The sequence below is a fragment of the Rattus norvegicus genome, chromosome 14 (genome assembly GCF_021556685.1).
Source record: "Rattus norvegicus strain SHRSP/BbbUtx chromosome 14, alternate assembly SHRSP_T2T, whole genome shotgun sequence".
In the NCBI taxonomy this organism is placed as follows: domain Eukaryota; kingdom Metazoa; phylum Chordata; class Mammalia; order Rodentia; family Muridae; genus Rattus; species Rattus norvegicus.
In genome coordinates this window covers 81,952,753-82,096,931 of record NC_141547.1, presented here as the reverse complement: position 1 = coordinate 82,096,931, position 144,179 = coordinate 81,952,753, and the positions used below count along the sequence as shown (strand labels likewise).

At 45.8% G+C, this 144,179-nt stretch overlaps 2 protein-coding genes, 1 long non-coding RNA gene and 1 other non-coding gene across 29 annotated transcripts in view; 2 read left to right on the top strand and 2 right to left on the bottom strand.

Moving 5' to 3' along the window:
- The first annotated feature begins 8,834 nt into the window (after positions 1-8,834).
- Positions 8,835-8,974, top strand: LOC120096797 (small nucleolar RNA SNORA48). Its single transcript, XR_015637772.1, has one exon. It is a non-coding gene; the product is annotated as a small nucleolar RNA SNORA48 (small nucleolar RNA).
- Positions 8,975-32,727: 23,753 nt separating this feature from the next.
- On the top strand, positions 32,728-96,686 carry Slc5a1 (solute carrier family 5 member 1). The gene is given in 15 exon segments (NM_013033.2): positions 32,728-33,031; positions 44,859-44,930; positions 58,646-58,750; positions 59,913-59,972; positions 61,465-61,569; positions 77,088-77,193; positions 78,066-78,146; positions 79,391-79,611; positions 79,795-79,930; positions 81,765-81,872; positions 85,246-85,396; positions 87,302-87,470; positions 91,303-91,518; positions 94,266-94,374; positions 96,108-96,686. Coding segments are annotated over 15 exon segments (1,998 nt in total). The 5' UTR covers positions 32,728-32,896; the 3' UTR covers positions 96,332-96,686.
- On the bottom strand, positions 73,656-81,898 carry LOC148001419 (uncharacterized). Its single transcript, XR_015637114.1, has 3 exons — positions 81,624-81,898; positions 78,293-78,412; positions 73,656-75,209 (listed from the first exon to the last, which is right to left on the bottom strand). It is a non-coding gene; the product is annotated as an uncharacterized LOC148001419 (long non-coding RNA).
- Positions 96,687-132,697: 36,011 nt separating the features above from the next.
- Spon2 (spondin 2) overlaps positions 132,698-144,179 on the bottom strand; it is a 35,173-nt gene continuing 23,691 nt past the window's right edge. For 5 of the 26 annotated variants that reach the window (XM_087582226.1, XM_087582220.1, XM_087582219.1 and 2 more), the window contains 7 exons: positions 139,618-140,133; positions 138,303-138,442; positions 137,554-137,773; positions 136,947-137,170; positions 136,683-136,874; positions 135,923-136,097; positions 132,703-133,430 (listed from right to left, as the gene is read on the bottom strand). In XM_087582226.1, the coding sequence (XP_087438352.1) occupies positions 133,246-133,430; positions 135,923-136,097; positions 136,683-136,874; positions 136,947-137,170; positions 137,554-137,770 (993 nt within the window). In that variant the 5' untranslated portion in view covers positions 137,771-137,773; positions 138,303-138,442; positions 139,618-140,133 and the 3' untranslated portion in view covers positions 132,703-133,245. 26 annotated transcript variants of the gene reach the window in all.

The window sequence follows — 144,179 nt, the reverse complement described above, 5'->3', positions numbered from 1 at the left end:
TCTGTGGCAGAGTGTAGATGGGGCATTGGATTCAAACGCACCAAAATAAAGAAAAAGATGTTTAGCAAGTCTTAAGTTTGGGCAGCTGGGTGTTTGGCTGTGCAGTGGAAGAGGAGGGGGTTTATTTATTTATTTTTTTGTTTTGGATATAGTACCTTCAAGGGGTCTGCATACAGGGAGGTGTGCGGGGCAGTCTGTGAGGCCCAAGGTTTGAGTTCCAGGGACCCTGTCATGGCATTGTTTCTCCTGCCCTTCATTCTAGCCACACTCTTGTCCCTTCTTAGATTATGTCACTCGAGTTCATTTCCACTGTAGGGCCCCCTTTGTCCCTTTTCCTGTGGTTTCTGTGTGCCTGGCTCCTCTCCCTTCTGCCCTCAGCAATGTGAAAACCTTGGCTGTTGGTTCAGGACGGTATAATCCAGGCAACCACAGTGCTTGGCACATAGGGGATGGTCAATGAACATTAAATGAATAACCAAATGGTGGCTAAAATCCAGCAGCAAGTCTGGGGAAAAGGAGCCATGTTCACATTACGGTGATTAGAGGGGACGCAGAGGCAGAACGACTCCCTTTGCAGCTTTTCTTTCTGATGATTTTTTTTTGTCTATAATAAAAGTATTAACGATAGGGTAAATGCCTGGCTCAAATTCCCTTTTTTACTGCAATCTTGGGTAAGAGTCTCTTATCTGTATAATGGGGCCAATAATTGTATCTGTCAGTTTATATTGTGAATGTTTAAATGAGAGGATGTATGGGTAGGCAGGTATCAATAAGTATTTGATAAATATTAGTAATGATAGTATTTATTACATATGCCAAGAAATGTGCAAAGAGCCTTTTTCCTTCCCTCCTTTTTCCTTCCTTCCTTCCTTCTTTCCTTCCTTCCTTCCTTCCTTTCTTCCTTCCTTCCTTCCTTCCTTCCTTCCTTCCTTCCTTCCTTCTTTCTTTCTGTCAGGTCCCCTTGGCTGGCCTGGATTTCAATGTGTATACCAGGCTGCTTTCAAAGTTCACTCTGCATTCCAGCTGCTGAGATGATTACAGGCATGTACTACCTACTAGGCTATGAAAAACCAGTGTGAGTTGGCTGGGGGTAGAGTCTTACATACACCAGTCTTGGACTATATAGCTGAGGATAGCCTTTAACTTTGGACCTTGCTGCTTTTACTCTCCCACCTCAAAGTGATGGGACCATAGGTACACAGTACCTCACCGGCTTTATGTAGTGCAGGGACTCAAACCCAGGGCTTTGTACCTGCTAAGCGATCGATCACTCTGTCAACTGTCTCCATCCCTCAATTTTCTCTTTTGATGCTGTCTCACTACATCTTAGGCTCTGATCCTCTTGCCCCGGTCTTGCCTCTTATACCGTAGAGCTATTGGCAAAAGTCACTACAGTGGCTTGCAGTGTACACGCAACCTTCAAAATAACTTGAGTGATAAGGATTTTATCTAAAAATCCCCCATGATCCATAGTTGAGGGAATAGAGGCTCAGAACGAAGGTTGGGAGGCACAGGCACTGGGAGCCAAGCTTGAGTTTGTCCAACTTTAATGCCTGCATTCTTAAGGACATACCATACCACACCCTGGGCCATGCCTTGAATCCCTGGGCCATACCTTGAACCCCAGTGTGATAAGGGGAACTAGCTACAGAAACTGGTTGGAACTGTGGAGTTCTGCCTCTTAGAGTCCAGGTTATCCCTCTCAGAGGCTGTAAGAGTCTCACTGGAAAGGCAGTCGGAAGTTGTCTGGAGACAAAGGGCACTTCAACACCGGTCTTCCCTGTTCCCATAGGAAGACTAAGCATCAGGAGATCTTTTGACAGGTATAGCCTGTTGATCCACAGCAAACCCACAAACCAAAGCCTTTCTGCCAGTCATCACATTGTTCTCCAGTATCAACAACCTTTGGGTCAGATAAGAGACTTGAACGAAAGCAAAAATTTTCCCTTTGGGCAATTAATTATCTAACCGCTTATTAACGTATTTGATACTATGGTAAGAATAATAAATGACCTTTGAACGGATTCATTGGCAACAAAGTGTTCTGAGGAAAATTATTTTATATACACACAGATGCATGTGTACACGTTCACTCAGCTGTGAACACGTGCCTCCCGGGGCATCTGACTACGCTGACCTCTGTACTCTTAGGAACGCAACAAACTTACAAGGTTCAGGCTGTACATGCAAGGAACCTTATTACTCAATCTGAACACACACACACACACACACACACACACACACACACACACACACACACAGAGTCCAAACTGCCTAACAACCAGACATACAGAAAAACAGAACCAAAAATGAAACAACAACAATAAAAATTCACTAGTCTTCCTCAAGTGATTTCAATTTGGAAGAACAGAAACTAAGACCAAAGCAAGACTTTTAGCTTTAGTTCATCAGCTATGCTCACTAGACATCTGGGATTGTATTAAACACTGCACTATTCTTCCCACTGGAAGACCGGGACTGGGATAAACTGGTGGCTCAATGGAGTGGACATGTACCAGAATATGGAAGCCTTCTGAACCAACTTGTTCAAGGGCACACAGCCATTGAGTCACAGAAGCCAACGTCTCCAAACTAAACAAAAATAAAAATCAAAACAAACCAAACTAAATGAATCCCCCACTCCAACATGGAGTCTGTTTTGTGTTGAACAATTTCTCCTGGACATGGAGCCAGTGATATTCCATGGGATAAAACTGATTTTTCCTTTCCCAACAGGCATTCGTTGGTGATAGCTTCTTGGTTAGGAGTGGGGCTTTGTGTCCACCTCCCTTCTCAGTGACGGGATTTGGGTTTGAGCCTGGAGAGATCTTGTGTGTGTTGTCATAGTCTCTGAGTTCATATGTGTATCAACCCTGTTGTGTCTGGATGACTCTGCCTGCACCTCTAGCTCTTGCAATACGTATGTCTTATCGTCTGCCTAGATCCTTGAGTCTAGAGGGAAGGGGGTTGGTTAGGACCAAGCACTCAAAGTCTCTCGGTCTCTGTACATTATCCAGTCGTGGATCTCTGCGTTAGTTCCCATCTACTGCAAGAACAAGCTTCTCTGCTGAGGGTCCAGAGGTGCCCTGATCTGTGGGTGTAACAATGTGTCACCAGGAGTCACTTTATTGCTATTTCAATAACAAAATAATAGTACTAAGTTTTCTCCTATGGCCCATGACCTGTCTATTCTCATTCTTTGGTACTTTATCAGTGTTGGGTGTGTATTCCATCTCATGGTATGGGTCTTAAGTCCATTAAAAAGAAAAACAATGTATCTATTTATTATGTATATAGTGTCCTGCCTGCATGTATGTCTGCAGGCCAGAAGAGGGCACCAGATCTCACTACAGATGGTTGTGAGTCACCATGTAGTTGCTGGGAATTGAACTAAGGACCTCTGGAAGAGCAGCCAGTGCTCTTAACCTCTGAGCAATCTCTCCAGCCCTCAAGTTCAATTTTTAAAAAGTGGTTGGTTACTCCCACTGTACCACTATTGCGCCCCCGCTCCTTGAAGGCAGTTGGCTGTTGTAGGTCACAGGATGAGAATAGCATCTTTCTCCTGCGGCAGCGTGCAGCATACCTTCCAACACCATGGGTGCTTAGTCAATATGGTGAAGCTTCTAGTTGGGCATCAGCTTAACTCTCCACGTTTAATGACATAAGTGATATTTTCAGCAAGAAAGCCTTACTCCAGGTTGTGGAGAGTAACCAATAACTTTTGCAAGAGAGCCTGTGATGTCTCTTGGAGGTGGTCTGTGGGACCACTTTGGTAACATCTCAACAAGCTGAAACCCTTTCCTGGCATTGAAGGTTTTACTTGGTGTCATAAGATGATGAGTTGGTGCAGTGTCTTCCCTAGTACATTGTGACTGCATTTAAATTCCTTTCATGTATGCATATATTTTAGGACACTTTTACAAAGTAAATTGCCCTATGACTTTTTAAAAGACTTTTAGTGTTAGCTGCCTTTCCCCATATTTTCCTTTATTCTGCCCCCCCATCCCCCTCATTTAATATTCCTATTTTAGTTCCTCTTAATCTGTTTATAATACTATGTTTCCCTTTCTTTGGATGATTCTATCCTCTGTTCTGGGCATATCTATCTATCCATCTATCCATCTATCTGTCCATCCATCCATCATCCATCCATCCATCCATCATCCATCCATCATCTATCTATCTATCTATCTATCCATCCATCCACCTACCTACCTACCTACCTACCTACCTACATAACTACCCATCATCTATCCATTCTTCATTTACTCCTTCATACACTTACCCATCTATCCATCTCTGTCTAGCTCTTTCTCCACATGGGAGACTGTGACTCATTTGGTAGTGAAGCTTGATCTCTTGCTAAAACCACCTAGGGGGATTTTGCTGTTTTATTAAGTGGTAAGGACATAGTTGTTGATTTTGAGCCACAGATTTTTTGTTATGGTTTAAAATTTATACACAGCAAATCTATTCCTTTATAGTTGTGCAAGTTCTGAGAAAACCAAGTCTAGTCCTCGGCATCAATGTCAGGTGTCTTACAACCACTTATAACTCCAGCCAGCTCCAAGATCTAACAGCCTCTCTGGCCTCCTTGGGCACCTTCGCACAATGTGCACCTATATACATCCATATGTGTATATATACATAAACAAAATAAATCTTTAAAAAGACACAAGTTATTCTTAAACTTTTTTTTTAAAGATTTGTTTATTTTATGTGTGTACACTGTTGCTCTTTTTAGACACATCAGAAGAGGGCATTGCCGGATTCTGTTACAGATGGTTGTGAGCCACCATGTGGTTGCTGGGAATTGAACTCAGGACCTCTGGAAGAGCAGTCAGTGCAGACAGCTGAGCTATCTCTCCAGCCCTTAAATAAATTTTTTTTAAAAGGAAAGAAACCCACTGTAAACATGTAACACTAAATGCTAGCAAGGGGGCTGAGCAATAGAAAGTCTCCTTTGCTGGGGGACTTCGAAATAACACAGCCATTTTGAGGAGCTGGGGATTGAGCCCAGGGCCTTGCACATGCTAGGCAAGCATCACTAAACTGTATCTTCAGCTCTTGCAAATGCCACAGCTGCTTCAGGCCACAGTTTAACAGCTTCTTACAAAGTGAGACATGGTCTCGTCAGAAGATCCACCTAGCAGCCACGTGACTACACATTTATTTGAATGAGTTGAACAATTGACACACGAGTGAAGGTCTGCAGCAGCTAAAGGCTGGGGATAACCAACACCCCACCTCGTAATAGGTAAAAGTACCCATTTAACCAATAGAGCCACAAAACTATTACCTCAGGACAGAAGGGAGTGGTCTATCAAGTCAAGAGAATTTATAGAGGAGACTGGGGCAGGGGGGCAAGATACTGCTGCTGCTGAGCCCGATGACCTGAATTCAACCCCCATGACCCCACAGGTGAAAGGAGAGAACCAACTCCTAAAACTTGGCCTTCAATGTCCACATGTGTGTTGTGACATGTGTGTGCACTCATATATACATAACAAGTAAACAAACAAACAAACAAATCTTTAAAAATGTTTAAAAATGTCATAGAGGAAGGTTAAATGCATGCTGCTAGGTGGGAAAAGTGTACCTGAAAAGCTGCCCTCTCTGATTCTAGGGCGCTCTCTCTCTCCTCTCTCTCTCTCTCTCTCTCTCTCTCTCTCTCTCTCTCTTACTGGGTATTTCTTATTTACATTTCAAATGTTATTCCCTTTCCCGGTAGTTTCCTGTCCATAAGCCCTCTAACCCCTCCCCCTCCTCTTCTATAAGGGTGTTCCTCTCCCTGTCCACCCCGCCTAACCACCTCTCCTGACAATCTCCTACACTGGGGGTCCAACCTTGGCAGGACCAAGGGTTTCTCCTTCCATTGGTGTCCAGCAAGGTCATCCTTTGCTACATATGCAGTTGGAGCCATGGGTCAGTCTTTGGGTAGTGGTTTAGACCCTGGAAGCTCTGGTTGGTTGCCATTGTTCTTATGGGGTCTCAAGCCCCTTCAGCCCCTTCAGCTCTTTCAATCCTTTCTCTAATTCCTCCAACAGGGGTCCCTTTCTCAGTTCAATGGTTTGCTGCTAGCATTTGCCTCTGTATTTGACATGCTCTGGCTGTGTCTCTCAGGAGAAATCTACATCTGGTTCCTGTCAGCATGTACTTCTTGTGGCAGGGTCTTCTTTTTTTTTTTTTCCTGGAGCTGAGGACCGAAGGCAAGTGCTCTACCACTGAGCTAAATCCCCAACCCCCAGCATGTACTTCTTAGCTTCATCCATCTTATTTAGTTTTGGTGGCTGTATATGTATGGGCCACATGTGGGGCAGGCTCTGAATGGCCGTTACTTCAGTCTCTGCTGTAAACTTTGCCTCCCTATCCCCTCCTATGGATAATTTTGTTCCCCTTTTTAAGAAGGAGTGAAGCATCCACATTTTGGTCATCCTTCTTCTTGAGTTTCATGTGGTCCTTGGATTGTATCTTGGATAATTCTAGCTTTTGGGCTAGTATCCACTTATCAATGAGTACATACCGAGTGTGTTTTTCTGTGATTGGGTTACACACTCAGGATGTTATTTTCCAGTTCAATCCACTTGTCTATGAATTTCATGAAGTCATTGTTTTTGATAGCTGAGTAGTACTCCATTGTGTAGATGTACCACATTTCCTGTATCTATTCCTTTGTTGAAGGGCATTTAGGTTCTTTTCAGCTTCTGGTTAAATTGATCCATTCTTATTGCCCTGTACAAAGCTTAAGTCCAAGTGGATCAAGGACTGCCACATAAAACCAGATACACTCAAACTAATAGAAGAAAAAGTGGGGAAGTCTTGAACACATGGGCACTGGGGAAAATTTCTTGAACAGAACACCAATGGCTTATGCTCTAAGATAAAGAATTGACAAATAGGACCTCATAAAACTGCAAAGTTTCTATAAGGCAAAAGACACTGTCGTTAGGACAAAACGGCAACCAACAGATTGGGCAAAGATCTTTACCAATCTTACAACTGATAGAGGGCTAATATCCAAAATATACAAAAAAACTCAAGAAGTTGGACTCCAGAGAGCCAAATAACCCTATTAAAAATGGGGTACAGAGTTAAACAAAGAATTCATAGCTGAGGAATATCGAATGGTTGAGAAGCACCTGAAGAGATGTTCAACATCCTTAGTCATCAGGGAAATGCAAATCAAAACAACGCTGAGATTCCACCTCACACCAGTGAGAATGGCTAAGATAAAAAACTCAGGTGACAACAGATGCTAGCGAGGATGTGGAGAAAGAGGAACACTCCTCCATTGTTGGTGGGATTGCAAAGTGGTACAACCGCTCTGGAAATCAGTCTGGAGTTTCCTCAGAAAATTGGACATTGGACTACCTGAGGACCCAGCTATACCTCTCTTGGGCATATACCCAAAAGATGCTTCAACATACATCAAAGACACATGCTCCACTGATTCTAGTTTTTAAAAGGGGGGAAGATAAACATCCTTCTGTCACCATTGACAGTGAAGATCTCAGGGTCTGCCAAGGGCTGGAGGATGAGTTAGCATAACACAGGAGACTTTATTTTGGGACAGTGCTCCTGTGGTCAGGCGGAGATGGCTGACCAGCAAGCTCCAGTCTCCACCATCCCAGTGCTGGGATTACAAAAAATCACCAGGTTTTTACGTGGGTGCTAGGGACTGGAGTCAGTTCCTTGTGCTTTAAAAGCATTTTACTGATTTGTAAATCAGTATCTTCCCAGCTGCCCAAATGATTCTTTCTAGGTGTAATTTGTTTATTAGGCAACCCAAGCTTATGTGTGTGCAGCCCTTGACGTGGCTTATGTTTCGTTTGAGGTCATCGCTTTCCCCTGTTCTGTGCCTGGTGTTCTGAGGGGAAGAGTCTGAGGCCAGGGAAGTCATCAGAGTCTGAACCAACCCCACGCAGAGGTATGACAAAGGAACCTCGTCTCAGGTTCCCAGGGAGAGGGTGTGACAGTGTTGGTAAAGTGATTAGTGTTTCTTGCTTCAGAGGCCTGGTGTGACCTACAGAGGGTGAGGCCAGCCTCTGGAGGCCGGCCTCCTCCTGAAACAGGCAGAAACATGTCTCTCTGAGTGAGGCATGAAGAACAATCCGAAGCCCAGTATTGTTTTTCTTGTCTCAGAATCCTGGAATAGGGCTTAACCTCGCGACTTATGTGAGGACATAGCCTGGGTAGGGTGTAGATCTGGCCCAGGTCACAGCCATGGCTATGGCAGAGAACCTCATGGCTCTGATCTCCACCCACCCTGGCTGCCTTCTTCCCAATCAATACTTCCTGAGCACTTGTTGCTTGTAGGGAAGAGTGATGTTTCAATCTGCTTCTCTGGTCATGTGCCGTGCCTTCTGTCTGTCTGCCCCAACTGTCCCTTCTTCTAGATCACCATCATTGGTGTTTTCCCATGCTGTGCATGTCATACTGTCATGGAGTCCTCTCTTCTTCCTCAGAACTGGCTCAATGTCTGGAGGCTTCGGAGTGCCAGGCGGATGCCTTTTTCTAGGTACTGACCACTCGATGTGGACGTGGCGGTCAGCTGCTTCCCTTTGGTCTGTCTCCTGCTAGTCTTTAGAGGTATGAGCTAAGCTTTACTTATTTATTTTATAACCCAGACATTCTTCACAGGTCCAGGCATGTAATATGAGCTTTGTTTATCAATGTTGCCCTCCTAATGGCGCATGCCAACATCGTGTTCGCCAAACACCAAGCATTGCGCACCACGATGTCCCAGGTCACAGTGGTGTGTTTGTGAGATAGGCATTGTTAATCTCATTTTGCAGAGAGGAAACCCTGAATCTTAGAAGGGTTAATAAGTGCCCCCACCCTGTAATGGGCTGAGAGACACCCTGTGGGTGGTGTTCTTATCTCAGTCAGGGGCAGAGCAAATGGCAGTCCTTTGTTCCTCCTAGCTTGGTGTCCGGCTTGGTGGCCAAAGCTGTCTTATGCCTAGGACTCATAAAATCAAATAAAACCAAACCCAGGCAGCACAACACAGGAAGGAGAGAGAGAGAGAGAGAGAGAGAGAGAGAGAGAGAGAGAGAGAGAGAGAGAGAGAGACCTGTGGGTTGCCATTCAACACACAAACCTGTCCTCCGGCCCATGGCACAGGTGGGCCATAGCTATCTGCTTGCCAGAGGATGTCACCTAGGAGTCGGATAGCCTGCCTGCTGTGGGAACAGCCATTATGTGCCAGGATGTGGTAGACAGATGGGCAAGAGGGAAGTGGAGCAGCTTGAACATCATGAAGAGATAGAACTGGAGACTCGGGGTGCAGAGGGGCACCCTGCTGTGAGTGCTCAATCCTGCTACTGAGGGACAGGTCTGGGTCCTTGGCTATGCAGGGACAGGGGTCAATAACTGCCTTACATTACCACTAGAGAACATTAGGGGCTTCCCTGATTGGGGACAGTCATCAGGGAGGTCCAGGGGCTGTGCAGAACAGGATAGCTGGCCCCACCTCTTACCAGTGGCACCAGTAGAGAAAGCAGCCCCTGTGACTTGTCCAGTCAGCATAGTGGAGCTGGCCCTGGTAGCAGGGGTGTGACTGAGCCAGCCTGAGGGTGCGAGTGTGAAAGAGTTGACCCTGCACCCCTGCTATGGGGTGGCATTGGCACAGAGGAGACACCTCCCTGCCCCCCATTTCTCTATCTCTGGCTGCCCACATGGTCATGAGCACAGGAGAGTTAGCCCTACCCCCTCCACTGACTGTAGCACTCAGGAGAGTGGGCCCTGTACTTTGACTGGGCTACACGTGGAGGCATGGGTATGGAGCCAGCCCTGAGGGCACGAGCATGGGAGAGCCGACCTTGCTTCCTGGAAGCACTGGACGGCCTAGTCGGAGCAGTCTGGAGGGCTCACCTGTGCATAAAGGAGAGCTGATGGGGGACCAGCACAGCTACCACGCAGGCCCTGAGCTGGTCTACTGCAAAATCTAATCATCTGCGAACGGTCAGGGCTCACGAAAGGTCTAGTTCTGCTGACCCAAAGCTGCAGGATCTCCATGGCACAGGGTAGCAATAGGACAACCAGGAGGAGTTCTGATGAGGATCCACTATTGATGGTGTCTTAGAAGCCAGAGGTCTTGAACCAGACCAATGACTCATTGCAATGAACATTAGCAAGTGAAGATGTTTGGGTAGAGGGGTATATTGTGGGTCATACTGTGACACACTATAGCTTCCAAGATGAGACATTTTCTATGCGTGTGTGTGTGTGTGTGTGTGTGTGTGTGTGTGTGTGTGTTATTTGGGGGGAGGTTGTAAGGGCCAAGGGCAGAAATGAGGGGATGGGGAGATGAGTGGAACTGGGGTGCATGTTGTGCTGCAGGTGACAGGGAACTTGGCTGAGGTCTTTTTGACTTTTCTTTGGTAGATGTAGAGCAGTTTGGTGACAGAGAGTGACATGGTACATGGTTTGAGAAAATAAAGACTAAGGAGAGGGGGGTGTAATAATCCAGGAAAAGATGTGGTGGCCTGATCCAGGGTAGGGAGCGTCTGAGGTGGTGGTTCAGTGAGGGAAACCTAGGAGAGGCGTTTCAAGGGAAAATACACTGGGTTCTGTGGTGGGGAACGATAGGGACGGAGCAAGACTTAAGATGTAGCTTAAGGTCAGAGCCTTAAGTTCTGGTTCCAGCTGAATCACGTGGCTTTAGAGCAGGCAGGGAGTGAGCGGTCCGGTCCCTAGTGGCGTCTTTGGAGCTCACGTTCAAGTTTCTAGTAGAGTGGATCCGGAAAGAGAGGCTAGCTGCTTTCTGTAGTTAGAAGCTGACTTGGGAGGCTTCAGCTCTGAGACTCTCTGAAGTCGCCATAGAGCTGAGATTACTGTAACCAGTGATCTGGGAGTCAGACAACAGGCATACACACTTTCTTCCTTAAAGAGTTTTTGTCCCTAGTAGAAGTATCCTGGAGTGACTTATGTTATCTGATTTATGAGCCTTCCGAGTAGTACCTGTTTCCTTGGCCTCTGATAGTACCAAAGTCATTATGTAATAAGGCTCACATTATGGGCCAAGGGGCCTCATTCTAGAGTTTGGCCACTCTACCTACAGACCTCGGGCTCCAGTCAACACGTAAGCCTGGCAGTGTGGGAATAAGGACTGATTGCTTCAGGACCTTGGGAGGATGACAGGGACTCATGGGCCAAGGGATAAGGATGATGGTGGAGACAGGTCCTGAGAAGCACGTGGTTCAAGAAGGGCCTGACCAGAGAAGGAAGAGGACTTGTCAGGATGACCCTGAGCCAGGGTGGAGCTGGACTGGAAGCTAAGGCTTTGAATTTCTTCCCAGGGGATGGTTTTTGTTTCCTTCTTTGCCCCGTGGGACACATTCTCAGGGGACTCCAAGTGCAATGGCTCAAATTCTAGTCCTGCCTTCAGTAATTACATGACCTGGGCCAATACCCAGTCAGTTTTCTTATCTAAGAACTGGAATATCATGGAGTGGTTCAGGCTATCTCCTGAGTTATGAGCCTTCTGATGAATGAGCATGTAGTTTCTGGGCCTCTGATCATAGTCATTATGTCATAAGGCTTGCTCCTATGTCCCAGGGTGCTTCAGGGACCATAGGAGATAATGTTTATCAGGCAATTACTGATGTGCTCAATAAATGATAGATAGCAAATGACAGATTCGTGATAGCTCTTTTACTATTCCTTTAATGAATCTCAGACAACCATTATCTTGGCCTACGGCAGAGTTTTGGTGCAAGGTTCTGAAATGGATTTGCTCTCGTCCCTGCGTCCACACTGCTATTCTGCTTTCTTCCTTCCCTCCATCACTTTGGCCTTGTCCCGGTGCTACCAACCCTGAAGCATTTGTAAGGGGCTTCCAAAGACAATCCCTCTCATGCACCCTGTTTTATGAAAATCGGGGCTTTGTGAATGAGCTTCGCAGCATTTTTGGGGGGTACTCAAGCTACCTTCTCCCCTTATTTTAGAACAATGACTTCCTCATTTAATATCTTCCTTTGGGCTTTCTCTGCAGGCTGCCTTCTGAAAGCTCAGATTCATTAGGCTACTGAGGTTCATGTAAGGGCCTTGGTAAAGGCAGGAGCGAAAGAACTGATTCCCTTTCAGGCCTCTCCCCACAGGCCACCAAGTCTTCAGGCTTCAGTCAGAGCCTGAATTGTTCATAGCTGGAAATGGGGCAGAGACGCTAGTCACTGAACACCAGGAAACTAGAAATGAAGAAACGAGCTAAAGGCCACCAGGAAAAGGCCAGTCGTCCTAGCCTTTCCGTGATTCTTTCTACCCTTGAAGAGAACCTCACATTTTAAAGAACGTCCCATATTTTCACTTTATTTTGAGCCTTACCAAAGATGGCTGGCTGGAGATAATTGGTTCCATTTGACATACAAAGAAACAGTCCCAGGGAGTTGAAGTGACTTACTCAAGGAGGAAAAAATGGAGCGTTAGCAACAGACTTAGGACTCAGATCTAAGATGCTGATTTCCAGCCCAGCGTTCTTGTCTTAATGCTACACCACTGGGAGAATTCCTAGCGCCAGAGTCCGTGATGCTCAAGGCCTTTCATCACGGAGGCAGAATCTGTCTGCCTTTGTTCTTTTTTTTTTTTTTTGATTTATTTATTTTATGTATGTAAGTACACTAATCACTGTCTTGAGACACACCAGAAGAGGGCATCAGATCCCATTACAGATGGTTGTGAGCCATCATGTGGTTGCTGGGATTTGAACTCAGGACCTCTGGAAGAGCAGACAGTGCTCTTAACCGCTGAGCCATCTCTTCAACCCCCCTGCCTTTGTTCTTATTAGCTTTGCTTTTCTACCAGGAGTCTTTGCAGTTGCTGTTTTTTTAAATACGGGAGGCTCTTTACATCCTGCCTGGGAGCCATAAACAAATGTCTCTTCACCCTGGACAGGCGCTGATGACAAACCGAAGAAACGCTCTTGCCCATGTCTAGCTTATAGCTACGAGTGTATGATCTGTAAGTGAGCGTGAGATAGCTACTAAATCGGCTTGCATGATGCGTGATGCTTGCAGAGCTAAATATTTTTAACAGTCACATGTTACTCCAGCATATTTAGTGCTAAATAAACACAAACACATCAATATGTCTAAATATATCATATGTTCTATCATAACATGTCATAAATATATCAATATGTCTGAAATCCTCTATTCTTAGACACAGGTCAGTAGGAGCTTACCATAGGCATTACAGAAGCATTACGTCCCTGTAATGCTTGCTAATCATTTTCATAAGATAAACTCCTGGGGTCTGACCTGTTGGTCAAGGGTTTCAGTGTTTTTAAGACTTCAATATAGATCGCCAAGCTGCCTGGCAGAATGGCCCTATCGTGCACCAATCTTTTCAGCAGAATGCGAATCTTTGAGTTCACATGTGTTCACCCCATGATGGGATTTGGAGTGTTCACTTTTACATTATAAACACAGAACATGCAGGCTGCCACCTTGAAGTTTGTGGCATGATCACATTCTCAGTGCTACACAGCTGCCACCAACACCCATCTCCCCTAACAGCTTCATTTGCTCAAGTTGAATTCTGCATGAGTAACCAAAACTGTTGGGTCTGGAGGATGACTCAGTGGTTAGCAACTGTGCTGCTCTCTCAGAGGACCTTAGTTCAGTTCCCACCACCCACGTTAGGAAACTCACAATTCTCCATAACTCCAGCTCCAGGGGGTCCAACACTTCTCTGGCAGCCACCCACAATACACCCATGTGACAAAACCCAACACACACACACACACACACACACACACACACACACACACACCTTAAAAAACAGAAAGAAAACAACCAATCCTTATCCTCCTTTCATGTAAGTGAAATCATACATGTCACTCCTCCCTCTGTTCTTTTGAGATGTGGTCTCACTCTGTAACCCAGACATGTCTGGAACTTTCTATGCAGAACAGTCTGGCCTTAGGGTTGTAGCAATCTATTTTTGCATTCCAAGAACCATATTCTTTTGGGTGGGAGTTTCACTTAGAATTTATGCCTTCAAATTAGATTTATACAAGGATAGTGAGCCTCAGGAAACCTATTATTATGTTGAAAATATCACACACCGAACCATCACTTTCAGAGCAGTTGTACCAGCTTAAGATTCAGTAAAATCATTTAACAGCAAGTCCATTTTATACTAAAATGCTGGTTATAGTCCTCTCTGGAGTGGAGCCCATGGTGCCAGGAGGCAAGGTTCCTGGGCCCTCATTTGAGTCACACCGCCCGTCACCACTGTGGGAAGTTCCTTCCCCTCTGAGCCACACAGTGTGTCTGTCTGATGACTGAAGTGTGGACTTCAGGCCTTATGAGTCTTGGTTCAAGGAGGTGCTCCCAGTTCCTGCTGTGGGTGGCCAAGTCATCCATCTCTTACCGGCAGTGCTCTCTGTAAACTGGAAACATTATACCCTCTGTGCCTCCCTGACGTCACAGAGCAGCTACTAAAGTAGTCATGAGGGCTGTGTGTAGCTCGATGACGAAACAGTGTTCAGCACACACACAGCCCTGGCTTCCTCCCCAGCATTGCAAAAGCAAAAGCACAAAGACTGGCGCTGTGTGAAGGAGGCTAGGGTTGTGTCAGCGCAGATGTGCCCATAGGCTACATGGACTCTTTCAAGAAGAAGAAACCATAGTGGCAGAAGGATCATGTGCCCTGTCTCTTCCTACAAGTAGTTGGCCATAACGGAGTCTCTGAGAGAGGCACCTCTACCCCACGTCCCAGAGCAAGAGAATAGACCTTATCTCTGGGACTGGGAGTATGTGTTGCAATGGACCTGAACAAATTCTCTGGAGCAACTTTAATCTGGTTAATTTACATGTTCCAGCCCACCATGCATGTTCTAGCGATGGCCTGGAATTTATGGCTCTTGGACCAAAGATCCATTCACAAATGCGTAGTTCTCTATGCAAAAGAGCAGGAAAGCATCCTGCTCTCGTCTCTCCTCATCTTCACGGCTTTATGTGAGTCCCTGGGTGCAAGTGAAGTTACAATCTGTATGCTTTTCTCTGGCTATCGATCTGCCTTGGTTTTTCTTTGGTCTCTAGAACCAGCAAAGAGCCCACGGAAGAGCTAGGGGGAATGGGTTGCAGAGACAACACGCGCTATCCAGGTTTGATTCTAAGCCACATTGCGTGACTTGCACCGCCTGTAACACCAACTGCAGTGACTTCCGGTATACCTCAGGGACTTCCGGTATACCTCAGGGACTTCCGGTATACATCTCTCCTCCACAGGCACTGCAGTCACGGCCTCCCCGACACATCATACGCACCACATAGCTAAAGATAAACATAAATCTTAAGAGCTGGGCATGGTGGTGCCTTGATCCTAGCGTTCCATTCCAGAGGCAGAGGCGGAAAGATGTCTGAGTTCAAGGCCAGAACAAGTTCCAGGGCAGTCCTGTCTTGAAAAACCAAACCAAACCAAACCAAATCAAACCAAACCAAACCAAAACAACACCCCTCCCCCCAAAAAAACAAACAAACAAGAACAAAACAAAACTAAAACCAAAACCAAAACCCCAACCAACCAAACAACAAGAAAAAAAACCCCAACTAAAACAAAACAAAACAAACTGAAACCAGGAACTAGGGTGAGGAGGCATGATTTTTTTTCTTCTAACCGATGAGAAATGTCTTTTTTTTTTTTAAAAGATTTATTCATTTATTATATATAAGTACACTGTAGCTGTCTTCAGATACACCAGAAGAGGGCATCGGATCTCTTTACAGATGGTTGTGAGCCACCATGTGGTTGCTGGGAATTGAACTCATGACCTCTGGAAGAGCAGTCGGGTGCTCTTAACCGCTGAGCCATCTCTCCAGCCCGAGAAATGTCTTAAAACAACAAAGAGCAATGCAAAAGTGCTCGTCTCCTCAAAAAAGAAGGCTCGATAAGGTTTAATAAGGTATAATGAGGTACAAGCAGGTAAGAGGTTCTGTGTGTACAGTTTGCCGACTTCTGACGCATGTGTATCTGTATGGCACCATCTCAGGCTGGGAAGGGAGGCTGGTGGCAGAGTGCTTGCTGTTGTGTGAGCTTCCTCATTAGAAATGAACAGACGGGGGCTGGGGATTTAGCTCAGTGGTAGAGCGCTTACCTAGGAAGTGCAAGGCCCTGGGTTCGGTCTCCAGCTCCGAAAAAAAGAACCAAAAAAAAAAAAAAAAAAAAAAAAGAAATGAACGGACCTCTGCTTATCCCTGAAGGGGCACTGACCTCAGACCAAAGAAATGACCTCAGTCAGCCTAACTCAGAAACCAATGAACTGACCTGGGTGACTTACACAGGCAGGGTGACTGTGAACTGACCTGAGTGACTTACACAGGCAGGGTGACTGTGAACTGACCTGGGTGACTTACACAGGCAGGGTGACTGGGAACAGCAACATCACTGAGAAGCCACCCCAGCAGGGGTGGTGAACAGAGAACTGTTCCCTGGAACACGTGCAGGCAGCTCCAAGAGGATTCCCCTGCCTGCTCCCACACCCCTAATTTTCACTACTCCCGCCACCTTGGATGTGGGAACCTTGTGAATCATAGTTTTCTCACCTTCTTGAGCCTGGAAAGTATTTTTCTTTTACTGAAAATAGAACCCCCCCCCATGCAATATACACTGATTAACGGTTTCCACTCCCTCTATTTCTCCTAGATCCTCCCTGCTTCCCCTCTCATCCAGCCCCATACCCTTTCTGTCTCTCCTTAGGAAACTTACAGGCACGGAAGGAATGATAATAAAATAAATAAATACAATACATAAGTACATAAATAAAATACAATAAAACAAAAATAACAACAAAAACAAGTTAGACTAGATCAAAACAACCAAAGGAAAAGGGCCAAGCAGGAACTGGATAGCCTAGAGACCTAGGCTAGACCTGAACAAGACTGGCAAAAAAGAAAAAAAAAAAGAGAGAGAAAGAACCAGAGAAAAAGCAGAAGCAATGTATATAGCTGTACACACACACACACACACACACACACACACACACACACACACACTCACATACATAGGAGTCCCATTTAAATCTGGGAGTCATAATCTGTAACCAAAAGACCTGTAAGCTTTTTTTTAATGCCTTGATTTAACATTACAAGACAAAGAGTCTCCAAGGCGACATTGAGCTCATTGTGTGTGGGCCACCTACTGCCGGACAGGTTCACTATTCGGTGATGAACAGAGAACTGGAACATGTGCGGGCAGCTCTGGGAAGATCTCCCCCGCCTGCTCTCACACCCTTAAGAGTGGTTTATTTTCCCTCCCTTGGAGAAAACTAGTGTTTCACTTGTAAGTGATATCAATCAGTGGAGCTTCTGGGTTAGGGGGATTTGAGGCAGACAGCCCTTTTAGGGCTGAGCGTTCTATGGTCTCTCACTCTCTGCATTTCGTCTGGCTGTGTACCTCTGTTTATTCCCATCTAGGTCAGGGGGGAGCTTCTCTGATGATGGCTGAGCACTGATCTATGAGTGCAGTCGAATGTCACTGAGAGTCACTGTATTGCTACGCTCCTTAGCAGAACAGTAGGATCTGGTTTCCCTCATCCCTGACCTATCCAGTCTCAGGGTCTTGGTCACCTGAGCATTGATGGGGACAGGTCCCAGCTCATGGAGTGGGCCCTACCTCCAATCAGACAGTAGTTGGCTGCCCTCACTGGCTGTGCAACAGACATCCTCGCACTGGAGCATCTTGCAGCCGTCACCATTGTAGAGCAAAGGGTTTGTAGCTAGATTGGTGTTACCTTTTTCCTTGTGTGCAGAGCACTTCTAGGACCACAGACACTGTGGTGAAGGGTCTAGGTCAGCTCCAGCTTGACTTCTTCATGTTTAATGGGTTGTGTAAGCATCGTTTCAGCAATAGCGTCTTTCTGTCCGTTGGTGGAGAGCCATCAGTAACCTTGGCAATACCCTAGTCCCTGTGCTAACGGTGTTCTGTTCAGGAAGTCTTTCCCTGTGCCAGTGAGCCCAAGACCATTCTCCACTTTCTCTTCCCTCAGATTCAGTGTACCTGGTCTTATGGTGAGGGCTTTGGTCCATTTGGAGTTGAGTTTCCATTACTATTGCTCCTTAGTACAATTTGTGATCGGGATGGTGGGACCATGGCAGTTCTTTTATCATTCAGGAGTGTTTTTAGCGATCCTGAGTTTCTTGCGCTTCAATATAAGCTGAACGTTGTCCTTTCAAGCTCTGTGAAGGATCGAGTTGGAATTTGATGGGGGTTGCGTTGAATCTATAGATTGCTTTTGGCAGGATGGCCGTCTTTCCTTTATTAATCAGTCTGATCCATGAGCAAGGGAGAGCTTTCCATCTTCTGAGATCTTCTTCAGTGTCTTAAATTTTTATCATACAAGTCTTTCACTGCTTGGTTAGTTACCCCAAGATATTTTTTTTTGATTTATGTGAAAGGTGTTATTTGTCAGATTTCTTTCTCAGTCCTTTTGTCATTTGTGTAGAGGAGGCTAGGGATTTCTGAGTCAATTTTCTATCTTGCTACTTTTTTGGGAATTGTTTATCATCTGTAGGAATTTCCTGGTGGAATTTTATCATCTCATCTGCACATAAATATTTATCAACTGCTTCCCTTCCTCGTTGGATCCCCTCGATGTCCTTGAGTTGTCTCGTTGTTCTAGCTAAGGCTTTGAGTACTATATTGAATAGGTATGGAGAGAGTGGACAATTTTGTTTCCTATTTTAGTGGAATTGGTTTGACTTTCTTTCAGTTTGAGTTGATGTTGGATATAATGGGCTTGCTATGGTGTGGGTTTTTCCTCTCTTTTGACTTGCTGGTCCATTGTTATTTACTCCTGTGCTTTCTTCAGTTTCCCTTCTAAAGCCTTCTGTAGAGCTACATTTATAGATTAATTGTGGTTGATCTATTGTGATTGAACATTTTTCTGGGAATAGTGGTCTGGGCTGGCATCTGTGGTCTTTTAGAGTTTGTAGAACGTTTGTCCAGGCTGTTTTGACTTTTAGAGTCTCCATTGAGAAGTCAGGTTTTTTTTTTTTTTAAATGGGTCTATCTTTATAAGGAACATGGTCTTTCTCCCTTGCACATTTTAATAGTTTTCTCTGTTCTGTACATTTCATTTTTTGATTAAGTGCTGAGGGGAATTTCTTTTCTGGTTCAGTGAATTTGGTGTCCTCTTAATTTCTTGTACCTTGAGAGTCACCTCTGGGTTGGAGGGATTAAACCATTAAAGGCTAGGCTCATAAGCAAAACAAGAGAGGCACCTCCTTCTTCAGGTTAGGGAAGTTTTCTTCTATGATTTTGTTAAAAAATATCTTGTGCCTTTGACCTGGGTTTCTTTTCCTTCCCCTATTACTATTATTTATAGATGTGGTATTTTCACAGTACTTTCCTGGATGCTTTGTGCCTGGGTGTTTTTCTTTGAGATTTAGCTGTTTCTTTGACTGAAGTATCTGTCACTTCTACCGTGGCTTCAATGCCTGAGATTCTTTCTTTGCTGTTGTGTACTCTGTCAGTTTCTGTTTTACTTCCTAAAGTTTTCATTTTCATTTTTATTTCAATTGGTTTTCTTTAGTTATTCTCTTTGTTAATTTTGTTTTCATGTCTCAAACTGGCTTTATCATTTATTCTACCGATTGATTGTGTTTTCGTGTATTTCATTAAGCACCTAATTCATTTCTTTTTAAGGTCGTCGAACATATACACAGTAGCTACTTTGAAGACCCTGTTTTGTGCTTCAGGTATATTGAGTTTCTCAGGGACTACTGTAGCGGATTGTGGTGGGGACATACTGTCCTGGCTTTAATGATTAGTCTTTTCACTGGGAATCTGGGGTTGGATATGATTGTGATTCTAGGTGATGATACCTGGTCTAATATTGGTTGGGTGGGTGTTTCTTTCTTTGGTTTCTCTTCCTCTATCTGGATCTCAGGAAAGTGTGGTGGATGTGGATGTCCTGGCTAGCATCCTTCTGAGTCCCTGCCACGTGTGGCCACTGGGCATCCTGGGTAGTACTTGTTTCTAGGTATTGGGGACTGACAAGATGGAGTGGAGACGGACTAAGGAAGGGTAGTTGAGTGGTCCACAGGAAGACGGAAAGCTGTGTCTGGAGCTGTGTGATCCAAGGCTCAGCAGAGTCCCCAGGAATTGGAGGTAGGGTGTGATGACAGGTTCCCACAAGTGGTCTGCTACAGGGATGGGCATGAGACTGGGGGATTTGCAGTGGAGAACTCCTCAGAGTAATTCTGAACATTGGAGAGCTATATATAAATGCAACAATAGAGCATATCCTCTTACATGAGCTGTATACATGTATGCATGTTATGTATACACCCAGCTTGTATATTATGTTCTCATTTACCTTAAGTAAATACTTAGGCATGGAATTGACAGGTCAAAGACAAGACATAGATTAAACTTTACAAGAAATTCTAAGAGTTGCTTGAAGCAATGTTTTTGATGGTGGGAGATCCTGGGATTACTTGCTCAGAGGCCAAGGAATGATCTTAGACAAGCCAGTCTTACTCTTTGGACCTCAGTTTTCTGAGTGGAGAACAAATGGACAGGTTAAATGCTCTTAGTTCTTGTCAGCACAGGGAGCCTGTCATTGTTAAAATCCACGTGAATCTGAAACCTGCCACGTGCTTTCTTTAGGCATTGAAGGACCTGGCCCACAAGGTCACTGACAGCAACCTTCTGTAGTCAAGAAGGTGCAGCAGTCTTCCCGAATCAGCGCTCTGTGGTGGCAAGCACAGTGCTAACAACCATTGTTGTTTAAAGAGGCCTTTGCCCCATGGTGGCCACATTTCTCTCACATGAACAGTGACCTTGGAGTATACTTTGCACCCCAGGAAACTCTCTGGCCTCTTACTTTCTCAAGAAGCGGAAGGCGACAGAATGTGACTCAGGATGAATCAAGACAAAGGGTTTAGCCTGGGAGTTGGGACATCTGCTGGCTTGAGCTCAGAGAAACAGGCCTTGTGAAGTCTTCCATGAGCAAGGAGACCCTCATTTGTAGTTGGATCCACAGCCCATATTAAATTGTTTTATCTATTCTTTCTGAGCACCATCTTAACCCATCTCCTTTCCTTTATCAACATTTCTGAGAAATCCCTTGTTCCACATATCCACCCAAAGTCACTTGAAGCTGGACGGCTGGGCAGCAGACCCTTCTCCAAAGGTAGAATTACTCCAAGTCAGAGATCTTAGCCTTCCTCATTTTGGCTCATTATGGGATTCACCATTCACTAGATGAGGCCAGTTTGGGAGTAGTGGGTCCTCACCTCAGACTTAGACCTTGTGTTTTATGCTGCTGTGCCCATGTGTATATGGGCATGTAGTTATAAGGGCTTTTAAATATTTGCTCATATATAGTTCCATTTGTGTTGATTTTTGTGTTTTTTTAACTTAAATATGAGGCTAATTCTCAGGCTGTTGGTTGCTGTACCTGTCACACAAGAGTTTTCTTTTTTAAAAAAATAATTAGCTAATCAATGAGTGGATGTGCTGTATACGCACATGTATGTGTCTCCCTATGTCTCTGTATGTATGCATGCTTTACGAATAGGCACTTATGCCACATCATATAATTTTCAGTTCAGCATAGTTCCATAGTAAATACATTTAAATATAGGTAATTTTCCCTTATAGCAGCCTATATGTATTTATATTATATTTATAAATATATATTTATAGAATAATTTTTAGAGATAAATTGTTGCACCAAATGGTGTGTATACATGATTATTTCATTAAGAGTAATTTTAAGCTCATAGTAAAATAGAGTAGAAAGTACGGAGCGCTCCTGTAAAACTCTGACCCAAACACACCCAACATCACACACTAGATCAGAACACTCGTCATGGATGATAACCTCCTTATTAACCAAAGTCCACAGTTTATATTAGGGTTCACTATCTATGAAGTACCTTCTCAGGGCTTTGCCAAGTGTTTGATAATGTATCTCTATTATCATAGTGTCATACTGTCTAATTTCACTCTCCTACACATCCATGTTCCTTCCTCCCTGCTGGAAACCTCCAAGTACAGACGCCCCTGTTGCCTTCAGAGCTTTGTCCCGACCACTGGTGTCACAACTGCAGCTGCACACACGTACCCTTTCCAGATCGGCTTCTCCACTTAGTGTTATTATTCAATACAATTAATTAACTCATTAATTAACTCATTAATTAAAACGTGAGACAAGGTCTTTCTGTGTAGCCTGACTAATTCGGAGCTTGCTATGTAGACAAGGCTGGCTTCAAGATCACAGAGATCCACATGCCTCTGTCTCCAGAGGGCTGGATTAAAGGCATATGCCATCGAGCCTTGCTAAAGCAACATTTTCACTTAGTGTGTGTGTGTGTGTGTGTGTGTGTGTGTGTACGCACACATGTGCTATGGTATGCATATGGAGGTCAGAAGACAACTTTCAGGAGCTGGTTCTCTCTACTTCAACCATGTGGGCCCTGAGGATCAAACTCAGGTCGTTAGGCTTAGCAGCAAGCCCCTCTTACCCACAGAGGCATCTTGATGGCCTGCTATATACATTTATGATTCCTCTGTTTTCTCTAATATTCAAATAATACTCTGTCATATGAATGTACTGTAGTTTGCTTACTTATTCACCTATGGAAAACAACTTGGTAGCTTTGAATCTGTAAGCTATGAATAAAGCTGCTGCAAATATACATGGGCAACTTTATCTTTTCTTTCTTTCTTTTTTTTTTTCTTCTGTCAGTCCTGAGGATCAGGCTCAGGGGCTCATGGCCCTTGGCAAGAACAGTACCTCTGAGCCACATCCCAGTCTTGTGCAGGAAAACACAACCTATTTACTTATTTTTAATTTATGTTATGTGTACCTGTGCGATGTGTTCAGGAGCCTGCAAAGGCTGGAGACTAAGACTAGAGTTAACGGCAATTGCAAACTACTGCGTGGGCTGGGAATTGAACCCAGGTCCTCCTGTTAAAGCAAGAAGTGCTCTAATTTTTGGACATGTTCTTCAACTTGTTTGGGTAAATACCAAGAGACTGATGGCTGGTTTTTATGGTAAGACTGTGTTTAACTATTTAAGAAACAGTTTAAAAATCTATTTAAAAACATTTCTAAAGAGATCTATTTACCTTTGTGTTTGCCTATGGGTGTTTTGCAAACATGCACGTCTGTTCACCACTTGCATATCTGGTGCACCCAGAGCCCGGAAGAGCTGTCAGATGCCCTGGAATTGGAGTCATGGATCCTTGTGAGCCACTATGTGGGCGCTGGGAACCGAACCCTGATCCTCTGCAGGAGCAATAAGTGCTCTTAACCACTGAGCCATCTCTCTAGGCCCCCAGTTTGCATTTCTACTAGCAGGTAGCGAACATCATTTATCCACAGCCTCACTAGCATCTCATATTTCCAGTGGTTTGGTCGCCTGCCAGCCATCCTCACAGGTGAGCAGCAGGATCCTGTTCTAAGTTTGCAGCTCTCTGGTGATGGGGAAGCTGAGTCTCTTACACAGCTCACTGGCCATGGTTGGTGTTGTTTTGGTGAAGCAGCTCTGCAGACCTTTCCACGTCCCCAGGCTGCAACCTAACGGGTTTGCAGAGATCTCTGTGCATTTATAGCCATTTATTTTATTGCTTTTTTAATGTCTGTATATACTTTCTGTGTGTATGCAGTGGCTCAAAGAGACCAGAAGCTGTCAGATTACCTCGGAGCCGGAGTTAGAGTCAGCACGTTGCTTCCTGATGTGCTGGGTGTTAGGAACTGAAGTTCAGCTCTCTGATACAGCAGCGTGTGCTCTTAACCAGCGAGCCGCCTCCCCAGGCCCCAGTAGTCACTGAAAAGACAAACTCTCTAGGTAAGTGCTGCCCGTTGTCTCTTGCTGTCCACAGATGCTCTTCACTAATGGTCACCACCAACTTCTGCTCTGGCCACAGAGGCTGAGTGTGTGCTCCTCCCAGTGTGCTATCAGGTTACGAAGGATTTCCCACGAACACATAGGATAGCGTCTCAGTGATTTGTATTCATCTCGTTAGAGAGTTTGGCAGTTTTAGCTGGTTTGCCTGCTGTGCCATTTGTGTTTCATTTTATATGAATGGAATTCTTAACTTTTATTCCTTGTACTATTGACGTGGGCCCTACAGTTGACCTGAATGAGAGGACTGTGGATGGACAAATCCAGTGGCTGGGATTATCTCTCTCTGTGTTCCTGTTTCTGCCTGTTTCTGCCTGTCTCTGTCTGTCTGTCTGCCTGTCTGTCTCTCTGTGTGTGTGTTTGTGTGTCTGCCTGCCTGTCTATCTCTCTTTCTCAGTGCCAGGTATCAAACCCAGGGACTTATACATGCTTGGTAGGCTCAAAATCTGTCTCTACACACTTCAGTTTGGACCCATTTATGGCCAGCTTCCTCTGTGACTCAAGCTCTCACATTTTAATTAATCCCACTTCTGCGCTTTGGTTGCTATTCTGGTTCTTCTGTATTCGACGCTAAATGTGGTTTCACTCAGCATGAACCATTTCCTCCTTTACCAGGGTTACTGTTTTGGGAAACCCCTGCTCTCTCTCCTTAGTCATTAACATCTTGAATTCATGCCTAATGGGACTGTGAGCTAACTCAGACTTACTCATCTCTGCGAGTATTCCGGAACTCCCTGTATTTCATTGCTACAATAAGATAACTCTCTCCTCCCAGTATCTGGTGTCTCAAGTGCCCTGCATGTGGAAATAGTGAAGACAGGGAGCATCCTTTCCCACTCTCGGGTCACCTGATTTCATCTTTCCTCCTATTCATTTTTATTGACCCGCCATCCATCATCTATTCTCCATTACCACATCTCTCTACCCCTACCACCTATTCTCTGTCCATCTGTCTGTCCGTCTGTCTGCCTGTCTACTTACCTATCGTTTACATGTTCACTCACACATCTATTCATTCTCTGACTTCTCCTTTTTTCTCTATTGGTGTCAAGGATTGAAGTCAGTGCCCTACTCGCACTAAGCCTGTCTTTTACCACAGTCACAGGGTCTGATCTAGAATATTTCCATAGTCATGTTTATAGCCGAGTCAATCACAACCAATCAAAAGATAAGTGTTGATAAAGAAAGGGATAAATGAAATATATATATATATAAATATAAATTATGTCATTCATCCCTAAAAAGAAAGAATGTCTTGACAAGTATTATGATGTGGCTAAACCTGGGGGACTTTGTATTAAGTAAAACAAACCAAACACAAACGACATCTGGAATACTCAAATTCATCCAATCAGAAAGGAGAATCGTGGTGCCAGGGGCAACAGAGGCAGATGAGGCAGGGAGGGTGGGGCCGTGTATCACTTTAATGTTACTGTAACTATGGCAGCTGCACTGAGCTGAAGGGAGTTTCACAATATTTACAGAGATGAGTAATTCTGCGCTAGTTCATGGTCACGATTGGCAGGAGTCAATAAAAGGACTGTGCACTAGAACTTTGGGGTGTTGCTAGTCAGGAAGAAGAGAATTTCCCCAAATAATAACACTGGCCAAGAAGGAAGTATCCCAAGTTGAACGAAACCACATTCAGTATCAGACACGGGAGAATTGGAACGCTGACCAGAAACGTAAAAATGAGGTCAACGAAAATCCAGGAACTTGAGCCACAGGGGATTCTGGGTCCATGTGGTAGAGAGGATTGTACGCTTGCTCGAAGGATGAAGACAAGGACATGCAAGGCTGGGGAGCTTTGCCCTGAATAGACCCTGGGGCTTGAGCTGTGGGAAGAAAGGAGTTCTGCAGACACAGGACAGTGAAGTAGCATAGCGCAAACCCACTGGATGCGACCGAAGCCTCTGTCTAAAAAATTATTAGGAGGTCAAATATTATGCTATTTTTTCCAGTGATGGGAAAACTGCAATAAGATTCATGTAGTTCATACATATTTGTTGAATTTTAAGGGTTGCCAAGGCCTCGTGTGTTACACACGGGAGACAGGGCAGAGAGCAGGAGAAGTGAGGCTGCTCTGGGGGGGCTGCCCTTGGGACAGGGGCAGGCAGGAATCAAAGAAACGAGAGACTCACGTCTGTTGTGAGTACCGTGAAAGCCGCCGGACAAAGTGGGGTGGGATTGTTTTACGGGGAGTTGTGGTCGGAAAAGGTGATGCTTCTCTCTTATTTTTCTAAGTAGTTGCTGCTGCTGTTAATGTTGCTGGGGATCGAACTTGAATTCTCCGGAAGAGCGGCCAGTGCTCTTGGCTATTGCTCCAACCTCAGCGGTGGTACTTAATACAGTGTGTGCACAATTTAGGGAGCTAGTGGGTGTTCGAAGCCCACCTCTGAGGGGACTAAGGGCTAAGGCTAGGAATCTGGCTTTGTTGGTTCCCTTCGGTTTATGGAACGGATCCCAGCATGCTTCACTAACTGCGCATGGATCTCTGTGATCTGTTGCCTGCCCATGTCTCCCTCCCATCTCCTGCTGTTATGTCCAGCCATGCAGACCACGGGAACTTCCAGTTCCCACACAGGCAGTCTGTGCTTTCCACGAGGTCCCTCCAACCATGGTCCTTTAGGAACTCCCCTGATCCTTGGTTGCTGTCCCTTTCCTTCTCGTCACTACCTTCTGTACAGGGACTGGGCCAGACACTTTACAGCCAGAGCATCTTTCCCATCATGACTGTTTCTGTCATTTGTATCATTTGGTCACTTAGGTAACATTTACCGAGGATTACTGTGTGCCAGCCCCAGGCCTGGGTGCAGTGAGGGCCAGGAGACATTGGCACTGTTTTCATGAAGCTTATTGGTTAAAGGAGATTACAGGTATTAAATATATAGTTCTGTAAATATGTTAGAACTCCATACACATGTAGGAAGGACGGAAATAAGGATTTCTTGGATAGCTTTTAGGCTAGGTGTGGAGGCACGTCAGAAAACCCCTTGGGAGAAACTTAAACTGGGACGAGACGTTGGCGAGAGTGGCCGGGGAACAGGAAGGGCCCTGTGCAGCGACCAGCATGCAGGTGCCACACACAAACTCTCCTTGGTGGACCGGAAGCAGAGTCAACATGATATTCAAGTTTCTCTGACACGAAGTAGACATAATGAATGAATGAGTGATCGAACGAGGGTTTCCATGTACGATTCCTGAGTTAGATACCATATGGGGCAGAGTGTTCTTTTGGTGGTGAAACGAATTCTGCTTCATTCAGCTCAAGTGGGGCATTGAACAGTGAGCGAAATGGGAGAAAGTGCAAAGGAGTGGGAGAAAAGTGATCTAGGTGGGAGGTTTTATTGTTTTGTTTTTGTTTGTTTGTTTGTTTTGTACCTTCAGGTAATATGCCTTGTGCATTATTTCCCAATTTATTCCGATGAAGGAAAATGCACACACCGTGAACTCACCCTCATAAAGTGAACAATTCGGAGGCAGCTGGCACACCCACACCTAAGTGCTGTGTAGCCCCTGCCTCTAAGCCGTTCTATCACTCCCAGGGGATGCCCTGAGCTCCCACTGAGCACCGCATGGTTGTTAGCTTCTCTGAGAGTGCGGCTGTTAACTTGTTCTCTGCGTACCCCAGCTGCTTAGAACGGTGTTCATCTGGCATTTGTTGAATACGCAAATAACTCTCCAACCCCACACTTAGCCTAACAGACTTTCCAGTTGCCTGGAGATTTCCCCCTTAATTATATTAATATATTTAGATGTCACTAAACTTTATGATCTTAATGTGGCATTAGACATAAGAGATAAAACATACCATCTTGGTCATTTAAATGTACAGTTCAGAAGATTAATTATATTCATAGTGCGAACCTGAGAGTTCACAGAGTTTTGCCCACCACTGAGTTCTACAGCTTGGTGTCCATTAAATAGTAACTCTTGGATTAAAGGTGTAGGTCAGTGATGGGGCGCTCTCCTACCATGTACCAGGCCCTGGGTTTGATCCTCTGAAGCATAAAAAAGCCTTAATAATTAATTATTAATTTTAACTATTATTAATTATTATTTTTGTGTGTGTGCATGAATGATATATGTGTGAGTACATGAGCCAAGGCACAGCATTGAGTCATTGAGTTCCCAGGCAGATTTATGGGCTCAATTCACTTCCCACTTTTATGTGAGTTCTGGACCTAGAATGCAGGTTGTAAGGATTTTGAGGCAAATGCTTTTTCCCACTGAGCCACGTCAGTAGCCTGAAGCTACTTTCTCTTTTTAAATTTTTAAAATAATTCTTATATGAATATGTATTTCGATAATATCTACTGCCTGTTTCCATCCTGAACTCCTTGTAGAACCTTCACCTGCTCCCAACTTCATATCTCCTTTTCTTTTTCTCCTTTTCCTTTCAAAATAACTCACCCAGGCTAATTAGAGATGGCTGCGTGCATACGGATGTACGACGCCACTCACTGGAGCATGGGCAGACCTACCTTGGGTCACACTGATGAAAAAAACTGCCTCTTCCTTTCAGTGTAGACGGAGTGACTCTGGAGTGCTCAGCCTAAATGAGGCAGTTTTCACAATGCACACACAAACACACTCACACACACTCACACTCAAACACACTCATACTCACACACAAACACACTCACACACACTCACACACAAACACACTCACACACACTTGCACTCACACACATACACACACACATTCAGAGAGGGGGGGAGAGAAACAGGCAGACGGATGGACGGACGGATGGAAAGAGTGCATGGGAATATCATGGGAGAGGGTCAGAAAGGCAATAGCTGTACTCTTTCTCTTAGTGACCATTGGAAGCCTGGTTCCCCGGGTAAGGGTGGGGTCTTGAGAGCCCCTTCATTTTCCACCCTGGAGTGTTGATTGGCTTGGTTTTTTGCAAGCAACCTCAGCTGCCCCATCATATTCAGAGAGAGCTACTTCACATCGTTTTCAATGTTTTAATAAAAACTTCAATTTTTCTTACCTTTTGCTCTTACAATCTTTATGACCCCTCTTTCACGATATCCCTCAGCCTTGGTGTGTGTGTGTGTGTGTGTGTGTGTGTGCCCATGTGTGTGTGTGTGTCTGTGTGTGTGTGTGTGTGTGTGTGTGTGTATGTGTGTGTGATAAAGTTGTCCCATTGAGACTGAACACGACAGCTACTTTTCTCTCTACTTGGACAAGTTTTAAGTGTCTGTATTAGGTGTCATCTGCAGACTAAAGAGGCTTTTGTGGGAAGTGAGAGATGCGCTAGTCTATGGTGTGAAAACACTGTTTAGAGGGCGGTGTGACACTACATCCCTTTAGCAGGATGAGTTCCTGGCCCGGTTTACTCTACCAGTACGAGCTGCCTCCTGCAGAGAAGACTTTGGTTCCAGTTACGGTGTGTCAGTTACCCCAGTATTATTCACGCCATCATCGCACCAGTGGGCCTATCTCCCCAGGCTGGTCATTACCGTAGCTCACAGGATTCACCTCTGGGTAAGATGCTCAACGGCTTCTCTCCCCCAGCAGCCTGGATAGCACCTCCTGGCACTCTGAAATCTATCCGTCAGGGAGGATGCTATCGGGTCAGTTCCAGATCCATTTCTCCATGTCCTGTGATCAAAGTGTGTGGTGTCTCGGGTAACCAAGAGCAGTGACAATAGCCTGCATTGTTTCTGGGGGTCTTTGAGACCCTCTAAACAATAACTTAGGGGCTGGGGATTTAGCTCAGTGGTTAGAGCACTTACCTAGGAAGCGCAAGGCCCTGGGTTCAGTCCCCAGCTCCGAAAAAAAGAACCAAAAAAAAAAAAAACCCAATAACTTGACAGGGGATATCCCGTACTTGTCACTGTGCCTTTTGTTTGATGACCCATTGATTCAGGGAGGAAGGAGCATTGTACCCCAGTGTAGAGGATTTCCAATTAAACATTCCTTTAAAAATATATTTTTTAGAAAGCTTATAAAAAAGGTTCTATATGTTTTCCCCAAACATCCTTTAGTGATGGTTATCCCTTCCCCTCCTGCTCCTCCTGCCAAATCTCCTCTTTACTTGAACTTTCCCTCTGCGCTTCCAGCTCCCAGCCTCACGGCCAGCTGATTTATGGGTATTGAACTGGCAAGGCTCCCAGGAGACAGCTGTGATTTCCTGAGCCGGGGCTTGCAGGTTTCTGAGCATTTGCTTCTCTGTTTCATCTCAAAGAGGGAGGAGAGACCTGTCTCGTACCAGTCACATTGGTGTATGGCTTTCAGAGAGCTGATCTCTTCAGGGTCGCGTGACAATTAACTCTTTTACTTTATCTTTCTCACACTCCAAGCTCTGAGTTTGCAGCAAACCAAGAAGTATTCTAATTTATACTCGTATTTCTCATAATTATGGCTCACCACTTCCATATCCCAAACATTCCTATAAAAATATATTTCACCTATAGAGAACTGGGATCAACTGCCCAGTGGGAATAATATTGGAGAGGAATAGAGAGCTGCTGACCTAGAGGGGGCCTGAGAATCAGGACTAGGGCATTAGTGCTCCTTAATGTGTCCCCTCCTGCTCCCTCTATCTCCAGTAATGGTTAAAATACACACAGGTATATTGATTGAATCTCAGTTTGGCCATTTTCTGTCTGAAGGAGCTTGGGGGCAATTTATTTGATCTTTTGAGTCCCAGTACCCATGAGATGGGAAAACAAAGATGGTCGTTGTGAAAACAGAAGCGGTACCACTTGTGCCCAGGTCCTGCCTGTCTCTGACTCTGCGTGGGCAAGAGCGTACCTGAGAACCCTCATCTTTGAGTCCAGATAAGATGACCACACTGAAGGTAAAGTTAACCCTGTTCTTGAGCACACCGAAATGCTTTTGAGGCACGGAATCATCTTCCTTAGATGCTATCTTGCTCACTTGCAAGTGAGGAAAGCACGCCCCTGCCAAGCTAGGTAGTGTGTTCGTGTTCAGAGGCTACTTCTCTTGTTAGAGGAGAAGCCAGAATTCTATCCTGTTATGCCTGATTACTAGGCACTGCTGGGCTCATGGAAGTTGAGGGGTTAGAGGGAGGAGGTGGGAGGATAGAGGGGAGGGTGTGGATGTGGGTGTGGGTGTGGTGTGTGGGTGGTGGCATCCAGGGAGGACCCTGATCCTTCACAACAATGGTTGTGATTCCCTTTCCTGGTTTTAGAAATAACTGTCCAGCTGTACAAAATCTTGTTCCTGGGAGGTACAGCAGAGGGGGTAAAATTAAGGCTAAAAGTGAGGTTGGGGAGCTTTTGAGAGGCAAGTGTCTGGGATTTGTCTCCAGTGAATAGAGAAGAGACTGAGGTAGACACTTAGGAGTCCAGCTTGGGTCAGAATTGATACTAGGGTCTTTAGAAAAGAGAACAGCTAGCAAACAACTGCCAATTTGACTGAAGAGGCAATGGGATGAGACAGAGGAGTGACTGGCCTGAGGCCCTGTGGCCCAGGAACCAGCTCTTTTTGAACCCAGGCGCCGGACTTCCAGCTGTGAATTCTTGCATTCACCCCGCCCCCCTGCAGCCCCTCCCCTGTGCCTTTGAGGCTGAGGCAGTGTTCTGAGAAAAGCACAGGGAAGGAAGGTAAGCTAGGGGTGTTGCAGGCGTTCTGTGCTACTTCTCTAAAGTTAGTCTGGGACTTGGTGTCTTCAACCCCTTGAAGGATGCTCTGCAGGGGTCCAGGCTGCAGGTCCAGCACTGTTGGCTCACTGCGAGACTGTGGCCAAGTCGTGTTTCTCTCTGTTAGTCATTTTTGTTCTGAGCCTGGGCTTCTGGTTCACACACCTGGTGTGAATGTCTGGGGTTTGATGAGCTCCTTGACAGAGAGAGATTCTCTGGCCTCTCCTCATCTGTGCGCGTTAAGTCACTCTCTTGATTCGGGGTCTTACTGTCTATATAGCCCAGCCTCCAATCAGGATCCCCTTGTCTCTGTCTCCTAAGCACTGGGGTCACAGGATGTACCCCTGCAGCTAGACATCGCTCACTCTTTAAGTGGGTTTCAAAGCACGTTACAAGTTGCCCCTTGCCATCGGAGGGGGCTCGGTTCCAGGATCCTGTTAATATTGAACTTCAGGGCTTTTACATACAGTGACATAACTATATATCCACAATACAACCCACACGTCTTCTCGTGTGCTTTAAAGCATCTCTAGATTACCTGTGACACCACCGTGAGCAAGCTATGAAACGTTACTCACTGTACTGCATGGCTTAGGGAAACACGAGGGAAATAGTCTGTACAAGTTCAGTACAAAACTATTTCCATCCGTGCGTGGTGGGTGGAATCAGTTAGGTGAAGACACAGGACAAAGAGATGGCTGTGGTAGGACCCCCTTCTCCTAGGCTGGTTGTGGCTCTCCTTACAGTGGTGGGAATCGCGCAGTTCCTAGGGATTGCATGCTCTGGGGAAGTCAGTAACGGTGGCTAAGGGATTTGTATTGCGTTTTCCCCAGCCCCATCCAGCAATCTCATCCTCCTGAGAATTTCTCCAGGAGACCAAGAACTTGGCTGAGTTCTCTGCAAAGTCCTGCACTCGTTTTTCCACAGAGAAATCAGTCCACAGAGATGCCAGGTCTGCTTCAAAAGCACCTGCCACAGATAAGCCTCAGCCTATAGACCCTTGGCTCCAGGTGCCTCCGTCCCTCTGTGTAGCTACTCCTTTTCTGCTTCACGTGGGACTCCGTGGCAAGCCAGGCGTGGCAACTGTGCGAGGTGCCCACTGCGGGAGCACAGAGGACTTTTGTGCCAGGCGGTCACCACCCCTTAGCCGGCCCCTCCCTGCTCACCGAACAGACTTTACCTGCCGGCCCGGGCGCCCGCAGTCTCTCTTGCAGCTTTGCTGACTTAGAGCACTGCACACCTAGGAGCTGCTTCCCGACGGTGCGGTGCAGCGCAGCAGCCCAGGGGCCCAGCGTTCCTGCCGCGCAGCCCCTCCGTCGCGGGTCCCCTCCCTCGGGGCTGATCATTAACTCAAAAGCAGTATAAGGAGTGAGTGGCCCCGGTGAGCCGGTGAGCCGGAGGGACTCGTCGCCACCGCCATGGACAGTAGCACCTTGAGCCCCGCTGTTACTGCCACCGATGCACCCATCCAGTCCTATGAGCGCATTCGCAATGCGGCTGACATATCAGTCATCGTCATCTACTTCGTGGTGGTGATGGCTGTCGGGCTGTGGGTATGTGCGGGTCCTGGGGCACGGGCTGGAGAGGCCAGGGCCACTGTGTGGCATGAGCAGGCACACACTGATGCCATGATTTTCCTGAGCCACACAGAGGCAGGGTGGGTTTACAGGTCTATAAAAGGGAGTGGGGATGTCCTGGGAATGTTGGGGAGGAGTGCAGGGCACAGGAGGCCTGTGTTTAGGTAGGTAGAGGATGCCCAAGGGAGCCTTTCAAGAAGGCCAGGGAAGATCCTGAGCTGAGGGGGAAGGCAGAGGATCAGAGACTAGGACAGAATGTGAGCAACAGGAAAGGGTCACCTTGGAGCAGAAGCATCTGACCTCTTAATTTTCCACTTTCCAATGAGAAAGAAACAGTTTAGAGCCGGGAAGTCATCACCTCCGCAGACTGCAGGTGCTTGAGTCAGCCTATGGCTGACCAATGCCCCCTTCTGGGGAAGGCTAATCCAGAGGCCTTGCACGGTGGGATTGTAGAGGGTATCTGGGGTTAGAGATGAGGAAGGAGGGAGTGAGCAGACAGTGACCTGGTCCCGGGAAGAGGGAAGTACATGTATCTCCTCTCGGGACTCTGGGGACACACCAAACCAGAGAAACTTGTTCTTCAAAGCCTGGAACTTGGAAAGTTCATTTATGATGCTGGCACACCTAACAGCTGGACAAAGTGTGAAAGCATTTCAGCTACCTCTAAAGGTGGGAATATAGAAGAAGCTAGAGTCAGGAAAGGATGGTGGGCATTAACCCTTTCACTGACAGCTGCATCAGGGGTAAAAGGAAGCATGAGTTTTTTTACTTTAAAAAAAGAATTATATAAATCATATGTAACAGAAAGGCTCCCCAAGTGTCACTCTTGGGGTCTTTGGGGCTCTCTTCACCACTTTACCTGGCTTCCTTTAACAGTAGCAAGCGTCTAGCATAGGCACCTCTATGGCTTGCTCTCCTGTGGTTGAACTAAATGATGCAGAATGAACTTCCCACAGCCCGTGCTCATCCAAGTCTGAAACAGGCTTGAATGTTTGTAACTATGCTTCCGATCCCCTCTCCCACATATCGAGAGTTGAGTCTGAAAGGTCTTTATGAGTCTAGAAAGGACTGTCTCCTTATGCTTCTGCCACTCACCTTCCAGGGCGTGGGGTCCGTGCCCTGGATAATCTTTGTGTTTTCAAGTAAAACGGGCAGCAACCGTAAGCTGGACAATACACCTTCACACAAAAAAGCCACAGGCCTGGGAAGTCAGGAATGGCAATTTCAGTTATACAGAAGGGGAACTGGAAGGCACAGGTGGCTGTGAATTGCCAGGGATTTTGCAATCCTTGGGTCTGATCCAGGAACTTAGGTGTCCTGATCCTTGCCTCGACACCTCAAGCATAGCGCTTGCTTGCTGCCTTCCCCTCCAATTCACGTCGATAGATGTTGGAACCAAGATGTAAACCCACCGTTTGCTAGCAATACCAGACGGCCCCTTTCCCAGAATGCACTGATTATCCCGTGCTCTTATCCCGGCTCCTTTGAGCCTTCTCGGTCATCCTGCAAGTGTTTACATTTTTTTTTTATGGCGTTTGCACTTTGAAATATCTGCTATTCGATGTCACTTGTCCTGCTACAATGCTACTTAATGAGCCTGCTAGTATTTGTCTGTTTAACCTTCTCCCATTTCCCCGTGCTTCCGAACCTTTCTCATTTACCACCCCTCTTTCTCCTACTGAATTGTCGAGGTGGCTATATTTAGGGATGGATACAATGGCTTCTGAATGATTTCTGGGCTTCAGAGACCAACCCAAGCCCACCGTGCTCCCTTAGAAAACCACCCACAGTGAATGCTCCCTCACCTCCAGCCGCATCCATTCCAACAACACTCAGTTTGGTTCTGTCTGCTTTCAACCTCGCTTCTTCATTGATTACCTTTTGGCTTTGGCCCATTGCTTGTTTGATATTTATTTTTCTTTTCCTTCACTATTTCACATTTCTTCTTCCAGGGGGTAGGGTTATAGCTGCTTAAGTCAGATCACTGACATTATTTTTGCTACCAACAGATGCTACCAACCCAAACTAGAGTTGTTAAAAATATGGCCCGATGGCCGAATCGTGGGCGATAGCCCATTTTTATATGGCTCATAAGCCAAGAATAACTTTGACCCTTGGAGGGGGTTATAAACATTATAGGATAAGGCAAAATAAAATTATGTGGTAGAGAATCCACAAATTCCAAAGCACCTACTATTAGACCTGCTTTCGTCTCTTTTCAAACATTTATTACTACTATTAGTCTATTACATTGTATATACAGGTGTGTTCCCTGCACGTCTGTACCACATGTGTACAGTGTCCTACGGGTCTAGAAGAGGCTCAGATTGTGTAAAATGGAGTTACACAGTTGCGAGCTGCCTTATGGATGCTGGGAATTGAACGTGGGTCAACTGGAGGGCCAGCCAGTGCTTTCAACCTCTAGGCCATCTCCCCAGGCACCAAACCCGTTTTATTTTGGCCTAATCAGATGATCGCTTGTCATTCAGACCCTTGCTATTCAAGCCAGTAAGATCATTGCCACAAGAGTTGGAGTGGCCTTTGAGTTAACAGCAACGCTGAATGCTTGAGTTGGAATGGCCTCTGGGGGAAGCACAACCTTTCCATTTTATTAACGAGGGGAAGAATTGCAACCAGAAGTCTAGATGAATCGATATCAGAGCAGGGACGATTAAAACTCGTACGATGCAAAGCCAGCACTAGTCTTCCTTTCTCCGCTTCAAGACACTGCCTTCCTGGAAAACCGTCTCCACTGCTCCTTCCCCACCACTCAAGGGACAGTGCTGTTCACGTGTCCTCTATTTCTTCTTTCCTCGTAGATTTGCATGAATGTAGGCCTAGTGTTCACTGGCCTCAACTCTCTTCATCCTATACTTGTACATCTCTTATTAAATTATTTGGCAAAAGAATTTTTGCAAGTTAACAACAACTTTACCTTGACTATTCCAGGAGAAAGTCTCCCCCGGGTCCAGTTTCCATCTCTGGGCAGAGAAAAAAAATCTTCCTGGTACCACCTTGAACCCCACATCCTTAGTTTCTCAGTTCCCTACATATCATCTGATTGTGACCTGCGTAGGTTGCATTGAACATGGTTGGTCCACATGAATCTTCCGCGCTGAGGGCCAACACCCTGGTTTGTTTCCTTCCTTCCTTTTCTCTCAGAGTTCTGCCTCCTTCTGTTCTTATGCACACTATACTGTACGGCTGAATGGGTCAATTAGTGCCCACTCACGATGGGTGGGTGGCTCAGGCCGCATGGCGATTTGGTGACCACTGTCAAACATTTCAGATTCCATGAAGGTCCAATAGCAAGTCAAGAGCTGTCTCTCACGAGGAGAATAATTGTCTGCAGATTATATAACTTAAAATCCCAAGGATACTCTCTGTGAGTCACCCATACGGGTGTTCCAAAGATAACAGCGTCACCGTCACCGTCTGCCGCTGATACGTAAATACGGTAGGGTCAGCTGGAGGAACTTTTCCTTGTTCCAGGCCCTATTCAAAGGTGGCAGTTTCAGAGCCAGAGTGACTTGTGTATATGAGTAACACACCCAAGTGAGGAATGTGCTGTCTTCAGAATCCAAACAGGCCCACTAAGCATTGTGCTGGGTCTCAGGAGTGGGTGGGGCCAGGTGCAATAGCATAATCTTTAACCTATATGCCCCACCCCACTGGACTCCCGGAGTTTCACCGAGGTAGTGGCCTCTTGAATTTGGTTGGATATTCTCCACCCTCTGAGGTGCATATGCCTCACCAACAAGTCTGAAGTGCTACCACTTTCCGATCATTTGGTCCATTCAGCATAACGCCATCAATATGGTGGGCCGGTGTGATATTTTGTGAATCAGATGGGTGACATAGATCCCTCTGGACTACGTTATGACACGATAGTGTTGAGAGCTGTGCAGAGGGTGGAGGAGTCCATCTCAAGAGGTTTCAGAGAGGAACAATAGTGGCAACTGGGATGGAGACTATTCTTGTGAGATTTTAATACAGGATGTAACTGTTTTCTGCCCTGGTCCTAAGAATCTGCCTGAGGCTAAATGGAAAAAATAATAACTTAATTTTGCCAGTACAGGAGACTTTAAGACAGCCTAACAATTGACCTGTTATTTGGTGATTTTATCTAGACAACTTTCATATATGTATGTATTTTTAGGAAGTTTCTACTGTATGTGATACCTCAAATAACCCGTAGTTTTAGTAGTCCCTCCCTTGTCCCCTTCTTCCCTCCAGCTTCCTGTTAGACCCTCCCAGTCCAGTCCTCACTCCAAACCTCCATCCACCATTATTCATTCTATTCCCTGTCTCTAGGGAAACGCCTCCCTTTCCCCCAGTCCCTTCCTCTTTTCCTGACTTCTGTAGTTAAATTGTAGCATGCTTGTCAAGGACTTAACAACTAATATCCACATAGAAACAATATATAGTATATTTGTATTTCTGGGTCTCAGTTACCCCACTCAGGATTAATTTTTCTAGCTTTATCTATCTTCCTGCAAACTTGTGATTTCGTTTTTTATAATGGCTAAGTAATATTCCGTTGGAACGATGTACCAAGTTTCCTTTATCCATTCATCTTTTGATTGACATCTGGGTTTTTTTCCAGTTTCTGGCATTGAACGTAGTTGAGCAAGTGTCTCGGTCATAGGATTGGAGCACCCTTTGTGCATATGCCCCAGAGTGGGATAGCTGATTTTGAAGTAGGCTGATTCCTATCTTTGTCATGAACCAACACTACACTGACTTCTATGATGACTGTACAAATTTGCATTCCCGCCAGTGATGGAGGAGTGTTCTGTGTATTCCATATGCTCACCAACATGACCTGTGGCTTATTGATCTTGGACATTCAGATTAGTGCAAGATGAAATCTCAAATCAGTTTTGATTAGCATTTCCTCGATGACTAAGCGTGTTACCGCTTCTCAGTCATTTGCGTTTCTTTCTCTGAGCATGCTCTGACTTGGCCTGTACCCCTGTTAAAGTAGCTTTTTCCTATCTGATTCCATTTTAAAAAAAATTTAAATCAAAATATTTTTTATGTGCATTGGTGTTTTGCCTGCATGTATGCACCATACATGTGAGGGTACCAGATCCCCTGGAACTGGAGTTACAGACAGCCTTGAGCTGCCATGTGGTTGCTGGGAATTGAACCTGGATCCTCTGGAAGAGCAGCAGTGCTCTTAACTACTGAACCATCTCTCCAGCCCTTGAGTTTTTATATATTTTGGATGGTAGCCCTGTATCAGAGGTGCACTTAGTAAAAAATATTTCCCCATTCTGTAGGCTGCTGCTTTGTCTGAATGATGACGCCTTTGCTATACCGAAGCTCTTTAGTTTTATGAGGTCCCATTTATCAGTGGGAGCTCTTAGTGCCTGTGCTATCCGTGATACATTTAGAAAGTCTTTTCTTGGGCCAAGGAATTCAAGACTATTCCCCACTTTCTCCTCTATCCGATTCAGTGTATCTGGCTTTATGTCGAGGTCTTTTATCCATTTAGAGTTGAGTTTTGTGCAGGGCGATGAATATAGGTCTATTTGCATCCTTCTACAAGCAGCCATCCCCCTTGAACAGCACCATTTGTTGAAGAGTCTGCTTTTTTCTCCAGTGTGTATTTCTGGCTTCTCTAAGAGAAAAAAAAAAATCAAGTGTCCATAGAGTGTGGTCCTGTTGATGGTCTTTGATTTGATTCCACCGATCAGTGTGTCTGTCTTTGTGTCAATACCATGATTTTTATTTTAACCACTATTGCTCTGTAGTACATGCCTTGAAAAGTGGAGCCTCCAGCAGTTCTTCTATCATTCAGGATTGGTTTAGTGATCTTGAGTATTTCGTGTTTCCATATGGAGCTGAAAGTCTGTGAGGAACTGTGTTGGAATTTTACGGGGATGGTGTTGAATCTGTAGATTGCTTTTCATAGGGTGGCCATTTCGACTCTTTTGTTTCTATTGGTTCACAAGTGCGGGAGTTCTTTCTATTTTCTGATCCTTCTTTAATTTCCTTTGTCAGTGTCATTAAATTTTTATCATACAAGTCTTCCGCTTGCTTGAATATCTACCCCAAGATATTTTATATTATTTGAGGCTATCGTGAAAGGTGTTATTTCTTTGACTTGTTTCTCGGTCCTTTGTCATTTGTATACAGGAAGGCTACTGATTCTGTAAGGCTTCTGCATTCTGTTATTTCGCTGAAAGAGTGTTTCAGCTGTAGGAGCTCCTGGCGGAAGTTGTAGGGTCACTTGTATATACTATTAGATCATCTGCAACCAGAGATACTTTGACTTCTTCCCTTCCAGTCTGGTCCTTTCCTGTTTGTATCCCTTGATCATTTTTTCGTTGACTCACTGCTAAGACTTCAAGCACTATATTGAATAGATATGGAGAGAGTGAACATCCTTGTCTTGTTCCTGACCTTAGTGGAATTGCTTTGAGTTTCTCTCCATTTTAGTTGGTGTTGGCTAAGGGCTGGTTGTAAACTGCCTTTGTTATGGTGAGGTAAATCCTTTGTATCCCTAATCTCTTTAGGATTTTTATCACGGAGAGGCATTGGATTTTGTCAAAGGTCTTTCCTGCATGTCAAGAGGTGATCATGTAACTCTGGACTTTTCCTCCTGAGCTCTTTGTTCCCAGAAGTAATGACCCTGACACTAATTATTCATTAGCAAATACTTAGGCCAATAATTTTACTCTGCTTCCTGACTAGCTCATATTTCAACATCTAGTTTATTCTATTCTAGCTTCCTCTACTGGCTAGTTACCTCGTCTCAGGTTTATGCAACCCATCTCCCTTTCTGTCCAGAAGACTCTTCTCCTTGATGACTACTTCCCAGAATTCCTGCCCCCCTTGCTCCTAGAACTCCAACCTCCTATTTCCTGCCTCCGTCCACTGGCCAAAGGTTTTTTTTTCTTTTTTAATTTTTTTTCCTTTTTCTTCTTTCTTTTTTCGGAGCTGGGGACCGAACCCAGGGCCTTGCGTTTGCTAGGCAAGCGCTCTACCACTGAGCCAAATCCCCAACCCAAAGGTTATTTTTTTTTAATTGTCATGTGAATGCTTTCACACAGTGTACCAGTGAGTCTCTCTACATGATCACATGGTTTTTGTCTTTCAGTTTCTTTAGATGGTGGATCACGTTTGTAGATTTACATATGTCATACCGTCGGTGGGCTGAAGCCTACCTGATCACGGTGAATGATCTTTTTGATGTGTTTTTGGATTCAGTTGACAAAGTATTTCATTGAGAATTTCTCTATCTATGTTCATAAGAGAAATTGGTCTGCAATTCTCTGTTTTTGTTGGGTCTTTGTGTGCTTTGGGTGTCAGGGTGACTGTGATCTCGTAAAATCAGTTGGGCAAAGTTTTCCTGCTTCTATTTCATGGAATAATTTGAGGAGTGCTGTCATCGACTCTTTGAAAGTCTGGTAAAATTCTGCACTAAAGCCATCTGTCCTTGAGTTTGTTTGTTCACTTATTTATTTATTTGAATTGGGAGACATTTAATGACCTCTTCCATTTACTAGGGGTTATAGGTCTGTTTAAATTTTCTAAATCTGAACTTGATTTAACTTTGTTAGTTGGTGTATATATATAAAGAGTTCATTTCTTTTAGATATTCCAATGTGATGGGGTACAGGTTTTTAAAGTATGCCCGTAGGATTCTCTGGACTCTGTCAGTGTCTGTTGTTACATAGCCCATTCTGCCTCTGGTTTTGTTAATTTAGATATTCTCTCTCCGCCTTTGATTATTTTGAATAAAGGTTGGTCAATCTAACTGATTTTATTAAAGAACCAACCCCTCGTTCCGTTGATTCTTTGTGTTGATTTTTTCTTCCCATTTTATTGGTTTCGGCCCTGAGTTTGGTTATATCTTTGGTTATATCTATTCCTTCTGGGTGTTATTTCCTCTTTTTGTTCTAGAGCTTTCGGGTGCTAAGTCTGATAGGAACTCTCTTCTCTCTTGATGTTGGCACTTAGCTGTAAGCTCGCCTCTTAGAGTCATCCTCATGCTGTTCCACAGGCTTGGGTGTCCTGTGAGTTCACTCTCATTCATTTCTAGGACATCGTTAGTTTCTTCCTTCACTCATTATTATTCATTCATTCAGAAGTGAATTGTCTGTCCCACGAGCTTGTAACCTTCTTTTTTTTTTTTTTTTTTTTTTTTGGTTCTTTTTTTTCGGAGCTGGGGACAGAACCCAGGGCCTTGCGCTTCCTAGGCAAGCGCTCTACCACTGAGCTAAATCCCCAACCCCGCTTGTAACCTTCTTGTGGTGGTTGATATCCAGCACAACAAGATTTGTGGTGTTCAGATAGGATTCAGGGAGTTATTTCAATTTTCTTGCATCTGTTGTGTCTTCCTTCGTGTCTAAGCATGAGGTCGACTTGGGAGAAAGTTCCTTGAGCTGCTGAGAAGAACGCATGGTCTCTTGTGTTTGGGTGAAGTGTTAGGTCCATCTGGTTGCCGATGCCAGTTAGCTCCAGCATCTCTGTTTAGTTTGTGCCTGGATTGTCTGTGTAGTGGTGAGAGCCGTGTATTGAAATCACCTACTATCACCGTGTGAGGGCTAGTAAGTGATTTACGCTATACTAGTACTTCTTTTATAAACTTGGGTGCCCTCGTTCTTTAGTACGTAGATCTTAAGAACTGCAACATCCTCTGGGTGGACGATACTTTGATGAGTATGTAATGGCCTTCTCTTCTCTTCTGATTAGTTTTGCTTTGAAGTCTAGCTTGTCCGATGTTTTTTTTTTTGTTTTTTCTTTTTTCTCTTTTTTTCAGAGCTGGGGACCAAACCCAGGGCCTTGCGTTTGCTAGGCAAGCGGTCTACCACTGAGCTAAATCCCCAACCCCTTGTCCGATGTTAAAATGGCTATACACACTTGCTTCTTAGCTCCATTTCCTTGAAGTGTCCTCTTTTCCATCCTTTTACCCCGAGGCGATGTCTATTCTTTTTTTTTTTTTTTTCTTTTCTTTTTTTCGGAGCTGGGGACCGAACCCAGGGCCTTGCGCTTGCTAGGCAAGCACTCTACCACTGAGCTAAATCCCCAACCCCGGTGATGTCTATTCTTGATGTTAAGGTGTATTTCTTTGACACAGCAAATGTTAGTCTGTGTCTATTGGGGAATTGAGACCATGTTGCTGGGAGCTATCATCAAGCAGTGTTTGTTGATTTCCGTTATTTTGTTGTGGGGTGGGTTATTTTTGTTTGTCTTCTTGGGTGTGGTCAGCCTCTTCAGGTTGAAGTTTTCTTTCTAGCTCCTTCAGTAGAGCTGGATTTGCAGATAGATACTGCTTAAGTCTGGTTTTTATCACGAAACCTCTTTCTTTATCCGTTTGTTGTGATTTAATATTTTGCTGTGTATAATAGTCCAGGTTGGCCTCCGTGGTCTCTTAGAGCTTCTTTAACACCTGCCCAGACTGTCTGGCTTTTAGAGTTTCCATTGAGAAGTCAGACATTATTCTAATGGGTCTGCCTCTATGTGTTATGGTCTTTTAAGCTTTTAGTATTCTTCCCTTGTGCTGTATGTTTAGTGTTTTAATTATTTAGTGCCAAGGGGAATTTTTTTTCTAGACCAGTGTATTTAGTCTTCTCTACTCTTCTTGTACCTTGATAGGCACCCTCTTTTAGGTTAGGGAAATTTTCTTCTATAACTTTGTTAAAAAATAACCTGGGTTTTCTTTCTCCTTCCTCTATTCCTAGTATTCGTAGTTTGGTCTTTTCATAGTGTCCCAGATTTTTGGGATGTCTTCTGCCTGCATCCTCCCTGCCCCCATGACGCTTTGGTATTGTTTTAGATTTCACATTTTCTTTGACCAAGGTATCCATTTCTTTTATCCTGTCTTCAGTGTCTGAAATTTTCTCCTCTATCTTTTGCATTCTGTTGGTGGGACTTGTCTCGGAGTTCCTAAACGTCTCATTTCCAGTTTTCCCTCTGCTTGGATATTTTTTTTTATTGATTCTATTTTCATTTGCAAGCCTTGAACTGTTTTCTTCACTCCACTGTGTTTCTTAGGTTTCTTTAATGGGTTTGTTCTTCTTTTCCTGTAAGGACCTCTAGTGTACTCCTTTAGGCCATTTTGAAGTCCTCGGCTTTTGGGTTGGTTGTGCTGCCTTTCATTTCTCGGGCCTCCTGTCGTCGGGCTGCAGTGGAGACACGCTGTCCTGGCTGTGGTTGTGTTTCTACATCGGTGTGTAGGAAGCTGGGCTGGAGATGACTGTAGTTCTGAGTGCTGATTTCCGGTTATTGCCGGGTAGGTGTTTCAGTCCTCAGTTTCTAACTTTAGAATTATCTTAGGAGTGATCTTTCCCCGGTCAGTTTCTAGAATCTGAATCTTTTAGCATTTATTCCTGTTTCAGTGTCAGCTGCCTTCTCTGCACCTTAAGTCTGTTTGCCATGTTGCTATTCCCAGGAAGACTGCTGAGTCTTCAGAGTATGTCTTGTGGGAGGAAGAACACACTGCCAGGAGTCCAGAAAGACTTGTGCGCTCTCCCTGGCACTGCACAACATACCGAGGGGCTCGATAAATCCTTGTTGATGGGTTGGGTGCATAAAAGCCTTACTTCCCGAAGGAGTCCAAGCCACTGGTGCAGGGTGAGCACCCGTAAGGGTGTACCTGTTGCAGACTTGTTTGCTGCTGAGATGACATCAGAGGTTAATTCCTTTGGACCACTGAGAAGAGAAAAGTCACCATCAGTCATTAACAAGAGTCTGGACCAAGGGACCAAGGACAGAGAGAGAGGGAAGAGGAAGAGAGACCTCGAAGCCAGGCCAGTGGCACTGAGCCAGAGGCTGGGTTGGGAATGATCAGAGGTGGGATTCCAGAGGAGCTGAGAGAGGCTGTGCTCATCCTGTACTGGACTATAGGCCATTTGTCTCCTGACAAGCCTTCAGTGGCTCCCTGTGTCTGTGAATAAAGCCTGCTCCATTTGGCCTGACATTTGAGACACTTTTTACCCTCTCCACATTCATTCACCTCGTCTAGGCTCAAGAGCCAGGGTCGCTGTCATTCCCTCTCCACACTCTGGGTGCTGCACTGCTTCAATCCCTAAGCTGCCAACCCTGAAGTCCAAAGTCTCCTCCTCCTGCTTCCCCGCAGGAGAACGGAAAACCCCACTTTTCCTTCAAGAATTGGGAAACACTGTCTCTCTGTGAAGTTACTTCTTGCCATCAGAAGGACTTTCCTCATTCATTCTGAACTTAGTCACAGTGTGTTGCAAATTAATGACTCTAGCAAGTTCCCATGTCTACTCAGAGAGGAAAAATATGAGTTGAACTTGAGTATCTTCTTTCCAGTAGGACTAAGTGCTTATGCTGTGCATTCATTCTTGTGACATTTTATTTTTTTTCTTAATAGTTTTATTGAGATATAAGCTACATACCCTTTAGTACCTTTTAAAGGTATATTTCATTACACCTTGGTATGCATATAAGAAAGACACAAGAAACATTTTGTTTCCCCTTTTTAACATGCAAACAAAACAAAGTGGACAGATCCAGGAGTGGTGACTTGCCCCAAACCACATGGTAGGTTAAGAGCAGAGCTAGCTCCAGGGCCTCAGTTTCCCTGTCTGTGTAATATAAGTGAGCTCCTTTGGGCAAGCACACTGAGGCTGGGAGAGGGGGTGTTAGCACACTGAGGCTGGGAGAGGGGGTGTTAGCACACTGAGGCTGGGGGAGGGGGTGTGCGCGTGTGCCTCTGAAACTAGAATGGTTACAAGATAGAGCTTATTGTAGGAGGAATCTGTTCTTCAATTGGCAAAGTGACTTTCCATATTTCTGGTTAAAATTTTGACCTTCCTTCCCTCAGGCCATGTTTTCCACTAATCGTGGGACTGTTGGAGGCTTCTTCCTGGCAGGCCGAAGTATGGTGTGGTGGCCGGTAAGTTTTCTTTCTTTTTTATTATTTATTTTTTGAGATTGTGATATAACTACATCACACTGCCCCTTTTTCTACCCCCAAACACTCCTTCCTTAGTCTCTTTCAAATTTCTGGTCCTTCTTTTCATTAATTGTTGTCATAGGCATATACGTATACGTGTATGTGTGTATATACATATACATTCCTAAATATAACCTGCTGGGTCTGTATAATGTTCCTCAAATGTGTGTTTTCAGGGCTTTTTGATATCGGATTATCCAGTTGGCTGGCTCTATCCCAGGGGAGCTCTCTGCCCTCAGCTCCCCTTGGTTGTTTATGGCTATTAGTGTAGTGTTGAGGCCTCTTGGTCTTTCCACATCCACACTGGCGGATCCATTATTGCTGCCTTAGTTCAGCTCATGTTTAGACCGTCACAACTGTAAAGCCAAATTCCTGATCCACAGGCCCCTTTCACCTCCTCACTCCCCCCAATGTTCCCCAAGTCTTAGGTACAGGAATTGTTTTGTGGATGTATCCCTTGAAGCTTGGGGTTCCACAACTCTGCATCTTGATTGGTTGCGGTTTGCAGTAATGTTTATCGTAAAGAGGAATTTTCTCGACGAGTGGTGAAGCCTGGACTTACCTAAATCTCTGGTCTGAGGACAAATATTTAGAATCACAGCTAGGCATTATGCTGGCATGAAGTTGTAGGTCCTCCTCCAGTAGCCATGCCTTCACTAAGCCCCTGAGAGGTAGCCATGTTTCCAATACCAGACGTGCCTTCCCTCTGTCAACAGTTCTTAAGTCCAGCCCGAGGGCTCTTGGTTAGCACTAAGGTATGTGTGCCCTGGCTGCACCCTTAGGGTTATCGTGCCATGCTGGCCATTGTTATGGTTCCTAGGTATTTTGTTGGTTAGGGATGGCATGGTTCGATTTGAATTTTTGAATTGTTTTCTTTCAATGGGAGATTGCCTGGTGTCTTCGGACGCCATTAAAGCTAGTCCTCAGGGAGGAGTTTCAGTTAGGTTCCAGCTCAGGGGCCTCTGGGCCCTGAAGGGCACAGTGTCTTTAGCAATAGGAATTCACATCTACCTCTGGGCAACCGAGGGAAATAGGAATAGTCTATAAGTTTTGGGAGTCTCTTCAACAACCTCAACCCTCAAAAGGAGGGTTTCTCATGCCTGTCTTTATATATTCAGGCTATTAATTCTCTTGTCAGATGTGTAGTTAGCAAAGATTCTATGGGCCTGGTTGACTTTTCTATAGCTAGGCAGAAGCTTTTAAAAATTCTTTTGAAGAACTACTTTTTAAAAGGAGGTCCTGTCTTCTCCCTACACTCCCTAGGAGGTAAGTATCACCAATTCTAGTTTATAAGAACAAAAACGGAAGCTATGCTATGTCTAAATTACCTGGACCTGTGTGGTGTTTTGTTGTTTAGGATGTCATGGTTGGGTTTAGTTTAGAATTTTTGATTTCTTTTTTTTTTTTAACCATGATAAAATCATATCTCGTTATATAAAAACCCTAGGGCTGATTTACTTGGGGTTAGATCTCATTTTGCCCCACCCCCACACTATTTTTTTCTTTTTCTTTTTCTGAGGAGGGGTTTTTCTGGGTAGCCTTGACTGTCCTGGAACTCACAATGTAGACCAGGCTGTCCTTGAACACAGAGATCCACTTGCCTCTGCCTCCGGCGTGCTGGGCTTAAAGGCGTGCACCATCACCACTTGGCAGCTCTCGGTTTCTGAAGGTGGAGGCTAGGGGAGGCCTTTCTTTGTGTGTTAGAATAGGTCTGTGGACAGTCTGCCTTTGGGCTGAGCGTTGGCTGATGAGAGGCATTAGCCCTACCCCGAGCAGGTAGGGGTCAGTGGCTTTGTGAGGTTTCCCAGGGGTATTGTTTCCTTATACATGACACAAGATTGGATTGCTCGAACAGAGAGCACAGCATTGTTCTTCTGAGCCGAAGTCATTACTTCCTCTTGAGGCTGACATTTGATTCTTCTTTCTCTAACCATGGTTTCCATCTAAGGCTTCATAAGATTCATATTATAAAATCATTCCAGGTGGCTGCACTTTATAAACACGAGAAATGGCTCCTGAGTTAAGAGCATCGCCTCTCATAGAGGACTGGGGTTCTGTTCCCAGCACTCACAAGGTGGCTCACAACTGTGACTTCAGTTTCAGGACATCTGATGCCCAGGCATGCATGTGACACACTTTACAAGCAGAAACATTTGTTTTAAAATGACTTCTAAAGTTGTCTATGTATCAGAATGGCCCATGACAACGCAGATACAGCACCCAACACTATGCTGGCTGGTAGTTAATTAATGGGTCTGTTCCTGCCATTTCCTGTAACCAGGAGAGACTTCTGGGGAGGGATTGCGACATCAACCCAGTCACAAAACCTTTGACCTACAATTTGTCCTGCCTACAAGAGACACTGGGGTAAATTGTGGGAGTGGCCAACCAATGATTGGTCCAGCTTGAGATCCACACTATGACAGGGAACCCACCCCTGACCCTGCTGGGAGAGCTGGGAACCAGAGGCTGGATGGGCCAGAGACCTAGGATAGAACCAAATACAAATGGAAAAAAATTAATGAAATGATTCCTATTGATATTCTGCTATACTGTTGATGGGTGTCTAGCCCAATTGTCATCAGAGAGGCTTTCCCTATCCAGTTATGGAAACAGATACAGAGGGGTCAAGGACATCACAAAATCAGCTAACCCAAGACCATAGGGGCTCACAGAGACTGAACTGCCTATGAGGGAGCCTGCATGGGACTGACCTATGCCCTCTACACATATGTTATAGCTCTGTAGCTTAATCTTGTAGGATTCCTAACAGTGGGAGATGGGACTGTCCCTGACTCTGTTGACTGCCTTTGGGACTCAGTCCTCCTACTGGGTGGACTCCTCCAGCCTTAATAGGGGAGGAGGTGCCTAGTCTTACTGCAATGTGATAGGCCATCGTTGGTTGATATCCACAGGAGGCCTGCCCTTTTCTGAAGAGAACCAGAGGAGGGGTGGATGGGAAGCTAGAAGAGGGAAGGTCAGGGGAAGGACAGGAAGGAAAGGTGGAGGGGGCAGGAACTGGGGTCTGGATGTAAAAGTTAAACATAATTAAAAAAATAGAAGGAAGGTCAAGAGCACTCAGGTAAATCCCTCGACTGCTGTTATACTTGCCCGTTTGCAGTGAATATCGGAAACTGTTGCTAATGATTCCCTTACGTTAACTTTCATGTAGATCATGTGGCTAAAACATAGTTCAAACCCATAGTTACTTTACTACTACAAATAACCAATCCCAATGATATAGGAACCATATTCTAAACTGGATCAATGATGAGTCATAGCCATAAAAACAAATACTCACAGAAATCACCTTCAAAGTGTTCTCCTTGGGTGTGTCTTGTAATAATCAGTGGTATGCTATAACTGAGGGTGTTTGCTTTTCTTCCTGTTATTCAGTGTGCCTTTTTAAAATTCTTACTTTTAATTACACACGTATGTGTAAGTCTGTGTGTGGGCACTTGCACTTGTGTTTGGGGGCCCAAGGAGGCACAGGTACCAGGCTCCCCAGGAGCTGGTATTACAGGCAGTTAGGAGCTGTCTGATGAGGGTTCTGGGAGCTGAACTCAAGCTGTCTAGAAAAGCAGTATTTGTCTTAATTTCCAGCCCCTATGTCATGTCTTCAGGATATAACTGGTGTCTTAGATGTGACAAAATGTAGTTTTGTTGTAAGTAATGTTTTATCTGTGTTCACTATCACACAGGCTCTGTAGAAATGTTTTGGGGTTACTCTTCTCATCTCCACTCCCTGAAAACTCAACTCATTTTTTTATTAAATGGGGGACTCTATTAATGTCTTGTTTAATGACAGGGTTCTATTGACTTAATGGAGCTTAAAACAGTGAGTTTAGCAGAAGGATAGCATTGGTAGTTTCTTTTCTAAAACTTAAAATGGTTTATAAGCACCATGAGATCACACAGCTATCAGAAGGAATCAAAAGACACGGTGACAGGCAAGAATACCCAGTAAGGGAACCGGAGAGATGGTCTAGTGGGTAAGAGCACTGGCTGTCCTTCCATAGGATCTGGGTTCAATTCCAAGCCCCCACATGACAGCTCACAACGGTCTGTAACTCCAGATCTACACAGATGTACATGCAGGCAAAACACCAATGCACATAAAAAAATAAATGAAAAGAAGCAAGTACATACACTTTAAGGGCTCTTTTCAAAATTAAAAAATATTTTAAAAAGCACTCAAATCATATTCTTCATTTCCTCTTGAGGTGAAATAAAACGCCAGTTTAAGCCTGTCACTGTTTCCTAAATCCATAGTTAGGACACTCCCCTCACCTGCCTTTAGCACAGTCGCTTTTTCCAAGCAGGAATTATAGGTAGAGACTTCAGGAGGAGCATCTGTGCTGCCTCTGAGGCAGGCATGGGTGTTACCCATGAGAAAATGGAGGGCTCATGAAGCCAAAGGAGGCTGGACAATGAAAAGGCTATTTCTGGACATTCCTGGGTGTGAAGGGGACATTGAGGAGCTTGGTTGTGACCCAGGCAGGTAGAAAGAACCCTCTGGTGAAAGGTCTCACAGTCGGGCGAGTCCCAGAGAGGGAAATATTTGTACCTTGGTATGAGTAGAAGTGATGGACAGAGAGGGTGGGGCAAGGATTCCACAAGGGGAATTAGAGGAGTTTATGTAAGAGATCCGCAAGAAGGATCCCAGAAGATGGAGTCACATCTGAGGTAAACCAAAGCCACCTCACTGCAGTAATGTGAAACTACAAATAGTGCTTATTGCATTGCCCTGGTCATTCAGGGCCCGCCTTCCTGCTGGGCTGTGGCCTGGCACCTTTGCCGAACAGTCTTTTGAGTGCTATGTGGTAAGGATTATTTGAAGAATTCGGGAAATGAGCTTCAGGAAGCTTAAGGGCTGAGCTCTGAAAGGGGGAAATCCCCACTTCTCAGCTAGAAGCAAGAGAAATTCTGAGATGCCAAGCCCTAATGAACAGTTTGGAGGAGGACCTGTGTTTTACAGGGGAGTGATGGGCACACCAGCATTATTGTATCTTACTTTTAAGTCTTCCTCCATTAGCTATGTCTTCAATCATTCATTCATTCATTCGTTCATCCGTCTATACGTTACTCTTTCACTAATTATACAACTGGCACCGCCTACCGTGAGCCAGATTCTATGACAGGTGCTCATAGATCACTCATACACACCATTCCCATTTTAGAGAACATTCATAAAATTGTAAGTAACAGTGAGGTCTCAGAAAGAAATGTATACTAATCAAGAGTGGCTGGGCTGAAACAAGACAATTCTTACTTGTCGAGGGTAAGCTAGGAGACCTTACAGAGGACTGAGGTTTTAGGCCAGGATTAGAATGATTGTAATAGGCCAGAGATGAGAAAAAAAGTGTCAATGGTCTGGATACACCAGTCACTCTGAGCAGATCCTTGAGATGTTACATTGTGTCCCAGGAGTGTTTATAACAATTATGTATCGGTTACAAATGCAAAAGAATGGAAGGAGCCCTCCATTTGAAAACCAGAGGTTAGCGATTCAAGCAAACAACCTCCAGGTGAAAATCCACCAAATCTGGTCTACAGAGTGAGTTCCAGGACAGTCAGGGCTACACAGAGAAACCCTGTCTTGAAAAACCTAATTAATTAATTTATGAGGGGAGAAGACAGAGGCAGAGAGCAGAGAGCCAGTTCCTGATTCTGGATATTTTGGCCATGACTTGACCTTTAACAAAGAAAGCAATTGCATGAAATTAGCCGGAAATGTTTTCCTTTTGGGCTATGACAATCTTGTTTCTGAAAAGAAAACTCTTGGTGTCTTTCAGAAATTGTAGAGTAGCCTGTAAAAGCACGCTAGTGACAGTGATATCGACTTCGTCACAGTGCCATGTCTTTGTAGGGAAAACTTTCTCAGATCACATCTGGCACCTCATATCTCTCCCCCACCTTTCAAAAATTTTATTTATTTATTATATACAAGTACAATGTAGCTGTCTTCAGACACACCAGAAGGGGGCATCAAATCTCATTACAGATGGTTGTGAGGCACCATGTGGTTGCTGGGATTTGAACTCAGGACCTCTGGAAGAGCGGTTAGTGCTCTTAAACCACTGAGCCATCTCTCCAGCCCCCACCTTTTCTTTTTTTTTTGAGACAGGATCTCATGTAGCCCAGGCTAGCTACAGACTTGCTCTATAGCTGTGGCTGGTCTTGAACATCTCTCCTTCACAAGTGATAAGAATACAGACATATTCCACCACACCAACTGGCTAAGAGGAATACTTATTCTTGGTTTACAGTAGAGGGAATTGAAGATCAAAACATTAAAGCAACTGGCTTCAGGTCACATAATTCACTATGCCAAAGGCATGATTAGAACCAGATCGGAGAGCCCCCCTGTGCTCTGAAGGAGAGAGAGCACACATCTAACTGTGCTGTGAAGGACACATCGGTGCAGCCCCCGAGTGTGCACAGACTGCTGCTTCCCTTAGGTCCCAGAGACAAAGCTACAGTCAGTTCGTGGTTTGATTACTTTTTCCTTGGGGACGTAGAGTTGCTTTCATTTAAAAAACAACAAGGTTGAGTTTGTTTACTTCTGGGCTCTAACGGCTGCCAAGCTGGAATCCGATCTCTCTTTTTCACTCATCATGAAAAATGTAATTATAGTTGGCAGTCAGTGGCCTTTGCCACGTTAAATGTATTTATTTGCTTAGTCATTTAGCATGTGCCTGTGTAGCATTTACTCGAGTGCACATGGCACAGCATGCGTGTGGAAGTCAGGAGCCAGCCTGTGGGAACTGGTGGTTTTCCTCCCTCCATCTGGGTTCTGAGTGCTGTCAGGCTGTCAAATGTGGCAGTGAGCTCCCTTACCCATGGAACTGTCTCACTAGCCCTTGGTGACATTTTCATACAATGCCAGTTCTGCACTTACCTGCCAGCTTTGTTCTCAGCCTTCAGGTTCTGCCAGTGAGTCTGAGAGCTCTGGAGGTTTTCCAGACTTATGCTCTGATTATTAAGTTTTGTAAAACCATTGCAAAAAAAAAAAAAAAACAGAAAAGTCTAAAAAGTCAAAATAAATTTGTACTCCATTTTCTCTCCTGAATCGATAAATATTTATGTTTATATCTTTATTTTTATCTTTGTCTAGATCTATTTTTACCATCTATATATCTACATGTACATCTATATCATCAATTTATGTATTTATATGCACACATGTGTACTTAAATGTTTTGAGCATCATGTGGTACATAGGCTTCTATGAAGCTATTTTTGTGTTATTTTGAAATAAGACCTCTTGTATCTCTTGCTGGCTTTAAACACTGTCTAGCTGACTCCTGACCCTCTGTCTTCACTCTGAAGAGCTGGGCTTAGAGGGTGCCCCACCACATCCATCTCCCATTTGATTTACTGAGACAAAGATTCTGCCGTAGCTTACCTGAACTGGCACTCACTATGTGCAGCTTGTGACAATCCTCCTGTCCCCATCTCCTAAGATCTGGTATTGTAGGCATCATTACCACATCTGCTTATATGTTACTTTGTTTTACATTTTATATCATGACTATCACCCATGTTATACAAAATTTCTAAAGCTTAATTTAATGGCTACATAATATTCCTTCATAAGTTTGAATCTTAATTTATCAAACTGTTTTTCTGTTGTGGGGCACTGTGATTGGAAACATGTTTTCCAGTTTGTTTCTGTTCTAAGAAACAGAATAGTAAGTGTCCTAAGGAAACCTCATTGTCCGTATCTCTCACAGTGCTTTTAAGACAGAGGTAAAAACAGCAACAAACCCTATAGCATCTATAACCATGGACATGTGGATGATATAGTAGAGGAGTTCCATTTTTATTCCTAAACTAGAAAAAACACAAATATAAGAGAGGCTCTACATACTTGTGAACAACAGATATCATCACTGAAGCCGGTTTGTCTGCTTGATAGAATGTAACCACTAACTCTAGGTAGATGGCTCAGTGGGAAAAATGCCGGCAGTGTAAGCGTGCTGGCTAATTTTATGTCAACTTGGCACAAGCTAGAGTTATCTCAATTGAGCAAATGCCTCCATAAGATCTGGCTGTATACAAAGCTGTAGGGCATTTTTTAAATAATTGATGGGGGAAGGCCCAGTGCATTGTGGGCGGTACCATCCCTGGGATGTTAGTCCTTGGTTCTTTAAGAAAGTAGGCTGAGCAAGCCATGGGGAGCAAGCAGTAAGCAGCATCCCTCCATGGCCTCAGCATCAGCTCCTGCCTCCAGGTTCCTGCTCAGCCTGAGTTCCTATTCCAACTTCCCTCAATGATGGCCTGTGATCCAAATAACCCTCTCCTCCCCAACTTGCTTTTGGTCCTTGTGTTTCATCATATTCATAGATGGCCTAATTAGGACAGCAAGCATGAGGACCTGAGCTCAGATCCTTCGCACCCATGTAAAGTCTGGCACGACAGTTCACTCCTGTAGACCCAGCACTAGGGATGGGGTGGAGAGGTGGGGAGGGGATGGTAGATGGATCCCTGGAGATCACTGGCCAGACAGACCAACAACCATGGTGTTTTGCCTGCATATATGTCTGTGCGAGGACCCTGGAATTGGAGTTATAGTCTCCAAGTAGACATGAGGTGCTGAGATTCAAACCTAGGTCTTCTGAAAGAGCAGTCAGTTGCTCTTAACCACTGAGCCATAGCTCAGCCCTCTTTTGTTCATATGAGACAATAGTCTCTATATAACCAGGCTGCTTTGGAACTTTCTCTACGCCCAAGGTAGTCTGGGAGCGTCTGCTTCTTTGAGTATTGGAATTTCTGTCATTCTCTGTGGAGCCCAATCTGGGAATCCCTGCAATCCCATTCTTGAGGAGTTAAATTATTTGAAGAAGGATTTCACACAGTCTGCTGAGTCACTTCAGATTTCCACCGGAAATGTTTTCATAATTTGGCTGTGTCCTGAAACCAACTTTGAAATCTTAACTCTGGTTTAGCAGCTCTGGGATTTCAGAGGCGAAATGGTCAAAGCTTCTTTTAAATGATGGGCTATATTTTAATAAGTGACTGAAATGATAGTGTCTCCCATTGGGTGCTAAAATCAAGTGGACAAGGTTGGTGTGGGGAAAAAAAAGGTCCCTCTAAACTCCTGTCCTGTATCTTCAGAGTTGTAACCACGAGTTACAGAGGTAAGGTCTGTAACCATGGCATTGATCCCACCCAATGGGAGACACTATCATTTCCTTTAAGATTTTAGCACTCTGTGTAGCTAGAGACTACAACTGATCTCAAGACAAGGTTGAGAAGTGATGGCTCGGAACATGCCCAAGGCAGGCTCCACACGTCTCTTTGTGGGTGAAAATCAGCTGGAGGTATTTATTGCTCTAATTCAGTATGTCTGAGACATTTCAGTTCTTCGAAGTCCCAGTCGACTGATGAACCTGCAACAGACAGTGAGGAGTTCTGCTTCTGGGAACCCATTTCCAAGGCTGAGTTAGGCATGGAGGGCATACTCATTAAACAATGTCTGGTTTTGATCCTGGAGATAGGTGCAGTCCCATTACTTTCCAGCTTTAATACTGATAGCAGGGAGAAGTGATGTAGCCGAATGTTTTCCTTTGGGTGTAAGCAGATTTCCCTTAAAAAAAAAATAGTGTGTGTGTGTGTGTGGGGGGGTGTTGTCACAGGAAACCATTCAGTTTGTGCCAAACCCTGGAGCGACTGAAGTGCAAGTTTTAATGGTAGAGTCACTGTACTATGGAAAACTGAATTGGTCTTATCAGGGATCTAAATTGCAGCGAGAGGCAAGCTGTCCTTGGTAAATGGTCCAAACAATTGTGGGGCAGTTCTTCCCTTAATGATGGGAATTAGAAGGATTGGGATTCCTGCCAAGGAGCTAGTGCTGAGAGGTGGGTTTGAAAGATTTGGTGCTACCAGAGTTGGGCTTTGGTAAGATCTCTTTCCCTGGCTTGCAGATAGCTGTGTCTTCTGAGTCTTCGGATGGCCTCATTTTGTATGTGCGTGGTGTTGGGGGCCGCGGAGGGGAGAGTAAAAGATCTCTAGCGTCTCCTCTTCCTTTATGAGGACATCGGTCTTATCTCCAGGCTCCACCTGTGTACTCCATTTAACCTGATAAGCATCACTACAATCCTGCCTCCAGATAAAGTCGCTCGGGACTTCAGGCTTTGAAATATAAATTGTCTTTAAGGGTGGTCAAGTAGTTGTCCTGGGAGGCTGAGATGGGAGGATGGGTATTGACTAGGAATAGCTCCATGGCAGTCATTGGTAAGCCATCATCTTGGCTCCTGAATAACTGTGGTAGAAGTGGGGACACCCTGGAGAGTCGTGAGTACCTAGATGGTTGGAGAACAAGAGTTCCAACCGCAGACGCAAAGCTCAAGCAAATTCGTGCTAGAGAGAACTTGCCCTGAGAGCTAACTGAGCTCATAGGGATTTATTGCTAGGCACGGAGCTTCCTGGAAGACTGCTCAGTAGGCTCATGGGAGCTGGCGGTAGAGAGCAGGAGACTGTCTATGACCTCAGTAGAGCTGTGCTTTAGAGGTAACTGAGCACGTGGGTGGGTGGGGCTGACTTACGGCAGGGAGAGACTTGAAATGATATAGAAAAGTATTACAAAGGCTGGTGAGATGGCTCAGTGGATATAGCACCTGCTGCCAAGCCTGAAGACCTGAGTTTAATGCCTGGGATCCGCATAGTGGAAGAAGAAAACTGATTCCTGCAAGGCGTGCTTTGCAAATCACAGCACCCCTCACAATGTGCATAAATGCTCATACGTTCTCCCTCCCTCTCTCCTCTCTTCTCTTCTCTTCTCTCTCTCTCTCTTTCTCTCTCTCTCTCTCTGTCTCTCTCTCTGTCTCTCTCTCTCTGTTTCTCTCTCTGTCTGTCTCTCTCTCTCTGTCTCTCTCTCTGTCTCTCTGTCTCTCTCTGTCTCTCTCTCTGTCTCTCTCTCTCTCTGTCTCTCTCTCTCTCTGTCTCTCTCTGTCTCTCTCTCTGTCTCTCTCTCTGTCTCTTTCTCTGTATCTCTGTCTCTCTGTCTCTCTCTGTCTCTTACACACACACACACACACACACACACACACACACACACACACACACACCCCTGTTGGGAGGCAATGGATGGCAGGCAGACAATGTCAGACAGCCAAGTAAAAGTGCTAAATGGAGCCCCGTGCCACCTGGCCTCAGATGAGTGGACTGGCGGATGTCATATCTCTCCAGCTCTCCATTACCATTGCTGCAGTTGGGCTTGAGTTCTTCTGAGTGGGGAGCAGAACCCCACTTGAAACTTCAGGCTTCGGGCTGGAGAGGTGGCTCAGCGGTTAAGAGCACTGCCTGCTCTTCCAGAGGTCCTGAGTTCAATTCCCAGCAACCACATGGTGGCTCATGACCATCTGTCATAGGATACTCTCTTCTGAAGTGTCTGAAGAGAACTACAGTGTACTCACATATAAATAAAATAAATAAATTTAAAAAACAAAAACAAAAACAAAAAAAAACCCTTCAGGCTTCTGGGTTCAGCAATGGGGACGGGACCACTGTTTAGCCACCGTCTGTGTTTATAGTGGTGACATGGGAAAACTACTGTGGGATGCCCAGCATGAATCCAAGAGTCCTCAGGGCAACAACCCACCTCCCTCCCAGACACCACAAGACATCACAGAGCTGAAACACACCCATACTGTTGGAGATAAAGGGAACACTCTGAGGAAGATTATACTGAGAGAAGAGGAGAAGTTAAAAGAATCTTGAAGAAAAACTCAGATTGGATATGGGCTTGGTCAAGACAGCCAGAAAATATCCCCCGCAGGGGTTTTCTTTTTAAAATATGGGAAGTGCATGCTATTCTCCGCTCGAGAAACAAGAGCTCTGAAGAAAGGGTGGGCATCGTCCCGGCAGACTTTCTGACGGTTTCCTTCCAACACTGCTGCCCCCTCATCCTCTGGCCTTTGGATTGGGGATCACGCTGGAAGGCGTCTTGCAGCACCATCGGTGAAGAATTGGATCTGACTTTTGTCCACACTTAGGATTCGTGTCTGACAGCTCACCGAAGGGCTAGTATGATCCTTGGGTGTCTGCACGCGTGTGTTATTTGCTCTGCAATTGTGGTGTTCCTGACTTAATGAGACGGAATAGACTCTAAAATCATGACCTATAATTATACCTATGGGATCAATTAATAAGCACGTCAGACTGATGGTGCCTTTTGGGGCATTTATTGGTAAATGTTCTTTGAATATTAGGTATAAATAGTATAAGTAATTTCAGTAAAGTAGCAATGATGTATTTTAAAATGATCGTAGTCTAGTTAAGACACTTTACAGTACAAAAGATTTAGGAAGAGATGTTAAAATCATTGAAGGGTTTGACCAAAGGGAATATCGTGGCCTTGTAATCCTATGACGCAATAGGAAACGCTGTCCTTTGTGCGCTTTAAAACCAGAGTCTGGGGTGGTAGTGGGAGCAGGCAGCAGGAGCCGGATGCTGAGAACAGGAGCTGAGGGCTCATGTCTTACACCAAGGTCACAAGGCAGAGCGCACACTGGGACTAGAGACACCATAACCGCCAGCTTCCTCCAGCAAGGCCGCCCTGCTAAATACTCCTAGTCAGCGCCGAAGTATCTGGGCTTATGGAGGCTGTTCCCGTTCAAATTCCCACAACTAAGACAAGCTGGTTTGATAAATTAAGTGTATTTAAGATTTATTTATTTATTTACTTAATGTATGAGTGTTCTATCTGCATTACACCTGTGCACCAGAAGAGGGCATCGGATCCCATTATAGATGGTTGTGAGCCACCATGTGGTTGCTGGGAACTGAACTCTCGTCCTCTGCAAGAGCAGTCTGTGCTCTTAATTGTCGAGCCATCTCTCCAGCTCCTTGGTTGATATTTTCTTCTTTGATTTCCATTCACAGCCCTGTTTTCAGTTTTGCTCTCCTATCCCCAGTTCTCGGGGATCTAACATCCTCCCTTCTAATCTGTTTTCTAACCTGACGTCAGGTATGTATGTGCAGTGGTTTATGCGTGTTCCCTGGGGCATCTCCAGGACCTCTGTGAAAAAAAAAGTCACCATGTGATGTGTATTAGAAAACAGTTGTGATTAGTATTATCTTGTGTTATTTGTGAGCATATAAAACCTGGCATCTAGTGGTTTGAAACCACTAATTCTCCACTCCTCCTTGACAAGGTGCCTGAGGCTCAGAGGCTTCTAAGTGATTATTCCCTCCAGGAACGTCGTCCGCATGCACTGACAGAGAGCCTGCATTGCACAAGGCCCCCCTCCATAGCTACCTAGTCGAATCCAGTATGAGAAGGTGAATAGCTCAGCCTTGTTCTCAAGCAGACAGTCTCACAGGAGACTCTAGGGCATCCTGGTGGCCAGGGGACTTCCTGTGTGCTAACAGTTCAGAATCTGGTTCAAAACAGATGTACACACAACACTTGCAGATTTGTTGAGGTTTCTCCAAGTGTCTCTTTGTGTTTTTATTATTTCCCAAGTGCCCTGGCCTGCTTTGGGAACTGGTCCAGCAGATTTCAACAGTCAAGCTCTCAGCTGGCCTCTGATTGCTCACGTCCTTTCATTTGGCTAACATGTCTCTTCTTGTGTTAGCCCAGCCTCCTGAGAGCCCTCCTTATCTAAATGTATTGTTTGTTTGTTTACTTATTTTTTTATTGTTTCCAGATTGGAGCCTCTCTCTTTGCCAGTAACATCGGAAGTGGTCACTTTGTGGGGCTGGCGGGCACAGGAGCAGCCGCAGGCATTGCCATGGGTGGCTTCGAATGGAATGTGAGTAGCATTTGAGCCACTGCGTCCTGGGGTGGAAGGAGCTGGTATCAGTCCCTTTTTCATTGCTATAATGAAATGCTGGAGGCGGGTTAACTTCATAAGGAAAAGGTTCTATTTCAGTCAATGGGGTTGAAGGCTCATTGTACACTGCAAACATTGTAAACAGCACTGCACAGACTCTTGTGCGGTTGCCCCTGAGCTGTGACATCTCAGTGTGGACGGCAAATGATGGCGGGAGATCTGAGAGAGGAGATCGGATCACCCAAAGCAGGAAGATGGTGTAGATAGAACCAGGACTGGCTTTTGTGAAAATCCCCCTCAGGAGTCCCATTAGAATTACATGTCACTCTGTGAGCTGTGCTCACAAAGACCCAGGGCTTCCCTGGGGTGCTCAGCTCCCTCACAAACTGTCTACCACCTTTCTTGTTAAGGACTACGCTCCCCATGTATGTGATTATAGCAGTCTTAAAAGAATAGCCAGTGCAGAGGATCCTGAGGAGCCTCAGAACCACATGAGGCACAGATGGGGGGGGGGTTCTAAGTCCAGGAGTTTGCAGCAGTGCAGTAGGAGTGGGTGGGGGCCCCCTAGTCACAGGATTTCCCCTCTTTACCATTGGTCCTAAAAGAGAAGGCCTTTTCTAGCAATGCTGGAGGTTGGGAAATACTAATGACCCTTCCTCCCCCTCCCTCTCTCTTCCCCTTTCTCCTCCCTTTCTTCCCTCTTTCTCTCCCCCCTCCCTCCCTCCCTCCCTTCTCCCTTTCTCTTCATCTCCCTTCCTTCCTTCCCTTTCTCCCTCCCCTCTCCCTCTTTCTCTTGTCTTTCTTCTCTCTCTTCCTTCCTTTCTCTCCCTTCCTTCCTCTCCCCCCCTTTCTTTCCTTCTTCTCTGAAGGGTATTCTATTTCTTATTTACCAGGGATGAGATAAAAGACAGCTCTGAACTCTAGCTGGGGTCTGGGCTGTGTCGATAGGCAGCACCCTGGATTTTCTTTCACCGTGTTTTCCGTATGCTTTTGCTGTATGCTAGACAAGTACTCTAGGAGACTGTCCTTAGGAAGGAACGGAGGGGTAGGAGATTTTTCTATAGCAGTTGAGGGTCTCCTGAGAGAGGCAGAGATGAGCTGGGGTTTCTTCTAATCTGAATTTGCCTCGTTCTGGTTGTAGGCCTTGGTGTTCGTGGTCGTGCTGGGGTGGCTTTTTGTCCCTATTTACATCAAGGCTGGGGTAAGTAGCCATTCTTTTATCTTTTCTCATCACCCAATGCGCGGGTGTGAACTTGATCCTCTTGGTGGCCACAGGGGACTTGATGGCATAAATGACAGAGAATAAGTCGGTCTGCTTTCGTGCCCAGATTTCAGAACAGCTTCATGCTTGCCTGCAGGGGGCGTTTAGCAGCCCCATTGGCTCCTGATTGCCTGCAGGGGGCGTTTAGCAGCCCCATTGACTCCTGATTGCCTGCAGGGCGTTTAGCAGCCCCATTGGCTCCTTGATTGCCTGCAGGGGGCGTTTAGCAGCCCCATTGGCTCCTGATTGCCTGCAGGGGGCGTTTAGCAGCCCCATTGGCTCCTGATTGCCTGCAGGGGGCGTTTAGCAGCCCCACTGGCTCCTGATTGCCTGCAGGGGGCGTTTAGCAGCCCCACTGGCTCCTGATGGCCTGCAGGGGGCGTTTAGCAGCCCCACTGGCTCCTGATGGCCTGCAGGGGGCGTTTAGCAGCCCCACCTCCATCAGGGCAGGCCCCTAAGTGCCCTACTTAATTCAGATTCCCCCAAGGAGAAGTCAACAGTCAAGCTTTGCACCCTGGGGGACATTCTTGCCCTGCTCTGTTATGCTCTCCATACCCAGCTGTTTGCTCCCTCCCTAGAAGGCAAACAGTTGAGAAAAGCAACTAAGTCCCCTTTGTCCCCTTCATTTACCGGTGTCACCTCCTGCTTCTGAGCATGTGGCTGATCAAACATAGCTTTAACCTCACTTTCTTTAATGACATATCAGCACCTCCGACCTCTAAGTGTACACACTGGGAGCTAAAGGTGGCACAGGACAAATTCTGCAGGCTATCCCTCCTGAAGGCTCACTGGTTGCTGGTGACACGTCGTCGGTCCCAGAAGACAACAGGCTAAGGGCATAGGGAGCAAAACGGCAAATGTGATTGGAATTTGCAGAGGGGAACTAGCAGAACATTTGAGAAGGCCCGCAGCTACAGTCCTTGATAGAGCAAGGTGACAGTCATGTTCAACCCGCACAACTTCTCTGGTGCATTGGCTAGAGGCTACCGTTGTCTTATCTGCAACAGGGGCAATATATGTAAACCATACACACACAAATCTAGACACACACCGAGTCAGACACACAAACACAATCGTGTGTGTGCAGGTTTGCGCCTTCTCCAAGGCAAGTGTCTGCCTCCTTAGTTATGCCCAGTCATCTGTTTATTAGAAAACATGTGCTTATTTGGCACTTTTGATGGTGGCAACTGAGTGCTAGGGCCTTCCTCCTTCTACTGCACAGGGCTTGTGGAACTGAAATAAGTAAACGGCGTCTGGCTACTGTGTGGACTCCCTGGGCTAATAGGGGTTGGTGGTGTGCGTGCGTGCGTGCGTGCGCGTGTGTGTATGTGTGTGTTGGTATGAGTTCCTGACCACACTACTGAGGAGGCTCTGACACCAGAATGGATCCCTGGGCTTATTGTTCACTTCGGCTCCATTTCACTCCATGCAGGTGGTGACGATGCCGGAGTATCTGCGGAAGCGATTTGGAGGCAAGCGGATCCAGATCTACCTTTCCGTTCTGTCCCTGCTCCTCTACATCTTTACCAAGATCTCAGTAAGTGCATTGCTAGCCTATGGTGGGACAGGGCAGGGAAGGGGAGGCTAGCTATTGGCTCATCTTCCGGAGGGGCGGGACGGGGTGGGGGTGGGGGCTAGCCATTGGCTCATCTTCTCACCATCCAGACTGTGCTGTTCCACCAAGAAGCAACTGTAAGTTTCTGTGGACTTTGTGCTTTAAGTCTTCTAGCTTCTTAGGGGAAAGTTCTATTTTATGCACGAAGGGGCCAGTGGAGCTCAGTGGGACTCCTTGTCTTCCACTGTGGTGCAAGTTGAAAATATAACAGGCTTAGGAAAGTGGGCAGAAGTGCTCTGAAGAGAAGATTAAAGAGGCGCTGAGATGTCTTGTGAGTGGTCATTCCCTCCATGGGGCATATATTCAAAGGAAACGGAAGCAGCATGCACAAGAAATACCAAATGTCCATTGAAGCTTAGTTTACAATAGTCAAGGTGCTCACCAGCAAGTTAATAATGGAAGCCTGTCACACACACACACACACACACACACACACACACACACACACACACACACACACACGCGCTGTTCAGCCTTAGAAAGAACTCTGATCATTTGACAGTCCGGGCGAACACGAAGGCCATTACATTAAGTGACATAAACAAGCACAGAAAGACAGACGCCCACTCACTTATATGTGGAGTAAATTAAACTTATAGAAATAGACTTTTAAATGTTCTTTTTTTAATTTAAAATTTATGTGTATGGATGTTTTGCCCCCCTGACTCTCTCCTGCTCTGTGTGTGTGTGTGTGTGTGTGTGTGTGCACGTGCGTGCACATGTCTGCGCTATGTGCAAAGACTTAAGAAATCAGATTGTCTTCTTGTTCAATAATAAAAATTCTTTATAATATTCCAGACTCCAGACCCTTATCAGGTGTGTAATTCGCAAGCACTTTCTCCCATGTGTGGACTATCTTTTCCCTTTCTGGATGGTACTCTTTGATGTACAGACATTTATCATTTTGGCAGAATTACCTATTTTGAATTTGCTGCTATGCTTTTGGTGGTATTTCTTAGAATTTGCTGTAAAATTCAAGAGAATGAAGATTTATCTCCATGTTTTCTATTAGAAGTTAAATAAAATTGTGTGCATATGTTTATGTGTGAATGTGTATACACTCCAAATGCAATATGGAGGCCAGAAATCATTGTTAAATGTCTTTTTGTTTGTTTGTTTGAGGTAGAGTTTTTCTGTGTAACAGTTCTGGCTGCCCTGGTACTAGCTCTGTAGACCATACTGGTCTTGAATTCACAAAGATCCGGCTGCCTCTACCTGTGTGGAGATTAAAGGTGCACACCACCACTGCCTGGCAAATGTCTTTTTATATGGCTCCCCACCACAGTTTTTTTGAGGCAAGGTCTCTCTCTAGATGGAGAGCTTGCCACTCAGCTAGACTGACTATCCATGAGTCCCTGGGACCTGCTTCTCTAACCCCTGCACCGGGGCTGTAAACACAAGCCATGCCTGCCTTTTACCTGGGACTGAGGCATTTGAATCGAGGTTCTTATCTATGCACAGAAGGACACTTATTTCCAGAACCCCCTCTCAGTCTTTCTCTTGAGTGTTATCTTTTATTTTCCAGGGTTTGATCTATGTCGAGCTCACCTGTGTATGGTATGAGGCAGGGTCCACACATTCTTCTGTATGTGGACACTCAGTTCTCCCAGCACTGGTTCCCCATGAGTGGTTTTGAACCTTTCACTGATGAAGCTCCTAAGACTGTGTCTAAGGAGTTAGGGCTGACAACCAAAATTGTATCCCCCTTTACACCACCCCTGACACACACCGATGGTACCCACAGCTGGTAGCAGTCTGATTTTCGCCTCCTCGTTCTTTTTCTCTCTTCCAGGGTTAGTTTTTAATTACAAGATGAAAAGACCCGAACTTTATTTCGCTAGAGACCAGTGGGTAGAGCCATGGCTGCAAAGAACTAGAGGTGCTGAAGAAATCAGGGGGAGCTTCCTAAGGGAGGGGAGGCACCAATTCAGAAGAGAGGAAGGGGTGTAAACAGTAGGTCAGGAGACACCCTAACAGGAATAGGACGCTCAAAGGGAGCCGTGTCTTAGTGTAGCTGCAGCTTGTGAGTGCACAGGAAAGGGTACAGACATTCCCCTGCTCAAGCCAGCGAAGTCTATTGGCTATAGTTGCCTGGGTGGGGGGTTTGAGGGGGAGGGGGAGGTGGGGGGGAGGGGGAGGGGGGAGGGAAGGTGAGGTGGGGGGGAGAGGGATGGGTACCCTTTGCCCTTAGACTGATGTAGGAATGGTCCCACATAAACAAATTAGTGCCAGCCCCCCTTTTTTATGCCTACCTTATCACCTCACCTCCTTTCTGGTTACTGATTAAACCTCCTAGGACTGGAGACCCCCCAGGTAGTCAGGGACCAGCCCCTTGCAGCCCAGCAGGAATGAAGGCACTCATTCTCCTGCTGCCACATTTCCTACAGTTTGCAACTGAACTGAACACAGTTGCAGGCTGATCCCTGTGTGTGATTTCTGAGGTTCCTTGCTGGAGGCTCTGGCCTATCTAAGACTTGTTTCACTGAGAGAAAAACATCCCAGAGCTGTCCTAGAAAGCACACAGGAGGAAGCCTTGTGCTGCTCCAAGTTCCCTCCAGGGGCTTTGCCCACTCTGTCTCTGGGTCTCATCAGAGTAAGGCAGGGTTGGGGAGATGGCTCAGTGTGTAGAAGCACTAGAGGGAAACAAGAGGGATCCTCCCGCAGCAAGTCAGAAGGTGAGAACCAACATGGAAAGTTTTCCTGACCTCCATGTATGAGTGCACTACACAGACATGCATACACAGGCATGCACACATGTTCACACACATCCTGGCGTATACACACACACACACACATACACACACACACACACACAGAGAGAGAGAGAGAGAGAGAGAGAGAGAGAGAGAGAGAGAGAGAGAGAGAGAGAGAGCCATCAAGCACTGTGATTAAAACCTGTTTAGGTTCAAAGCTTGTCTCACCATTCTGCTCCCTGCTTAGGTAAGATGAAGCCACAGGATGGGGGAAAGGGATCCAGTGTGTGAGCCCGTGTCCTCTGCTCAGATTTACAGATGGACAGACTGCACACAGAGGGGACAGGCCTTGTAGGATGTGAGGCTCCACAGGAACAGAAGTGGAATAAGACGCGGGCTTCCTAAACCCAAATCTGTGACCTGATGTCCTCCTCTGTATGAATCTTGCATTCCTTTAGAGATGAGGTCCAAATTCAAACTGCAGGGAAGATGGAGAGCTTTCACAATGCACAGTGTGACAGAATGGCCGAAAAGGGCTCTGGATAGACTATGGAGGAAGCATCTGCTTCAGAATGGGTGTGTGATGGTGGTGGAGGCAGAGCTCGTGCACACGAAAGCAAGACCTGTCTCATAAATTTGGTTGGCTTTCACTTTGGGCCACATGATGACATTTTTTGAAAAATTACAGTGATGTCATTATTATACCCATTGGGGACCTGGTGTTCAGGAATACAGGGCTCATAGACACAGAGTCAGTTCCCAAAGCACGGTGGTAAGGTTTTATATTAAAAAGAGATTGACCTGTTTGTGTGTGAGCGCGTGTGTGTGTGTCCCTGTGTTATTGTGTGTGCATGTGTATGCACATATATGTGAGTGTGTGGATTGTGTGTGCATGTGTGTGTGTTCCTGTGTTACCATGTGTGCATACATGTGCACATGTCTGTGAGTGTGCATGTGGTTTGTGTGCACGTGCTTGTGAGTGTGTATGTGGTTTGTGTGTGTGTGTGTGTGTGTGTGTGTGTGCAACGTGCTGGCACATGTGCATACACAGATGGTTCGTGATAGATGAGGATAGAGGTGGATGGCCTTGTGAGACTCACATCTGGACAGAGGATAACCGAGGACCCACGAGGAGGGATTTGGGAGGATATAGGGATTTAGTAGCTGTGTGGTTGGTAAAAGAAGGCAAAGGGAGGTGCAGGCACAGGTTAGTGGCCACAAAGCACTTCATTTGTGGCTGCCATCTTATAATCATGACTCTTTGTCACTCCATGAATTTTATTGGCTTACCTGAACACCTGGCGCATCAATCTGTGAGAGGCGTTTTGTTCTGTGAGATTTCCTGATGTGTCGCACCGCATTCAAGTATGCACAATCAGTTGAGATAAAGCTTCAGATTTCACGAACCACGTGACATCTGAACGTCCTGGTTTCTATTTCCCAGAGCTGTTATCAGAGATCATGACTGCAATAAACTTTTTACAGCAACCCCGCTGTACATTTTGGATCCTTGGGTAAAGATAAAAGCTTTTGCCTTTGCTTAATGTTTGATGCTTATGACCTGGGCTGTTCACTTCGACAAATGGAAAGAGAAATTTGAGCAATGAGGTACCTCTTTGCCAGGCACGACTTACCAGGTGCTCAGACATATCTTGGACAGAATGGACAGAAAACACACACACACACACACACACACACACACACACACACACACACACACACACACACTCACACATAAATATAATCCTAAGATTGGGCTAGGCATGGTAGTGCATGCCTTTAATGCTAGCAATTGGAGGCAGAGACAGGAGAATATCTGTGAGTTGAAGGCCATCCTGATCTACATAGTGTGTTTCAGAACAGCCAGGGCTATGTATAGAGACCTTGTTCCCTCAGATCTCAGGGCTTTAAACTTCTTAGCTGAGGCCATATGACCTGCCTAAGGGTCTGTTACTCCCAGAGGTTTCCCGATGGGGTCCATGTTTTATTGCTCCCCAAGAGCTCCATGGATACAGTTCAGCCCACCTCTCAGAGGGATGAGAATGACGCTCTTGGGCTGAATCCAACCTTTTATTTAAAGATTTATTTATTTATTACATATAAGTACATTGTAGCTGTCTTCAGACACACCAGAGGAGGGCATCAGATCCCATTACAGATGGTTGTGAGCCACCATGTGGTTGCTGGGAATTGAACTCAGGACCTCTGGAAGAGCAGTCAGTGCTCTTAACCCCTGAGCCGTCTCTGCAATCTTTGTTTCTTTCTTGATTTCATTGTTCAGTAATGAGCACTTTAATCTCCAAGAGTTCGTGTATCTACTAGAGATTTGTTTTCCATTTAGTTTATTGCAGTGCAATCAGACAGGATTTCAAGCTTTTTGAACTTGCAAAGATCTTGTTTGTGTCCCTCTGCTCCTCCCCCTTCTTCTCCAGATCCCTTCCCATCTCCTTTCAGACCCTTTCTGTTTAGGAATCTAAGGGATAATAATATAATATAACATAAAACAAAAAACACACCAGAGTGATCAAAACAGAAAGGAAAGAGCACAAGAAAAGGCACAAGACATAGATACAGGTGTAGGAGCAATTGTTTGCATATTCAGGGACTCTGTAAGAACACAAAACAGGAAGCCACGGGATAAAATTTGAGAGAGAGGGAGGGGGAGGGGAGGGAGAGAGAGAGAGGGAAAGGGGGAGGGGGAGGGAGGTCCTGACACAACATTATGAACCAGGGAACCTCCAAAGACGATGTTGAATTCTTTTTCCGTTTGGCTGTCTGCTTCTGGTCATGTGGCCTGCCTTTAGGAAAGATTTTGTTTCCCCAGTGAGATGCCCTCGGAGAGACTAAATTTTCACTTGTAAGTGGCTCTCAGTTGAGATAGCTCCAGGGTTGGGAATGGGGCTTATGTCAGCTTCTCCTTTCAGCTCTGAGACCCCGCCTGGTGCAGACTCTGTGTGTCCTCCTCCCCCAGTCTCTGAGTTCATGTGTGCATAGGTGCTGTTGCACTCCTCTTTTCCTTGGTGACCTCCATCCCCTTTGGCTCCTATACTCCTTCCTACTTCTGACAGCTTCCCTAACCTCTGAGGGGAGGGATTCGATGGGACATCCCGTTCATGACTGAGCGCTTCAAGGCCTTTCCTCAGGGCCTTGTCTAGCCTCAGGTCTCTGTGTTTGTCCCCATCTGCAGGCGGAGAGGGCTGAGCAATCACTGATCTATGAGGACAGAACACTGCCGCTGAGAGTCTGACTCTGCTCTTGAGTGAAACAGAGATAGTTGGTGTTCTCTGAGGGATCTGAGTTATCTAGTCTCATGTTCTTGGTCACCCAGGCAGTATCACAAGATGCGTTCCACCTTGTGTAGTTGCCTTAAGTCGAATCAGACATGGGTTGGTCACTCCCGCAGGCTTTGTGACACTATTGCACTAGCATATCCTGCAGGCAGGACACCATTGTAGATGGAAGGTTTGTAGCAGTATTGGTGTTTACGGTTCTCCTTTGGCGACATGCCGAGTGCCTTCTGGTACCAAGAACACTCACCATGGGGCTAAAGACTCTATGTAGGCATCACCTCACCTTATCTTGGTTCAGAGAGTTGTCTTCAGGAATAGGGCCTTGCTGGCAGTTTGTGGAGAGCAACCTTCAGCCTTGGCAACAGCCTGAACTGTTTTGGGGTTTCCTTCAGAGCTCCCTTTAGCCAACAACTCAATTAGATGTGACCCATTCCTAGTATTGGAAGCCTCATTTGACAGCCAACTTTCTGAAAGATATCAAATTGGGACTCTATATCCCCCATTATTTGGCAATTTCATTTAGAGCACTTTCATATTTGTATGTATTTTAGGAAGTTTTACTGTACTAGGTTTCTATACTAACTCTCAAAATGCCCCCTAATTTTAGCTGTTTCTCCCTGTGTTCCCTCCCTCAACCTCTTTTCCCATCCTCCTCCACTTGGACTTCCTGTTCTAGACCCTCCCATCCATGCATCCATGCATCCATGCATCCATCCATGCATCCATGCATCCATCCATGCATCCATGTATCCATGCATCCATCCATGCATCCATCCATCATCCATCCATCCATCTGTGCATCCATCCATCCATGCATGCATCCATGCATCCATGCATCCATCCATCCATGCATCCATGCATCCATCCACGCATCCACGCATCCATGCACCCATGCACCCATGCACCCATGCATCCACCCATCCATGCATGCATGCATCCATGCATGCATAATTGTCTATTCTGTTTCCCTTTCTTAAAGAGATCTATCTGTTCCCTTTAGTCCTTTACTCTGTGCCTCCTCTCTATGGTTTTATGGATTTTTGCTTATCCTTGACTTACCAGCCAATACCCACACATAAGTGAATATATACCATGTTTGCTTTTCTGGGTCTGGGATACTTCACATAGGATGATACTTTTCTCGTTTAATCCATTTGCCTGTAAATTTTGTGATGTCGTTTCTTTTTTACAACTGAGTAAAATGTAACATTTTTTTTTTTTTGGTTCTTTTTTTCGGAGCTGGGGACCGAACCCAGGGCCTTGCGCTTCCTAGGCAAGCGCTCTACCACTGAGCTAAATCCCCAGCCCCACATTTTCTTTTTTTTTTTTTTTTATTTATCTGTTGATGGACATCTAGGCTGCTTCCAATTTCCGGCTATTATGAATAGAGCAGCTATGAACATGGCTGAGCAGGTGTCTCTGTGGTAGGATGAAGTGTTCTTAGGGTATATGCTTGAGAGCGGGATAGCTAGATCTTGAGATAAACTGATTCTTATCTTTGTAACGAACGATTTCCATAGTGACTGTACAAGTTTACACAGCCACTAACAATGGATGAGTGTTCCCCTTGCTCCACATCTCTCTAGGACGAGCTGTCACATGTTTCATTGACCTTAGCCATTCTGACAGGCGTTAAGATGAAATTGCCAAGTAGTTTCAATTGGCATTTCCTTGATGACTAAGGATGCAGAACATTGGGATCTTCCTAGTCATCCGAGTTTCCTCTTGTGAGAATTCTCTGTTTAAATCTATATATACCCCATTTTATTGGGGTTACTTGTTTTCTTGATGTCCAGTTGTTGAATTCTTTATATATTTTGGATATTAGCCCTCTATAGGATGTGTACTTGGTATAAATGTTTTCCTGTTCTGCAGGCTGTTGATTTGTCTGAATGATGATGTCCTCTGCTGTACAGAAGCTTTCGGTTTCTTGAGGTCCCATTTATTAATTGTTGATCTTAGTGCCTGTGCTAATGGTGTTCTGTTCAGAAAGACTTTTTCTGTGCTGGTGAGTTCGAGCCTATTCCCTGCTTTCTCCTATCGGGCTCAGTGTGTCTGGTTTTACGTTGAGGTCGCTGATCCATTTGGAGTTGTTTTGTGCAGGATGGTAAGTTGAGTCTACTTTAATTCTCCAAGCACCTGTCCACTTTGAACAGCACTATTTGTTGAATGTATTATCTTTTCCCCTAGTATTTCTGGCTTCTTTATTTAAAAAACCAACCAGGGGTCCATAGGTGTGTGGATTTATGTCTGGGTCTTCAGTTTTGTTGATCTGTGTGTCTGTCTTTGCGCCAGTACCATGTGATTGTTATTAGTACAATTTAAGTCAGGGATGGCGAGTCCTCCAGCAGTTTTTATTATTCAGGGTCGTTTTAACGACCCCGGATTTACTCGTGTTTCCATATGACGCTGGGGATTGCCCTTTCAAGATACATGAAGAATTGTGTTGAAGTTTTAATGGGAGTTGCATCAAATCTGGAGATTGCTTTTGGTACCGTGGTCATCTTTTCTATATTAATCCTGCTGACCCATGAGCATGAGATCTTTCTATCTTCTGAACTCTTCTTCAATATTTTTATTTGTCTTCTTAAAGTTCTTACCATACAAGTCTTTCCTTTGCTTGGCTAAAGAGTTACCCTATTTTATATTCTTGAGGCTATTCTGTTGTTTCCCTGGTTTCTGCCTCGGACCATTCATTCTTTATATACAGGAGGGCTATGACTTTCAGATCCCCGAACTTTGATGAAAGTGTTTGCCAGCTGTAGGAGTTTCTGGCTGGGAGTTTTTGTATCATCAGGTCATCTGCAACTAAAGATACTTTAACTTCTCCCCATCCTGTTGGGAGCCCTTTGGTCTCCTTCAGTTGTCTTAATGCTCTAGCTGAGACCTGTATTGAATAGGTACCAAAAGAGTGGACAACCTTACCTTGTTCCTGAATTTAGTGTAATTGATTTGGATTTCTTTCCATTGACGTTGATGTTGGCTACGAGCTTGCTGTAAACTGCAGCAAGATGTCCCATTGTCCCTAATCTCTCTAGGACTTTTATCATGAAGGCCTTGGGATTTTTGTCAAAGGCTCTTCATGCATCTACTCAGATCATCATGTAGTTTTTTTTTCTTTCAGTTGTTAACCTGGTGGATTGTATTTGTCATTATCTTATGGCGAACCATCCCTGCATCCCTGTGTCTCTGGGATGAAGCCTCCTTGGTCATGGTGGATGATCTTTCTCATGTGTTCTTGGATTCAGTTTGCGAGTATTTTTTTTTTTTGAGAATTTTTGCTTAAGGGAAATTGGTCTATAATTTGCTTTCTTTGTGGAGTCTTTATATTGTTTAGCTATCAGAGGAAGTACGCAGAAAATTGGGTTCTTCCCAGTCTTTTGAGTTTCCTCTTGTGAAACTTAAAGAAGATTTAGATAATGTTCCTTCTCTTTCTATTCTGTGGAATAATTTAAGGAATATTGGATTAACTCTTCTTTGAAGTCTACACTGAAACCTTGTGTACCTGGACTTTCTGGGGGCAGTAGACTTCTAATTACGGCTTTTTATTTCATGAGATGACACAGGTCTGTTTAATTTGCTTATATGATCTTGATTTTACTTTGGTGAGTGATCCATGGTGGAGTTCATGATTCTCTAGATTTCCCGTGTCTGTCGTTATCACCCTTCATGCCTCTAATTTTGTTAATTTGATCTCCTCCCTCAGCTCTTTAGTTAATTTGAATAAGGATTTGTCAATTTAATTGATTTCATTAAAAGAACCAACTCCTTGTTCCATTGATTTTTTGTATTGATTTTTCTTTCCATTTTATTGATTTCAGCCCTGAGTTTGATTATATCTTTCCTCTACTCCTTTTGACTGTGATTTCTTTCTTCATTCTTTTTTTCTTTTCTTTCTCTTTTTTGTTCTAAAGCTTTCAGGTATTCTGTTTAGTTACTAATGTGCAATCTTCCAACTTTTTGTGTAGGCACTTAGGGCTATGAACTTGCTTCTTAAAACTGCCTTTTATTACTCCCCCATAAGTGTGAGTATGCTGTGTTTTCAATTTCATTTCAGCTCTGATAAGTCTTTAATTTCTGTCTTGATTTTCATTTAGCAGTGAATTGCTCACTTTCCGTGATATATAAGCTTTTTTTGCTGTCTGTTGTTGTAGATATCCAGTTCTGTTTTGTTGTTGTTATGCTTGTTTCATTTTGTTTTGTCTTGAGACAGGGTTTCTCTGTGTAACCCTGGCTGTCCCGGAACTCACTCTGTAGATCAAGCTGGCCTTGAACTTGAAGGTCTGACTGCCTCTGCCTCCTGAGGGCTAGGATTAAAGGGGTACATCACCAGGGTTTAGAGGAATCCAGTTTGAGTCTGTGGTGGTCAGATAGGATGCAGGCAGTTTTGATTTTATTGTATATGTCAAGACTTGCTTTATGGCTGAGTATCTGGCCAAGTCTGGAGACCGTTCCTTGAACTGCCAAGAAGACATGTTCTTTTGTGTTTGGGTGAAACGTGTAAATTTCTGGTGGGTTTATGATGTCAGTTATTATCTGCATTTCTCTGTTTAGTGTTTGCCTGGATGATCTGTCTATTGGCAAGAGTGGTATATTAAAGTCATCCACTATCACTGTGTGAAGGTTAATGTGTGAGTTCAGATGTAGTAGTGTTTTTGTTTTTTTCTTTTTTTTTAAATAATTATTTATTACATAGAAGTATACTGTAGCTGTCTTCAGACACACCAGAAGAGGGCATCAGATCTCATCACAGATGGTTGTGAGCCACCATGTGGTTGCCAGGATTTGAACTCAGGACCTCTGGAAGAGCAGTCAGTGCTCTTAACCACTGAGCCATCTCTCCAGCCCTTGTTTTTTTTTCTTTATGAACTTGGGTTCCCTTGAATTTGCTGCTTGAACTGTTTGTGTCTTCCTTAAACTCCTTGAATTCTTGAAGTTATGATTGTTCTTCTAGATCCTGTGTCCTGGGGTCCATCCAGGTAGCCCTCATTTGCAAAGCCTTCTATAGGACTGATAAGTTTTGGAGAGAAGGTACTGGCTCGATCTTACATATTATTTATATTTTTCAATGACATCTGGTATATGAGTTTCATTTGTTAGTTCTAAGCCTGATACGGACAGAGCAGGTTGGACAGAAGAGAGGACATGCCTCAGGCTTGGATCTAGAGGTTGACAATGCCTTGGGTAGAATGAGATCAGTGGACAGAGAGGAAAGCTTGGCGTGTGGTGCAGATCTGGCATCAAGGGGCCTGTGACTTTCAGAATAAGTAGGCAGAAGCTTTGAGATCATTTGTGGCAAGAGCAGGGAAGGTTAGACTAGATGGGGGCACTAGATGTTGGACTGAGACCGTATCTGGTGAGCTCAGGAGAGAAGTCATGATGGGAGGTCAAGGGCTTTCACTTGGATAGAGCTGGGAAAGGGAGTGGATGTCTGGTTAGAGGGGATGGATGCCATGCAGAAGAGACTTGTGGTTGGTGGCAGTAGAACAGGTACTGGTGGAAACTCAGATGTTGTTTTCAGTGTAGGCAGGTTGGCCAGAGTAGGTCAGGGCACTGGATGCTAGACCTAGCAGGCTGTGAGGAAGGCACAGATGGCCCTTTCTATATTCCGAACTAAAATATAACCACATCCCATTCCTTTTCTTCTTCCTCTCTCTCCTTCCACATCACCTTACTCGAATAGTGAAAGTCTTTTAAAAGTTATTATTGATTATTACACACACACACACACACACACACACACACATACACACACACACACACACAATTTGTCTGTATAATGGCTGCATAAACAAAACAGAAACAATGGCAGCATCAGTACAGAATGCTAACACAGAATGGGTAAAGTGTTATGGGTCCCACTCCTAGACAACGAACGAAAGACAACTGCTGACTGAGAGAGGGAGTCATTCCCAGTGATGACAAAGATGATGATGATGACAATGATGACAACAATAGTAAACTGATTGTTCAATACAAAATGATCAGCCTTGAAACCATAGCCAGATCAACATTAATACTTTTTGAGATACAAAAATATTTGTTATTTAATAAATTAATACATCAAGTGTACAGCTTTTAGAAAATGTAAACATTTTTATAATGAGCGTATATTTAGAAAAATTTATGTGTTTTTTTAATACGTCTAAGTGGTTATCTTTCCCCAAACCCTTGAGGTTTATAGCTTTCGTTTATAAGCCAGATGTTTACCGAGCTTGTTATTGCCAAGCATGCATCTCAGAGATGAGGAAAAGGAATTTAAGTCGGACAGATTTCAGCCAAAATGTCAGCGGAATTCAACAACATAAAAGATTATAATTTGAAAACTTATTCCTTAATCAACCAGTTTCTTTTTTTTTATATTGGCAAAAGATTGTCAACATGTATTCTAAATGTCTCTGAAATTCTCAGAATACTTCCCTTTCCTTAGTATAATTCTAACATCCAGGAACTTAAGGCAGTGCTTGTCGCTGGTACCTTTTGTTTTCAGCTGGCTCATGTCTTCTGGCAAACAGTAATAAAGTACCCCAATGCCAGGTGTTGAACTTGACACATTGTTGAGTCTCTGACCTGACCCTTTCTTCCTACATCCTTCCCCAGGAGGTCCGAGGTCTCTAGCTCCTTTTGTGTGGTTTTTAGTGCTTCTGGTGATTTGTGAAGTAGACAGGCTTCCCTTTGATGCTGCTCCTCTGGGTCTGTGGAAAGGAGCGTCCTAGTCCGGGAGCTGAGGCTTGTAACAGTCAGCAGAGCTCCCAGATGTTGTTGGGGGCATGGTAGGAACCGAAACTAAGATTTCGAAATTCATTACTGTCTTCTCTGTGTATCCTTTAGTCATTTTTGAAGCCTTGTATATTCTTCAAATAGAACATTTTGTCTTTTTAGCCCAGGTTTTCTAATTCTTTGTCCTCAAGGCCTCCAGTTTCTCCTGTAGCCCCTTGAATTTGTTTCCATGAAGAGAATTTCTCTTTTCTGAGCAGTTTCAGATCGCTGTCATTTATCTTAGCTTGATTATCCTCTTCTCCTCTCTCCGAGATCTATTCATGGAGTTTATGCTGCTCTTCTAACCACTGTAACTGCTTTTCCCCCAGTGTCACAGAAGAGCGAACACAGCGTCTAGCTGCGCTTTTCCAACTTGGCCTCTTATGTGGCGGTGTTCTTTTTTTTTTTTTTTTTTTTTTCGGAGCTGGGGACCGAACCCAGGGCCTTGTGTTTCCTAGGTAAGCGCTCTACCACTGAGCTAAATCCCCAGCCCTGTGGCGGTGTTCTTATTTTACCCTCCCCGCCATTTCCTTCACCTTGTTTATTCAGCCGGTCGTTCTCTGCGCCCGCGGCGAGGTCACGTGGATCTGCAAATCGCTGATTGGCCGTCTCAGTTCAGAATTTTTCTTTTTCTTACGTTGCGTTTCAGTACTCACTGTTTCTTGCTGAGGTTTTAACTTTTCACCTTGCAATACCGAAAGACTTTGAACCTTCCTTGGCAGCTTGCACTTTGCTTATTAAGATCACGAACTCCTTCCAGTAAGAGAACTTTGTGGTGTTCAACATCTGTCTTGAGAATCTCATTGTCTGACTGCAATCCCTAAAGCACAGGCGGAAAGGAAGTAACACGGATACTTTCTTGAGTATCAGAATAATGCATGCCTGCGTTAGTCTTGGCAAACTGTAAAATTCCCTGGAAAGGAAGAGAAAAAAAATTCCCCAGGGAAACACTGAAAATTGAGGCGGGTAGGGGGAGTTAAAAACCAATATCTGAGCCTAAAATGGGTTTACTCAGCTGTGGTCAGCTATATTCACTTAGGTATGGTACCCTTAGCAGGGATTTTGGGATGCCCAGGATAGAATTCATGAGAAGAAGAGTTTGTACTAGCTTCTCTCTCTCTTCCCTCTCTCCCTCCCTCCTCCCTCTCTTCCTTTCTTTCTTTTTTTCCATTCAGCACAAAAGTTTCTTTTATCCGTGCTGGAAACATAACATTAAGTTTTCTATTAGCCAACACTTAAGCAGCTGTACATTGCAAGCACGCACGCATGCTCAAATGTGCACACACACATACACACACACACACCCCCATCCCTCTTCATATCTCCTCATTCTATCCATCCGTACCAGGACTGATGATGGTATTATGTCTCTTTGGGTGAGTAACTCTTGTACGGAAGGTCTGAGAGGACTGGAGCAAGAGCTATGATGTGGGGTTCCGAAGCGACCCAGTGGGTCAGTTCACCCCTTGGGGCTCAGGTTATAGCCCATAGGCATAGAGTTAGGATTAGGTGAAACAGTAGAGGCAGGAGACCAAAGCCTCCATTGGGAGGGTATCTTAGTCCAGTGTGTGCTGCTCCTGTGATACCTGAGATTTATAAAGAGCAGAGGTTCCTTACAGTTTGGGAAGCTGGTAAGTTAGGGTACAGAGCCAGCAGCTGGCGAGGGCTTTCTCGCTGTGCCACGGAGAGGGAGCTCGCAAATGGGGTCACTTTCCTTCTTCTTATAAAGCCAATAACTCATTATGGGGGTCCTGTCCTCGGGCTGTCATTTAATCCCAACTGTGTCCCAAAGGCCTCACCTTCGAATAGCATCAGTTTATGGATTTGGGCATTAAATTTTCAACTTAATGACAGATTGAAACCATAACAGAGAACAGAAGGATGTTGCAGATTTCTAAAATGTATTAGTTTTATGCAATTAAAAAAAAAAGCCTCACACACTCCATGGAGAAGTCTAATTTCTCTACTGGCAAATCTGAAAAGGTTTACCAAGATTAATAGGAAGCCGCCTCTTCCGGGTAGCACAGTATTTTGCGCCCTCTGCTGTTTTAAATTAGAAACTGCACACCATCCGGCCAGGTAACTTTACTAGAGGTAGAGATTGGAGGATAGTATATTGAATTCAGAAGTATGAGGGGACAAGTGGCCTGAAAATTATACTAGACAGTGTAGACAGAATCACTAGAAGCATGCTGGAGGCCCTTGGTGTTCTGGGTGGACTCCTTTTGGGCCAGGCAGGTAAAAATTAAAATCTTGTTGAAGAAGTTGGCGAGCGGGGGTTGGGTTTCCCACTAACAGATCTCAGGCATCAAGACTCGCTTTTGTGGGTAGAGCTTATAGCCCTGTGCACACCGATGGGTAAAAGCCAGGAGCAGTGGCTAGGAGCAGCAGTTGATGAGTGGGATGCTGACAGACTCTTTCATAGTTAAATGTTTGTGAAGCTTCCTGTCCCATGATCCTCGGCGAGGGTTTTGCAGTGTATGAAGCTAAAGAAGGGTTGTCATGTGGCACGTGGCCACTTTCAATTTGCTTAATCTATCATTTCATAGATTTTTAAAAAAAAATTTGACCACAGAGCCCTTCTTCTTGTAACATGCTAACTACTATTATGAATAAAGCTTGCTTGGAACCCAGGAATGTCCCGTGTGTCCAGATAACCTCTCTTACTCCTCCCTCTGCTTCTCTTCTCTCCTTGCAGGCAGACATCTTCTCTGGGGCTATATTCATCAATCTGGCATTGGGCCTGGATATATACCTGGCCATTTTCATCCTGCTGGCCATCACCGCCCTTTACACCATCACAGGTGAGTCTACTCAAGGGAATCCGAAGTCTGAGCCTGGCCCAGTGTTAGGCACTTGTGAAGGATAAGAGAGGTGGGGTTTGAGAATGGCTGCTTCCTTGGTCTCCGCTGCAAGCCATGTGAATGAATGATCTGTGAGGGTTCCTGTGCGGGCTGGACCAGCTGGAGCAACATTTCACAGTCACTCAGGAAGAGCTTGGCCCTGAAAGTTGTGGGACTATGTGGCTAAGCCGGGATAGTTAGAGGCGTGCCGGGTGCAGAAATGCATGGAGAATGGCGGCAGACACGGCGTGGTGTGGTGGGAGAAAGATAGGCACACGAGTTTTGGAGTAAGACTTGAGGACAGCACAGACATTGGTGTCCTTTGTAAGAATGGAGGGGCAGGCTCAACAGTGGCACTCGTGCTCAACGGGAGCCCTGTATGGAATGACAAGAAGTTACTTAGAGGGGCTGGGCTGAAGCACATTTGTCTGTCTCATTCACATGCTCGTGCACACACACACACACACACATACACACACACACACACACAGAGGTGGGTCGGTGGGGGTGTCCTGGGTTCCATCCCTAGAATCACAAAGTGAAAACTAGGAGCCACGCCCTAGTTTAAAAGCCCACAGCCAGTACTTCCGGCCCAGAAAGTCCTTTTCCCGGGCCCTGATGGTATTTTCATGAGAAGCTAGAAAGATTCTGAGTAGCAGAATGTTGTAGCAGGATCAGGGAGAGAGGGAAAGGCAGTGGATAGGGGTGGCGGGGTGGCAGGGGTTGGGGGTGCTTCTTGGAAGAACTGTGGTAGAAAGAGAGTAGTGGGTAGATGAAGGGAGCAAGTGGTGGCCTCCCCCTCCATGTAATCTGTTGTCTTTTTGCCTGCTTAGGGGGACTGGCAGCAGTAATTTACACGGACACCTTGCAGACTGCGATCATGCTGGTGGGATCTTTTATCCTGACTGGGTTTGGTAAGTGGGGCTAAGGCTGGCTGGGGAGGTAGGGGCAGAGGTGTAGGGTTCTAGGAAGAGAAGAACAAGTCTGGCTTGCCTGCCTGCATGCTGTGCCTAGCCCAGGGCAGTGACCCAGCCATGACTGGCCACCCTGTGGCACATACCTTGTTCCCGTAGGACCCTTGTAGGAGTAGACCCAAGGATTCTTGAACTCCCCGTTCACTCTCTGTGGCCTGGGTCAGTGGTCCCCAGTTTAGTAATCTGGGTCCGTGTTTGTTGAGAACCTGGGTAAAATGAATAAGGTTAACTGCCCATCAAGAGACTCAGATTCGGGGGTTGGGGATTTAGCTCAGTGGTAGAGCGCTTGCCTAGCAAGCACAAGGCCCTGGGTTTGGTCCCTAGCTCTGGGAAAAAAAAAAAAGAGACTCAGATTCGCACATTGTACGCTCAGTCTGAAACTGTACCTTGCATACTTTATGATGTCAGAAGTCCAATGTTTATGCATTGTTGGTGATAGGTGATTTTTTGCATTTTAATGCTTTATTTGACAAAATTTAAAAACTGTTCACTCACTGTTGGTGTCTCCTGCCGTCTCTTGAAATTTCACATGACTATAAAAGACAGCACTGGAAAGCCTCGTTGTTACAAGAAGATATAAGATGCATTTTGTTCATAGACATAGAGGACCCTCCGGGTGACCTTCAAAGACTCTTGTGTACACTCTAGAGTTTAATTTTCATTTGGTTTCCTTTGGTATGTTCTGGGAAGTCAGTAAATCACAGGCTAGAAGGACTTGATACTGAGGTGAGAGGTGATTCCTCACCCGTACCTGGTCTATGGGAGGACCAGCTATTCTGGTCCAGACTCCAGAAGGCGTCTCTAAGTCTGTGTTCTGAGTTGCAACACCCACACTGACAGCTGGGGGTTGAAGGAAAACTGGTCTGCATGTGGTCCAAAGCCAAGGTCTTCCTTTAATAAGACTCCTTCCCTTTTATACTGTTTGTAGTCAGGGCACTTCCGCAAGCCGATGCTTTGAAAAGTCCCAGCAGCTCCCAAGAAGGCTGTCAGAGTTAACACTCCTATTTTATAAAGGAGAAACTTAAGGCCTGGAGGGAAGATAATTTTCCCCAAGCCGTACATCAAGAGTGTTCTCTAATGCTGGTATCTTCTTGGTGTTTAAGATGCGTGTAGAATAAATCACTATAAGGAAGTTAAATTGTTCACATTATTCCCCCCCTCTTTTTTTGTACCAATATTTTCAGCTTTCCGAGAAGTAGGAGGGTATGAGGCCTTCATGGATAAGTACATGAAAGCTATTCCAACTTTGGTTTCTGATGGAAACATAACCGTCAAAGAAGAATGTTACACACCCAGGGCCGACTCGTTCCACATATTCCGAGACCCCATTACGGGGGACATGCCATGGCCTGGGCTCATCTTCGGCCTGTCCATCCTCGCCCTGTGGTACTGGTGTACGGATCAGGTATACATTCTTGGTGTGCAGGTGGACGGGGGGCATGACCAAGACTCCCTCACATCTGGCTAGTTGGGGAAGGAGAGGGAGACTCACATGGCCTGCGGACTGCTGGGGACTGAGGCTAAAGGGAAGCTGATATCAGAAGAGGGCCACGGCCTGCACAGCTCCTCACTGGATCGTTCCCGGCAGGTCATTGTGCAGCGATGCCTCTCGGCCAAGAACATGTCTCACGTGAAGGCTGGCTGTACCCTGTGTGGCTATCTGAAGCTACTGCCTATGTTCCTCATGGTGATGCCCGGAATGATCAGCCGGATTCTATACACAGGTAATTCCTCTGGTTGAGCTTCGACCATGCTTACGTTGCTGTCTCTAAGGCGCCTCGGAAGGAAGGCCTTTGGCTCCCTCCTCCTTTGCCTCTCTCACTTTCGCACCATGACTACCAAGCGTCAGGGTTGCCCGTGTACACAAACAGGGGCATTGAACTCTCAGGGTTGCCTTCTTGGATTTCTTTTTAAATAAAGGTATTACTTATTTATATTTTAAAGTTTTAAAGTTGAATAGTAGGTTTGCTTGACAACCTGAGCTTGATCTCTGGAGCCTGCCTTAGGAAAGGAGAGAACTAACTCCTTCATTTCTTACACTGACCTCTGCATGCCCTCTACCTCCCCTCCCCCTCCCTCTCCCTCTCCCCTCCCCTCCCTCTCCCCCTCCGTCTCCCTTTCCTCTCCCTCTCCCCCTTCCTCCCTTCTCCTCTTCCTTTCTCCAGGAAATATTTTTCCCTTTCCTGCGGTTCTGCACTAACCTTCAGGCTTGCAGTGGTGTCTAATAATTTGTCTTATAATTTTAATGTCAAAGGGCCCAGCCAGCCGCTGATTGCCCTGTGTTCTGAGCCCTGTTCTGTGACGTTTTTCTTTGCTGGTGCCCCACACTTTGCCATCTTGAGTGACAGATTTGCCTTTGGCCTTTCTATGGCCTCCCAGCATTGCTATTGACAAGCTATTGTTATGAATAAAAGTATTTGTCGGTTAGCTGTCACGAATCAAAACTGTTTTGAAACAATGAATAAATAAAGCACCACAGAGTGACAGTTGGTGAGAGCACCCTCAAAGTGAAGCCAGAGTAGCTGGCAAGCACATGCTGCATTGTCCTTGGCTACACGCCTCTCTTGGCGCTCACGTTTGCGTACTGGCTTGCCCACCACGAGAAAGATACAGCTGGCCTCTGTATTCCTGACTCACACGTCTGTGGCTGTCCAACCACCTATATATTGTAAAATATTAAAACATTTGCACGTGTACAGAAAATATGTAAGCTTTTGCTTATCACCTTTCCCATAGAACATAGCATAGCACCTACCTCCACAGCATTTAAAACTTCTGATGTGCTGTAAGTAATCTGGAGGTGGCTTAAGGGGAAGGTATGCATATGTCACAGCAGGTGCTATGACCTGTTATCTAACCTGTTATCTGCCGGCTGAGCACCGGCAGACTTCGGCTCCTCTGGGTAAGGAGAATCCAGGACATGTGGGTCCCAAGAAAGGCTCATCGTGATGGCTACTGAATATATTTATTTACAAAAATGTTACTGTAGAGACTTGGTGCTGTGTGGGGCAGTGCTACATGGGTACTTAGCAAGTATTGGCCGAGCTGAATTCTATACAAGTTTCTAGAATTTTCTCCCAGATTCTAGACTGTGTTTCTTTCTCCTCCCAGTCTCTTTCTTTCTTACCTCCACCCCAGATTTCTCACATCTTGGGGAATCACCCTTGTTTTCTAGGGAATATCTAAGAGACATTAAAAAAAAAAAACCTCAAAACTAGGAGCCACAGATCACTGTTATTTTTGGGAAAGGAAAAAAGGAGACAATTAAGCTATTAGGACAGGTGTCGTCTCCTCCCTTCCCCGCCAGATCATTTCTGTGTCGTTTCTTCTCTGCCTAAGAACCATTTTCTCACGGTGAGAGCTTCAGGATGTGTCCGTTAGTGCTGACGGGGCAGAGTTATGACACAGAGGGTTTACCTGAGGCCGTCTTTTCCTGGCACCATTTCAGGCGTTGGGCAGGAATGTCTTGTTTGAAGTGTTGCTTTAAGAAGGTAAACGTACAGCCACCTCCCCAGTGAATGTTTGCTGATGTAACTCTTCATCTCTCTCTCTCTCTAGACAAAATCGCCTGTGTCCTCCCCTCAGAATGTAAGAAACACTGCGGCACGCCAGTGGGCTGTACCAACATCGCCTACCCAACACTGGTGGTGGAACTCATGCCTAACGGTGAGACTTTCTTGGGAGTTCAGTTCGGTTTAGGCTCCACCTAGACTCCCAGGTGCATTCTGGGACAAAGCCATTTCCAAGCCAGGGGTGTGTCCAAGGGTGGAAGCCTTATTTCCGTGACTTTGAGTTTAATTTATGTCTCATGATGTATGGTTTGATTGGGGTCTAGAAATCCTGGGTCTTGTCCATCTGTTGCTCCGAGAGAGGAAATGGTCTGAAAGCTTTTGGGGGAGAGAAATTCTCTTTCCACGCCTGTGCGGTTAATCATTTAAAGCACTTAAACAGAGAGGCAGTAACTTATAGCAGGCGTTTCGGAAGACAGTGAGAAAACTGTGGTCTATATAAACACCAGGATGACATTCAGACACACAAGAAGGTCATCTGTTTACTTGTAGCAACATGGGTGACCCTGCAAGGTGTTAAGTGACATAAGCCAGTAGCGGAAACACAAATGCTGAATGATCTCATTGCAATATTTAGTGTGTGTGTGTGTGTGTGTGTGTGTGCGTGCGCATGTGGAAGCCACAAGTAGATATCAAGTCTCCACTTCTATTATTACTTATAATATCGTATTCGTTATCACTGTATATGTGTATATGATGTGCATGTGGGTATCAGATGACAGCTTTAGGACTAGCTTCTCTCCTCTCACTGTAGATTCTGGGGATCATAGTCAGGTTATGAGCCGTGTACCCATCCCCTTTCCCCATAGAGCCACTTCTTTGACCCATGCACCTTTTTCCCCCCACATTTTTTAAATTCACATCATGATAAAAATGTTAAATATAAAATGGGAAGATCTGCAAATTTGTAGAGAACATTTTAACTGACAACAATTGCGATAGTCTATATTTTTACTCATTTATAATAATAATAGTTATTTTCCTATTTTATTTATTTTATTATTACTAAAATGTAATTACTTCATTTCCCCATTCCCTTTCCCTCCTCCAACTCCTCCTATGTACACCCCTTTCACCCTCACTAATTCCTGGCACGCACACGCGATCGCACACACACACACACACACACACACACACACACACACAGTCCATTTAGTGTTTTTTGCATGTATATGATTCCAGAGCTGACCACTTGGTGTTGGATAACCAATTAGGAGCTCATCTCTGAGGGGAGACAACTCCTCCTGCTCTTAGCATCCCTCAGTTGTCTGCAGTTCTTTGCCTAGGGTTGGAGCCCCGTCCATGTTAGTATGCCTATTGGCGTTATCCTTGTTCAAGTCTTGTGTAAGCAGCCATATTATTAAGGTGTCAGGTGTGAAACTTCCCTGTCATTCCTAGGACACAATCTTAAAGCAGATTTCCTGGTCTTCCAGGTCTAACCTTGTCTCTACCCTGTCTTCCTCGATGTCCCATGAGCCTTCACCCACACACATATCTTAAGACACGATATCTCATTGAATTTGGAACTCACAGTCTCATCCCAAAATGTGTCCGTGCTCCACCAGCACCGGGGTTGCAGTCCAATGCTACAGTTCTGGGCTTTATGTAGATTCTGGGGATTTAAAATCAAATCTTCATGCTTACATAGCAAATATTTTACCCACTGAACCACCAGCTCAAGCTCCCTCCCTTATTCTATCTATCTATCTATCTATCTATCTATCTATCTATCTATCTATCTATCTATCTATCTATCTACCATCTCTGTTTCCTCTTTGTTTGAGGCAGAGTCTTATTTAAGGCAGACTGGCCTTGAATTGAGTTGATATTAATCTTCTTCTCCGAGCTTCCCTTGTGCTTGGAGTACTGATGTGCACCACCGTGGCTAGCTTTCTTTTTGTAACTTTTTCACCACAATCTTTATGCACAAGCTTGGGCAAAGGAAGCATTTGTATTCGTGTAAGATCGTGTAAGAGTGGGAATAATGTTTAACTTCTCCACTGAACCTGACTGCTTATTGATGAAGGTTCCAGTGAGCAAAAGTCACACTGGTATTTGCGGGAATGGATAGTTCACTTCTGCAAAATGACCCTCTATACCTCTGCTCTCCTGAGACCCTAGCACATGGTGCCATAGTGGAACGGTGAACGACAAAAAGACGTGTGCAAAACTGCGAAACGCTGTGTGTGCGCGTGCTGTTTCTGCCTCTCTGGCTGCCTCCTGGCTCTTGTGAAGACTGAAACCCTGGTGCCTCTCTTGGGCTAAACCACACAGCATTGCCCATTCCTCCCCTTACATTGCTCAATAGCTTTTAATGTCGTTAATCAGTTGTCTTTCTTGAAGGTTTCGCTTTGGGATCATAATATTATCTTCTCCTGTTTGTCTCTTTTCCCATCTTCTTGGGCTGCCTCTCCTGCTCCCACTCATAGATTCAGCTTCCTCTCAGCCACTGAGTGTCCCCCGCTAACCCACACCAGGTCTCTCCATGTGTCTCCTAATTATCTTGTACTTATCTTCCTGTTTACTTAGTCTTATGGTGTTCCACAATTCTGGGGCAGCCTAGGCTGCTATCCAACTAGACTTAACAAACACCTGTCGAGTATATAAGTGACTGAAGGTTTAGTAAGAACAAAAAAGGGAGGAAATTAAGCTGTTTGTCCCTACGCTGCTCAAACCACTAATGACAAAGCTGATGGTGGGCAGAAAGCCCAGAATCTATTAGTCGTTCAGCCCATGAGGCTGGATGTCTCAGCTGGTCTTTAGTTGATCCTGGAATCCCTAAGAAGTAGGCTCTAATGCCACTGAAGGAATGAACTTGCCAGCTAGAGCTAGGCAAACAGGCAAAGAGCAGGAACTGCCTTCTTCCATGCCCTTTATGTAGGCTGCCGCCAGGAGGTGTGGCCCGGAGTAAAGCTGGGTCTTCCCACCTCAAAAGATCCAGATCATAGGTGGGTCTTCCCACCTCAAATGATTTCTAATTAAGGAAAACCCCTCAGGGATGTACCCACCCCTCAGGTTTTAGTTAATTCCTGATACAGCCAAGCTGACAACCACAGACAGCCATTATACTGCATGCCCGTGCCCTTGCCAGATGGGATTTGCTCCAGGCTCCCACTCCCAGATGCCCTCTCAGTTTCTTTTCAATCTAAGTTAAGTTCTGCTAGACCATGAATCCTTTGGGTGAGCACCCTTATGAAACGCCTGCCACTGCCACCACCCCCACACTCAATACCACCATCATCCTTACCATTTAATTGAAATGTATCTGATGTATATCTGTCTCTCCACCATTGCCTGCTGAGGTCTTAGCATTTAAAACTACAGCCCATTCTTAAAACATCCATTCTTCCTTGAGCAATGGATTTGAGGACACAACATGGTTTCTAAAAGCAAACAAACGTTGGGTTCGGGTCCACAGCGGCAGGGAGTTGGAATGATGAGTATGCCGCTCAAAACTTGTTCTCTTCCAGGACTTCGAGGCCTGATGCTGTCCGTCATGATGGCTTCCCTCATGAGCTCCTTGACCTCCATCTTCAACAGCGCCAGTACTCTCTTCACCATGGACATCTACACCAAGATCCGGAAGGGTGCATCGGAGAAGGAGCTCATGATTGCAGGAAGGTAAACGCAGCCCCCTGTACCCCAGCCCGTACGTAGCATGGACGCTTAGCAGATCGTGAAAGTTCTACCCACCATGTTAGGCAAGACTAGCAGGTACTTGGCATGACTGGAGTCGTCTCTGCGGCCAGTTATATTTACCTGCCACTGGCTTTCTGTTTTCTGTGGTACCAGAACTCAGAGCGTTGGACATTCTGGGCAAGCACTAGACCACAGAGCTACACCCCCCAGCCCTGTCAGTTCAATTCACATAGAAAACAGTTGAACGGTGTTCCACTGGAGTTAGAAGAGACATAAGAAATCAACTCCTTTATCTCAGGCTACCGATGAGCATTAACAGGATGCACTTGTCTGTGCCTTAACTAGGGCTGGACTGAGCAGAGCCAGGCCCGCCATCTGCAGTGGATTAAATCCCCACGGGGGCTCCTTACTGCTCCAGGGTTCTCCTCACATCCTCACCTCTCTAATTGCTCTGTTTCTGGGGGCCCAAGTGTCCCTGATGTCTTGACCCTTTGAAGCAACATTTTTGTTTCAAAGAGGAAGAGAAGATGGACTGAAATTCCATTTGTGAACATCCTCCATCAATTACAAAGCACCAGCTCTGTGCACATGTATCTTAACAATGGTGCTGGGATTGAACTTGGCGCTCGGCACATACTAGGCTCATACTCTACCACTGGGCTGCATCCCTACTCTGTATTTTTGTTGTTGTTGTTTTTTGTTTTTTTTTTTTGTTTTTTTTTGTTTTTTGTTTTTTGTTTTTGGAGGTAATAAGAATCCCCTCCAAAAGGGGTATCTGACCAGCAAAGAAACTACTACTTTACACCCTACTGAGCAGCGCTGAGACCTTGATTGGCTTTTTTTCTTATAAGTCGCCTACTGAAAAGGAAAACCAGTATGTTGGCTTTTCAGTTCTACTGTGCATCCTCTAACTGGCTTTGGGTTTGCTCAACACGGAACAACCTCACAGTGACCTGAAACAATAGTATGGTTTGTAAGAGCAATGAAGGACTCAGAGAAGGAAGAGGCAGGCATGGTGTCGTGTGTGGTTGGGGAGGGCTTGGCAGAGGGAGATCTTAGAGTCAGAAATGGCCGGTGGCATGGGAAGGTCCTCCAGGGGAAGATCTAGGTGAAAACAGCACTCATTTGCTTTAAATGCACACAGGGTACAGGAGCTCACGTGTCCTTTATAATTCCATCATGTGCACAAGTAATCAGATCTCGTAAGAGAATCTCCCACAGTTTTACAACATGAAGTAAAGCTCAGGAAGAAGGGAGCTAGAAATACCTGGTTACTTCCTAACCAGCCCTGTTTCTGCAGAATCTCTCCTTGGCTGACGGTTTTAGCTTTGTTAAAACATTACGAGATAGAAGGAAGCAGAGATGGCGTTTAAGAAATTTTATCATCCCCAGTTTGCGAGAAGCTTTTCTCTTATTAATCTTTATCCCAATCTTGGTTTTCAGCTGGAGAACTGGAGACTTGGAGAGAGATTGGGTAACATGTTTTATATCACGCAGAAACAATAAGAACTCGAGTCCACTATTACCCTGGTCCACAGTCTATAACCTCGTCCCTATACTTTGATTCCTCTCAAAGTGGGGTTTTGTATGTTAGGTCACTGGGCCTGGTTGACTGTTGAAAGTCAAATATATTTCTGTTATCCCTAGACACAGATAACTTTCAGGTAAGCAGAGTAAGGAAGAAAGAAGCCTCAGGAGTGGATCTGCTTATTTTGCTTCACTGCGTTGATATATCATACAATACACGTGTAAGCATGCATATATATGTATATGTATATGCTTGTGACATCTGCATATAGGTGTGTACATGTATATGCATATATTATTGATATGTATACATTCATTCATGTAGAGCGCTGACATCCTGTCCTGGCACTTTGATTTCAGGTTGTTCATCCTCGTGCTGATTGGCATCAGCATTGCCTGGGTGCCCATTGTGCAGTCTGCCCAAAGCGGGCAGCTCTTTGACTACATCCAGTCCATCACCAGTTACCTGGGGCCACCCATTGCAGCCGTCTTCCTGCTGGCTATTTTCTGCAAGAGAGTCAATGAACCGGTAGGTGTCGGTCCAGCAGCTCCAGAAAAGCCAGTGTGCTTGCAGACGGTGTTTATGGGGATTTGCATATTCTCTGTGAAAAGGATTCTGTGTCTCAGAGATTTCAAACAGAAATGGATATGCAGTGATAGGTTTGTATGGGTTTGCCTCGAGGAACCATAAGGCTCCCTCAGAGTTGCCGTGAACCCTCAGGAGTTAGTATCAGATCCACTCTCTTTGTTCGACTCCCCTGTCCTTGTTATAAGGTCCCAACTAATAGTGTATGCTTCCCGTCGAATCATTTTTTTCCCTATTTTGATGCATGGTTTAATTTTCTTTGACATGGTCTCTGAAATACTTACATTTACATTGCCTTCCAGAAGACTATCTTTAAACACTAGGGGCCTTCTTTAACAAAGGAGAAATAACTGGAACAGAGGTGTCTCCTATTTGGCGTGGAGTACAGTCTTTGACAAGAGCTTCTCCCTCCTTGGTCTTTGACAAGATAGGTTGTGTAGTGCATGAGGAATGAGATAACCACAAGGGTCACGTGACACTCTGCCCAGTGTGGGTTCACTGGTGGACAGTGAAGTTGGCCATATGTTACACATATAAGGTTTTCCCCCATTATAAATTCTCTCATGCATGAGTATGTGTGAGTTACATGTGAAGGTTCCCATGGTCATTCTAGACATAAGGGAGGTCTCCACCCTCAAGTCTCTGGTGATGAGGCAGGAGAGCTGGCTGGAGGTTTTCCCACTCTCACTGAGTAATCTTTCCTGCTGCCTGAATTTTTTGGTGCACAATAAAGTTTTCCATGTCCTTCACACACACCTGCCTTCTCACCATCATGGCTCCACTCTTTCTCCCATCCAATCTCTGGGACTCTGACTTGACTCTGTGGCTTCCACTAGAAAGTCTTGTCTGTAGTTCCCGGGTAAGCAACTCTAGAGGGTGTTCTAGTAGAAGCCACCTGCAGTGTGAACTTGTCTTTCTAGTTGGAATCCTCAGGGCCCCAGAAAGGACAAAGTCCTAGTACTAAGGCTGTTCATTGGTGAAACCATGCAAGACGGATGACGAATAAGCCATAAAATGTGGGACAAAGAGTTAGTAGGCAGGGATGCAAAAAGGGCCATGTCAGCAGACCATTAGGGGAGGTTCCTCGGAGGAGGAAAGGGGTTAAAGTTAGGGGAGAAAGACGGAGGGAGGTTGGCCAGTGTGGAAATGGAAAGGGAATGTGAGGGACTTGTAAGGGGTTTCACCTGTGTACAGAGGGTGTTTATGTGTGTGAAGAACTGAAGATACATCTGGAAAAAACAGGGCAAGAGTAGGTTAGAAATAGCACCTTTGGAACCCAGGTTGTTGAACCTGAGCCCACAGGAGGGTGAGGTCAAGTTTAAAGGACAATAGAAGTGATGCCTACGAATGGATGTGCTGTCCAAGCACCCACCTACACCGGAAGAGTTGGGCAAGGGTGGCTGCTGCCCATATCTGTTCATGTGGTATCTATCCATGTCGTTTGACATGCCACAATTGAAGATCCCTGGGATAGAGTCCAAGAATAGCAAGGGCAGGTCCTTCAGATTGGCCAGGAGCTGTGTTTAGTAAGGCATAGCTCAGGGTCTTGAAAACAAGGCTTCAAGACTTGTCAGGAGCTTCTTAAGGATAAAGAGAAGAGATTAATTGAAATGAGGGAGGAGAAAGGTGAAGAGGAGGAAGAGGAGGAGGAAAAGAATAAGAAGGGAGCACCTCATCGATGCTGTTTATCAGTGAGAAGCTAAGTGGTGACAGTGCTCCCATGCCTGGTGATCTGGGTTCCATCCAGATCCCATTTAAAGGTGGGAGGAGAGACCTGACCCCACAGCACTGTCCTCTGATCTTCATCTCACATCAGGTGTGCAATCCTACCCTCTGCCCCACACATAATAAAAAAATGGAAAGGCAATGATTGATCTTTGTGGGACTGGAGAGACAGCTCAGCAGTTAGGAGCAAGCTCTGCTTTTCCAGAGGACTGGAGTTTGGTTCTTAGCACCAGCATCCCGCGCTCACAAGTTCTCAAGGGCCTGAGGCTTCTGACCCTTGTAGGTACCTGTACTCATAAGCACCGTCCTCCTCATGCACAAAACTAAATATAAATCATCCAAAACACGAAAAAAATCCAAAGGAAAAGTGTGGAGTAATAGGAAATGTATTCTTGTCTTTTCCCATTTTCATTTATTCATTTAAAAGGAACTTCTAGATTTTAGGTGTGGGCTAGGCACTCCCAACTGAAAGTGGATACAATTTAGTCTCTTCTCCAGGGTAGCGCTAAGCTTAAATGGGGAGGAAATTAATAAATGATGATTTAGCAATTGGATCTATGCTCATAGGAAGGCGTCTCCACAGAAAAGAGGGAACACACACTGAGTTCTGAATAGCTTGTTCTATTTAATCTAGAGCAGGAAAAAAGACTCCATACTCTCCTGGACAGAGAAAACAAATTGGACAAAGACCCTAGGAAATTAGCATAGATGGTATCATTAAATAGCCAGTAATGTAGTGTGTGGTGGTTTTAATGAGAATAGCCTCCACAGGCTGCTTGGGCTTCAGTTAGTGGAACTGTTTGGGAAGGATTAGGAGGTGTGGCCTTGTTGGAGGAGTGTGTCGCTGGGGTTGGACTTTGAGGTTTCAATAGCCCATTCCATTTCCTGTTAGCTCAATCTCTCTCTGCCCTGTGTTTACGAATCAGATCAGCTCTATTTCAGAGAGAGTCAAGGAAACTCATTGAGCTAGACCCTGGAGAAGGATATTGGCTATCTATCTGGGTGCAGAGTTTGGCTGCCTGTGGTCAAATAGGGTGGTCTTTGAGGGGGGGAACCTAGAACTTGGTTTGTCTGTAGGCAGAGGTAGCAAGATTAGGCAAGGGCACTGGATGTGCACCCTGGGCTAGATCAGGCAGGCTGGGGAGAAGGCATGAATGAGTTAGAGAGACTTGCTAGGCTAGACCGTGGAGAAGGATGTAGGGCATCTGTGAGGGTAGATAGGTGGGACACGGCACAGAGGAGACCTGAGAGTGCTGGCAGGCAGGTCATGTTGTTGTGGAATCTTAGAGGTAGTTTGTGGTTCAGACACGTATGACCAGACTAGGTAGGGGTGCTAGAAGGGAGACTTGAGCTAGGTCTGGTGGGAGACTCAGTGAGCTAGACCCTGGAGAAGGATGTGGGAGAACTGACAGGCTGGATAGGTTGGAAATGAAGCCAGAAGGGCCTGTGGGTTGCTGGGAATGTCCTATATATTCTTATGGAAAAGTTCCTTTCTTCCTCATTCCTTAAAAATTCCTTAACTTGTTTTATGATGCCTTCAAAGAAGATTTATTGCCATTAATGACTTTGTATCAGATGGTACCCAAATCTGGAATCTTGTGAAGACGTTAGCCGAAGACGTGCAGGCTCAAATGATTATGGCTATTATTTTTGTGGTGCTGAGGGTTGAGTCTGTGGCCTCACACAATCACTCCACTACTGAGCCACACCCCTCACCCTCAAACTAGTTTGTAGGTTAGAAGGAGGCTTTCGACTTAAGACACATCGTCAATAGTCTATACCGATACAGACTCGTTTGATCCCATTATATTTTGAATTCTTGTTTTACGATCCAGGATACCTTGTTGCTGAAACGATTAAGATGGTCCAATAGAAAGTGCTACTTAACAGTTCTGGCCTGGATAAAGGTTTCAGTGTTTTGGCCCCTGGTGGCCTGGAGGGGCCTTTTCTCCTCTTTTCCTCAATTCCTGTCTTCTACTACTTAAGGATATGAGAATGTTGGTTGCTTTCTGGTTTGAGCACAGTTAACCCTGGTTTCCTCCTCCCACAGGGAGCCTTCTGGGGACTGATTCTCGGCTTCCTGATTGGAATCTCCCGTATGATCACTGAGTTTGCCTACGGAACTGGAAGCTGCATGGAGCCCAGCAACTGCCCCAAGATCATCTGCGGGGTCCACTATCTGTACTTTGCCATCATCCTCTTCGCTATCAGCGTCGTCACCGTCTTGGTCATCTCCCTCCTCACCAAGCCCATCCCAGACGTGCACGTGAGTATCCACTTGAGGTCTTCCCCGCTCTCGTTCCACAGGCCCTGTCTGCAGCACCCACATGAGCACCCCATACTTTATGTGACTGAAAGAGTTCCGGCTTGTCTTTGGTTTCATGCGGAAGGATGCGGGATGAAAAACACGGAATGGTTGCTGTACCAGCGCTGTCTGGTGCAGGTCCTTACAGCCCAGACTTCAGACTAGGGACTGTTCTGTAGACCCTGTCCCTGAGCTATGAGTGAAGTGGGGTCACTTGACAGGCAACGTAACACTAGATTAGAGATCTAATCAGAAGTCATATCTCTTGTGAAAGTTCCACGGCCAAATCATCCACATCCCAGCAGGGAACGTGCCTCGTTACCAAAATTACCCCAGTCAGGGAGGCCTACACTGAAGTGGTTTACTTCTCAGCTTTTCCTAATTAGGGCATTTTTAGCAGTATGCTTTGTTCTGTGGCTATAATTGAATGCCATGGACTATGTAGATTATAAGTAATAAGTTCGTTTCTCTCACAGTTATGGATGCTGGAACATCAAAGATTGAGAGGCCTTATGTGGTGGGGGCTTCCTACAGCATAATAACATGGCAGTTGGCGGCGTCATTATAGACGCTGCGTGTGAGAGGGAAGGAGAGAGGGTTGAAGTCAACCTCACCATCTCTGTTATTTTTTATCAGACAGATTCTCCCATGATAGCGGTATTCTAATCTAAACAAAGACCCCAGCTCTTAATAGCGTCCGTCACACTGGCGATTACGTGCTAATATTTGTTTTGGAGGAGACATTCAGGTCATATCACTCTACCAATGTTCTCCCACTCCAAGCCTTCAGAAGCCATGATACATTTCTTTAGTTGCAGATGCTGCCGTTGGGTTAAAGTTCTTTCCTAGATTTACCAATTCAAAGAAGGATAACCGATGACAGGCCTGTTCTATTATAAACAAGATAGTCTGATGACCCAACATGGAACGGATCTCTAGTGTTCTCAGGTTTGCAAGGGAGCAGAGCCAGGAAATTAACCCAATTGTCTCAGTTAGGGCTCCAGTTACTGTGAAGACACAGCGTGACCAAGGTAACTCTTAGAAAACATTTAGTTGGGGCTGGCTTAGCATTTCAGAGGTTTAGTCCATTAATATCATGGCGGGAAGCAGGACAGCATGCAGGCAGACGCAGTGTTGGAGAAGACATTGAGAGTTCTACATCTTAATCAGAAGGCAGCCAGGAGGACTGATTCCACACTGGGCAGAGCTTGAGCATGAGGAGAGCTCAAAGCCCACCCTCACAATGACATATTTCCTCCAACAAGGCCATACCCCTTAATAGTACCACTCCCCATGGGCCAAGCATTCAAACCATGAATCCTGGAGGCCACACCTATTCAAACCACCACACCAGTCATCTGTAGGAAGAGAAAAAGGATTGTATGAACACTTTACCTCAGCACACAGATAAACAAGCACTGGCAGAATCCTTAAGAGACTTTAACCCCAGCATCCGATGATCAAGATCTGAGACAAACCTTAATGTAAAACAGAGTCTGCATTTGTAGCTGCGGGGTCACCAGCTCATCCTTCCCAGGCTCTGTGATAGGGATTTTTTATGTTGTATCAACCATTTTCCTGAATCTTAGTCTTCAGAAGTATTGAAGCCACAAACATATTTATCTCTGAGCTTCCTTGCGAAATGGGAAACACAAAAGGCTTGATAGGGCTGGACATGACACATTGATTCTCTCAGACTTTGGCAAATTCCTACCTCACGTTCTGGACTCTACCAGTAGAGACTGCCCCTACTCTACCTTGTCGATATGGTTCATGCTTCTAGTTTTCATTTTATTATATATCTTATTCTTGTGACAGTGTTCAATAATAGGATCTTATGGTGCTGGTGCAGATAAACAACTATCTGGTCTTGTTTCCTAGTAGCAGTGTTGAAAAAATTTATTTATCAGGAGAAAAGTGAATTCATTCACACACCAAACATTTATATCTCAGGCAAATTTTTTGATACCTTCATATAGAAATATGCTGAATTCTGGTCATTTACACTACCTGCTGCCAACTTCCTTCCTGTGACTCTCCTCCTGAAACATTTTCTTTCCAACAAGCCCGCTCTTTCTTCGAATCTTCTATTTTGACCCACAAAGTTTAATTATGGTTGCTTTCATGGGAATGAGCAGGGAATCAGTCAGAACATGGGGACTTACCACTGCTAGGCCATTGAAGAAAACGACATTCCGTCTCGAGTGTCCTTTAGTTATCCAGAGTCCCTCAGTGTGTGCTGGAGTCTCACGATTACTTTCCCTGTTTCCTCAGGCGTGGTGACAGGCCCAGCCCTGTGCAGGCCGTAGCTGCACTGGGTTATGGAGGCAAAAGTGTATCATGTCTAGGACACACCAGTCACGGCACTCCTTCATTCCTCCCAGCATTCTCTTTCATTCCTTTTGTCTTCTCTTCTGTGACACTTCCCTGAGCCTTGGAGGTCATGGTGCGGATGCCTTGCTTAGGGATGAGTTGAGGTGGTCTCTTAACCTCTCTCTATATTATGATGTACAGTACAGATATAGACTGCATGTGTGTACTCACGTTCCAACCACATTTAGAAATGATGTGTGAATGGGACAGCTATCCTTCCTTCCTTGGTGTGGAGAGGCCATGTTCTTTTCCTCGCTTGACGCATCCTTTTTTGTCCCCCTCGAGTCCTAAGACACTGCTTACATCTCCCTGGTAACGCTCTGCTTTCTCCACAGCTGTACCGTCTGTGCTGGAGTCTACGTAACAGCACAGAAGAGCGCATCGACCTGGATGCAGGAGAGGAGGAGCCCGTCGAGGAGGACCCTAAAGATACCATTGAAATAGGTGAGTTCCTAAGCCATTTATCGAAGTCTTTCGGGAATGCCTTCCTCAAGGCTTGCGTCAAGCCCCAGGGACTGAGGGAGGAGCAGGGTGAAAGGCAGCTGTATAGATGCCTTTGAGGACCCTTCACCACATGGGTGAAGCCGAGAGAAAACCTCTCAGCCGCCTCACTTCTCGTGTTTAGCAGATGTTTGGCAGAACTCAATGAGTCAGTGGATGAAGAATTTGTTCTTGACTTGGAGCAGGGTCAGGGGTCAGGGAATTAGGGTTTGCTGATATAACCTGTGGCCTAAGACAGAGACGTACACAATGCTATGCTCACTTCCGGTGACACTGGCAGTATGGGGCAGAGGCTCTGGGGACCTTACATCTTTCTACTTCAGAGTTCTCTGGATTGGATATTGGAGAAATGCCATTTCTCTGGATGCTTAAGATGGTGCTTAGTGTGCAGACTTATTTTTAATGATTTTTTTTCAGTTCTGGGGATCAAGCCTTATTTAGGCTTAGCACATTGCAAGGGAAGCACTCTGTCTCTGAGCTACCCTACTGTAGCCCAAGGCTTGCCCTTCAAATTAAGTCTGCCTTCAACGTTCATGTGGCACCTTTTACTCTACACAGAACAGGTGCACACACACAGCGAATACACGTGTGTGGTGTGCAGAAGAGGTATGGGAACCAGAGGCCGTGAGCTTTATCTGGTACTGAAGTCGAACACCCATTCTGCAGGACAGTACTAGATGAAACAGGAGAGGTTATGAGTCTGGCATCAGAAACATACAATTCTAGCTGTGGACCCACTAGGTTTCTAAACTCACTATGCGCCTAGAGACTAGCCTCTCGTCACCTCACTTTAGAGTCCTGATACATATATGCTTTGGATCACTAAAGCTCTGTTTTAAAAAAATTGTGTAAGCTAGAACTGGTGGCACACTTCCATAATCCCAGCGGCTGAGATGTCAGAGCTGCTACATATTTAGACTCTAAAACAAGAATGCTATAACTTATAAAAACCAGGACGTAGCAAGCAGTAGTCCCTAAACATTGTGTTAGAACATTCAGTGGCGCTGGTCTCACAGCTGGTGACTGGCAGAGCTGGCATTAGAAACTACATCTGTCTGTCTCCAGTGCCACAACTGACCTCAGAGGAGGGACTCTGTTCCCTTGACAGGCATCCACGTTGGGTGTCATACCCAACTGGGCGGTTTGATTTAGCAGTGTGAGCAAGCACCAGCTTGTACTGAGACCAACAAGTATTGATCACTGTTGCTCCGCTTTGGGGCCTGTTCAGAGCAAACTTTACCCTCCAGATAGATCCGTTGTGAAACCTCAGAAGGGGCAAGTTCAGACAATTCTCTTCTGAGTCAGGCCAGCCTCGTTGCCATCCAGTGGTATAGCAAACAGGTACAGGTTCTGTATTTCAGAGATGGACTTACCATTTCTTCTTGAGTCAGCTGTCCATCTCAGTGTTAGCACTTATCTCTCATCGTCTGTTACCTTGTCTGACTATTCTAAATCAAAACACACCTTACTGGTCCTGGAAGAGATAAAACACAGATGACCTGAGGATGCAGGATGCAGGTCAGCATGGCCTCACGGGTATTCAATCCCGCCCTGAGAATGAGAGCGCTGGGATGCTGCTAGAGAATGGGAAATGCTTTGTGGACTCCGTCTTCCCTGGGAACTCTTTCCGGGCCCTTTAGCCTTTGCATCTAACAATCCCTTACATCTTTCTGTAGATGCAGAAGCCCCCCAGAAGGAGAAGGGGTGCTTCAGGAAGGCATATGACCTGTTCTGTGGGCTGGACCAGGATAAAGGACCGAAGATGACTAAGGAAGAGGAGGAAGCTATGAAGCTGAAGATGACGGACACTTCCGAGAAGCCCTTGTGGAGGACAGTGGTGAACATCAACGGCATCATCCTCCTGGCAGTGGCTGTCTTCTGCCACGCCTATTTTGCCTGAACCCCGCCTTCTGGGGGTAGACTTGGCGACTCTGGAGTTGTTATTTCCCACTAGACCCCGCCACTCTGTAGTGGTAAGGGGAAACTGGCCAGTTGTAAATTTTACTCATTCGGATAAAAGATGTATAAGTGTGATTATAGACTTGCTTGAGGAAAATGATTACCCTGCTGTGAATTTATGCCTGTGAAACCAGTGTGCCACACTCATCCATCACACCAGAGCTTTGGAGTGACGTTGACTCAGATGTAGAAAAAGTCATACCGAGACACAGAGGCCCTGTGTTGTCTGTCTCAGGTACGTCCAGCGTGTAACTATTGTTTATAATTCTTAAATACTATTTTTTAAAATTGTGGTCTGGTTCCTGACATTTTTCTACCTGACCCCTCACCAATTCCTCCTCCTCCTCCTATTTTTTTTTTTCTAAAAGAAATCTCCCATCATCGCATCCCTTTAGAGTTTTTTGGTTTTTTGTTTTGTTTTGTTTTTTGTTTTTGTTTTTAATTAAAAAAAATCAAGTTGACAAATGAAAAAGTGCCCAGAAGCTGAGGATAGGAACCGTGTCCTGTGAATTTGTTCTTTAAAGTGGCAGTCTCAAGGAGACTGTATTTATTTGAACAGGGCAGGGGACTCACAACAGTTGGGGTACAGGCAATCATGAGTACTGAGAATTTTCCGGTCTTTAAAAAATGCCCAGTGTGTGTCTCCTGGTTTGTTACAACTCATCTCTGTGGTCACTGCACCTGAACCATCTTAGCCCCTCAGGAATGTTCATTGACTCCATAAGTCTTATGGCCCTGTCTTAGCTTTTAGTTTATTGTTTCGTGTTTTTTTTTTTTTTTTTTTTTGTGGCTGCACAAAGTATACTAGTGGTGTCTATTATGGCCTGGGATGCATTTTCCAGTGACTCTCTGCTTCGTGGTGCTGATGTTGACATGCAATAAAGTCTTAGAAGCTGGCATTACTTGATAGGCCAAAGTAAATGCACCAGCAGGAACATCTGCTATCCCGATGCAGCACGCTCTCCCAGGAATCACTGAAATAATTAACCTGAGGGCCTCTTTCCCATGTGCTCACATGACCACAATGATTGCCTTGTATGGTGTCTTCACTGGTGATCCATCCACTGACCAGACTAAGGCAGCCGGGCAGCCTCAGTTCTAGATGGTGGTTTTAGTTGGAAGAAGATCGTTTATGTTGAGCTAGTTTCCCATGGGAAAATAATTTTCATTTAACTTAAAATTAATTAACGAGTTAAAATTATACTTGCAAAATCTCAATTGTATTGTAATATCATCCCATTGGAGCTAGGAAATCAGTGTGTTAGTGTAATTTGATTTCAAGTTAGCTTAGGAAAGAGCTGAGTAAGATGCTGGGCGTAGAAGTGTCTTAGAGCATCAATGGATGGCTTGTTGTTATAGAAGAACAAAGACCTGGAGGGAGTTATTTAAGGTGTTTTCTTGTTCCTCTTCAGTTGTGTTGAGAAGAGGGGAAATTGGGGAACCACGCGTGGCCAACACACTCAGAGTACACACTTGGGGTGCTCAGGTGTGGGTGGGCTTTGTGGAAAGTTGTGATCCTTGAGAGGAGAAAGGGAGGGACTGAAACCTGGGGAGGGAAAGGGCAGTGTAAACTACCTGGATTGTCTTGGTTTCATTGCATGGCCAATGATTTACTGTATATATTGTAATAAATTATTTTGTCTGACCGGTGTGCTTTTCCCTGTGGAAGATGGAAAGTCTTGGTGTAGACTTGTAGAAGATGCTTTGAAAAGGGAATGGGAGACACATAAACGACAAGGTGTGGGCAGGTGCTATATTAAGTTGTTTTATAGCCTCATTGGTTAAAGGGTATTATGTTGACAAAAATAAAAAAAATGGGCATCCCAACAGCTTTGAAATTGCAGGTAAATAGTTAACCTAGTTGTTAGCATTCAGACACACACACACACACACACACACACACACACACACACACACACACTTGAGTGATTAAAGACTATAACCAAAACCAGATACAGAGGTGTGACCCTATACTCTCAAGTACTAGAAAGGCCCAAGTAGAAGGAATGCTTGGACACAAGAGTTTGATTCCTAACTCAGCTATTCAGAAATACTGACTGCCCTGTGAGTTCAGACAGCATTGTAAGACTTTGGATATTATCCAGATTGCCCTTGGAGGACAGAGAATGTGCCAAGTCTTAGCTCCCTACCTATGGTCACCTCTGAGGCCAGAGAAGTGTGTCAAACTTCAGTCTTTACCGACGGTTGCCCTCCGAGGTCAGGGAGTACATCGAGGCTTCGAACTCCACCATGGGTCCAACTCTGAGGTCAAAGGATTCAGTGAGACTTGATACCCCAGCCAGAGCACCCTCAGAAGCCAGCAAGTAGAGGGAGGTTTCAGCCCCACACTGGCAGTTTTTCTCAGAGGTTAGGGAGTGGGTAGAGACTCTGGCCCCCACCTGTCTTTATTCCCTAAAACAATTGGTTCTTACAGAGTGACTGAGTGCATTGTAGTCAGCTGATGTTCTACATGGTGAGTTTATTGCTGGATTGTGACCGTTGTTGCAGGCAGAAATCAACTCTCAGGAAATTACAGCCTAGTCTCTCCTGAACACCACAAACACTTTCACAGAGATGAGGTAAACTGAGTCAGAAACAACAACACTTACCCATTGACTGACTTCTAAGCAAGTAGATCCCAGTACAAAAAAAAATCCTATTATATCCCTCAATGACAGCAATGTAAATGAAACTAGAAAACAAAACCAAGAGAATGACTATAAGTGTGTTTGAAGACACAAGCAGACCCCTGAATGAGTTCCAAGAGAACACAAAGAGCTGAGTGAGAGAAAGTCAATTTAGGGTGTGGGAGCCATAGAGCTCAACTCTGTTTATAGTAGTTCTGGGCTGTTTACAACCTTGGTAAAAAAGCTTCTTTCTCTTAATGGATAACAGACAGTACCGAGGCTCACAACTGGTGGAAATGCTGTGAGTCCAAGACTGTGGGCTCAACACTAAGTTGGCCGTCTTTATCACCCACCTCACTTCCCAAGGCTCAAAGAACACCACGGAAGAGGAAATGGGGAGGACTTGAGATCCAGAGCAGGGAGGAATGCTGTGAAATGCGGTCTCTAGGACATGACATGACATGTCATGACTACTCGCAGCAGCTGGGGGCATCTGCACAAGACTTGGACAAGAGCAAACCAGCTGAAATCTCACATAGATGGGACAGAGGATCTCTGGGACTGAAGAGCTATTGGCAGGTTATAGCTGCTTGAGAAGGGAATCACTACCGACATTGAAAACCTCAGCGTTCCACGTCATGGCAGGAAGCATGGCAGCGTGCAGACAGACATGGTGCTGGAGAAGGAGCCGAGAGTTCTCCATCTTGATCTGCACGCAGCAGAGGGATACTGCATGCCACATGGGAGTAACTTGAGCATAGGAGACTTCAAGGTCTGCACCCACAGTGACACACTTCCTCCAACAAGGACACACCCACGCCATTAAGGCCACACCTCCTAATAGTGCCTGTCTCTATGGGTCAAGCATTTAAACACACGAGTCTAAGGGGGCCGTACCTGATGAAGATCAAAAGCAAAGTATTCAAATATAACTCAAAGAATAAGAACGATATCTCACTCTAAGCTGACATAAATAAGTTCCTGAATGAATTCACCAGTCATAGAGACAAATCTCTGATACGAAAACCATTCTAAATCACAGATGCTCTGCAGTAAGTTAGAGCCCTGGGCTGGTGGTTTTGTCAACATGACAAAAATCTAGACATATCTGTGCCCATAACAAAAACCTAGACATATCTGTGACGAGGGAATCCCTTAGATTGGCCCATAGACAAGTCTTTCGGGGAATTCTTTTTTGATTGATGGTTGATGGAGGAGAGCCTAGCCCACGGAGGGTGGTGCTGTCCCTGGACACATGGTCCAGGGTTGTATAAATAAGCAGGCTGAGTGAGTGATGGGAAGCAAGCCAGTAAGCAGCCCTCTTCGAGGGCTTCTGCTTATGTTCCTGCCTCCAGGTTCCTGCCTCGACTTCTGTCAATGATGGAGTAGTATGTCCTGAGAGTTGTAAGCTGAAACAAACACCTCCAACCTAGTTACTTTTGATTATGGTGTTTATCACATCATTAGAAACCTAACCCACTTCTTAAATGCGGGCCTAGTGATGTCCTTTGAAAGAGTGCTGAGTAGAAAGGGGAAAGTATTAGTTGGCAGTGGAGAGACCCAGAGATGTTGCCTCTGCCAGTGGTCATCAGTGGTAACAGTTGTGGGTCATGGTGACAGCATGCACTCTGTGTGCTGTGGTAAAGGGCTCTTCACTTCCATGGTCTTCTAGGAAGGAAGGCCTATAATCTCCACCCAATCATGAGGCAATGCTAAGGAAAACGACTTGAAGGACAATCTGACCACTGCCTCTCAAACTGTCCAGACTATCCTTTCCAAGAAAAAGGAGAAACTGCCACAGCCAAGAAGACCCCAGGGTGATGGGTGTTCAATGGAACATGGGGTCCTGGGTGGGATCCCAGAACAGAAAAGCAATGATAGATAAAGCAAGGGTACCTGACAAGAGTATAGACTTTGTTAATATTAATGGCTGAGTACTGGCTTGTTAGTAGACACTGAGGTGCCTTGCTAGGGTTAAGTATTAATAGTGAACTGTAAGAAATACAGGGAATGAGAACTCTCGAGTTTGTGAGAGCTCTCTGAACTACTTGTAGGATATTTTTGTAAGTTGAACAGCTGTTTATGAGATCGTTAGAAAAATTACAGCTAAAGTTTAGGCTTTTGTTGTTTTGTTAATATTATTTTAAGCAAGGTCTTTCTCTATACCTGTGGCAAGCCTGGAACTTGCTATGTAGAAAAGGCTGGCAGAGAAGGCACAGATATTCACCTACCTCTGTCTCCTGATTGCTGGAATTAAAGGCTTGTACCACCATGTCCAACCATATGGCTAAGGTTTGACCATGCACATATATACTCTGTGTGTGTGTGTGTGTGTGTGTGTGTGCTCACTTGTGCAGCTATTCTAGAGGCTGAGAGTGGGTGTCTCCCACAATCCTGCTGCCTCATTTCTAAGACAGGATTGCTATGGATCCTGTAGCATGCTAGGCTGGCTGCCCAGGGAGCCCCGTGTATCCTCTTGTCTCCAGCTCTGGGGTTCCAGGGATTTGTCCCAGTGCCTGGCCTTTTAGGCGATGCTGGAATCTGCAGTCAGGTTCTCATGCTCATACAGTAAGTCCCTTACCCACTGAGTCCTCTGACCAGCTCCTCTCATATTGATTCTGAAGCAGGATCTCAGCATGTAGCCCAGGCTGGCTTCGAACTCATGATTCCCCCTAGGAGTCTCAGCCTCTTTGTGACATTCAGGTGAAGCCTCTTTTATGGGAGTGTCACTCCTGTGCCATGCGTGCCTGGTACTTTATTGGTGCAAATCTCTTTCCTGTTAAAACTATGACTTATAGGACATTTGTGAAACCAAGTAAATGGGGAACATGGGTTTCTAGGGATCGAAATAAAGTCATCTGGAGCAGGAGAGATGACTCTTGGGTAGGTAAGAGCATTTGCTGCTCTTACAGAGGACCCAAGGCTTACATCCCAGCTCAGAGCCATCTATAACTCCATGGGAACTGGTGCCCTCTTCTGGGCTTTGTGGGCACTGCACCCACATGGCACACATACATATGTGTAACAAACACACATGTACTTAACATGAAAAATAGCTGTAAAGGAAGAATGAAGCCATCCAGAGCTTCTTATTTCCATATCGTGTCACAATGTGCATGAGCTGATTGACACTCATAAGCTGCTGAGGGGTCTCTCCTAGTGTAGTCATGGCAACCACCCTTCCACCTGACTCCCTGTTTGTTACTCTGTTAAACGAACGTCTCTGCCGGCAGCTCTTCTGTCTTCTCTGTGACTGTGCTTTTTATTAACTACTTGGCAACTACCATTCAATAACAGCACAACATATACCTACTTTTAGTGATAACTAAAAAAAAATGTGAGTTATAGGTGGTTGGAGCCCGGCTCAGTGGTTAAGGCACTTTGCTGCAGATACTGACAACTTGAGTTTAATCCCTGAGGCCCACCTGGTAGAAGGAGAGAACTAATTCTCATAGGTTATCCTCTGGCCTCCACACAGGCACATGGTATGCATCACAAGCACGTGCGCTTGCACACACACACGCACACACACACACACACAGACATGCACACATGCACGCACACATGCACGACCACCTCTCGCCCACACACACATACACCCCACACAGTCCCCACATACTCACACACTAAAATGGGGAACAAAGTGATGGTTATCTTTCCAGTCTGGCAGCCCATGTGTTGTCTTGAATATTTTGCTTACTGATATATTTTTTTGTTGTGCAGGGTCTTTTGCTATGCAGCCCAGGCAAGTCTTGAATCCACAACCTCCCAAGAGCTGAGATGACAGGCTTGTGACACCACACTGGGTTGGTTTTTCTTTTTCACTGAGACAGTGTCTCACTGTGTAGCCAAGGCTGGCCTCAGACTTGCACTCTCGTGAGTACCCAGTTTCCCAGGTCCTGGGATCACAGGTGTGTGCCACCATGCTCAATGAACAGCAGATTTCATTGATTTCATATAAGAGTGTGTGATTTCTTGTTTGTTTGGATTCAAGAGGATGACCAGATCTTCTGAGGGGGTTCTAGGCTAATGCTAGAGGATAAATCCACGGGTGAGCGACAGTCAAGGATCCATTCCATTTCCCATCCATATTTTTGGTGACTTGTGAGGGACCTGTGTGTTGATTCGTTCCAGCGTGAACAGACTTACGCTGTGTGGGGTCCCTGTTGAGTTCAGAGATACATATCCAACTTCGACTAATATCTCAATCCTCTTGCTTTAGCTTCCCAGTGCTGAGACTGCTGGCAATGCCACCACACCCAACTCTCTCCTCAAAGTTCTTAAGGTTTTGCCAAACTAATAATAATTCATAAAAATTTGATGAAGATTCAAAAGTATGTATACAATAGATAAGAGATTGTATATAAAAATATATAAACACTCACACATAAATATACATATATGCACTCATGTACTTATACATATACACATATACAAACATAAATACATACATACACACACACAAAATTGTACACATGTACACACAAATATGGAAATGTACATACACATGTATACAAACAAATATACAGAAGTGCACACACATGAACATAAGTATACACCTTTAAATACAGATAAATATATACATGTGGTCATAAGTATATACACAATATATACATCTACATGCATAAACATACACATGAACACACATATATGCATACATGTACACATATGTGAATATGCACATGTACACACTAAATGTTCACATGTACAAACATAACTATATGCATGTACACAGATGTGAGATATACATATACACAAATACTCAAATGAACACCCATAAATATAAAAGTGAACACAGTAGACATAAACACGTATACACACAATGTTCATTTGTACACAAATAAACATACACATGTACTCAACATAACCATGATGCACAAGTGTAACTTTAATTTCCTCAATGCCCACTTTTAATGGCGGCTCTTAAATGCCCTCCCTTCTAGCCCACCACCCACCAGAGGTAGTGGGAAGAAAAGAATATGGGTGAAGGTGGACCTGTTTAGAAAGGTTCTTTGGAGCAACTCCTATCTGTATTGTCAGGAAATCGGTTTAGTTTACAGGTCAGCAACAGCAGCCCAATCCACCCACAAACACTTCAGACATGCCAGCAGTCCAGTTCCGTAGTCGGGACAGCAAACACGATCCAGCAGCGATGGCACTGCCCGACAGCCAGGCCTCAGCCTTGGCTTGAGTGAGCAAGAGCGGGTAAGGTCACCAGGAACGCCAGGAAAATTCTCAGCTGTGCCTCTCAGCAAAGCAAAGGTCAGGGAAGATGTGAGACCAAGAGGCATTTATCTGTGCGAGCAGCCAAGCTCAGCCTCCATCACTGTTGGTTGAGTCCTTCTTATCTCCTTTCAAACATCATGTGTCCTCCACCAGCCTTGCCTCAGCACGTGAGTCTCTCAGTCAACATCACTCTGCCAATCAGCCCGAGTCTGTGGAAGCAGCAAAAACCTGCAACACATCACCAGAAATTTTTTTGGCATGTTTCTCTCTATGGAGTCCTGACAAACGCAGAGAATCCTTCATCGCGTGTCCTTCACATGCTTGCTTTAGCAGAACAACCATTCTCTGGGATCTGCTACAACAAAATGTTCCTTCAGGAGTCTTTCCCTTGTGTCCACTTCAGGAATACACTCCTTCATGTGTTTGCCTTAGCAAAACACCATCCAACACAACTAACTTTCCAAAGAACCCTGAAGTTTCCACTTCATACAAGTACATACACATAAATATATGCATGTATACACATGAACATGAATATGTGCACATGTACTTACATTCATAAATGGACATATACACAAAAATAATTGTATGCATGCATACATATATACACATTTACACACATAACTGCACACATAAATACACACATGCATATGCACATAAATATGCACATATACACATACATAAATATACATGTCTACACACATAAATATGCACAGAAATAATTATACCCATATACACACAAGCATATACACATGCACACATAAATATACTCATATATACACTTATAAATATACATATGTACACAAAAAATATTCACATGTACACACATACATAAATACACACATGTGCACACACACACATAGTTGAAATGGAAACTTTCTTTGGAAAGTCAATTGTGTTGGAAGGTGTTTTGCTGGGGTCCTGACAATGCAGATGGGATCTGCTCCAAACAGGTCCACTTCCCCACATCCTTTCTTTTCCACTCCCTCTGGTGGGTGGTGGGCTAGAAGGGAGGTTAAAGCGTTTAAGAGCCATCATTAAAAGAAGGCTTTGAAAAAATTAATGTTACACAGAGTGCTGGCTCATGGCTAAGGGCCATTTGAGTTCCCAGAGTCCTGCTAGGCAGTTTACTCCTGCCCGTAACTCCAGTTGTGGGAAGCCAATATCTCCAGCCTCCGGGCACAGCCCTCGTGTGCACACATCATACACAAACACATAATTTTTCAGAAAGCAAATGTATTCTTCACCACTTAACAAAATACGGTTTTAAAAAGAGCACTAGAGAAAAGTAATAGTTATATACCATTCATGATTTTTTAAAGATTTATTTATTTATTATATGTAAGTACACTGTAGCTGTCTTCAGACACACCAGAAGAGGGCATCGGATCCCATTACAGATGGTTGTGAGCCACCATGTGGTTGCTGGGAATTGAACTCAGGACCTCTGGAAGAGCAGTCAGTGCTCTTAACCGCTGAGCCATCTCTCCAGCCCCCGACCATTCATGATTTTAAAGATACCTTTAGCACACTAGTATATACGTACGTAGTGAAAACCCTGACCATGAAGTTAAGAGAGAAAGGGTATTCACTGTAGTCAGCATTTCTAGACAACACTGAACAGGAGGTCTTGCCAGTGACTACACACTTCTGCACATGCAAATAGTCTAGAAGTACAAAGACCATTAGCAGAGTCATGGATGTAACACGACATTTTCCATACTAGCAATGAATGCGTAGAAGACGATGTCTCGAAGCTGCTGTGGTAGCTTTCTATGGCAGCCAGCACCTAAGAACAGGGCTACCTCAGTCACAGGCCACCAAGGAGACACCCTTCCAGTTTCTTGAGGGATGAGAGAGCACTTGAACAAAGAATAGCCCACATTCATGAGCAAAAGGATCCAATATTGGGTAGATGTCAACTGTCCTTAATCTTTTTATCCCTAAGTCAAATTTAAAAAATGACAAAGAAGCTGTGGAGGGAGCAGGGGTAGAGGAAGAAATATTTTCAAAATCAGATTATGTGAAGTAGGAAGGCCCACCCTAAATCTGGGCCATATAGTCCAGTGCCAGCCTGCAGAAAAGGACACAGAAGAAGGAAACTTTCACTTTTTTGCCTGCTTGTTCTCACTCTCACTGGCAAGTTCATCTACCCCATTGCCCCTCTACCAGTGAGTTACTCCTTCACTGGTATCAGAAACAACTTCTTCAGGATTCCAACGTAGACCGGAGATCAGCTACTCCCCAGGAATCCTTCAGGACCATAGCACCAGACTTCGACTGCTGAGACGTCGGCCTCCAGACCGGACAACTACCAGGTTCTCAGCCTTATACATAAGACAGCCATTGCTAGAGTATTGTAGAACACAATGTTCACAGCACATCACTGCTCCAATGGGACACGCCCAAATGTGCTGCCCATGTCAGATTCTCAGGTAACATATGGTCCTACCTTTTAGGTCCTGGTTTGATTTACAGCATATGAGCTAGGAGCATCTTTGGACCCTCATCATGCATGACCCAGCAAACAACAGGACCTAGATGAGACGGAAGAAATGCTCAGAGCCTGGAAATAGACGGACACAGGCCCCGGGGCTCCTGTCTGGAGGAGAGCCGTACTAGACCTTCTTTGTCTTCCAAGGCATTTTTTCCCTCTTGTCTCCAGGCCTGGCTCTGTCTGCTGTGAGATTTCGCAAGGTCAAGGAGCACATGGAGTTTGCCCCGCCCAGACTGGTCTGTATTGTTATAAACATGATAATATTATCCAAAGTCTAAAAGGCAGAGATCTTTCCAATTTCACATAGTTTCTATTGCCTTAAACTTAGTCAATCTTTTCTACCTCTGCTTGAAGGCAGCCACACCTCGTTTGAACTCACTCTTCTTTAGGTCCCTCAGGGAGGCAAATTCGAAGTAACACATCCTCCTGCTTTGCTCTGAGGTCACTGAAGGCCCAGTCACCCCTTCATCTTGCAGGCATCTGACAAATACTGCACTGGTATTGTATATCATATGTAAACTAACAACGGACCATTTTAATGACAAATAAGCCAACACATAAATACAAGTCTGCTGCAAGAGCATCCAGGGCATGTTTTGATGTCAGGAACATTGCTGGTCTGAGAAACCCTGCTTATGTAACAGATTTGAAGGAACAGATCAAACTAGATACCATCAGAAGGCACTACACAAGGAGGACGAATGCCTCCCTGACATAAGCACAGGATGATACACGCCGAGACTTCCTACCGCAGGTCATGCACTCATTGAGCAGCCAGGAGCAGAACTGCTGGGCTTCCTGTGTATGCTCAAAAAGGAATCCTGGTGGTTATGTGGTGAGGAGTCTGCAGTGAGAGGAATTCAGGCAAAGGTGTACACTGGGGTACGTTATACAGATCAGGAAAGAGGGCCGGCACTGAGGCCTAACCTGAATGCTGCGGGACAAAGAGGCCACCATAGCCGTCTGAGAGAATATTCCAGGCAGAAATGGCAGAAAGATACGTAGTCTGATACCAATCCCCTTCACAAGTCTGCAAGGACTGGTAGAGGCTGTGTGAGCACATTCCTGGGAATTTACTTGTGTGGAGAGAAGTTTGCTGTCTTTCAAAGATTTAGACAAAGCAACAATTCAAGTGGCTTTCTTAGTGGGGCGATTTGGGGAAAGGATTTATTTGATCTCTGAGGCACAGAGGCTGAATTTTATCAAACCCTAAAAATATGGCTGGTCCAAATTATGCTGTTAACGTAACATAGAACCCAGGTTTACACACTTAATATGAATAAAAGGACATACATATATATTTTATATTTACATAATATAAAATATAACTTTGTATTGTGTGCATATTAAAAGGAACACATCTCGGTGTCTGTGTGTCCTGCTGCCATGTTTGTGCAATAAGGTGTCCTTTTACAGTCAGGCTGGTGTCTGCTTGGAGGCTCTAGGGATGCCCTCCCAGGGCTCCTTAGCATCTAGCACTGCAGACCTGTGCCACATGCCCTGTCCAAAAGTATCCTGACAGTGTGTTAAGTTAAATGCATGTCACGAGGGTTAAATTCATAATCTTTCGTAAAATCCTTTTTAGTGTTTGGCCAGGTAACATAAAATTGTATCTGCAGCTCGTTTCGTCATGCCGATTTATAGCGAGTGTAAAGCCAGATGGCATGCTTATTTTTTACCAAATTCAGAAGCTACGTTATCAAAGTAAGATTTTACCAGGCGTGCAATTCTATAACACTAACTTCAATCTCATATTTTTTAAATCATAAAAGTGACACACATTTATGCACTTATTTTGGCTTTTTAGTTCAAGGGTTATGATTTGCCTTCACTTACAGTATTTATAAGTAATTATAATAATTATAATTATAATAAGCAGCTAAGCTATGAAGAAATCCCTACAGTGCTTCATTTGAGATATCCTGAGATACAGATTAATATTTTTACAAAAGCCTATATTGGAGCTTTTCTTTTTAAAAAATATATATATATATTTATTTATTTCATGTATGTGAGTACACTGTAGCTGTCTTCAGACACCAGAAGAGGGCATCAGATCCCATTACAGATGGTTGTGAGCCACCATGTGGTTGCTGGGATTTGAACTCAGGACCTCTGGAAGAGCAGTCAGTGTTCTTAACCACCGAGCCGTCCCTCCAGCCTTCATGACCCATTTGTACTTGCATCTCCCCTGGTCATCTGGAAATTTTCCTTACAGTCCTCTACAGAAAATAAACAGCATTAGTTCCTTAAAGGGCTTCGTGTGTGGTTTTCGAGGGGAAGGTTGCCATATGTATTCTCGGTATTTAATATCATCCAGTAACTATCTTATGGAAAAGCAGAATATCGTTCTCTAAGCTGGAGTCTGTTACTTAGCCAAGTGTGAGACAGCAGCTTAACAAAACCCATTCTTTTACTTTGGTGTAAAATGCAGGAACTTGACCTATTTATATGTCATTCTAATCATCAGGCAAAATGAGCACTGCTTAATCATGGCAGAATCTCGCCACCTGAGGCTTTATGATGGACCCCACGGCACACACTTGCTTGCTTTTGCTAATCACTTCATCCCCATTTGTCAGATGAAGAAACTGAGACTCAGGGATGACACAAGCAGATTTGAGCCCATGTCTGGCCAGCATGCACCGAGGAACAGGGACACTGAAAGCACTCGATGTCATAAAAAAAGAGAGCCTGTCATCCTGAACATCCTACATAAAGGCCATGTTCTCCAACTCGAATTTCTAAGTGGATGCGCTGAACAAACAGGACAGGGTTGGGGAACCCTGGCCTGTTTTTAAAAATAGCTCATCCTTTTCCCTGGTTTCTCTTTGTTCTATTGCCTTCCCAACCTCTGATTCCCTCCCTCCTCCTTCCTCCCCTCTTCCTCCCTCCTTCCCTCCCATGAGCGAAGTACCACATCTTCTTCATCTACCTTTTGTGCCCACCTACCTTTTGTTCTAGCTAATAGTCGTTCTTATAACAACGAATTGTGTGGTAACCCATTGACCTGGAAGTATATTTACACCTCCATTAAATCAAATCTACTGTCATGTAAACACTTCTGGTGCCTAGAAAATTGTATTAATGCTCCAGGGAAGTTTCTCTTTACACATAGCTGACTCGTGTATGCAGACACTCTTCGCCCTTTCTTAATGCATCTAGAAAATGGCCAATCTACCATGCAAGAGTCTCCTTTATTAGGAGCTGTTATTAATTCTCTCTTCAGCCCTGGATCATTTTCAAGCCTGAGTAACCACAGCTCTTTTAACCATCCCTCACGGCTCTTAGTTTTCAAACCCTTTAATCAACTTCATGGCTCCCCCTCAAGTGCTCCCCAGTTCCCTCTCTGGTTGCTGCACCGAGATCTGGACACAGAACTTTAATAAGTCTCCAGTCGGTCTGAATGCGATGGTTCTGCATATCAACGTTATGCTTGGACAGTGATATCGTGTTAAGAGCGGGATACACGGGCAGGCACGCGTCAGCTGACCCTCTCCGAGTGCACAAGCTGTAGAGTTAGATTCCAAGCAAATGTTGTGTTCACTGGGCGAAGTGAAGCACGGCAGAAGGTCCCCTGGGCACCGTACAACTTGGATAACAATACCGAGGGTTGAGAATTTCAACAGTTTATCATTCTCTCTTTTCCAGTCTTAATTTTAAGAGGTGTGCTAAAATTATGCAGTCCTAGGGAAGAAATAAAATGGTCAATAAGCATGAAAATTATTCAGCCTTGCAAGTAATAAAAGATCAAACTACAGTGAAACAAACCTTGTTTGTTGTCAGATTTAAAATGTTTTGGATAATATGGAGAAATAAACACTCTCCAAACACTCTTGGCAGAACAGGACAACCAAGGAGTGGTTACGTAAGTCAAAACTTACAATATGGGGGTTGGGGATTTAGCTCAGTGGTAGAGCGCTTGCCTAGCAAGCACAAGACCCTGGGTTCAGTCCCCAGCTCTGAAAAAAAGAAAAGAAAAAAAAACTTACAATGTGTACATAACCATTGCCCTGCAACTCTACCTGTAGAAAAGTGTTCTGTGAACCTGTGGACGTTCACAAAGTTACATAGAATTTACTGTGCTACTGTGGTAGCAAGACTGTGGCTATGAAATAAGGAATGAGCCAGCGAAGGAACTGTATGTGACAGCAGAAGAAACTAAGAAACGGGTATCAATACCAAAGAGGCCCATGCACCGGGGCAGGGTATGTGTGTGCCTCATCCTAAGCTACCCCGAACTCTTAATCCTCCCGGCTCTGCCTCTGTGGTGTTGGGCACAGATGCAGCACCAGATCTGACTCCTCCCTGATTTATAGAAAGTCTTTCTAGGATCAGTTTTTATAAAAATCATTGTTTTTAAAAGTACACACGTGTGTGTGTGTGTGTGTGTGTGTGTGTGTGTGTGTGAGAGAGAGAGAGAGAGAGAGAGAGAGAGAGAGAGAGAGAGAGAGAGAGAGATCCTGACAAGCAGAATCTGAATGAACTAAGAACCAGCAGTTAGTAGATGGTTTGGAAAACTGTTCAAGTGACTTCTGCCCACAGTTTGGAAAAACACACAGACGAATACGAAGAACCACAACTCAGCAGAGCAAAATAATGCGCAAATAAAAATATACAGAAGCCGGTACTAGGTTTCTTGTAGTAGGTACATCATGTCTATGTTTTAAGCAAAGATTGCAAGCCATGACGGAAGGTGGAAACTGTGCGTGAAGAGAGCGTAACCACCGGAGCACATATGGAGTGATGTTAGCAATACCAGGTCAAGGACTTTAATAAAATGTATACTAGAATCTGATGGGGAAAGCAGGCAACATCAAAGAAAAGGAGGGACCTGTGAATAGGGAAGCTCTAAGAAAGCCAAGGACAGGGATAAAACACACTGTGAAAAGAATGGAGACTGTTCTCAAGGTGTTGGTTAGAGGTTGGCCAGAGATGAAAACGGAGACTGAGGATAGGGCCCAAAATGGAAAAGGAAAAGGAATGGATGAACACACTAGCCAAGGTCTGTGAGGAGACTAAAAACTAAACATGCAGACAGTGGCATCAGGAGGAAGAAAGGAGGAGGAGAAACATTGAACATGGCATTGACAAATGTGAAGCAAACTTTTAAGAGTACCTGAAGCAAAAAGGAAAACTTAGAGTTAATGGCAGATGGCAGATGTGGATGTAAGGAACTCAGGAAACACCGTGCAGGATTAATGCCCAGAGCAACGCTAACAATAGTAACAACAAAACTACAGCTACGTGCATATTAAAGCTGGAAGTCTTGATCACAGCCAGAGGGGGAGATTTTCCTCACTGGGGAGTAATGATAAGTCCACTGGTGTCTCCAAAACCCTATAGGAAGAGAGAGACGTAAGCACATAGTGAGTCAAGGGGGAAGGACCTGCCAGCTAGTACTTCTACATATAATACGTAAAATCTCAGTGTTGACACGGTTGGCAGAATGACATCACATACGTATGTCACTTGACCTCAGAGTCACAGTCCCCTCTTCCCAGAGAGGCAGGACTATTGGGAGTGGAAACGAAGCACAGAATGCAGGTGTTTCCAGGTCCATCCCCCTGCCTCTGCCTCTCACCACACTTGACTTAATAGGACTCCTAAGGGCTCGGAGACCACAAGAAACGTTGAAGCTGTGGCTGTTACTTGTCATTTTATCTCCAGATAGAGAGAAACTTCCTGAAGTGTAGGCCTGTGAGGTAAGGATGTTGTCCCTCTCCTAGTCCAAGAATAGAGTTGGGGATGTGTCAGGCCTATGGTTTATATTTGTTGAATTCTGTTGGGGAAAAAAATCTTATCTTCTAGGAGGCGATGCTGTTTTGGTAGATTGTGAACTTGTTTTTCTCTTAGAGTTAGAGGCTTCCTATGTTTCCTAGGCTGACCTTGAGTTCAAGTGCTCAAACCATTCACCTACCTCAGGCTCCTGTGTATCTGGGACTACATGTGCGTGCTGCCAGCCCAACTCAGGAACTGTGCGTTTTAAACAGTTCTTCTCTTCTGTCTCTTGAAAAGAATAATCTGGTTTTAATTTTTTAGCCCAAGTGGCATGTTAATGTGGTTAAATAAGTGTTGGAGATGTTTTAGGACAGTTTACTCCAGGAAAGAGCAGGCGAGAAGGAGGCTTTGGGAGAGCAAGAAGCACAAGAGACAGTGTGTTGGGAAGAAGATGACTTTCATGATGTGAGTTGGGGAAATGGTCCCAGTGTAGCTGCTGGCCATGCTGCAAGTGTCATGCACGCTTGTCAAGTATGCTTAGACTGTGGAGAAACAGGCGAGGACAGTCCTAGGCCATCTTCAGCGTGGACCTCAGGATGCTCTTCAGTTGTATAATTTTACATACCAGATAATTAGATGATTGGAATGTGTATCTTGATCTTGGGCCAATTAACGCTCTGGTTTTCACAGGAACGAGGCTTCACCACGCCTACAGGAAACCTCTTCTTGCCGGCCAGAGAGACACCTGTCCTGCCCCATGAAGCATTGTCTCAACTGCATCCCCCTAGCCATGGACACAGGGGCAGCACAACTGTGCTCCAGTTAAGGGACTGAGCAATCCAAAGGCCTCGGGCTGGCACAGCTGCGAAGCGTCTGCTTCTGTCACACACATCACATGGACAAGACACCTGAGGGAAAGCAGCCAAATAACCACCCTCTGCCTGTAGTTGTAGATGACGGTCAGCTTATAAACCCAGCTCTGACTCAAGATCTCCGTTCTGTCAGCCATGATGGTGTTTATATTCCTCTACTAGACCCCACCGAGGAAGAGCTTCAGGAGCAGACAGAGGCCTTGCTCAGGACAGTGTCTACCAGAATGTGAGAAAGGAGAAGGCAGTCCAGCAAACCATTCCGCTTTGGTGTGGCTGCAGTACTCGAAAAGCAGATGGGGCCTCAGGCATCATGGTAGCCTGTGTGAGCTTACTTACCATTGGATTCTCAAGTCATCTGGACTGTAGGTTTTTTGAGGGTAGGCCCTCTCTGCACCTCTGTTGCATCTATCTATCTATCTATCTATCTATCTATCTATCTATCTATCTATCTATCTATCTATCCATCCATCCATCCATCCATCCATCCATCCATCCATCCATCTATCTATCTATCTATCTATCTATCTATCTATCTATCTATCTATCTATCTATGTCATGGAGTGTGAAGGTCAGAGAGCCTTAGGAGGAGTTGATTCTCTCCGTCGACCATGTAGGTCCCGAACTTGAGTTCTCTGACTGGGAAGCAAATGTCCTTTACCCATTGAGCCGTCTCGCCAACCTTCCTTCTGCATTCTGTGCGAAGCTTTGATACAATGTTACATAAAGATTGTGAATGCTGACTGATGCTCGAATAGAGCTTCTACAACCAGAAGCAGGGACACAACATGTGGATCTTCAGAAAACGAACCATGTGAAAGGTATTTTACCTCATCAGTGTAGGTTGTAATCGTCACAGACGTTCCCAAACAAGGAAGAGATTCAAGGGAAACCATGTCTTTCTATGTCCACTGCTGTATCTCGAAAGTCCCTGTAACAAAGCCACAATCAGAAAACACAGGAAGCAGACAATTCCTACCAAGTTAAATTCATTTGAGTCTTTCCTTTTGTGTACACCATCAAATGCTGTTAGTTTAAGCATTGTGCACCGCCATCTTGGTGCCTGAGTAGCCTAGCCGAGAAGCAGACCGATCATTTAACTGGATGCGTCTGTAGAAGAAGACTTCAGTCTGGGGCATGAGTTCGTTCTCGTTGGCTGTTTCATGGTTCAGCCCGTTTCCTATGTAGAAAAGTGAGGATAATATACATTTACATTTTAGAGTTCCGGGGAATGCCAGAGCCTGTGAGCCAGGAGTAATAGCTCTTGCCTGCAGCCAGTGCCCTTGCAAAGCTGAAGCAGGAGGATTGTCAGGACTTTGGAGCAATCTGAGATACATAGCAAGTCTCAGGCCAGCCTGGGCTACAAAATGAGACATTTTATCAAACCAAATGAAACAAAAACCAGGGTCGGTGATGTCGCTCCATCAGCGAAGTACTCGCTGTACAACCATGAAGACCCATGTAAGCAGTCAGGTACGGCAGAATATACGGCAGAATATGTGTCAGAATATGCATGTAATCCCAGAGAAGCAGAGCCAGGAGGAGCTCTAGGCTGACAGCCCACAAATGCAGGCTAATGAGCGACCCTGTCTTAGTAACAAACAAGAAGCAAACAAACAGGTGTTTTCTGAGAGCTCAGAGAAGCTGTGTTCCAGAGATAGCCAAGGCTGTACCTGGTGCTGCATCTGTACTTAGTAATGTGTAAGGCTCACCCAGGTAGTACTGGTTTTGAAACATAAAGGGGTCATGGGGTGTATCTGAGGCTTGACACTGTGAGAGACCATGGAAGGCAATTGGTGAAGGTGCAGCCTCAGTTGTAATTGATGGCCCAGGACCGAAGGGGCCATGCAAAGAATTTGAGGCTTGGCACCATGAAGAGAGCTGATGAGAGGCTATTGGTGAAGTCTAGTTGCAGTTGAAGACCCCAGTGTATTGGAGACGCCTGTACCATGGGATGGTCACCAAGAACAGCAGTGGCAGTGGAGTGGATCAACCTGAGCTTAGAGTGCTATAGAAGGCAAGGTTTTAGAAGTGACACCAGCCTTTAGCAGAAGCCCAGAAGATCATGTGTGGATCCCAGACATTGAAACAAGAAGCTGTAACATTGAAGATGCCTTAGAGACCCCAAGATGTTGGAGATGCCAGAGCCGTGGGCTATCTGCTGAGGGAAGCTGCTAACGGAGTGGAACCAGCCCAGCAAAAAGAAGTCTGTTGCAGTCAACGAAGATGAAGAAGGAGACCGCTTTGACATCAGACATGGAGACACAGAGTTTGGAGTTTGCCCGGCTGGTTTCCCTGTCTCGCTTTGGGGATTACAGTTAAATGATTGGATGAATATCAAAAGAGACCTTGAACTTTGGACACAAGGAAAAATTGTAATTCGCAGGGAGGAAAGAGGAAAGAGAGGGAGGCAGGGAGGGGTGTCTTTGAAGAATGAAACCCCTTCCTGCTACATATCCTGGTCCAGATTAACCCTCTGGAAGAAACCACACCCTTTCCTCTGGATGCTTTCACTATGGAGAGGATGGATGGAGCCCTGGCATGAAGTCCACCCCATGATGGACAGACAACAGGGGGCACCTTTCCTCTGCACAAACAACTGGGAGGATTCCCAAAAGGAGAGGGCAGAGGAAATGGTCTAACCTGGGTATTAGGTCATAGGCCATGGACATATGTTAGAATCAAACTAGGACTCATGTTCCAAACCTAAGTGGTTAAGCGGGAACCAGAGCTATAGCACAATATTTCAAATGTCCAAGATACAATTCAGAGTTGCCCAGCCTGTGAAGACCCAGGAAAACCTCAACCTGAATGAGAAACACCTGTACCAAAATGACTGTGTTGTTGGAGTGACTGACAAGAATGTTAAAGCAGCTTTCATAATTGCTTTAAACAGTAGTATGGACACTTGTGAAATAAATAGAAACTAGAACTTATGACAAGCACAAAATGAGGCTGGGCATAGTGACCCATACCTTTAATCCCAGCACTTGGGAGGCAGGGGCAGCGGCAGGTGGATATCTGTAGTTCAAGGCCAGCCTGATCTACAAAGCAAGTCCCAGGATAGCCAGAGCTATATAATTAGATCCTGTCTCAAAACCAAAACCAAACCAAAAAATAAAACTGCGCCTTATTCAGCTATCACAAGAGAAGCTTCCTTTCCCTTGCAGCAGACAGTAACAGATGCATAGACCCATAGCCAGGCAGCATGCGTGTGCACGAACACACACACACACACACACACACACACACACACACACACGGGGGAGGGGCGAGGGAGAGGGGGAGTCAGTTCTTAGGTCACATAGCTCTCGATGAGACCTCTCCACCAGATCTCTCCAATCAGAGATCAGGAAACCCAAGAACCAGAGGGAATGAAGATATCAGAATAACGAGGCCCACAGAGACCGAGGCAGCAAGCCCAGGTCTGAACCACGTCTCTGCATGTGAATTAATTATAGCTATTAGCTTAGTGTTTTCATGGGAGTCCTGAGTGTGTGGAAGAGTGGGTCTCTGATTCTTTTTTTTTTTCTTTTTTTCGGAGCTGGGGACCGAACCCAGGGCCTTGCGCTTGCTAGGCAAGCGCTCTACCACTGAGCTAAATCCCCAACCCCAGGGTCTCTGATTCTTATGCCTGCTCTTGGGGCTCTTTTTCTTCTGTTGAGTTGCCTGGTCCAGCCTCGATGTGATTTTTTTTTCCTTTTATCTGGTTATGTTTTATTTTGTTATGTCTGGTTGTTATCTCTTAGACGCCTGATCTTTTCCAACAAGAGATGGAGAGGGAGTGGATCCAGATGGGAGGGGAGGTGGGGAAGGACTGGGAGAAGTAAAGGGAGGGGAAATGGTCTCATATATTGTATGAGAATTTAAATGAAAAAAGAAGAAAAAGAAAAGGAAGGGATGAACGTAGTATCATAGAAAACGCTGCCCTAGTCGGTGGACTGAGCAATGGTGGGAAAGAACCAATGAGCAAACCTATTAAAAACAGCCACGTCTGAGCATCAGGGAATGGTGATTTCATGGAGCCTGTGCATTGTGGAATAATGATCGCAGGTCTAAAATATGTGGAGACCCAGGGGAAAAGAAAAGAATGTAAATCCAGAAAAAAAAATGGAGGATATAATGGCTAAAACCTCCCTCTGCTGATTTTGTAAAAGACATAAATTACAGATTCAAGAAGCTTGGATAAACCTCTAAAATATCCTTCTCCATGTGCGTCATGGAATTAAAGAGCAGGAAGTGGGAGACACATCTGGGACACAGACGTCAGGGCACAGACTCCAGCAAACGGTGGCACATGCCTCAGCTCTGAGACATTGCAGTTAGAATCCTGCTATAGCAAAGTGTCTGTGAGGATATTCTTAGGTCAGTGGAGATTGAGAAACTCAAGGACACTTGAGTTGAAGGACATTTTAACCAGGCACGGTAGTACATGCCTTTAATCCCAGGGTCTTGCCGTGTCCTTTAGGCTGGCCTGGAACTCACTGTGTAGCCTCGTGGAGATCCACCCGCCTCTGCCTCCCCATTGCTGTGCCCATAGCTTCCTTCGCGTCTGCTGCTCTCCATGTCTCCATGTCATGTCTCCATGACAACAGTGGAAAGCAAAGATTTGAACTTTGCTGCGCCTTCCACCGTATATGGAGATAGTATTAAATTGGTATGGTTAAGGTTTTATGCCCCTCCTAAAATGGTAAAATATTCATACTAGGAGATATTAATAAGGAATAAAACTATAGAGATATAGTGAAAAACTGTAGAAAAAGTAAAATATAAAATGTTCAGGCAGCCCACAGGTAGGTTAGGAAATAGAAAAAAGGAGACAAAAATGAAAAGGAAATAATAAAATAGCAGGCATTCCTTCTGCCATTAACAGTTACAAGGTATGTGATGGAGTCTAATCAGGGGCTAGAGAAGGATTGTCAGAATGGACTAGTTATTATAAAGCAGGCTGTGGGGAGAGCATTTCCAGCACAGTGCTCTCGGTAGATTAAGAAGTAGAAATGGACCTCTCTGATGTGAGTTAATGAGAGTCTTGAATGGTTCAGATAAGGTGGGTGTTGGAGCAAAACTGTTTCTAGGGATAAGTGACCTCACATCGAGGGGGAAGAGACACAACCATCGTAAGTTCACCAAACGATACCACATCTAAGCACAAGGGACACAGGTAACAGAACCCAAAAAAAGATCTAGGTGGATTGATACACAGCCCTCTTGGTACTCCCTATAACTGGACAGAAAGTCAGCAGCAGTGACATTTGCAGACCGTCGTGTGAGGCAGCAGAGAACTACGTGTTTCTTCTCAGGTGCACATGGCCATTGCACAATTTAGGCAGCAGGGCCCCAAAGGGGACAGGCCACTCTGCTGAGGCAGCTGACTGCTCCTAGAGAGGAGGAGCTCGAGATGAGTGTGGAAAATCACTTTCCAAACATGACCACCTAGATGTCTGTCATACCTGCTTTTCTCAGAAACTTCTGGTTCATGCTGCATCTCTCCTGCTGATTCCAGAACCTTACTGTGAATGGAATCAGGGTCTCCATTTCTCTTTGGCCAAAGCCCCCTGCAGTTCCACCTCTGGTGACCACCCGTTGGGATGGTTGGCGCGCTGCTGGTCTATCAGTGGCCACACCTTATTGTTGTTAGACTTGCTCATTTCCGTTCCTGCATCTGCACACAAGGAGCTGTTCTTGCTGGTCCGTTGGTCTCCGTGTACGCGTTTTGGGAATAAAGTGTGCATTCATCTACATTCTCCGAGGTGCTGGGGAGCAGGAGACATTTTATTCCACACCTTACTAATCTCTAGGCGCATAATGAGCCTGGAGCCGTGTCTGGCCATATGGAGGTTCAGTAAGTACCTGTGGGCTGGGTGAAAGTGTGTCCTAAACCACGCTCAATGAGGGGGTTTGAATGATGATGGCAGTTTGACTCTCCTGTCAGATGCCAGTCTTCCTGGGATGTCGTGTTATCAGAATGAGTGGAGGGTAATCTCTCCTTGCTTTTGTCCAGATTCCTCTAGCCCTAAGTACACCCTCTCTACTCCCTTCCTCAGGCAGGCAAGTTACAGGGGGAGGCGCCATGCCCTGCATGGCCAGCAGGTGTCGGAAGAGAAGCACTGCTTACAGGAGGAGGAAGCTGGCGAGAACTGAGAGACTAACTCCAGGGACAGAAGCTTCCACACAGACTTTGTCACTGTACTCACAGCATAGCAAAGGCATCAGAACACACGGAGTAAAAAAACACATTCTCCCCCAAATGCACACTCTTTTCTGGTCTTTTTTTTTTCTTTTTTTTTTCCGGAGCTGGGGATTTTCTGGTCTTTTACATCCTTTCTGTTGAGGCTTCTAGTTTGGCAATCCTGCATGTCTTAGTCTCTTCTCGATGTCTTCTATCCACTTAGGAGTTCCTAGTTCCAGGTACTGCTGTTATTTTTGAAGATTCCAACAATTATGATTCTCCATTTTTTTTCATCAATTTTGTCCGCGTGTTTACCTGTCTTCTTTCTTTCTTTTTTTCTTCTTTTTTTCTTTTTTTCGGAGCTGGGGACCGACCCCAGGGCCTTGTGCTTGCTAGGCAAGCACTCTACCACTGAGCTAAATCCCCAACCCCACCTGTCTTCTTTCTTATTATCGAGTGCCGCTGTTAACAATGGCACCTGAGGGTCTGTTTAAGGCCCTGCTTTCAATTCTCTGGGTTATAAACTTAGTAGTGGAATTTCTGGGTCATACGTCGATTTCTCATGTTCCAGTGCTCCCCCATAACTCGGGAGGGTCTTATGAATCTGAATTTCTCTTCAGCATCTCCCCTCCCCCCTGGGAACTTTTGCTTGGCAAATCACTGACTCAGGCCCTGCTTCAAAGAGCTCCCAATCCAGGGTGCTGCTGGGGCAGCTAGGTCTGAGACACAGGCTTGAATGGGGTCTGACTGTCCTATGGAATTTAGGCATCTGTGTCTATTTAATATGCCACCTTTCTCCTGTTTCCCGGTCTGTAATGCGAATTATTAAAAGCCAAGGGTCCCATCAGAACCAAAGGAAAGGAACGGAACACCCAGGTGTTCTCCGTGTCCATCAGTATTTCTCTTTAGTAATCCGTCTTCATGTATGATCACTAGGCTCGCCGACATATCTTCTGGTCTCCCAGTCTTTCTCTGTCATAGGGACTAGTTACCTCACTCACAGAAATTGAAAGGAAGGATGAAGAGAAGAGGGTCTGCACTGATGGGGGCTGCACTGATGGCGTGGGGATTAAGAGCTCTTGCTTGTTCTTCCAGAGTTTGGTTCCTGGCACCCATATCCGGTGGCCCCCAACTGCCTGTAACTGCAGCAGAGAACCACACTCTTGTGCCTAACCCCTCCCCACCCTCACAAGAACTTACACAGAGAATTAAAAGTAATAATAGAAAATCTGGAAAGGAAACGAGAAAGGTCTCTGAGAAAAGGTCTCCGGGGAGTTTAGAGGCCAGAGTAGCAGCTACAGGGTCCTGCCCATTCCTCCTGTCTCACCTCAGACTAAGCTTCCTGCCTCACTCCTCCTGATTCCCCTCAGACTAACCATCCAAGCTATCTTCACCCTCTTTTCACTATTTGTAACTTACTGTTAAGGGACATTAACGAGTCACACTAAGAAATGAGATCAAATACACAGAAGGCATCTATCTTAGGGGTTTCTTATGCCGGGCTTGGCTGTGCTGCCCTTCATGGACAACTCCTATACTGCCCAATCTCAGCTTCCGGCAGGCAGCAAGATGCCGTACTTCTCAGACATCTCTCTTCATTCACGGAAGAGCTGAAGACCCACCTGCTTCTCTATTGGGCTTAGAGCGGGAATCCAGAAGCCAAGTCAGCAAGGCTGGAGACAAAAGTTGACGGGGCGGGAGCCAGTCTTGGCACAGCACCTGCTGCCGTGAGATCTGCCGGGTGCTTTCCAGTCCAGGGCCTCTTTGTCCCCTACTAACCAGGATGGCTCAGTGTCCCCAGCTACCAGATAGTCAAAGTGACTTTAAAGTATTTTCTCTGTCCCTGAAGTGGTAGATTTCTCAGAACCCTTGGGGTCCGTGTTCAGTCCTACTGAAAACAACGTACTTTGATGCCTGGCTCTGACGTGGTCTCCTGAACTTTCTAGAAGGGTGCATTAATGAGACTCTACACAGCTTGTATGTGCTCTTGCTGTACCTCTGGGGTCTTGGGACATAGTCTCAGATTTTACAGATTCCAGACCATTTTAAACATGTATTCATATCCTACTGGTAACTTCAAAATTCAAACAGGAGCCTCTTAGTGATCGAGTATGCACTATGGAAAGCTGAGGCCATCAGAGGCTCAGTAGGCTTTTCAGTTCCGTGGGGGCAGGGCTGTGAGAACACAGAGCCCTCATTGACAACAGGCCACACGGGCACGTCAGGCTGACTCCTGTGAACCTGGTGAAGCCGCCCCTCGTATGTGCACACAGCAAGGGCAACTAAGCCAGACCCTGGAGTTCATAGCATGGCATAGGCAAGAAAAATAACGCCTTCAGCAAAAATGTTTTCATTAAAGGGATTTTTAAGAAAATAAATGTGAGGAATTATAGTTATAGGATATTACAGTGCATTGGCTGCCATCTCCGAAATGGGGTGGTTATTAGAGATAAGAGGTTTGGTTGGGTCTTCAGCTGCGGCTCTTCTGTGCCTTTCACCCTCTTCTGGTTTGGTAATCCTGTTCCCTTCGCTAGTCTCTTCTCTTCTTTTGAACCCATTCCATGAGTTCCTCATCTTAGATACGGAGTGCCCAGTTCTGGTGTGTGTTTTTGTTTCTTTTAAAGATTCCGATAGTTAATTTTTTCCCTTATTTTCACCTGTTTCCATATTTTACCATTACGATTCTTTAAGTCCCTTTCTGGATCGTCTGTGGATCTCTTTTCATTGCCTGTTTGTCTTTGGGGTTTAAGTAATTTACTATTTTTCAAAGCATGCCTCAGGGCTCACGACCTGACATGTTTCCAAGTTTCCTATAGTTAATGCCGAGTTCAAGAGGCTGAGCTCGGTGCGCACGGAATGATGCCTGAGAGGATTCGAGTTGGGAAAGAGAGGCCTGAAGGCAAGGGAGGTGAGGCCAGCTTGAACTTGAGAAGAACCAGCCATAATAAAAGAGCAGCTATGGGACAAACACATGGAAACCTCTCCTCGTGCAGTTGTTAGAGCACTGTGACATCCTACTGGCCCCGTCTCCCCAACAATTCCCGGGGCTCAGAAATTCTTGTTGTCACAAGTGTTGGCAGCAGACAGGATGGGTAGATCACTCGTCCCTTTTACTCCTCCATGGCTCCTTCACATCCAAGTTGGAAAACCCATTTTCTTTGCCAGAAAAAATGGTTGCCATGCCAGGCTTTACCTAGGTGTTACCTGACCAGAGCATGCTGAGCAGACACTGGCATTGCCTGTGTGCCAGGCTCAGCCTCTTAGTCCGAAGGAGTTCCTGTTGTCACATCATCTCCCTTGTGTGACAGAGCAGAGGGGCATGCTCAGTGTTAGATAGCAGGGATGAGCTGGGCCTAGGGTGTTGTCCAAACTTCCCAGCCTAAAGCACAGCTTGTCCCTCAGGGAGACACAGGGAAACTCCAGTGCCCTGTGTCCCTCCAGTGTCCCATCCCATCATGCTCCGAGCTTAGCTCACCTCTGCTCTCTGCCTCCCAGCTTGTTGCATTTATGCAATAGTTTTCAAACCATGTTATTATTCTTGCAAATTGATCACTGAATAACGGTCAAGATGAACTGAAAGACTTCGATATTAATCAATAAAAGGTAAGAGTATGAAAGTACTTAACCAGCATTTGTGAAGACGCATGTTACATTTGAGTTCTATTTTCTCCTTGCATTCAAGTCAGAAAACCCGATACTGATTCTGACTTATAGGTTAGAAGGCTTGTAGTGGTTCCTATATGATGTTGAAAACACTGAGTGCCTGTGTCTTTCTCAGAGGTGGGGTGAGGCTCACCTGTGTTGAAATGTGTTTGCATCTGGGAGCACACAGAGGATCACTATGGTGACAGTGTGGTTTGCAAAGACAATTCTGTGAGGCATGCGTCCCTTGTGGTACTTCCTCCCCACAGGGGCCATGGGCTCCAGGAATCTAGAGTCAGGCTGTATGTCCCGTCACAGAGCACTGGTATGAACTCCCCACACATGTTCTGTGTGCTCAGCCACAATTAGCATGCCAAGTGACTTCAGAGACTTTCAACTTGAAGGAATCTGACAACACAGAAAACAGATCAAGCTTGGGTTCCAGGTGTCTGAACGAGGCTTCCTGTTTTATGAATTATCTAATCCACCCTGAAGGCAGTTTCCATGCCAGTTTCTCATAACTTGATAACTTACCAAAGTGTGGGGGAACCCCATTTAACCTTCTACCTACTGCCAAGTACTACGCACTTTGGGAGATTAGCATTCAGCCATAAAACAACACCTGAGTCTCAGCCTTCGGTGGGAATCCATCTTACCCACATGTTCTCAGTAGGACACATGGGATGTCTCTGCTCGCTCTCCCAGCAGGGAGATAAGAAGCAGCTAAAACTGAAAGGCTAAAGTGCAGAAGAAATGCCTGTACTTCTGTCTCTGCAGCACGAGCCACTCCTGCCAGTTCTTTCTTGCAATGGGCCAGTTCTAAGCCATTGCTCATTGGATGTTTGCATTTCAGTGAGTAATTTTGTCAAATTGATTTCTGTAAGAAGTGACACACGGTGCCTACACTCGGGCAGATAATTGCTGTCAACCCCAGTGAGTCAGATAAAAAGATCTTTGGGCTTCAGGGCCTTTCCTGGGACGAGGGGGTCAGAGGTCCTTTCAGTCGCTGGCTTTTGAAGATGTTGAGATGTGACTGTTACTGTCAGTCAGTCGACAGCAGGAAGCCTGAGTACCCTCCTCTACAAGGTTCCAATGGTGGAGCCCAGCGCTGGCCCCTGTGACCAGCTGTCCCCATGGCATGGCAAAAAGTGAGGAAGATGGAGAGGAGGAAAAAAACAAAGTGAGGTGGGGTGTGAAGAGGGCATGGCCTGTGCATAGAGGAAGGAGCAATGGGTTCTGGGATTAGAGTGTCTGAGGAACTTGGCACATCTCCCAGGCAACCTTCTGGCTACCAGGCCCTATGGTCCCTTTCTCTGCACTGAGAGGTGGTAAGGGCCTGGTTTTTTTTTTTTTTTTTTTTTTTTTTTTTGTTTTTTTTTTTTTTTGTTTTTGTTTTTTTTGAGACAAAGTCTATGTAGCCTGTCCTGGAACTCACTACATAGACCAGGCTAGACTCAAATTCATAGAGATCTGCCTACCTCTGACTCTAGGTTCTAGCTTTTAACTGAGGCCCTTCCTTGAGAAGACTCATAAGACAGTGACAGGCACTTAGTGATCCAGTGTGGTGACAGGCTCTTTCCTATGTCTGACAGTCTTGGACAGGAGCTATCAGACTGGCTGGTCTTTTCAATGGCAGCTAAACTGCCCTCAACATAGCCGAGCTGCTTTGAACACTGAAGTCATTGCACCGCCACCGCCCTCCCCGCCGCCCCCCACTACAGAAGACCTCTATAGCCAGGACACACCTTCCTGTCCCGCCATCTGCTATTAAAATATTAGGTGTCTCTGGAATGGCCTTCTCTTGCCTACTTTTACTGTCATCATTGGTAGACTGGGATGAGAAGGGGTGGTGGCACTTGGAGGTGGCAGCTGTCAGGGAGGTGGTGACAATAAACAAGAGTAGCAATTAAATAGCAGGTAGAGAGTTCCAGAGAGCAGATGGAGAAAACAGAAATCAGAGACAGGAGAGACAGTAAGAGATGACAGTCCAGTGGGAAGAACTCAATGGCTGAAGAAAGAAGGCTGTGGAGAGATACAGAAGAGAAACTAGAAACCCTGTTGGCTAGAAGGGGTCCAGCCTTGAGGCCAAGATTCTCAAAACTCTAGTTCCAAAAGTTCTAGAGTCATCTGCTGTCAGGGATGGAAGGTACTAATAGTTTAGGCCTAAGAAGTGTAACATTAGTTCCTCAGGAGTTTCAACACTAGAGGATGTATGTCTGAGAATCCCAGAACCAGAGACCCACCGCATACTACTGCCTTCTGCTGGTTACATTAGCTGCCAAGTTGAAGTAGGAATAAGTGCGTTGTCTGTGGTTGAAGGTACGGAGACAGGCAGGTAGATCAATGTAATAGAACTGAAGACTCAGAATTAAACCCACTCACCTATGGTAACCTGATCTTTTTTTTTAAATTTATTTAATACTTAATAATAATTCTTTGGTTTCTGGTAACCTGATCTTTAACAAAGGAGCTAAAGCCATCCAGTGGGGAAAAAGACAGCATTTTCAACAAATGGTGCTGGCTCGAGTGGTGGTCAGCATGTAGAAGAATGCAAATTCATCCAGTCTTATCTCCTTGTACAAAGCTCAAATCCAATTGGATCAAGGACTTCCACGTAAAACCAGATACACTGAATCTAATGGAAGAGAAAGTGGGGAAGAGTCTCAAACACATGGGCACAGGGGAAATTTTCCTTAACAGAACATCAATGGCCCAGGCTCTAAGATCAACTGAAATAGATGGGACCTCATAAAATTGAAAAACTTCTGTAAGGCTAAGGACACCGTCATTAGGACAAAATAGCAACCAAAAGATTGGGAAAAAATCTTTACTGATCCTACATCCGATAGAGTGCTAATATCTAATATATACAAAGAACTTAAGAAGTTGGACTCCAGAGAACCAAATAACCCTATTAAAAATTAAGGTACAGACCTAAACAAAGAATTCACAGCTGAGGAATATCGAATGGTTGAGAAGCACCTAAAGAAATGTTCAACATCCTTAGTCATCAGGGAAATGCAAATCAAAACAACCCTGAGATCCACCTCACCCAGTCAGAATGGCTAAGATCAAAAACTCAGGTGACAACAGATGCTGGTGAGGATATGGAGAAAGAAGAACACTCCTCCATTGCTGGTTGGATTGAAAGCTGGTACAACCACTCTGGAAATCGGTATGGCAGTTCCTCAGAAATTGGAAATAGTACTTCCTGAGGACCCAGCTATACCCCTGGCCATATACCCAAAAGATGCTCAACATATAACAAGGACACACACCCCACTATGTTCATAGCAGCATTATTTATAATGGCCAGAAGCTGGAAACAACCCAGATGTCCCTCAATGTGGTACATTTACACAATAGAGTACTCAGGTATTAAAAGCAATGACTTCTGAAGTTCACAGACAAATGGATGGAACTAGAAAATATCATCCTGAGTGAGGTAACCCAGTCACAAAAGAAGATACATGGTATGTTCTCACTGATAAGTGGACGTTAGTCACAGAGCTCAGAATACCCAAGATATAACTCACAGACCATATGAAGCTCAAGAAGAAGGAAGACCAAAGTGTGGATGCTTCAGTCCTTCTTCGAAAGGGGAACAAAATCATCATGGGAGGGACTTGTGAGGGAAAGAGGAGGGGAAAGGGGGGTAGAATCAGATGTGGGAGGAGATGAAGGAGATGTACAGAGGGTCAGGAAACTGAACAGAGGTGTGTGGCAATGGGGGATGGGGAACTGGGAGTAGCCAACAGAAAGTTCCAGATGCTAGGAAAGCAACAGCTCCCGGGACCCAGTGGGGATGACATTGGCTGAAATACCCAACAAAGTGGAGAAAGAACCTGTAGAGAACATATCTAGAGGTTAGGCACGGCCCCTGGTTGAAGGATGGGTACACCCACTTATCTCAAAAATACCAACCCAGAATTGCTCCTGTCTAAAGGAAATATAGGGACAAAGAGTGGAGCAACGATGGAAAGAAAGGCCATCCAGAGACTGCCCGACCTGGGGATCCATCCCACATGCACCCACCAAACCCAGTCACTATTGCAGATGCCAAGAAGCTTGCTGACAGGAGCCTGTCTCCTGAGAGGTTCTGCCACAGCCTGACCAATACAGATGCAGATGCTTCAGCCAACCATTGGACTGAGCACTGGGTCCCTAATGGAGGAATTAGGGGAAGGACTGAAGGAGCTGAAGGGGTTTGCAACCCCATAGGAAGAACAACAATATCAACCAAAAAGACCCCCAGAGCTCCCAAGGACTAAACCACCAACCAAAGAATACATAGGTGGGATAGCCATGGCTCCAGCTGGACATGTAACAGAGGATTGCCTTATCTGGCATCACTGGGAGGGAGGCCCTTGGTCTTGTGGAGGTTTGATGCCACAGCATAGGGGAAATACTAGGGTGGTGAGGCAGGAGTTGGTGGGTGGGTAGAGGAGCAGCCTCACAGAAGCAGTGGGCATGGGATAGGGTGTTTGCAGAGGGGAAACTAGGAAGGGAAATAACATTTAAATGTAAATAAATAAAATAACCATTTAAAAAAAAGCCCAGAGCAATGTCTCTTCCTTGAGTACATAGAGCCTAGAATGAAGGCCCCTAGCTCTCCAGACTGTAAACCTTGGGATGTGCCAACCCAGTCACTAGGTGCTAGGCACTGAGACCCTGAGACTGCTCACACCAAAACATTTCTCTTTACCATGCATGGTTTACATTTAGGTGCAACCTAAGGACCTTACACAGGTAGCTGAGAGTGTGAGCTGGGAGGGCACAACGTGAGGTCCCAATTGAACCTCTTCTGGACCTCCTGAAATGAGACTCACAGAGGCGGTGATCGATGCAAAAGCAAGAGGAGTTTAATCATTCCAACACGTTGGGGCCATCCTACTTCAAGGGGAAGAGGACCCCGAACAGATTCTAACAGAGGATCATATAACTTGCAAACAATCGTGACAGAATTCAAACAACTGGGGCAGAATTTATACAATGGTAACTAGTCAGGGTACTATGAGTTTTTGGTGGAGCGAAACAACTTTCAGATCGACTCAGTGTATGGTTCAGGACTTTCCAAGGGAATCAGTTGGATAGCTTTGTGTTCAGGTAGCTTTGTGTGATAGCTTGGCTTGCAGCTGTTCCAGGAACTAAACCAGTTTTTTTTCTTCCTGGAAGGGAGGGGCTCTTGTGCTTGGAGGTTTGTGGTGGAATTTTCCCACTGGCCTTAGATTGACCCCAACTCTGGCTCTTTCAATAGACCTTGTGTTGATCTCTTTCATTTTTGTACACACTGCTTCATTTTTTTTTTGTTTTGTAATAATGAGGATTGAACCCAAAACCTCACACGTTTGCGATTCCCCACTGAGCTATAACCTACTCCCAAACACATACTCTTTTTTAGTGTGAGAGTACACCATGTTAAGAATGCTTCGATACAAGAGTTCAAGTTCCTTCTCCAGAACCATGTCTGCCTGGATGCTGTCCTGCTTCCCACCATGACAACAATGGACTAAACCTCTGAAACTGTAAGCCAGCCCCAATTAAATGAAGTCCTTTATAAGAATTGCTGTGGTCACAGTGTCTCTTTACACCAATAAAACCTTGATTAAGACAAGATGGTTAGACACTCTTTCCTGAGCATCCCGCACATAATTTAAAAAGAAAATAACCTTGTTTGTAAAAAAGTCCCTGGATTTTTCTCTGCCTTCTTTTCATTAACTGTGGTTAGGACTTCACCACTATCTAACATGCTTAGACACCATGACCACGGCAACTCTTACAAAGGAAAACAGTTGGGGTTGGCTCACAGTTTCAGAGGTTTAGTCTATCATCCTCATGGTGGTAAGCATGGTGGCATGCAGGCAGACATAGTGCTGGAGAAGGAGCTGAAGCATAGGAAGGCAGCTTGAGCATAGGAGACCTCAAAGCCCTCCCCAACACTGGCACACGTCTTCCAACAAGGCCACACCTCCTGATAGGGCCACTCCCATGGGCCAGGCATTTAAATGCATGAGTCTGTGGGAGTCAAACTTATTCAAACCAACACATGAGGTAATAACAGAGGCTACTGTAGGCGGTGGAGGCAAAGATCATCCCTGTCATACAGTCCACATGATTTTATAATCAAATACCATAAAGGGAGCTGTCCTGGTGTGTGTTTATGTCTCTGTCTCTGCTCAGTGATTATTTAGAAAGTCCCTTTATTATAGAAAATACATATTCACACAGAACTGCAAAGCTGTGTAATGAACCCAGACTTTTATTTTGTTCTCCTGCCTCCTTTTTTTCCTGGAGGATGTTAAAAGAAATTCCATGTTAGAAGCTATTTTCCATCCATCAGTATATTAATATTCACCTCTTTTTTTTACGTGTGTGTGTGTGTGTGTGTGTGTGTGTGTGTGTCTTATTTAGAGTTTATTGCTGTGAAGAGACATCATGAGCAAGACAACTCTTATAAAGGGCAACATTGAATTGGGGCTGGCTTACAAGTTCAGAGATTCCATCCATTATCATCAAGGCAGGAACATGGCAGCATCCAGACAGAGTGCTGAAGAAAGAGCTGAGTTAGTTCAGCATCTTAATCCAACAGCAGTCATGAGAGACTGTCTCACAGGCAGCTAGGAAGAGGGTCTCAAAGCCTACCCCATAGTGACACACTTCCTCCAACAAGGCCACACCTAATAGTGCCACTTCCTGAGGCAAGCATATTCAAACCATCACAGAGTGCGTGCGTGTGTGTATGTGTGTGTGTGTGTGTGTGCGCGCGCGCGCGCGCACGCGCACTCGTATCAACACGTATGCTCAAACCCAACAAGAGTCTGTTCTTTCCCTGAACTATGTGAGTTCTGAGGATCAAAGGTGCATTGTCAGGTTTAATGGTAAGCACCCTTACATACCGAGCCGTCTCTCCAGCCCCGGTGCCCTGATTCAAGCCCTTTGCTTTCTTACTTTTTGAGGTCTAGAGAAGACTCTGAGAAGGACAGTGTCTTGGAGTTTTTCCAGACAGAAGAAACTGGCCGTGCTGTGTGGGTGAAGGATCCTCCTCTTTGGCAGCGCCCCGGTGATGCCAACCACACTCTGCTCCACACACGGCTTCAGCGTTCACCCTTCCCACCATCTCCACATTCTCCTTGCAGTGCCACAGGCTGCCTTCATGTCCATCAACTGCTGTTGGCGGAGCACAGCAGAGCCACCGTCCGTGATGCCCTTTATCCCGTGTGTGGGCTTCCTGGGTTGTGCAACCACCCAACAGACAATGTCACATGACCAGTGGACTGAGCGGTCTACAGACATCATTACAGATTCCAGTTCACGTGCCTTCAAGCACGCTGTGTTGTTCAGGGCATGACAGGGTCACAGACCCTTCCCTTCCATGGGCTGACTGGAATGGGGTCAATTATTCAGATACCTCAGGAAGGCAGCTCAAACACTGATCTTATTTACGGTGTCTTGTCGGCAGACAGGTCAGTGTGTGTCTCTTGAACTGCGTCCACAGAATCTCATTGACCCTCCTAGGTGAGCCTGGGGGTGTCTCTCTGCCTACTCCTTCCTTCCCCACTCATTGCTCTCATTTCAGAACTTTCTTGTAGCCTCGTCCAGCAACATGTCCCATAAGGGAAGGGAGGCAGATGTGGCGCCCAGCAAGGTACCACCAAACTCCGTGTTCTCATGGATTTTGAAGACTCCATAGCAGTTTGTGACTTTGTGGGTGTGGTCTCACAATCGTCGTCATTTGGCTGGAGCACTGAGTTCATCTGCTCCGGTTTAAACACACCACAATGGCACCTCTCTGATCTGTTTTCTGGGTTCTGAGCTCCTCGTGAGATGCACCATACTGATATCCTGGGACTGATCGTTCCATCCCTAGGGTCTCCTGGGTCTGAGCTTATGATCTGCCAATGCCACCACTGATGGCATGGGGACTGGTGTTCTGTGTGTGTGTGTGTGTGTGTGTGTGTGTGTGTGTGTGTGTGTGTGTGTGTGTTGGACTGGGGACCACATGTTCCTGGAGGAAAATTCCAGTAAAGCCTCCAGGCAGTCTATGTTCTGTGCTCTGGTGTTCCTCCAGGGAACTTTAGATTAAGTTAAGGGAACTTTAGAAAAACGCCTTCTCTTTCATTTTTCTTCCTTCCTTCCTTCCTTCCTTCCTTCCTTTTTTTCTTCCTTTCTTTCTTCCTTCCTTCCTTCCTTTCTTTCTTTCTTTCTTTCTTCCTTTCTTTCTTTCTTTCTTTCTTTCTTTCTTTCTGTCTTTTCTTTGATCTTATACAAGGTCTTACTCTAACCCACTATGTAGCCCAAACTATCCTCAAACTCATGGCAGTCCTCCTGCCTCACCTCCAAAATGCTCAGAGAAAGCTTTTAACCAAGGTTTCTCAGATCTGCATAACAACCTCCAGACTGGTGACCTGGTGATCTTGGTTTATGTTCAAGAATTTCCAATGACAATAAGGTACCTGGTGGTGGGAAGTGGGCCTGGCATCTGACTCTGAAACTGTCTGGGGTAAAGGTCTCAGACAGTCAGAAGAGTAGTCTGAAGCAAGAAGGTCAAGTTCTTCACATCTGAGCTGATGGATCTAGGCTAGGGGATATCCTTGGAATGCCGTCTAGCCTGGGGTAAGATGCTAGAGTGACTTTGGAATCTACTGGGATAGGAGGAGGACTGGGTAGTCCTGACACACAAGCAAGGCTCTGGCAGATCAAGTGAGTCCTCAAGGCTGCTGCGGTCTGCATCTGGGATATGTGAAAGCCCATGAGTTGAGGCGGGTTCCCTCAAGTGGCAGTATGAGAGAGTGGGACCTGTGAGAAACAGGGCCTTCGGGAGTCCTTAGGTCACTGGGAAGCATCCACGAAGGAAGTCAAAGGACCTCACCCTTTGCTCTTTCGTGCCGGACATGAGGCAGGTGGTTTTGGTCTCCTGTGACCTCCTTGTCATGATGTTCTAGCTCATCTTGAGCCCTAAACGGCAGTCCTGCAGCACCACACACAGAAATGTTCAAAACCGAGACAAAACAGACCTTTCCTTTCTATAAGTTGGTTGTCTCTGATGTGTCTCAAAGACAGAAAGCTGACGCTGAGTGGGGGGATATTTGGGATTAGGGTGCCCGAGCTAAGGTTCTCAAGAGGCACCCACCCATTCATGGCCAGAAGAGCTGTTTCTCAATGGGCAAGAACAGAGCAGGGACCCCTGTAGCCATGACAGATTGGGTGCTGCTCTGATGTACTGCTGTGTCTGCTGTCTTTGTGTGGTAGAGTCTGGAATGAGTGAGCGCTGCTTTCATGCTCCTCCACCTGTGGTGCCTGAATCCTCAGCACCCACCCCCACTCTGCAGCCATGGCATCCCTGCAGGTTCCTGTGAATGTGCTGTGACATCACTGTGAAAGTGCCATGACATCACTGTGAAAGTGCCATGACATCACTGTGAAAGTGCCATGACATCACTGTGAAAGTGTCAGGGCATCGCTGCAGGTTCCTGCAAATGTGTGCCTCCTACTTGCACATACCAATGAATGCCTCCATTCCAAGGTGTCCAGGGATGGTGGGAGGACACCCTCTGACATTTTTCGGGAACATAACCTTTATTTGAATGCAAAGGGATCAGTGACACAAAAGCTCCAAGTTTCCAAAACTGCCCCTCTTCATTTGCCCCTCCTGTGGTCACCCCAGGGTGAGCTCAAGAGTGGTGTGAAGGTTGACTTCTTGGCCTCCAGGAGCAAGTGCAGTGGCAGCAGGTCTGAGGTATCTGACAGCAGTGTGGTTGTGGGGCTCACAGGCTTAGGGCATCCTCTCACCTGTTCCTGGAATGCCTTCTCTCTGTATCAAAGGCAGCCTCCCTCCCACCACAGTAATAAATTACAAAGGAATTTATGTAGATCAAACCCATGATCCTCAGGAATCACACAGTGGGAGAGGCAGTCTGTGTCTTACCTGTCACTGAGGGCCTCTGTATCAAGACCATCTGTCAACCCAGGAATGGTGGGAAATGGTGCAAAATTGCCCATGCTCTCATCCCTGCCTACACGGGCCTCCTGAAAACACTTTGTGGCCCAGATCAGAGTCCAAGGCTCGAGGGATCCTAAGGGCTGGCTACTGGGGTCTGGGTTTAGACACAGTTATCTGGGGCACACTCAGCCTCTTCTTCAAGCTCGGGACAGGGAGTCCCATTGTTAGCAGGCTGAACACGCACATAGCGAGTTCTGCTCTTGGCTCCCAACTTTCCACATGGCCCTCCGCACAGTCCCCAGGATGACCACAGGGAAACTTCACAGTCCAGCGGTGTCTCTGGAGCTAGGCAAAGCACAGGGGACTCTATAAGACACTTGGAAAAGGCGGAAGGGACCACCCCCACATACGCATTCATTCTAGAAAACAATTCTGCTCCGAGGTCTGAGGAAAAACACTTGCTTCTCGCAGGAACACAGAGCAAGACATGAATAGGAATCAGTGATATAGACTCAGATTCCAGCCTGGCTGGGTCTTTCCTTTCTAGACATGAGCTTCAGGGGGACTTGTAGCAGCATGTGCCCTAGGATCTTACCAGCTATGGAGGAGGCATTGCAACCATGGGGACTTCTCTAAGGGGAGGTGGCTCTCTGGCCACTGTGACCTTCATAACTGACATTACTGAAGTCCTACAAATGCCAGGAAATGCTTTGGATTGTGGGACCTTACTCCCCACTGAGGCTCAAACATTTTCCAGAACGTTCCTTTGGATTATGTCTCCTCTGTTCCCATAATATTCACAAATTTAAAAATAATCGTTTTGGAGTTATAGCTAAATGACCTGATGATTTCCATTTTCTAGATAAAAATGCAAATGTCCCTATATTCAACACATGCTAAAACGGCCAGTCAGCCAGGAAGGGCAATCACCTACAGGAGGCCAGGAGCCTGATTGCCACCATTGCAGTCACAGGAAGACAGTGTGCAGCAGCCGGGCTAGCAGTGTCCTTGGAAGGAGCCCATTTTTTCATGAGTCCTGCCCTATGCTGGTGTAATAAATGCATGAGTACCCCAGAAACAACTCGGATGTTGGAAGCATTCAGAAAGAGGTTGGGGCTCACAGATTCTGCCTATCCCTGTGAGAGCAGATCTAGGCTACCCTGTGTGTGATCAAAAGTGAGAGAGCTGCAGGCACGGGTCTGGTAGGAGCTTCCCAGATAGCGTTCACCATGGGCAAGGTCCCTGGCCTCTGCTCTTGGGGAGCCAAGAACAGCAAGAGAAGTTCATGTGGGCCATACCAGGTACTCTGTCCCTACTCCACTAACAGGTTGGCTGTCGTGAGGACATGGGGGAAATGAGGGAGAATACATAAGGTGGGCAGACGTGAGAAGCCCCAGCTATAGGCAATGGTTGTGCGCCTCAGATGTACTGGGTATGGAAGGGCTCCACTGGCTCCTACGCCATCCAGGGATAACTACAGGTAGAATTCCAGAGAGTTGCCTGTCACTGGAGATGTGGTGCTCTGCGTGTCCTGCATGCCGCCTTCCCAGACTGACGAGGTGGCTGGCTGCCCCAAGGGGGAAGCACATGACACCTCTCCAGTGGCCTGCCAGCAAAGTGGCTTTCCCACAAGACTGCACCATGTCTGCTCAGCTGATGTCACTGTCCAGTGTTTACAGTTCGTCTAGGAGGAGGGTGGGAGAGGCACACATCCAAATGCCCAGCAAACTCATCCTCCTGCCTGACTCCGACCTTGCCAATGAGTCAAGGCAGAGGTCCTCCTAAGCGTCCAGGAAAATGGGTTGACCACTGCCCTCCTTCAGTTCTTCCCAATGGTAGAAGTGGCTCTGAAACATGGAGGGTCTTGACTCACTCTAGCTCCTTAAGAAAATGAGGTGTGGCTGACTGAAGGGGTTCTTGTCCATCCTGCGTCCTGCCAACCAATAGGAGGCACGCTCTACCCTTCCAGTATTAAGGACTAGGGAAACAGCTTCAAATGGTCCATTCATTCTCTGTGCCCTCACGCAACGGCTGCTGGGCATCTGACTGGCTGGGGGCTTCAGTGAGGGAACTAGGATTCCATCCTCAATGCTCCCTCAGCTCCAGCTGATGCCCCTGAGGGACTAACGCCCAAGGGACCCATTAACAGACTCTCAAATCGTTCACTGAAACATAAGAACTCTGGACTGGCTATGGTGACTTGGGAACTTGTACTCACCACTGCCAGGCAGGGCCCAAGGCCCCATAGGAGTGTCATAAGTGTGATGCTTCCCCCAGTGCCCTCTGCTCAGTCAGTGGGGGCACAGTTGGGACCTAATTCAGTGAATTTACACATCGGTCTCCATCGGCTGTGCCGTGCAGGTCCCTGATGCCTCTTACCTCTCTCTGGGGTCTTTTTCCTTTGTTCATAGTGTTTCAACAGCAGATATTATCAAAGTCTTAAATACAGTATTTGAATTCATCATTTCCCAAACCTTTAAAAATTAGTACCATCTCCTAAGGAGTGATGAGAAGTCCCCTTTGAAATTACTCAGGTTCAAGTTTCCTGTGAATTTAGAGGCCTGAGAAATTCTGTAAAGGCTGGCACAGAGGGAACTCACATGCTGTCCCTTATACAGGGTGGGCTTTAGGACCTAGCATGTGACCTTAGATGACATACACCCCTCAGGATCCAGCTTGGATTCTTTCCCAGTTCAGACAGTAGTAGACATGAAGCAGTGATATAGGAGTTCCGGCTCACTTCCCCAGCCTGGGCTAATATCCTTCTGCTAGCCTGGGCTAACATCCTTCTGCTACCCTGTCCACCCCGGGTTATAGATGGGAAACAGGGAAATTACCTGAGAGGCTGTCAACGATTTCATTTCCTCTGCTGGCCAGGTCCAGGGAAGGTGGGGCAAAGGCTCTGGGACTCTGCCGTAGCCGCACGAAGGTCACTTTGGCAATGGGTGGCAAGGACTTGAGGCGTGGGTAGTAGAATGAGTTGGCTGGGTGACTGGGCGATGAGGCGGTTATCTGGAAGTAGGAAGAAGAAGGCTGGAGCTGGCACAGGGGTTTGGGAAGCCCACTTCTGAGTGCATGTTTGGCTGCCTGAGTCAGTACCCAGCATCTAGCAGGACAGTGCCATCAAGACTCCCAACTTGGGTCTCGTCTGAGTGACTCTCATAGCTGGAGGTGCCCACGTGGCCTCTCCCCAAGACTGAGGAATTCCTCCTGTCTCCCAGAGGCAACACTGCAGCTCAGCTGAGACACTTGTCTATAGAATGCTGCTTATACACCCGACAGGCCTATACATGCCTCCTCACTGGAAAGGAAGAGCTGTGAAAGGCCCCTCTGTAGGATTGCCAGATCCTAGGCAGGACAGCATTCCACCGTTAGCCCGAAGGCATCAGAAGTGGAACTATTCTCTGAAGAGCATCCACAGGCTGGAGTGTCCAGGGGTCCACCTGGGGCAGATCAAAGCCTTTGCCCTGTCCTTTAGGGTAAACATCCTCACAAGCAGGCCAGCCACCTTCTTTGTCCCACCCACCTCAGAGACATGAGCCTGCGCAGTGGGGAGTGGCTGCAGCCTGTGAGGTGGGGCAAGAGCTGCGCTCTTACCTCAGTCACTGTGTCTTGTGGGATGGTTGCAAAGTTGGGGGAGGAGAAGGTGAAGCCACTGTCTGTCCCTGCATCGTGTGGGTAAAGATCAAGGACCACCTGCTCCTTCCAGCGGCCTCCCTCGCACAGGTCCAGACTGTCGATGCCCACAAACCAGTCCGGACTGGGGACAATGCGTACCACGAAGGACACCTGGATGGGACCAGAAGACTTAGCAGCTGCAACAACCAGAACATACCCTCTCCCGGGATAGCCTCGACTTACCAGCGAGTGCCTAGGGTGCACCTCTAACTCTGCAGAAGTCTGCCCGGTACCACTAGGCACGGCGGGAGCCGAGAATACCGCGTGCACACTCTGGAGCTTCTCTCCTGCTGCTTCGATCTCTTTCATCAGTGCCCAGGCCTCACCACGCTCAGCGAAGTCCCTCAGCCCATTGCTGACGTACTCATTCTTCCGCCACATGCTGTAGTCAGAGCTGTGTGCTGCCCCTGTGCAAAGGCCTGACTGCATGAGTAGCCAGCGGGATGGGTAGCAGCGGGGCTATGTAGACTTTAATCCCACGTGGCTTCCCCAGGGGACACACGTCCCTTTCCCCCCAATTATAAGCTCTCCGGCTGAATGGTAAGGAGCCACATCCATGCCTAACACAGAGAGACCGTAACATCCCTTGCACTTAATGTGGCTAAGACACCTGGCTGGGTGACAGGTGTCCCACCAGTCACTCTGCCCTCCACCAGCCACTACTAAGTGCCTTTTGTGTTGGAAGTTTCTTAGGTGCGAATGACTTGTGCTGTATGCTGTGAAGCCAGCAGGTACTGCTTCCTGCCCTGTAGCCTCCTGGATGGGGCAGAAGGGGGAAAAGTTTCCTTACCCAGCAGAGAGGACCACTGTGCAGGGGGCCGGAACAGAGGATACTGCTTGGGAAATGCTGTCTGGCTCCACTTGCCAGTGAAAGTGATGCTGTATCTAGCCAGAGGCCGGGCTGTGCAGACAGATTCTCCCCCCAGCGGCTGGCCTGCGGTGGAGCCTAGCATGGCCAGGAGGAAGACCCAAAGAGTTCTGTCCAGGGAAAAACTCACGTTTTCCATCACCTACAGCAGAGAGAGAGAAGTGTTGGCGCCTTTAGCCCCAGGGCCCCTGCCTGCCAGCTCCAGAAGAGAACAGAATGAGGTCCCACATTGTTGAGATGCCTGCAAATACCCCACTTGGTCCCCAAAATGTCCTGTGAGAGTTTCCCAGATGCCACCCAGGGATAAGAAGGGCACCAGGTTACAGGGTACGAGAGTGATCAGTTTCATTGCATGCCTACAAGAACTTCAATGTAACTCGTGGACTGCAGCCCCCAGGACTGTAGCCTAAGGGGCCGAACACTTCAATGGGCTTACAGCTATCTCTGCCTGGTACAGCCCACAGGAGCCACACACCCACTGGCTGCTCTATATTGTGTCTCCCCCACTGTGAAGTGTGCCTGGCTTATACACTTACTTCATGGACTAGCTGTGCATGTGACTAGATTAGCAAAGTTGAGGTCATGCCCAGCCCCCAGGGTAGTCTCTGGAGTGTTACAGATTTCTGGTCCAGGAGCTCCAGGCCCTCTTGGGATGAGAACACCACACTCACCTAGCAAGAGCGTCAGGGGCAGGCTGCTGGGCTGTCAGCTGCAGGACTGGTCCCAGAGCTTGGAGATCCTGTTTATGCCCAAGATTAGTGCCTCTGGCCAGCAGACGGGCCCCAGCTCTTCCTGTCTGCTGCCTCAGTGCCTGGTCCCAGAAAGAAGGGGCTTGAGACCAGGAAGCAAGAAGCTTTTCTGTGGCAGGAGCTGCTCTCCTCAACCTTCTCACAACGTTCTGACTGTTAAGACCTGCTCCAGGCTGAGCTCACTCTCCGCCCCCTCGGGCTAACTGCTGCCCTGCCGCACCCCTTTCTTTGTCTTTCCCTCTCCCTTCCCTCTTTCTCCGCCCTCCTCCCTCCTCTCACAAGCTGTCTCTGGGTGGTGCAGCACGGGGCTCTGTGTTCAGGGATAGGAGTCTGGGGCCAGAGACCACATTGGTGCCCTGTCTGAACTTTGCCACAGATGTGGCTGGGATGTGGCCGGCATTCTCCACTTGGCAAGTGTGTATGTGTATATGTTGGGGTGATGAGAAGCCCCAGCTCTACCAGCTCGGCTGTCATAAGCTTTGGGGCTCTGGGTTCCAGCCAGCCAGACACCTCTTTCTCACAGGGGTCTGAGCTATACAACTAACTATAAGGTCCCACTTGGCCAGCCAAAGAGGATCAGCTCAGGGGAGCTCAAGCTGCTGGCTGCTGTGCCTCCTCCCAGGTTCTGGGCCACTGTCCCTCAGAAGACTCTGATGTTTACTGCAGCTTAGTGTCAGGGAAATACTTTCAATGCTACCACGGAAGCCTAAGAACTAAGTAGAAAGAAGAGTGGAGACATCATACTCAGCCTCCGCCGGGTCCCCCACATACCAAAATATCCAGAGAGCTGTTCCAAGATACATTCTGGGTTTTGGAACAAGTTAGTGTCTCGCCGTCAGACAGACAGTGAGAGAGAATAAATAGAATCTACGAGGCTCGAATGCAAACAAAGCAGATGACTTCACCCTCATTTCAAATAAATAAGGCAGCCACAGAGCGGCAACTGTGGACATAGCATTTAGGCACCAGGCCTAGAGGCCAAAGGCAGACTTCCCCAGAACTCCTCAAGCCACTGGTGAACGTCACCAAGAAGCCTGAAGCTTCTGGCTGGGTGGGTTCTAGGTACCCGTGCGTAACTCGCTTAAAATAAGCAAGCTGGCGTACGTTAACAGCGTTTGCTCAGTGGCTTCAGCTGAGCAACTGTAGGTCACACATTGAGTAGAGATGTGATGTGACTTGTCAGCAGGACCAACTTCCACCCTGTCTGGCCAGAGAGAAGATGGTGGGACCGCCGTACCTAGTACAGCCCATCCAACTGATGCAGAATGAAGCCGTGAGGTCAATTAAGCCTGAGTAGACATCAGAACAAGGACTTTCTTCTCCTTTTCAGACAAAGGTGTCCTAGGGCCGCTCGAAAAATCCCACTGTCCCTCAACAGACAACAGGCATAGACAGATGCTCTTCTGTTGACCTTGTGGACCCTCAAGGATCGTTACCACTCCACACAAACGCCGACCTTTCGTTCAGAGGCCTTTTTCCCCCTAACTTGTCTTGTGTTCCGGGACCAGCTATGGGTCATGCTTGTCACAGGATCCAGGCTTCTCACATCTGACTAGAGTTCCAGAGCCACAGGACCGGGTTGCACACAGTGTTGCTGGAGAGGGGCTGCGAGGACCAGGACACTCACGGTGTTTCTGGAGAAGGGATGCAGGGGCCAGTGCTGATTGTGCTGTGTGGATGCAGTCCTTAGAGCAGTCACAGATGTGTACCTAGAGCTAGCCAGGCCAGTCTCCATCCACCAGAGCTTAGGCTCCTAGGAAGAAGATACACTGTGAATAACTTCAGTCCACCCCCTGCCCTATGCTCAGCGGAAACCCTAAGGCTCACTCCATTCCACACGACAAGGTAGTAGTCAACAGCCCCAGCCTGGGGTATCAGGAAGCTTCTCTCTCAGCCTCAAGCCCATGAAGTCTTTGAGACGTGGGTATCCACTGGTTTGGCAACGAGAACGAGCCAACGCCAGTCTCTTCCAAGCAGAGCTGCAGCTGCCAAGTCGGGGCTGCCCAAGGAGGGCTGGGCAGGATGATAGCCAGGCAAGAAATTCCTTTAGCGGTAGCAGTGTCCCCTAAAAATGAAAATCCCTGAGAATTTTCATGGACATGATGGGACATGGGGAGGACTTTGCCATGGTGTAACAATGGTCCTTTCAGGGCCTAGACTCCTCCTTAGGTGTGGCACAGGCCCCTAGGCCTGACCTGGGAAGAGACATGCTCCCAGGCCACGTGTGCTTGGGATCCCCACCCACAGAATGGCTGTCTCCTGCAGTGCACACAGGCTTCGGGCAAGCCTGCCTGCCAGGTGCCCCAGCTGTGAATGAAAAACCCTCAGATACCAAGCATGCCAGGTCCACAGACTCACGCTCGCTGCTCATTGGCTCCAGCCTGGCCCCGTGATGCGTGCTCTCTATATAATGCTCTCTAGAGGCTGCATCCACCCCTGGGCAGTATCCCCAGAATGGGGCCGCCAGACTGGCTCTCTCAAGCTCCCCCTTCCCCTTTCTACTGGGCACTGAACATTCCCAGCACTGTTCCCTCTGCTTGCAGTCCCTCTACCTAGAGAGGGCCCTTCCAAGCTGGCTCGAGGTTTCCGGGAAGGCTCTGCAGCCAGCCCAGCCCAGAGGAGCATCTTCTCACCCATACTAGCCCTTCAGCCCATTTTATTTTCCACCTCCTGCAGAGAGGGAAATCCAGCCCAGCCTTGTGAGCAGCCTAAGTTTTGCTGCAGGATGTTACATGCTCACAGAGGCATGAGTAGGCTGAAGGCAGACTCTGGATGAGGCTTCTGGGTACAACTTCTAGAGCTATGCAGTTAGCTGGGCGGCAGAGTTGGCGGCTGGCCCAAGCAGCTCAGGAACTTGTCCCACAGGGCATTGCTGCCTTCCTCCTTCCTGTTCTCCCTCCCTCTTTTCCTGTCTCCCATGTCACTATTCTAGGTCAGATTTCAAATAGCACCTCTGACTCAGGGCCTGAACTCTATCCAGTGAGCAAGCCCTGGGTTCAGCTCGTGGCCTTAGTTTTCTTAGAAAACACCCAGGAAGAAAGTGAGAGCCAACAAGCCCCAGCACCCAAGCACCCCCCCCATCCACATCCTTTAGTTTCTGAGATCATGTAAGGGGGGCTGCTTGCAGCTGCCCTCCATGCATGAGTGTGGGCACCACAGCTATGCAGCCCCAGAGGGAGCGCTGAACATGTGTCCTCCCCAGTCAGCACAGCAGGTCTCTACAAGACATGGATAGGAGACCAGGCCATGCCTGCACGTGACAGATCAGGAGACCTGTCAGTGCCGTGTGGCTCTAAGGCAGACTGTCCCCTTCTATGGTGCAACAGTTGGCCTCCTTTAAATGTGACTCTGGGCAGTGAAATGGCTGTTTAAAGACTAACGACATACGTTCAATCCCTAAAGCCATGTGAAGGTGAAAAGAGAGAACCATTCCACAAAATTCTTCTCATGAGATTCCCCCATAGTAGAAAATAAAAGAGGCCTGGCCATTTCTAGTAAGGCTTGCCATGGTGTCTCTTCACAATGGAGGTAAGGTGCCAGGACTTCAGCAAAAATGGGGGGAGTTCTCTCTCCATCAAAACAACAAGGAAACAGACAAAGATAATTGGACAGGACCAGAGTGTGGTGTCTAAAGTGAAGACATGACCACACAACGGTATGGTTAAGAGGAAGGCTTTTGTTGTAGACAGAGGAGAGAGAGAGAGAGAGAGAGAGAGAGAGAGAGAGAGAGAGAGAGAGAGAGAGAGCAGAGAGCAGGGTTATAAGGAAGATGAGTTGCTGTAGGGAGGGGAGGGAAGCCTGTGAGCTGGAGGGCATTTAGGGTAGAGGAGAAAGCAGGCTGCTCATGGACTTTGAAATGTGTACCTCGTACTTGTGATACCGGGAGGGCCTGAAAGCCAGCATGTGCTTTGGATATGTGGATGGGTGCCACAAGTAGCCCTGTGTCCCTCTGCCAAAGGTGAGGGGAATTACTCCTTTGTGTAGAAGGGAATCAGTTTCACAGGCTCACATGGTATGTTGGCGTTTGTCTAACTGCTGGTCCATGTTGAACTCATTTCTGGATATTTGGACAGCCTTTTCGGAGTTTGGGGAATTGGTGTTTACTTTGGACTTGACACTTAGTAGACCAAGGCAGGTGAATCTCTGTGAGTTCTAGGTCAGCCTGTTCTACAAACCTAGCTCCAGGGTAGCCAAGACTACAGAGTTTCACAAATTTTTTTTAAAAAGGAAGAAATGTCTGGACAGGGTTTTGGGTACTCTGGAAGTTAACCAAAAGCTTGCAACAGTAAGTGGGAAGTTATTTTGTCAAAAAATTAGGGAAGATGGTAAACTTTTAGCTATCTCAGATCCAAACTTTCCCTTCAATGATAGGAAAACCAGCCTGGAAGCTGAGGCCTGGGACAGCATGGGGCTGGGGCTTCTCAAAGCGTCATTCCCAGAAAGTCATCTTGATGTCCCCTTCTGGTAGCTTCCTAGACACTTGGGAAACTGTCTTTAGACGACTTGGGTCTGAGCCTTTCCCTAGAGATTTCTGTTGGAAACAACTGCAGGTAATGATTAAGGCTGTTGACCAAAGATGGAGGCCAAAATACTGAGAATGAAAAGCTCAGAGGTTGGAAGTGCACAGGGACGTTGAGAGCTCCTGGCATATTTCTAGGAACCTAGAAGGCCATATAGTCCAAGAGCCCGGGGGATGCCAATGCTCAGGCAAGGCCTGACAAGGCCCCTGATTGCCACCTCTGACTGACCTTCAGGTTCTGCAAGCAGGAAATGAGGGCTAATGCCCTTATGATGTGCCTTCTGTGAGTGTTTCTATCATGTCCTAACATAGATAGAACCACAGCTGGAAGATTAACTGGTTCCAGGCATCTTCAGTCCAGTAGTTCACTAACCACTGAGCTAACCAGGAAAAGACTTTATGGCCCTACATGGCAACAAATACCAATATTTCAGACTTAAGCCAGAAAAGTCACTAAGGAAACCTCAACAAACAATAACCCATGAAGAGGGGAAGGATCTAATTTCCAGAGCTGTCCAATTATACTCTCTCAGTTGTTCAGGTTCCAACAAAAATGTACAAAACATGCAAAGGCAGAAGGAAGTGTAGCCCATACACAGAGAGTAAGAAAGAAAGCAGCTATAGAAACTTACCGAGGAAGCACAGGCCTCGGAGACACTAGTTAAAGACTTTAACAGTCATAAGCATGCTCAGAGAGCTAAGAGCCAGCCATGGTTGCTCACACTTCCAGTCCCAGCACTTGGGAGGCAGAAGCAGGATTAGCGTGAATTCCAAACCAGGCTCTTCTCCATAACAAGCTACAGGTCCAACTGGACAACGTCACAGCATCCTGCTACAAACCGGCTGCGCCCCACAGAGGAAGCCATGTCTGATCAAGTGTGAGAGCAGAACCGCACCAAGGAGTGATACCAGCGAATGGTAGACAATTCAGGACGACACAAGCCTTGAGGTTGAAAGGTGTGATAAGCGTACTTCCCATTACAGGAGCTCGACAGGAGAGCTGGAAAAATGGAATTAAAAAGCCCATAAAAGGAGTACCTCGGTTGAGATTATCCAGCCTGGGAAAGAAAACAGGATAACAGAAACTAAACAAACGCTGGAGTCTTGCAGGGAACCATCAAACACAAACAATTGCGTAACTGGAGTCTCACGGGGAGAAGAGGAGACGCAGAGTGTCTGTGTAGAAGCCACAGCTCTTGTCTTAAGGGAATAACAAACAGTGTATACTGGAGCCATTTTGAATGACCCTGGCCCCCGAAACACAGATTTAGGTTACCCCA